Here is a 117,838-nt window from a genome sequence, read left to right as displayed (position 1 = left end):
AAAGATATTCCAATCGAGGCGACCGAGAAGCGTAACGTTTCCCCACACACATATTAATTATTTAGGGTTTGATTAATCAGACGGTTGATTTAATAAGCTGGTTATAACTAACGTACGTATTCCCGGGCCTCCGCCAAGTAGCACGCTGATAGGATCGGGAAGATTAACAACACTTCGTCCTTCTCGAGTTAATTGATTTGTTAGGCTTATAAAATGATTGAGACACGTGAGACAGTGACGCACTGGAAAAGGTTGAGATACGTTCTGGCCACAAACACGACACTTTGCTAATGGAACTACAGAACCGATATTCAAATGATGTCCGAGGACGTGCTCGAAATCATTGCGCGTTGGTTCTGATAAATCGTGATAACAATTGAGGCACAATATTGTGCCAGTATTTCTATTCAAGCACGCGTTATCCAAGATACAGTCCACGAAACGATAATTACAATTCGAGTCTGGGCGCGAAGATGTTACTTCGGTATCTGGCATTTTCTCTTGCTCAGATTTGAACTTTAAACCTTCCCATGCAAATGAATTTGGAACGGACTCACCGGTGTCGACTTGTATGGTACCTGAAGCCAGTAATAACTCAATCTAATCGTAAGGCGCCCGATCGGTTCCAGGATCGATCTTCCAATAGCAGACTGATAGTCGTGTAGAGATGAATCTTCAGATGCGTCATTGTTGCTGGTTATCTTGCGGTCGAGGAATCACTGCACTAGAGTTATTTCGTCGCGACACATCTTTACCTTTTATTGTTCGTTGGAATTTAAGGATTGCACGCTAAGTTGGAATAATGTTTAAGGATTTGAAATTAAAGATAAAATTCTCAATGCAACCAAATAAATGTAATTATAAATGAAAATAAGAGTACATTGTTTAATAAATGAAATTACACTCAAATGAACTTATAAAATAAGAATTCTTACGAACATATAAGCACTTATGTTCTAGAAATGGAACGCGCAGTTCGCGGATTAAGTACTTGAACGTATAAAATTGATAAACCGAACTTAAACTAACCGTACTGAACTAGGACGAAACTAGAACTAGAATTAGACCGAGACTGAGTCAGAATTGAAACTGCGACTGCAAAAACTAACAACTTGACCGAAACTGACTCTCTGACTGAATATTGACGGCTTACTGAAAAATTGAATACTGGCTGACTCGGCGGCCTCGCAGGGCCCGTATTTATACTCCTTTGGATCTTCAGAGACAAAGGTTTGTCCTATGCAATAGGACCGCACGTGGATGTAATCTCGCTTTTGAATATCGAATGTTCGAGGCATGGTTTATATAAAACTGCAGGCGATATCCGGACCTAAGTTTTGAGAGTGACGACAGATAATTTACAGTCGTACGCTCTGAAACGCAACAAGGGGTTAACGTTACGCGAAAGGTTTCGTGTTGCGCCTTTCTGGCAACATGTGTCGGGCGCTATTGATACAGCGAGCGATAATTCCAAGAGGTGATAAACTAGAAAGTTTAAAACAAAAATTTACGAGTGGAAATCTACTCGCTAAAATATGGGGACGTTACAATATATAGCTTAGTACTGTTACCGACACGTCCATATGACAGAAATTCTTATGCAGCGTCTTAGGTGAAGAATCGATGAACTATTAGGCGTGAAAAAATGACATGTTGACTACCCAATTTATTCTTGCGTGCCATTTCGTTAATATTCGTTAAATGTTAGTGCTGTGACATGTGACGTGTTCATGAAACCTGTAAAATTATCCGAAAACTAAGATTAGCAGGGAAAGCACAACGTAGAAGGAATATTTTCTACTCATACAAACAGCTGTCAACCGTGTGTTTCCTCGCATAATTAGGCTTCGTTTCACGGTTGATTTAACGATTGTTTATAACCTGTCAAGGAAAAAGCATAGTTTTCGGACAATTTTACAGGTGTCTTAAAGCGATCCAGAGTGTTACTTTGTTATTGTAAATTATCATTTTATTTAGAAATGGCACGCAAGAATTCTCGGCGTGTCATTTCTCGTTTCTGACGTCACGAATCTAATATGGCTGCGGTGACTACCCAGGAGCCTTAAAGATCTATGTGTAGTTCTGTAATCAGTCTCTTATGAATTTGCGTCCGCGCTTGTATACTTATAATATACTTTATAAATTGTAATAATTTGTAATGATTAATTAATCTTTAAATTTGATCTAAGTTTAGTGAGGCGAATGTTCTGGGATGTCATAGGTTCAATGCCAGTTGAAGCAAAAATTTAAAAAAATAAAAAAAAAAATATTTCTACGTAATTTTACTGCCACTGCTGTAATGTGGCTATGACAACTTTTTTACGGTAAAATAATTGTGCAGCCAAATGGCTACGTTATAGTTTTTAAAGCCTAAAAATGTTGTCTTATTTTTGCTGCTACAATTTTGTCAAAACGTTACAATGACGTTGTGGCAGTAGTTGTGCTAGACAAAAATGCTACGGTTTAAGCTACAACAACGTTATTGCAAACATTTTGAAACTTCATGTGCTTGTTGTAATGTGGCTATGACAATTTTTTTATAGCAAAATAGTTGTGCAGCCAAATAGCTGCGATATCGTTTTCAAAGCCTAAAAATGTTGTCTCACTTTTGTTGCTACAACTTTGTCAAAACGACACAATGACGTTGTGGCAGTAGCTGTGCTAGACAAAAATGCTGCGGTTTAAATTGCGACAACATTATCGCAGACATTTTAAAGTTTCATGTGTTACTTGGGTTATAACAGCATCATTAGTATCAAAATCTTTTTTAATAATTGGTACTTATTTATAATAATAATATAAAAAACCGTAAGAATTAGAAGCATTTATTTAAACAATGATGCAAAAGACCATAAGAACTAGAAGGTTGTCAGAGTATAAAAATTGTTATTATAAATTATTATGTAAAAATTGCAACTTCAATAATCGCGCTTCTAGTTATTATTGCTTTTTGTATTGTTATTCGTCTTTAAAGAATTATATTATTATATTATTATATATTATATTATTAATATTTATATTATATTATTTATATTTATTTAGTATTACTCCCAGGCATTGTATTATAAAAAATGCTAGTGCATTTATATTATAGAATACAATGTTTACATGTTAAATTTTTAAGAGTAACCATTTTCTGGCATCATTCTATATATAAACTGTGTTAACGATCGAGCTTCGCGCTGCGTGCGTTATGTCGTTTTTATAATTTCTTTCTTTCGTCATATATTTCTATAATTTTGTCTTTATAATTCGTTATCGTATACGTTGTAACAAATTCACATTAACGGGCAGAATATGACCACGTTTAGCGTTCGCCGCGGAAAACCATGCCTCGGAAAACAATCTCGAGTGAGCCGCTGCTATTGTTTCTATTTTTACTTCTAACAGCGAAGGCCACGAGAGAAGCGTTGAAAAGACGAAAATTTCAAAATCATCAGAGATAGCGTTCCCCTCTCTGGCGCTTGAGTTTAGATCTGCACGAATCATCATCGATCATCTGGCCCTCTCTCCGATGTGAAAAAGGCGGTCGCAAGCCGATCAACCGGACAGGCGTTTCACTCGGTCATTTTTGCAAAACCAGAAGCTTTCTTCAATTCCGAGTGAGAAGACGCTTCAAGTCGCTGAGTGCTAGTAATTAGTTTTCTCATTTTTCGTCTCAAGCGTACGAAAGCTTAGTTTCGGGCTTCGAAATCAGCTGTTTCTCGAATCTTTTCCTTTTTTGCGAGATTTAGACGCTTGTCGCGTGAACGTAATCGACGGGCTTAATCGCCAGCGAACTTTTGTTAATTTCGTTTGATTAATTATTGACAATAAAGTGCATTATTCTGCAAGTATCATCGCTCTACAAACATTTATCGCGCTCATACGAGTTGATCCGTTTCCCCGCGTCTGCGGGTCCTCACTTTTCGCTCACTTAATTCCATTTAGCTCTCTTTCTCTCGCTCGGTTGCCGGTTCGTGCGACCGCCAGCGTTCTCTCTCCTTCTCGTTCCTTTCGCTGCTCGCTCCGTTCTTTCCTTGCCGCCAATCTTACCCTTCGCTCTCTCTGAGCGCACCCGGCACCTCTCTGTTCCGATCGGAGTCTCATTTCGATCGCGAACAAACTGATACTTAACTAACGTACATAATATCACTAATATGTTGAAATTAATATTTTTTTATTCTGTAAAAAGCAAAATAAATACAATAATAATACTATTTTTACTATTTAATTCTTTTGTATTTTATATAATTTATCTATTGTATTTTATATAATTAAAATTATTAAATTATTTAATCACGCATATAAGTTTTATTACAATATCGTTTTTATTTTCAGCTAAACGATGTTTAAACGTTTATCGAAGTCAAGGCGTCATAGCGCTGATGATGTTGCTCTCTCCCTGTCGAGTTCCGAGGTTCCGCTGAACGAATTGTCGAAGATTTCAATGCCATGCAACAGCAATCAAGATTTGAGCACCAGCAGTCTGATCAAAATCTCTAGAACAAAGTACATGCGAAGAAGCTGTGGCGATGCGACCGCTATGCAGACATTGCTCGAAATAAAACAAGGCAACGAGCGAGACGTCCTCGAGACTGATTATCAAACGGTTACAGCCGTGCCTGTTTACATCGTTGAGCACGATCCAGAAAAACGAGGTAATCCCGAATAAACATTAGGACATTCTATGTACGTCCTATGTATATACATATATGTATATTGTATATTCTATGTATATACAGAAAATGTGAAAAGTATATAAAGCGCATATCCTATGTATGTGAAATAATTACCACATGTATGTACATAGGATGTCCATAGTACATACATAGGTATATTCCAAAAATATGCAGTGTACATTTGTGGTATATACATGGGGTATATTCCAAGGATGTGCAGTGCACGTTCGCAGTATGTACATAGGATATATTCCGAGGATGTGCAATACAAATTCGTGGCATGTACATGAGGTACATTCTATGTATGTACATAGTATATACAGTACGTTTTTTAATAATAAACAATTTTTATTTATTCGGATATTTATCTACCCAATTTTTGAACAATCAGTTTATCTAAATTCCCTGTGTTGGGATTCAGATATTAAACTGATAGAAAAAGTTATTACATCTTCAAATTGAAGACTTCAATATTATTACCCGCCTTTTGCAAGTTTTATATAGTTTTCATGATTAAAACTTAAATACGAGATAGATAGCGCATAATGCGTCACATAGCGGAAAGCGAACAAACTAATAACTGATTCTATGTATATCCATAAATGTACCTACATCAGCGTATATCGTATGTATGTACGTTACATGTATTATATACACATGGAATGTACACGAGGTATATTCTATGTATGTACAGGCAGCGATCTCGTTCAAATATACATGCTATGTATATTCATAAATGTACCTACATCAGCGTATATCGTATATATGTATGTTACATGCAGGGTTGGGAAGTAACGCGTTACTTGTAACGCTGTTACCGTTACAATTACTTTTTTTCGGTAACTGTAACGGTAATGGCGTTACAAATTTTTTTTGTAACGAAAAAAGTAGCTTTGTTACATTTTTCGGTAACGAGTAACGAATTTAACAGTTATTTTTATCGTTACATTTTTCAAATTTACTCTATATACCTACGAATTTATAAAAAAACTAACAATAAGAAAACTTTTTAATTTATATTTACAGCATTTAAAAATTTTTAAGAAAGCTGGTTTACAACTTATTAAAAATTTTTCTTATTTAAAATATTTTATTATCAAAATTATTACTTTTATTATATATTATTAAAATTATTACACTTTATATTAATAGCGATATCACATTATATTAAAATTATATCATTTTTTTTACTTTAATGAAAAATAATGTTCAAAAATTTTTAATGTTTACTGTAAATTTGTAGTGTTTAATTTAATCTTGTATTAGAAAAATTGTGCATAAAATTTGTATTATGCATAAAAAAAGTAACGGAAATTGTAACAATTCGTTATTTTTTGAGTAACGGCAACGGTAACAAGTTTCTTTTTAAAATTGGTAACGAGTAACGATAACGAGTTACTTTTTAGAAAAAAGAACGGTGACGGTAACGAGTTACTTTTATAAAGTAACTTTCCCAATCTTGGTTACATGTATATACATGGAATGTACACAAGGTATATTCTATGTATATACAGGCAGCGATCTCGTTCGAATATACATTGTATATATATCCATACGATATCCTATATATATCCATAAATGTATCTACCTCAGCGTATATCATATGTATATACGTTTGATATATATACATGAAATGTACACGAGGTATATTCTATGTATATACAGGCAGCGATCTCGTTCGAATATACCTTCTATGTATATCTATAAGATATCTTATGTATATCCACAAATGTATCTACATCAGCGTATATCATATGTATGTACATAGTATATACAGTACATTTTTTTCACATTATGGATATTTCATGTATATACATAAGATATCGAATGTTTACTGGGACGTTTCTCGACAAGTTTCCGAAAATCTCCGTTGTAAAATTCTTTTCCTTGGTCGGTTTGCAAATTTTTCGGACTTTTTTTGTAATCTCGAAATATCGTGGAAAACACCTCGGCCGCTTCGATTCCACCTTTGGTCTTTAGCGGAATGGCCCATGCGTGTTTACTCAACACATCGATGACGGTTAGAATGTACTTGTAGCCGCTATTAAATTGCGAGTACAGTCTCATCTCGACTACGTCAGCTTGCCACAAGTCATCGTATCCTTTTACAACACAGATCTGCGTTTAAAGTTTCTTCTCGCTGGTGCGTGGAGTTCATTCACGAGCAACCTTTTCTCCAAACTAATATCGTTTTTCATTTCGATTCTTATAATTCATTCTTTATTATTTCATGAAGATGCATAATATTATTTTTTTAAACATTATGAAGATCTTTAATCTCTTGATTAATCATTTGCTTCATCTGATTCATCAATTCCGCATTATCCGCAGCAATTTTTCTGTTGGTTTTGGATATATTCTCATCGATGTAAGCCCGCAGATCTGTAATTTGCTTTTGCAACGTTGCAAATTTTGTGTGAATGTAAACGTTGCTATCCTTCCTCCAGTTCTGTACAGTAATCTCCAAATTTTGAAGTTTTAAAAGCACTTCCCGTTTGGAATTTTCGCAAAGTAAACGATTTCTATTTATACGATTGTCCATGTCGTCACTAATAGTCTTGAATCCAGGTGATGATCCAGGTGTTGCTTGTTCACAGCATCGTTATCGGCTTCAGGGCTGGCGAGACGTCTAATTTTATGTGACTTTGCGTTGAAAGCTTCACCATCCACGCAGAGACTATTTTCTCGTACGTAATTTCTAAAGACTCCACCGCTTCACCGAGCTTCTCCTCTCTTTGCGTCGTTTTTTACAAGCTGTATTCCAAACTTATTGATAGACATTCCTGTAGTGTTGCACAAGCGATATTGGCATTAGTTGAAAGGTGGTCAATTTATAATCAGACCCGCTTCACGCAGTTCCTCGATTATTGATAGAAACTCGTTGTCATAAGCGTTGTTTCCCGCCTGACGGGAGGCGTCTAATAATCGAAGACGATCGACCAATTCATTCGGATCATCCCAGTGCACATAATCGACCGCTTTGTTGATCACGGTCATGGTCTGAGGTGTAACGTTTCGTCTCGTGCTACACTCGGGTAATGCGATATTGTGACGAGTCATCACACCTCCACCTCTCTTGTTGAGAAACATTAGAGGTGCAATGATATTTTTATACTTGTATCCTTTATTTCCCAAAACCGGTAAAAGCATGTTATGACCACGTCTGTGAGCATTGGTCGCCAAAAGTATGCTCTTGTATTTTTGTTTGTCATCCTCCATATCGCATCGTCGGGAATTTTTTTGAATATCAATTCAAACAGACCGAGCGTATCCGCGTATATCACACTGTCCACAATTATGTTATTATTTTTATCGATGTCAAAGCACTTGTCCCCAAGCAGCGTACCCTCATTGTTAAAGTACACTCCGTAAACTTGATCCGTCTTCTTATCACCGCTCAAGAGCGCTCCGATGTACTCTTGCCCCAGCGGGCCTAGTTGACCGTACAACGCTTCTCGGCCATCGGACGTTTGCATCGTCCGTCTCACAGATGTTACAAAAGATGGGTTCGTCGTTTCGAACACGTTTTCAGTCGATAAATTTGTTGGTGATTCAAATGTCAATTTTCGCGGTTGGAGCGGAGTCGAGGTGACGTCAACTGGGTACTTGGTCGCATCCGCTTGCTCTTTTTCTCGGTGCTCAATTGATTTCGTTTGTTGTTGTAGTTCGATTCATCCATAACCTCAATATCGAGACTTGGTGTAACCCAAGATCTATAGAGAGAAGGTTACCTCAGTAAAACCGGTTGAGGGCGAGGGGCGATGAAGGAAGGGGAGAGCATGATGATCTCATCGACAAACAGTAGCTGTCTGAGATAGCTTCTGTTCGCCGATGAGATCATCATTGCTCCTCTTGCCGCTCGCCCCTCTCTGCATTTGCCCCTCTTGCCGCTCGCCCCTCTCTGCATTTGCCCTTCTTGCCGCTCGTCCTTCTTTACGCATGAGGTAACCTTCTCTCTATAGATCTTGGGTGTAACCGTCGCATCCGTGATAACCGAATCATCATCACCGCCAATGTTCTCGACAATTTGTTTCACGATTGTTGTTCGACGATTGGTTTAAAGTGCTTCTCGAAATCCGCCTCCTCCACCCTTCCTCTATCCTTCCAGTCTTGAACGCCCGATGCTTCTTGCGGATCGATTCGCTAGTATGAGCAATCTTCTTCGCTAATCTTTCCCGCTCCTCGATATCTTTTATGTCGAGCGTCATCATCGACGTTTCGAGAACAATTAACCACTCTGTGGTACCACCTAACTCGTTAAAACTACGTCTGTATCGTTCATCACCAAGCGCACTGTCCTTGTCTATCACAAGGAAACCATACTTGTGTTGCCAACATGCGCGACACAATGTACTGAAATCTTTATACGTCATGTCCGTATTTACATGTTCGTTGTAGATATGTTTAAGGATGGTACGATCCTGCTTGAATAAGATCAACAAATTCGCGTTGTCGCGTACAAGATGTTTAGGTATCTTCGCGTACGTTTGACACAGATAGAAGCAATCGACTTTGGAATGACGACCCATTGCAAAGTATTTCCGTATCGCATCCTGCTTATCGCAGGCTATGTCATCAAAGATAAATATAGAATTTGATAGCGCCACGTTTCAATATCGGGAGTAGTCGCTTTTTCACTTTTTTTTTTAATTTTTCGCTTTGCTATTCCCATGCCCAATTTCGTCTTTGCTTTCATTGCCGCCCAAACAACGGTAGCAGTACTCGGAGGTATCACAGTACAATTATCCGAGAATGTGAAGTAACCGATATCATCAATCACTCCGAACAATCTTTCGAGATACTGATATTTTGGCTGATGTAACGATTTTGAGTACACGTACACGTTTTCAAAGTACACACCGTGCGGACTTTCCAACAGACTCAACATTACGTTTGTTTTACAATTCGCAATTCGAGGGGCCGCAAATGATACCGCTTATCGTGTTTGGTAGCATTCGACCGTGTCTGGATGCACAAGCCCCTCCCACTCGCATCTTATCGTCCATGTTTTTTACACAAATCGTGTACGGTTGTCGGACAAAATTATCACTGGTTGACGTTCGACGGATACCAGCTATTTATAGGTGCGCGCGGCTCGAACATTCTTCAGTTGGAAAAATGTTTTTCGTACTGGCGAACGATATTTTACTTTTGACGATCGAGGAGTTGCGATTTATATCGAAAGTGATTCTTCTGCTAGAATTTGGTCGGTACGTAGAGCAACTGTGGCAGAAACTTCCTGAACATTTAACGGAGGATCCGGAAGTGCAAGGTTATCGTCGGTGTCTCAAACATTACAATCAACAAGGCGATCACATCGACGGACCCGCGCCGTATGTTAAAGATTGCGCTTTATGCAATTCATGAACCGCGCTTCCGTTCGAACTGCACATACCCGGCTATCAATTTTGCGGTCCGGGAACTCATCTGCAGAAACGGCTCAAGCGAGGGGATCGAGGAATCAATCCGCTGGACGCGGCGTGCCGCAATCACGACATTGCGTACTCGCGTAGCGACAAACTAGCGGACCGACACGTCGCCGATCACGTTCTCGCCGATAGAGCGCGGAAACGTATCATCGCTAAGGACTCGACTTTCGGAGAGAAGACCACTGCTACCGCTGCTTGGGCGGCGATGAAAGCAAAGACGAAATTGGGCATGGGAATGGCAAAGCGAAAAATAAAAAAAAAGTGAAAAAGCGACTGCTCCCGGTATTGAAACGTGGCGGTATCTTGCCATTGTTACCGCTTCTTGGAGTTATTGGTTCACTGGCCGGTGGAACGGCAGGTGTCGCAAAGGCGGTGAATGATGCCAAAGCTGCGCAGCGACAACTCGAAGAAACGCAACGTCACAATCGCGCTATGGAAGGACGCGGACTTTATCTCGCTCCGTACAAACAAGGCAAAGGAGTCTCGCAGAAGAAAAAAAAAACGTTGAAAAGAAGATAAAGATGCCTGCGGGTGTCACCACCAATTTACAGTTGAAACAAATGGCGAAACGTATGCGAATACCGTATTTCCGAGGCGTCTACATGCGTAACGCCTTACCGCACAAGATATATCGAAACGAGAGTGGTATCGTAAATTTGGACGATGTCGATAGACCGGGCACGCATTGGGTGGCGTACGCCAAGAGAGGCAATCGCGCCATGCACTTTAACAGTTTTAGTAATTTGCAACCACCGAAGGAAATTGTACGCTATCTCGGCACCGATACAACGATAACATACAATCACATGGCCTATCAGACGTACAATCAAACGATCTGCGGACAATTGTGCCTATTGTTCCTTCGACAAATGGATTTAAGAATCGACCCATCGTCGATCGACGTCAGTCGTCGCTAGAATCATGTCGCTGACACTCACACTTAGCGGCAAGAGCAGCCTTCTCACGATGGACTATTTTCCACCGATAGATTTAAGCGATTGAGAATACGAACTCGGCTTAATCACATTGGAGACCTACAACACGATACCGAACGTGACATTGACAAACAATAAATTTTACTTTGACGATAATGATGAGGAAATTACAATTCCCGAAGGATCGTACGAAATGGACGCCATTGATGCATATCTGAAACGTGCAATTTTACAAAAACGAAAAAAAAATAATGATGATTATCCATTGTCACTTCGTCCTTATGTTAATACTACTAATAATACTATGAAAAGTAAAATCAAGTGCGCTTTTCGAATAAATTTCTCTAAACCAAATACCATTGGACCATTTGTTGTGCCCTTGGTAGTAGGGCACGGGTTCGGGATCTGCCGGGGAGTTAGGCCGGGAATCCGGGAAATAATACTTAGTTGTTTTTTTTTTAATAAAAACAATCTTCCGTATATTCATTGGTCTCTTGATTTATTACAAGTTCTCTTGCTAATAGTTAAACTAAGTTTCGTCAGGAATTTTTACCTTAGTTTAGTATCACGGAGCCTCAAGTTACTCTTATTTGCTTTAGCGATTCATTATAATTTGCGATCTTCTTAATTCGTGGTCCCAATGGATATACGTCTGTCCAGTTTGACTGTTAGTTTTCGACCCGCCGTCGTGATCTCGCGACGGCGATTTTATAGTCGCGAAACTACAATTGATTGCAGTTTTTGAAGGTCTTTTTGATCGAACTTGCTGACGAAATCCGATAGTTCGTCAGCATTCTCGTGTTAAAAGTGAATTAGGTTTTCATTTTCGCTGCGCGATTCTCCGGTGTCTCGCACGAGCCGGAAACGCACTGAATCGTCAGTGTTCTTATCTGATATCTTAATCTGATATGTAATAAATATTCTTATATAATTATATTTTATTAATATATATATATATATATTTTATTATTTAATAATTGGTTGTGGTTCTCTGGACTCACAACACATTGTTGGGATTTTCAACAGCTCGTATACTGGAACCGAGGAGATGGTACGAATCAGACTCCTTGATAAACATTGTCAACGTAAACATTATAAAAATAGAATGCAGCATTACCGCGGGTGCGTACGCCAACGACAAGTCTGTGCACACGATACACGAATTTTCACCGAACGTGCCTCCGGGATATAAAGTCTCGGAAACGCCGGTGCAAATCATTTACCTTCCGGTCATCGCAAGGAGCGTTATTATGATATTACACTACGTGAGATGGATCAAGAAGGACGATTGATTAACTGTCGCGGAGAGGAAATTACCATCAGACTGCACTTGCGACGACGTGGTGTGAGGAAATGTTCGTATTGAACGAGAGAGAACAGCAAGTGATTAAGAAAACAACAAAAATTGAGAAAAAATCGCCAATCAAGAAGCTGAATACATCGAGTGTAAACTTTTTAAAATTATTGGGATTTGCTGTGAGAAACGCTTAAAGAGATGGATATACTCAACATTGCTGACGAGCCTGTTTTCGACGAGCGCATTGTGAAATATGAGATGCACACGTACAATCCGTACGCTAACACAACGTTGGGACACAGCGATGAGATACGAATACCTATACAGCAACAGGATTTGTACACGTTGCCGTGTGAGAGTTTTCTTTACATTGAAGGAAAACTCGTTACGAATCCTACTGATGAGGCTAGAGATAACGTTTGTAAAATGGGAAATAATTGTGTCGCGTTCATGTTTGATGAAATGCGATACGAGCTCGACGGATTTGAAATCGATCGTAACAGAAACATTGGAATAACGAGCACGATCAAAAACTATATATCACTGACGACGGAGGAGAGCAAGACGCTGAAATACGCATCGTGGAATCCGAATGAATATCCGTTGACCGATGAAAACTTTAATTTTTGCGTTCCGCTTAATACTCTTTTGGGATTCTGTGAGAACTACAAGCGGATTGTAATCAACGCGCGTCATGAACTTGTATTGATATGCTCACGCAACGATAACAATTGTCTAATCGCACGAGCTGATACGAATCCAATAATTGAACTACTCAAAATACAGTGGCGAATGCCACACGTAGCTCGGAGCGAAGTCAACAAGCTGTCTCTTCTTCGAACTTTGGAAAGCAGAAGATATTTGAGCATGCGTTTCCGTTCGTGGGATCTGTACAAATTTCCCATGCTGCAAAACACAACCAAGCATTCCAGGGCTGTCAAAGCCGCGACGCAATTGGAAAAACCGCGATACGTAATCTTTGCTCTCTAAATCGATCGAAAAAATGTGCTCTCTGACAACGTTGCTCAATTTGATGCTTGTAAACTTACCAATGTGAGACTGCATCTGAATTCAGATTTTTATCCGTACGACGACATAAACTTGGATTTCGACAGAAATCGATACGCTATACTGTACAACATGTATGCGCGTTTCCGCAAAGCTTATTACGGATTCGATAATACGTATTTGAATATCGATGAATTCTTGAAAGCCGGTCCGTTCGTAGTCATAGATTGTTCGCGACAAAACGACTCTATCAAGAGTGCCACCGTCGACGTGCGAATAGAATTTGATTGTAAAGAAAATATACCAGCCAGACTGTAAAAAAAAACACCACAGCCTATTGTCTCATTATACATGATCGAATGGTTGAATATAATCCGTTAAACAACATTGTGCGCAGACTCGTATGAAAAGTTATAAATTTGACGTGTGCGAATGGGAACGTTAGTTTTCCGATGATTGACAACGATGTCTGACGTATCAATTTTCGTCGACTTGCAAGGTTACGCGTTCAACAACATTTTTATTGTGAAAAAAGCAGCGGTACTTCGAGATGGCGAAACGTTATCTCATTACGTATTTCGTGAACCCGTACCATGGAATTTGTTGACAAAATCGGAAAAATTGCTGGTGTGTTGGTTACGGATACACCATCACGGCTTCCAATGGGAAGATGAACACGTCTCGTACAGTCAGATGAAAAGCCTTATCAACAAGGCTATTGGTACGGAACCGCCTCTGATATATGTAAAAGGACTCAAGAAGAAGAAGTGGGTGTGCGAGATTTTGGAAGATGATGTAGAGATCGAAACGATCGATGTGGATTATGAGGATATAGCACGCCTGACGAACTTGGATGTAATCGGAACCTTGCGTTGTGGGTATCACACGAGACATTGCGCTATGCAGAATGTTTGCAAATTGTACAAGTGGTGGTTTGAGCGTAACAAAGTTGTAAAATAGTTATGTTTTATGTTAATAAAATGATGTATATTGCACTCGTATGACTTTTATTTCACCTTTTATCCAGTACGTTTACCCGTATCATTTACATGATCCTCCATGTCATATGACCTATCGCTTATCCCGCGACGTATAATAGATTATACGTAAGAACATTTATGTGACATATAATATGATCTGTCGCTTATCTCACAAGATATAATAAATTATTAATTGTAAGAATATCTATTGAAACATCTTTCAGACATTTATCGAACATCTATCGAACGTCAATCGAACGTCTATTGAACGTATATCGAACGTCTATCGTACATCTTTGAACGTCTATTGAACATCTATGGAACGTCTATCGAACGTCTATCGTACGTCTCTCGTACGTCTTCGAACGTCTATTCAACGTGTATTGTACGTCTTTGAACGTCTATCGAACGTCTATTGAACATCTATGGAACATCTATCGTACGTCTTTGAACGTTTATTCAACGTCTATCATACGTCTTTGAACATTTATTGAATGTCTATCGTACATCTTTGAACGTATATTGAACGTCTATCGAATATCCATTGTACATCTCTCAAACCACATTCAACGTCTATCGATTGTTTATCGTGTGATTTTTAACTACTTTTAGCATTTGTAGAGATAAACTTTTTTTTTTTTTCCTCCTTCTAAAAGAAGAATTGACATTATGCTACCTTTGCAAATTATATAATTTAAGACATGTGCTATCAATGCGCTTTTGTATTTGAAGATCGTATAATTTAAGATGTGTGCTACCGTTGTTCTTTTACATTTAAGGATTATATAATTTAAGATGTGCTCTTTTTGCATATGATGTGCTTTGTTTATTTAAATACATTTTTGTCACGTATTGAGGAAAGAAGATATGGATGTCTCTCGTAGGATGGACATATAGATTTGTAACACATCTTAAAGGTGCGAGTATAAAAATGCATCAGAGGCTCGGACGGCCACAAGTCCTCCTACAGTTCGCGAGAGCCGGTGAGATAGCGCATCAGTTTTGTGAGCGAGCCAAATTAAAAAAGAAAAAAAATGAAATTCTACAACATCGAAATCGAACAAATTTTGGCATTGGTCACAGTCGTAGCTGAAAGAGCTAGATTATTGACGGACGTAATGCATCGTTTTCAAATATCGGTGCAGGAGATGCAGCAAAATGTTCCGGATTCCTTCCGGATCACGTACAACATAGAAGGAAATGAGCATGGGGCGATAATACTTTCAATGTAAGTAACTTTCTTATTACATACTCATTCCGTGTCACTTATACACATGTACAATTGTTGTAACTTATAGTTTCATTTCTTAATTGTATATTTTATGATTTGTTTCCAGAGCGGAAGCCAAAAATAATTTGACAACGGTGATGACGCAAATAAATGTTATGATCACACTGTTCCAGCAGATGGAACAAGATACAATCAGCACGAACGATATAATAAGTGCTGTAATGACTGTGTTATTCACGGATTTCTCCATTTAATTGTAGGTATCACAGTTTTTTTCTTTTATTTGTAGAAATCGTTTTATTTATAATTTTTTTATTTTCTGTGTTACAGATGATGATATTCAGCAAATTTTTTTTATATTATATATGTATATTATATTATATATTATATTATATTATAATGTTTTCTTTTATATTTTTATAATTTATTATTTTAATATTTTTTGTAAAGTAATTTATTATGATGTCTTACACTTAAATTTACATATTTTTATTCCTGTGTGATGTTAGCATATAACAGAGGACATGTCTTATTACTATATATATACACTGCTGGACAAAATTATAAGACACTTGGTATATATCTATATATCATATATTCAAAACAAGAAACTGTACATTTCATATGCCATTTTTATTACTTGTCATCTCTTGGATGAGTAAACAAAATTTCAACTTCGTCGGCAATATAATATAAAAGTGAGGAAAAAAAAACGTGAACATAGACGACTTATGGTTGGACAAAATTATAAGACATCAATCCATGATTAGCATTTCTGCTGTGAAAATTTCTCTCTAAATGGCAAATTCTATTATATTAATATTTGGTGAAACCTCCTTTCAATTGTATCACATCTAACAACCGATTCCGCAGTGTCTTATACAATTTTTTAATACGTTTTTGTGGTAGCGCGTTCCAATTATGAACAATACTCTCTTTCAGTTCATTAATATTGTTGAACTGCTTGCCACCTGCATAAACACTTCTGGATAAATCTCCCCAAATATTTTCTATGATGTTCAGGTCGGGTGAACGGGCAGGCCATTTTAAAACTTGAATTTTCTTTGAAATAAAAAATCTCTGAACAGCTTTTGCGGTATGAGTAGCAGCATTGTCTTGCTGAAAAATATAATCTTGATTTGCAATATGACCTGCATACTTATTTAATTGTTCGTCTATCAATTTAATATATTTTTCGCTATTCATACGGCCTGGTATGAAATTTATTTGTGTTTTTCCGTGATAACCAATACCGGCCCAAACCACAACACTTCCGCCGCCCATTTGGCGACGACTTAAATATTCTTCATTTTTCCGCAAATCATGGAAATAAAAGTTCCACCCATCAGGCCCGTCCAAATTAAACTTTTTTTTATCACTGAAGATGACTTTTTTCCAATTCTTCATCCAATGAACATGTTGACGACCGAACTCCAATCTTCCTACTTTGTGCTGTTCGGTTAAAGGAGGCCGTTGTTTCAACTTCTTGCGTTTCAGGTGCTTGCTCTTCTGTAGAATACGACGCACGTTTCTCAAATTTGTGTGGACATCAGCTTCTACGGCGATTTGCCTTGCAGTTCCCTTGAAATTAGAAGCAATTTGCAAAATTTTACGCTTTTCGCGTTCAGATACAGCACGAGGTCTTCCACTCCTCTTAGTTTTCCCATAGGTTTCTGGATCTTTAAGAACATTATAAATAACACACCGACTTCTGTTCAATAATTTCGCAATTTTCGTGATGCTATAGTTTTCTGAGTGCAAAAGGATGATTCGGTCGACTTCACTTTGATTTAGTTTGGTCCCACGAGGCATTATTTGTTACTATCCTGAATACGTGCACTAATATTATCAAAACTACTGCTGATTTATATTTCTATATCCACTAGAAGTCGAATAGCTACTGATAGGAGGTGTAAGAATGTCAAACAAATCAAGTGTCTCATAATTCTGTCCAACCACCGTCAGCCTTTGTTTACATTTTTTTCTCTGACTTCTGTGTTGTATTTCCGCCGAGTTTGAAATTCTGTGTATCTATTCAGAAAATGGTCAGTTACACATAGCGTGCATGAAATATACACTTGCATAGATTTTTGCAAAAGAATATAAATAAGTGCGAAGTGTCTTATATTTTTGTCCAGCAGTGTATATATATATTGTATATACAGGGTGTCCCATTATAAAACATCCACGCAAATTACTCCGAAGATAAGGGTGATAGCAAAAAATGACCTTAACAAACATTGTAGGATTAAAAGGGGGCCAACTGAGGGTGACTTTGATTTTGACTCGCAGTTGATTTTCAAGGTCATTTGAAGGTCAGAGTAATTTTTTTAAATAGAAACCCCTATTTTTGATTCCAAAATCTAATAGCTGGTGTCAAGAGCTTTTCAAAACACTATAATGAAGTTATTTTTCATCAAGTACTTTTCGAGTTATGAGGCTTGTAAATTACAGTATTTTGACATAAAATACAAAATATCTTGTAAAACATTCAATTTTTGGGAATCTTACCTTAATACTTTTATGCATAAAATAATGAGACAAATCAATTGGTATAAAAAAAACACAGTTGCTTTAAAAAAAAAAATGTAATTTGCCGCATACTTTTTTTTAAAACCAATGTGTTTTCTTTATACCAATTGATTTGTCTCATTATTTTATGCATAAAAGTATTAAGGTAAGATTCCCAAAAATTGAATGTTTTACAAGATATTTTGTATTTTATGTCAAAATACTGTAATTTACAAGCCTCATAACTCGAAAAGTACTTAATAAAAAATAACTTCATTATAGTGTTTTGAAAAGCTCTTGACACCAGCTATTAGATTTTGGAATCAAAAATAGGGGTTTTCATTTTAAAAAATTACTCTGACCTTCAAATAACCTTGAAAATCAACTGCGAGGTCAAAGTCAAGGTCACCTTCAGTTGGCCCCCTTTTAATCCTACAACGTTTGTTAAGGTAATTTTTTGCTATCATCCTTATCTTCGGAGTAATTTGCGTGGATGTTTTATAATGGGACACTCTGTATATGTTTAGATTATTAAGTTTAAATTTGGCGCGGTCTATTGTAGCGAAAAAACAAATGAGTGTCGCGTAAGCGAGCGAGCGTGCGTCACTAGTTAGAAAACGTCGCGAACGATACAGTATAATTTATTTGAGTACCACGAGTTTTTTATTTTATATCATTAGTCATTGTATCAACACGTTTCAATAAACTTATAAATCACAAAAAAAAATTGCATTTAATAAGATAAAGGCCTTTAACAAGGCCAGGATCGCATGGACGCAAAGCACAGATACAGAAGAGTGGCGTCTGTGAAAAAGAATTATAACCTAACGAGTTATAGTTTCGTACATAATTTTGGTCCTTCGAGCCGGATGCCTGCAAGCAAAAGGCATATAATCAATTCCTGAAAGGGAAGCGGATGCAAGTATTACTGTAAGACGAGAGACATCGAGAAGGCGGCTACTATTGAGAAGGCTGTGGGCAAGACAAAGCAAGACAATAAGGAAAAACGAGTCAGAACGAGACTTGTCTATACTACGGATAAACATTATCTATAATAGCGTAAGAAATTTCCAGTTGTAGAGTAAGTAATACATTTAGTGACAATAGAGGTTAGTATTTATTTTAGTAAGGTTAAATTATCAGTCAAGGATAGTTTAAAAGAATATACACGATGGCCGAAAACGAATTGCTTAGATTAAAGAAGCGCCGTGGTTTGTTGAAGGCATCGTTAACGAGATTCAAGAGTTTTTTGGATAATTACATACCGGAACGCGATTACAGTATACTGAGAATTCGTTTTGAAAAGGCGAACTCCTTACTCTCAGAGTTTGAAAATGTTCATATGGCGATAGAATTAGCTGAAAATATCAACGACGAGGAGTCTAGACAATTGTTTGAGAACAATTACTATGAGCACGTAGCAAAAGCACAAGAATACTTAGATTCAGGAAGAAACAGTGCGGTGTCGACTGATAGTGCGTCGGCTAATGCAGATATTCAAGCAGTACTATCTCAATTATCAAACTTAACGTCAAATGATAATAGTGTCAAGCTTCCTACTATAACTTTGCCAAAATTTGATGGGAAATATGAAGAATGGTTAAGTTTTGAGGATTCATTTAAGGCTTTAGTTCACAATAATGTGAAAATTCAAACGGTACAGAAATTTAACTATTTAAAGTCTTGTTTGGTAGGAAATGCTGCTCAAATAGTACAGTCATTAAGTTCAACGGCAGAAAACTATGAAATCGCGTGGAGTTTGTTAAAGAAAAGATATAGCAATAAACGCATTATTATTCAGAATCACGTTAGAGCATTATTTGAATTACAGGCTGTATCAAAGGATTCTGCACTGGGTTTGAGCACCTTAATCGACACTGCGCTTAAACACATACACTCATTACAAGTTCTAGAGCAACCGGTCGACGGTTGGGATGCATTGCTTCTGCACTTGATTGGTTCAAAGGTTGATAAAAGAACTCAAATGGAATGGGAAAAATCATTGGATAGAACTAACATGCCCACTTTAGAACAATATCTGAAATTTTTGCGTAATAGATGTCATATATTAGAGGCAGTTCCTAAGGACGTATCAAATACAACAAATCAGAAACAATCAAATTCTAATAAGGTAGCATCCAGCAAAACACGGCAAATTCTGTTTGAATCACAACATAAGGTCAAGTGTCACGTTTGTGGAGAGAACCACAATATTCAGAATTGTGAGAAGTTTAAGGCTATGAGTCATGTTGAGCGATCAGAATCAATAAAAAAGGCAGGTTTGTGTTTCAATTGTTTCAGAGCAAATCACAAGGTTACAGCATGTAAAGCAAGTAGTTGCAGAAAGTGTGATCGTAGGCATCATACAATGCTACATCCAAACAATTCGAGCGATGTTTCTCAAGGAATTGAAGAGAATACTGAACAGAAAGAACAAGGTAAAATTCAAGGTTCAAAGACCGCTAGTCAGACTCTGAGTTCACGATTAGATGATACTTCACAAATAATTTTGTCTACAGCCATGGTGGATATTGCTGATGCTTCAGCTCAATATCAACCATGCAGAGTAATTTTAGATGCAGGATCACAGTCTAACTTCATATCTGAACGGCTTTGCGATAGGCTAAAGTTACCTAAAAATGTAGTAGATATTCCCATTAAGGGAATTGGAGAAACACTATCACATGTTAAATGGTCAACAAAGGCAACCATCAAGTCCAGAAGTAGTGCATTCACACTTAAGCTTAATTGTTTAGTTATTTCTAAGTTAACAGATGTTCTACCTTCAAGAAATATTAATCGTAAGGCTCTTGATATTCCAGCTAATCTGCGATTAGTAGATTCAAGATTCGATCAACCTGCGCAGATCGATATGCTCATCGGAGCAGAATACTTTTATCATTTGCTATGTATTGGTCAAGTTAAGTTAAGGTCAGGAGCAATTGTTATGCAAAAAACTAAATTCGGTTGGATTATATCTGGAAAAACTGGTTCCTTGGATCCTGTCTCCGTTGATTTATGCCATTTCTCTCGAAGCACTCTTGATGACGCTGTACAGAAGTTCTGGGAGACAGAAGAAATACCAGCAAGAAAGAATTTGTCGCCTGAGGAGAAACAATGCGAACAGCATTACAAACGGACAGTAAAGAGGCTTCCGTCAGGACGATACTCAATAGGATTGCCATTTAATGAACAAAAGGGAAAATTAGGCGAATCATACGGAATAGCTTTAAAACGACTACAAGGCTTGGAACGAAGACTAAGCGCAAATCTCAGATTGTATGAAGATTATCGTAAATTTCTGCAGGATTATGAATCACTAGGACAGATGACGGAATTGAAGCAATCAAACATGCAGGAAGGATGTTTTCTTCCTCACCATTCAGTTATTAAGGAGTCAAGCATGACGACAAAATTAAGAGTAGTTTTCGACGCATCAGCGAAAACATCGAGCGGTATCTCACTAAACGACACATTGCTTAAAGGTCCAGTGGTGCAACAAAATATTCTCGCCATTATTATAAGATTTTGCTTGCATAACATAGTCTTCACAGCAGATATTCAAAAAATGTACAGACAGATATTCATACATCCCAAGGATCGGCCATTTCAGAGAATTCTGTGGAGAAATAACCCAGAAGAAGCAGTACGTATTTACGAGCTCAACACTGTAACATACGGAATGTCGCCAGCACCATATTTAGCTACAAGAACCTTGATTCAATTAAGTGAAGATGAAAGGCGGAATTATACAGAAGCCGCTGAAATCATTACAAGAGATCTATATGTTGATGATCTTCTATCTGGAACAGAAACAATAGAGCAAGCGATAGCCTTGAAGACTCAAATCACAAGATTATTAAGTAGCGGAGGTTTTGATCTCAGGAAATGGGCTTCCAATCATTCTCAATTCATTGAGTCTATGACAACTGAACATCAAAATGAGCATTGGTGTTTAGAATTTTCTGGGACACACAAGACTTTAGGAATTCTTTGGAATCCTAAACAAGATTGTTTTTTGTATCGAGTAGCAATGCGTCAAGAATCAACCAAGTTAACAAAACGATTAATCTTGTCACAAGTAGCATCTCTGTACGACCCGGTCCCAACAGGACCACTCGGTCTGTTGGGTCCAGTCATCGTAAAAGCTAAAATACTACTTCAAGGACTCTGGAAACTACAGTTATCATGGGATGAATCTGTTCCGATGGAAATTCACACAGCCTGGAAAACTCTACGAGATAGCCTGTCGGAAATAAACAACATATTATTTCCCAGACATGTTTGTATGGCGCAATCAGTGGACTTGCAACTGCATGGATTTGCTGATGCTAGCGAAGCTGCATACGGAGCTTGTATGTATGTAAGATCATCAAATTTAGCCGGTTCATATCAGGTACTGTTGCTGTGTTCTAAATCAAAAGTGGCTCCACTTAAAAAACTTTCAATACCAAGATTGGAGCTATGCGCAGCCGTACTCCTATCGCAACTTTGTCAGACAGTGCTGGAAGCATTCAACACGACATTTAGTAAGGTAGTGCTGTGGTCAGATTCGACTATTACGCTGCATTGGATTCGCACTCAGTTACATCGCCTAAAAACCTTTGTAACAAATCGCGTAGCTGCCATTCAAGAGACAACAGCGACTTTTAATTGGAGACATGTATCATCACAGGATAATCCTGCTGATTTAGTTTCAAGAGGAATTCTTCCTTCCAACCTTGTTAATAGTATCTGGATTCACGGACTTCCTTGGTTATTGGAAGACGAACATACCTGGCCAAGCTTTACTCCTACATTAGCGGAGATTCCGGAACAACAAGCAACAATTAACTTGAAGATAGAAAGGAGTTGTGACATTCTACAACAATTTTCATCCATAGTAGTGCTTTGCAGGGTGGTGGCATGGTGTCTTAGATTTATCGACAATTGTCGGGTAGAGCACAGGATCCAGGGAATGTTGAGTGGTTCTGAATTAAATCGAGCAATGTCTGTTATTGTAAAACTTGTACAAGTCGAAGCCTTTACTAGCGAAATAAGCCAATTAGAGAAAGGAGAGAGTCTCAAGGCAAATAGCAAACTTACTTCTCTGTATCCATTAATTGATTCCTCTGGCTTATTACGCGTTGGAGGTAGACTTGGGTATTCTAATTTAAGCTATGAACAACGGCATCAAATTATTCTATCGGAGAAACATCACATTACTGATCTTATCATAAGGCATACACATTGTTCACAATTACATGCCGGACCACAGGCAACCTTATATTACATTCGGCAGAAATTCTGGCCCATTAATGGAAAAAATCGTATTAAAAAGATTATTCGTGAATGCATGACATGTTTCAAGTTAAAACCACAAATGTTAAAACATCTAATGGGTAATCTTCCTAAGTATAGGTTCGAATGTTCTCGACCTTTCGTAAACACAGGTATTGATTATTGTGGTCCGTTTTGGATAAAAGAGAAAAAACATTGCAATCGTAACAAAATTAAAATTTATGTTTCAGTATTTATATGTTTATCTTCAAAGGCAGTACACACTTAGAAGGAGTTAGTGATCTCACTACTGATGCATTTTTGGCAGCACTTAAAAGATTTTTTAGTAGAAGAGGTAAATCAAACATTATACTATCTAATAACGCTACAAATTTTGTTGGCGCAAAAAATAAATTACATGAGCTATATGATTTTGTAAACACCGAATCTCATAAGAATGCGTTAACCAAGTGGTTAAGTGAACAGGAAGTGGTTTGGAAGTTTATACCACCTCGATCTCCTCATTTTGGAGGAATTTGGGAAGCAGTTGTACGTTCATTTAAGTATCATTTATTCCGTGTAGCTAAGGATACACTTTTTACGTTTGAAGAATTTAACACTCTTATTATTGAAATCGAGGCAGTATTGAATTCTCGGCCACTTACCTCGTTGTCATCAGATCCAGATGATCTGAATTCATTGACTCCAAGCCATTTTTTGATTAGCGGATCACTTTCATCAATTCCAGAATTTGATCTTACAGACATTCCAAGTAACCGATTATCTCAGTGGCAACACATTCACAAAATTAAACGTGACTTCTGGAATCGATGGAATAAAGAATATTTGACTGAATTAACTCAGCGCACAAAATGGAAAACTAAATCACATAATCTACAGATAGGAGATTTGGTTGTATTAAGAGAGGATAAAACTCCTCCATTATATTGGCCTTTAGGACGAGTCACAGCACTGTATCCAGGTCAAGATGGAATAGTTAGAGTTGTAGAAATAAAAACTACAACTGGAAGTTACAAGCGAGCGGTAAAAAATGTAGCGCGTTTACCTATGAATGAAACCTTATAACATAACTGTTGAACTACACAGTTCAAGGGGGCAGGATGTTTAGATTATTAAGTTTAAATTTGGCGCGGTCTATTGTAGCGAAGAAACAAATGAGTATCGCGTAAGCAAGCGAGCGTGCGTCACTAGTTAAAAAAATGTCGCGAACGATACAGTACAATTTATTTGAGTACCACGAGTTTTTTATTTTATATCATTAGTCATTGTATCAACACGTTTCAATAAACTTATAAATCACAAAAAGAAATTGCATTTAATAAGATAAAGGCCTTTAACAAGGCCAGGATCGCATGGACGCAAAGCACAGATACAGAAGAGTGGCGTCTGTGAAAAAGAATTATAACCTAACGAGTTATAGTTTCGTACAATATATATTGTTAGAAGAATAAATTATTATTAATATTATAAACTTTTAATATTCTCATTCTTATTGTCCACTCATTTCTTTCCTTCTCCTATCTCAAGCAGTAACTTGACACGCGCCTTTGTCACGCAGTAAGATAGGTCTGTAGTGGATAAAACGAGGCATAGGAAAAATATACGAGGAGTTGGGATAATAAAAAATATAATTTAAAATATAATTTAAAATATAATTAAAAAATATAATTTACATATTTACAAAATTTGATAAATTTGAATAAAATATAATTAGTAGAAAAACAAAAAGCATTAAAAAAAAAAAAATATTTCGCCGTCCATATAATGGTGGATAACCAGCGTTCCCTGTAACAAATAGAATGGAGTTACACAAAATTAGATGATAATTATTGAATGAATTAATTTATGATTTAATTAAATAGATGATAAAAACATGACAACGCATGCGTACCGCTTAAAATTTATAAAAAATTAAACAGTACTTACTGGTGGTGGAGTCTCCTATGGACTTAGCGGGCTGTCGGGTTGGATATCCGGCACTTGTTTGAGCCATTCGCGTACTCGCTCTTGTCGCGAGATCCTCTTCGCACTAGCCCGCCATAGGGCCAAATTGTCCTCCGTCAACTCCTCCACCCGGAAAGGGATACCATCCTCCCAAAAGCGGAAACGCTTTACCTGCTGCGCATCTAATTCGCGGTCGACTGCGGTTATCAATGTGCTACGGTCTATGTCTGCTTAATGACTAACTCTAAGGAGCAAACGTTGTGGCAAACACCCTTCCTAAAAGTTTCTTGAAAGGTTTATCTGTTGCTTTATATTGCATGAACTGCTTCTCTCAGCAGTGTAATAAGAGTTGACCCAGCGAATTGAGATAGAATATTCTTCTAAGTATTAAATATTGCAAATTTCAACACTTTTATTATTAAAGTTTCTTGAGTCAAGTCCTGTTTCGATTTATTAATGTTATGTACAATTAGAATACATTACTTGTAGAGTACTGTGTACGATATTGTAATATGATTCACTCGCTCGCTTATCTCACAGTAGGATAGGTCAGCATAGTGGATAGAGTGAGAAAGGTATATAGTCGAGATAATAAAAAATAATTTAATTTATAATTGAAATAATATTTATTAAACAGATGCATTTAATAAATACATTATGATGGTTAAAATATTTTAACAATAAAGCATGTGATATGCTAGAATTATTGCGATCCAAAGACCTGAGCTAACAGCTCACAATCGATTATATCATTCTTATCGAACGATTCGCTTTCACGTATCACCGCGATGGGGTCCTTCGCACCGCTCGCGATTTTTCGAAAGTGTGTAAACTTGGTGTCGACCATACCAGTGACGTTGTTCAACGATTGAGCGATACGATCCACACAATACTCGAGAGCGATCATGTTACATACGGTGTTGTGTGACATTGCTAAACACACCGTTGATGTTTCCAGACGCAGCACTTTTAGATTATTTATCTTTCCAAACCGTAGCGTGACGTGTTCGATGGTTTGAGATGATGCGTGTGCTTTGTCTTCATCATTGTTAAAGAAATGGTGGATGGCGTGTCGTTGGTCCAGGAGGATCTTCCACGTGTTGTATGTAAAATGTATCTCTTTGCCATGGTTGTCATCGAGAGCGATTTCTATGTGGCTCGGCGTAGAAACATTGATTCCGATATCCAAATATTTATAGCCGGTTTTCGTCAATGGGCATCTTCTAGCCAAAATTCTGGGAAATGTGATCATGCTTCTATCGATACTTGGTGAATTACTTTTATTTCTGTAAATAAAAGCTTGTGTAAGTTTAAAGTGTAACAATAGCAGTAAGTTTCAAAGTGTAAATAGTAAGACAGTCAACTTACACGTTGGGCGAGTATTTCCGCTTCTTTGCAAAGGTCTCCACACCTTGCTGTTTGTTGGCCAGATTACTCACAGTTGTCTGTTGTACGGTAGAAAACATCGTTGCTATAATTCAGATAAAGCGTTGTAGCGATGTAGTGATTGTCCAAATGATTTCGGATAACTGTGATAATTTGTATTTTTCGCGAGCTTTTTATACCCGCTTGTTGCACATGACACTAATTAAAAAATGCTGACAATGTTATTCAAAACATTGAAATCTGGTAACAATGGCGCCCAAAATGCTGACGTGGCTGCCTGTTGCTATGGGCATTTGCACACGGTGCTATTAAAAGTGCTGATTAAATATAAGGAAATCTGACAACAATGGTGTAAAAAATGTTGATGTGGCTGCCTGTTGCTATGGACTTTTGCACACGGCACTATTAAAAGTGCTGATTAAAATATAAAGAAATTTGGCAACAATGGTGTCAAAAATGCTGACGCAACTGCTGCTAAAAATAGTGATGATATCATTTTTGTAACAACGCAAAATGGTGTCAAGAGTGCTGACGATACAAAATGGCGCCTGCAAATTCTAAAAAGTGATGACGTAAGCTGTAAAATATGTTGTCCCCTCCAATTTCTTGTAACCTGATACACACATCGCAAAAGTGCTGATACTGCGCTTTTACAACTGTAAACGTGTGTAACCTGATATCCCTCCCCTCAAAAGTGCTGTAATCTGATACCTCCTCCCCTCAAAGTGCTGTAATCTGATACCCCCTCCCCTCCAAAAATGCTGATGCAGCGTAATCCGATACCCCCCCCCTCTAAAAGTGTTGACGCAGCGTAATCCGATACCCCCCTCCCCTTCAAAAGTACTGACACAGCGTAATCCGATACCCCCACTCCTCCAAAAGTGCTGACGCAGCGTAATCCGATACCCCCCTCCCCTCCAAAAGTGCTGACGCAGCGTAATCCGATACTTCCCTCCCCTCCAAAGTGCTGACGCAGCGTAATCCGATACCCCCTCTTCCCCGCACTCCCCTCACATACCTGAATTAGAATCGGCCTAGCTATACTACTAACATATATAAACATATATCATCATGGATGTGTTATATTTTAAGTAAATGCAATACATATCGTGATCAGCAAATGTTTATGTTGGAATTGTGGATGTGTGTAGATGTCGCATGAGTCAGTGTGTGGGTCCTCTCGAGTTTTCATAAGACAATATATAAAGAAAGACTCTCTAGTTTTAGATACTTAGTAGCACAATATACTGTACTAGTTTATATATAACAATAAATATAACTACAATAAAGTGGAAGATTAATAAAACTAATAATCCCAAAAGTTTAGATATAAAATAGGCTTTTAAAATTTACAATTCGGAGTTTCAACAACAATATAATTTGCAAAAAAATATAATTAGAAACTATAAACTATAATTAGCTAACTCTAAACTATATCAAAACTATAAAATTATTATAATTAACACTAACTATATAAACTATAATTAACACTAATGAACATAATAAACATTAAACATCTTGCAAGAACACAGATATACAAAATTCAAAATAATTATACAATAATAGAATGCTTTTCTTAATAGAAGAAAGGCCCTTTTCCAATTAGAAGAAATATTGTTGCACAAACTTTTAGCGAAAAAGATTGTGACCAGATTGTGCTGATTCTTTCGAATTCAGTACAACAGGATCATCTTTTTCAATTTCTATATCCTCATCTGACTCCGCGTCTAAAAAATAAAATAATTCATATATTTTAATATCATCATTCTTATTACATAATTATTACTAAAGCATGTATATATATTATATAACATATAATATAACATACCATACGGATTGTTATCATGAAAATTTTTCCTGATGTTATGTAAGACAGCAATTGCTATGATGGCTAACTTTGCTGTACGAAGGGAGATCTGCATTCCATTTCGCAAGGCACAAAACATGCCCTTCCTCCCATCAAAGCAGCGCTCCACGATGGTCCGAGTTCGTATATGAGATGCGTTGTAACGTTCTTCACAAGGATTACGAGGATTTAAAATTAATGTTAAGAGGTATGGTTTACAAGGGTACCCAGAATCCCCAAGCAAAATACCTCGTATTCTACCTGCCTGTAAATTTATCAGCATATATTATATTATATATAAATGTATATGTAAATATAATAATTATATAAATTACTTATAGATGAAAGAAGTGGTTTTAACAATGTGAAATACATTTATCGCTCTTTAATATTAACCAGTTCAGTGGTAGACTTTTCCGAAAGATTTGTGCCAAAAGTGGTAAGAGTCAAAAGTTAAAATATCGAAAAACGGTGAAACATGGGTTCAAAGTTTTCGAAAAAGCAACTTTTCGGAATGGGTATGGATCCCCCCCTCCCCCCGGCCACCAGAGCCCTGGTGGCGGGAGGGGGGGTCAGAATAGAGGTGGAAAATGTTAAATGACACTATGGGTCGAGTGGGGACTCATTTGAAAAGGCGTTTCAAGACAAGAACAATAATTTTTGAAAATATTTACTACGACCTTCCAGTCAAAAGTGGAGTTGGATCAGAAAAAGGTAGTGGACTTCCAAAAAGCTATCTCCGATTTGACTGATATTTAGCTTAAATACTTATTTGATCTAGTAAATAATATTCCCAAATGGATTTTTGGCGCAAATACCCCCTCCGCCCCCAGCCTCCCTCAAAGGTTCAAAAGTAAAACTGTTTTTGTTAATTATTTCAGAAAATATTTATTGTATGGAAAAAGTTGTCAAACAAAAAATGAAGCTCATAATAAGCTTTACAAATAAGGTCCTATACATATTTTACCTAACTCCAATATTTTAGTCGTTATTATCAAAAAACTTGTAAAAGTCCCCGTAGGAGGGACGGCATCCACTACATTCACGCATACACTTTACAACGCAAAGCGAGGTTTCACATGGGTTTACGACTTTCTACACAAAGCGAGATTCAATCCAGACCCTATGTGTATAGTTTTTTGATAGTGAAGCTCCCCGCAGGGTGGCGGAACACACTACCTGCAGATTTTTGATAATAACGATTTATATATTGGAGTTAGGTAAAATATGTATACGACCTTATTTGTAGAACTTTTTATGAGCTTCATTTTTTGTTTGACAACTTTTTCTGTACAATAAATACTTTCTGAAATAATTAACAAAAACAGTTTTACCTTTGAAAAGGGCTGGAGGCGGAGGGGGCATTTGCGCCAAAAATCCACTTGGGAGTATTATTTACTAGATAAAATAAATATTTAGGCTGAAAATCAGCCAAATCGTAGGTTATAGTTTTTCAGAAGTTTATCTTCCATTCTTATTTTTCCAAATATGTATAATAAATTACACTGAAATACTTTATATGCGTGATATTTTATTTAATTATTGAGACATGGGATAACTGGCGCTTTTTTATTTACAAATGAGATTGTTACAACGCGACATGTTGTATACATATTTTGCTCGCGTGTAATTGTACACACGCATGATCGCAAAATATACAGGGTGTCATTTTAAAAATCTCATGTGAATAACTTTGTAGAAATTAATTTTAGCATAAAATGTTTTGACAAAAGTTGTTGGGTTTAGAGGGGGACATCCGATGATGACATTACCCTAGGTTTAACCTAGGGTGTACATGCCAAGGTCATATAAAGGTCAACTTTGTTTTTTTAAATGTAACACCCTATTTTTTATTTCAAAATCTAATAGCTAGTGTCAAGAGCTTTTCAAAACACTATAATGAAGTTATTTTTCATTAAGTACTTTTCGAGTTATGAGGCTTGTAAATTACAGTATTTTGACATAAAATATAAAATATCTTGTAAAACATTCAATTTTCGGGAATCTTACCTTAATACTTTTATGCGTAAAATAATGAGACGAATCAATTGGTATAAAGAAAACACATAGTTGCTTTCAAGAAAAAATATGTAATTTGCAACATGCAACTTTTACTTGAAATCACTTCTAGAAAAATTTTGGATTTGCAATATATAAATTGCATGCAATAAGTGCAATCACACTATTTATTGTTAGATAAGTGTAGAAAAGATTAACGTTGTAATATAACTCTTTATTAATAATTTTGTGCTAAATGATAAATTTTAAAACAATTTTAAAAAGTGCAATGCAACAAAACATTTTTTACACTCTCAAGTAGTTTCACTTCACCTATTGTTTTTCGCACACACTTTGCACCTTCTTTGAGGCCTGTTATTATCTTTTGTGAGTAGATTGATTTCAGGAAAATGTCCGCATTGTTTTGCTTTTTTTTTGTCTAGACAGAGCAATTGAATTGTGTACTTACTTCACCTAGTAAAACTGACAACGTACGCACGTTATTCCTATGAAACCGTGTGAGCTTCGGCGGACGCGGAGTAGCTCGCCGGAATCCGGGTTCGTTCGGTTGGGGGTATGTCAATAAAATAAATGCTCGTTTGTAACAAAATAAAGAGATAACGTTTATTAATTAAGATGTTGAAGACTTCCGTTTCCGGCGCAGTAGAGAGGGCACGTGGAAAATAAGAGAGAGTGAGTGGCAGAAGGAGAGAGTGTGTGGAAGAGAGAGGAAAGGTAGGAGTGTGTGGAGGAGAGAGTGGAGGTGTGAGAGAGAGCGTGTGAGTGTGGTGGGAATAGGGAAGGGCGGGATAGAAGGGAAAAAGGGATCAGAACAAGGAGGGTGACAGGTATAGTCAGGCATAGACTAGGTAGGCAGAGAGGCGACGCGAGTGGGCCGAGATGGATGGGAGGGCGCGATCTGGCGGGATAGATGGGAGGAAGGCAAAAGGAAGATGCATGAGCCTAAGAAACGTAGAAGAGATGTTCAAGAGGAAAAGAGAGGAATCAGAGGAGAAGAGGAGGGATGAGGAGGATGAGGGATTTAGAAAAAGTAGAAAGACGCAGAGATCGCCGGGGAAAACAGAGGGGGAAGGAGGGGGAGGGACGGAGAACATGGAAGAGATGATCAGGATGTGGAAAAAAGAAATGGAGGAGGTAATGGAGGAAATGAGAGGGGTAAAAGGATGGAGGGAGGAATTAAAGGCAATAAAGGAGGAGGTGAAGGAGGGGATCAAAGATTACGGGAGGATGGTAAGAGAGGAGATGGAGGAAATGAGGAGGAAATTTAGAGAGAGAGAAAGGAGGTGGATGGAGGAGAGGGAGGACATGAAGAAAAGCATTAAGGGACTAGAAGAAAAAGTAGAGGAAATGGGGGAGGGGAAAGGCGGAAGAGGGAAGGAAGGAGTAGAGAGAGAGAGATGAGGAAACAAAGGAAAGATTAAAGAGAGTAGAGAGGAAGATGGAGATGAAGGAGAGGGAGGATAGGAAAAAGAACATACTGATTAGAAGGATAGAGGTAAAGGAGAAGAGGAGGAAAGAGGCGGTGGAGGAGATTTTTAAAACAATCGGGGCAAAGGTGGAGATCATAGAGATTAAGGGCTTAGGAGGGGAAGATGGCAAAGGGAGATGCTACTGGTTAAACTGGGGAGCGAGGAACAGAGAGGGGAGGTGTGGAAGAGGAAGAGTATGCTGAAGGGTAGGAAGGAAAGAATTATGGAGGATTGGACTTGGGGGCAGAGAAGAATGAGATGGAGGTTGAAGGAGATAGCACGGAAAGAGGAAAGAGAGGGGAAAAGGGTGTGGATTGGATACGGTAAGATTAGGATAGACGATCAATGGTGGAAGTGGGATGAGACGGAAGAAGTGCTAAGGGATGGAAAGGGAAACGTAAGAAAGGGGGGACAGGGGGAAGGGGGAGGAAGAGGGAAGAAGGAGGAAAGGAGGTAGGAAAGGGAAGCGGAAGAAAGGGCGAAAAAGAGGAGAAGGGGAGGAGGAGAGAGGGGAACAGATGGAAGTTGGCATTCTGGAATGTAGCGGGGTTAGGAAAGAAAGATAGAGATTTTTGGAAGAGCCTTAAGGAGTGGGACGTAATGGTACTTGTAGAGACGTGGATGGATGAGAAGGGGTGGAAAAAGATAAGGGAAAGGTTACCACAGGGATATGAATGGGGAGTGCAGCTGGCGAAGAGGAGACATAAGAAAGGGAGAGGAATAGGGGGAATGGTAATGGGGATAAAAAAGGAGCTGTGGGAAAAGGGGTCCAGGATAGAGGTGGAGAGGGAAGGGATGATAGTAGGAAGGGTAAATACGGGGCGAGAAAAATGGAAGGGGTATATGTGGGGGAAGAAGGAGTGGAGAGGACTTTGCAGGGAATAGAGGAATGGATTGGGGAGAGAGAGGGGAGAGTAAGGGAGATAATAGGGGGGGATTTTAATGCTAGAACAGGAAGGGAAGAAGGAGGAATAAGGGGGATAGAAGAAGAGGAGGAGGAAGAGATGGGAAAAAGGCGATCAAAGGACATAAAAATAAATGGGGAGAGGAGGAAGTTGGTAGAATATATAAAAGGAACAGGGTGGGAAATTTTTAACGGGAGCGTAAGAGGAGACGAAGAGGGAGAGTACACGTTCACAGGGGGTAGGGGAAACACAGTTATAGATTATGTAATAAGGGAGGGGGAGATAAGGGACAGGATAGAGGAGATGAGAATAGGAGACAGGGTGGACTCGGATCACCACCCGGTGGAAATATGATTGAGAGGAGAAGAGGAGAGGAGAGCGTTGAGGAGAGAAAGGGGCGGGGGTAGAAGGGGAATTTGGGACAGAGAAAGGAGGAAGAGATTTACGGAAAAAATGGGACGGATACAAATAGGAGGGAAAGAGATAGGAGAGGAATGGGATAATCTAGAGAGCAAGATAAAAGAAGCGTTGAAGGAGACGGAGGAAGAGCTGGGGAGAGCGGAAGAGAGGAGAAGAGGGTGGTGGGATGAGGAATGTGTCCAGGAAAAAAAAAGGGTAAGGAAAGAATTAAAGGAGTGGAGGAAGAGAGGGGGGGATGGAGAGAAGTACAAAAGAGAGAAGAGGGAATACGGGAAAATGTGTGAGAGAAAAAAGGAGGAGGAGAACCGAAAATGGGAAAAACAAGCGGAAGAAGCGAGAAGAGAAAAGGAAGTATGGGAGATTGTAAATAGGGAGAGGAGGAGGAAGAGGAGAGTGAATGAGAGGATAGAGATGGGGGAATGGAAGGAGCATTTCATGGAAACACTAGGGGGGGTTGAAGGGAGGGTGATCAGAGGGGGAGAGAGGAGGGAGCAAGGGAAGGGAGAGGAGGAGGAAGACGAGTTAGACAAGGAAGAGGTTAGGAAAGTGGTGAGAGCGCTAAGAGACGGAAAGGCGGCGGGGATAGACGAGGTACCAGCGGAAGTCTGGAAGTATGGGGGAGAGGATTTGGAGGAGTGGATATGGGGATTCTGCAACAGGGTGTGGAAAGGAGAGGGTTGGCCGGAAAATTGGAAGGAGGGGGTGGTAGTGCCGATAGTTAAGAAAGGGGAGGGGGAAAAAGTGGAGGAGTATAGGGGGATCACGTTGATGCCCACGCTGTATAAGATCTATGCAACAGTACTGGCGGAGAGATTAAGAGAGGAGATAGAAGGAAAAGGATTGATGCCTCATAATCAGACGGGTTTTAGGAGGGGGATGGGGACGATTGATAACATTTATGTTTTAAATTATTTAGTGAATAAACAACTAGGAGGGAAAAAGGGAAAGATGGTGGCGGTATTTGTAGACTTGAAGGCGGCTTTTGACTTGGTAGAGAGGGGGGTTCTGGTGGAGGCTATGAGGAAGCGGGGGATAAGGGGAGGACTGGTAGTGAGGGTAGAGGAGATATTGAGGGAAACGAAGAGCAGGGTGAGGGTAGGAGGGGAAACGAGGGAGGCTTTTTGGCAAGGGGGGTAAGACAGGGGTACCCACTAAGTCCGCTGCTGTTTAACGTGGTGACGGCGGATTTGGAGGAGGAAATAGGGAAGGTGAAATGGGGAGGAGTTAGATTGGAAGAAGGGAAAGTATACACGCTGGCTTACGCAGACGACATAGTTATGTTGGCGGAAAAGGAAGAAGAGATGGGAAGTATGCTGGAGAGGCTGGAGGGATATTTGGAGAGAAAGAGATTGGAGTTGAACGTGAAAAAGACGAAGATATTGAGGTTTAGGATGGGGGGGGAGGATGGGGAAGAAGGTATGGAGGTGGAAAGGAAAGGTGATAGAGGAGGTTAAGGAGTTCAAATATCTAGGGTATACGTTAAAAAGGAACGGGAAGCAAGAGGCACACGTAAGAGAGAGGGTTAAAAGAGCAGTGGCCATAATGGGACAGGTATGGGGAATAGGGAAGAGAAGGTTTGGGAGGGACTGGGGAAGAAGGCTATGGCTCTTCGACAGGTTAGTATGGACGGTGATGGGGTACGGAACGAAATATGGAGGTGGAAGGAAAGAGAGATGATGGAGAAGTTGAAGGAGAGGTATTTGAAGTGGGTGTTGAGAGTGGACGAAAGGACACCGGGATATATGGTAAGGGAGGAGCTGAAGAGGGAAAAGCTGAGGGGAAGGGCAGGGAAAAGGGCGTGGGAATTTGAGAGAAGATTGGAGGAAGGGAAAGGGAGTGATTTGGCGAAAAAGTGCAGGTGGGAAATGTTGGTAAGAATAGGGAAAGGGAAGGCAAATTCGGAGTGGGAAAGAAAGAGAAAAAAATTCTTTGAAGGGAGAAGATTAGATGTGAAAGGGATAGAAGAGAAGAGAGAAAAAGGGGAACTAGGATATAGAGAGATAGAAAAAAAGGACAAAAAGATACAGGAAAAGGAGAGGGAGGAGAAAATAGGGGGGTCAAGGTACAACAAATGGTATGGGAGAGTGAGGGGGGAGGGAATTCCGGGATACTTGGAAAAAGGTTGGGGGAGAGTAGATAGAGGAGAGTGGCGAGATTTAGGTTAGGAAGTAAAATGAGGGAGGGAAGGTATTGGGAGACGGAGGAGAGTAGGAGATGCAGGCTATGCGGATTGGAGGAGGAGACGTGGGAACATACGTGGGAGATATGTAGAGAATGGACGGAAGGAGGAGGGAGTTGGCAGGAGCAAATGGAAAAGATATTGGGGGAAGAGGGGGAGGGGGAATGGTGGATGAGAGAGATAGAGGAGGAAAGACAGGGGAGAGAGGGAGGGAGAGGGAGAAGGAGAGAGAGAGAGAGGGAGAGCGAGAGGGAGAGAGAGAGAGAGAGAGAGAGAGAGAGAGAGAGAGAGAGAGAGAGAGAGAGAGAGAGAGAGAGAGAGAGAGAGAGAGAGAGAGAGAGAGAGAGAGAGAGAGAGAGAGAGAGAGAGAGAGAGAGAGAGAGAGAGAGAGAGAGAGAGAGAGAGAGAGAGAGAGAGAGAGAGAGAGAGAGAGAGAGAGAGAGAGAGAGAGAGAGAGAGAGAGAGAGAGAGAGAGAGAGAGTAAGTCACGGTGGGAATGGGAGTGGATTGTGAAAGATGGAAATATTGAAGGCGCGAGGAAACGGAAGTCACCTTTGATGAGAACGGGTGTGTGTGTGTGTAGGATCTAATGGGAGAAGGGGAAGGGCGCAGGCCGGATGATAGTCTGTTGGACGGTTGATCGCCTGGACCTGAATCCCTTGGAGAGGTTATTTTAGGTTAAGTGTAAATATAAGTTAATATTAAGGGGTTAGGCCACCCCTGAGGCCTTAAAATCATGCATAAGTTTAGGAATTTTTTTTGGGTAAATGAATGACTTTATTAAAAATCTGTTTAGAGGGCTTTATTGTACATATAAAACATAGTAAAAAAATATTTTTTAAATATTTTTAATATTAAAAATGGCGGCACACTAGCTCACTTGCAAAATCCTGTTTTTCTGCAACTTGAAATCGGTGTACAGGATTTCAGACACACGGTTTGACCTGGAACAAAAAACGAAAGATTTTCATAATCTACATATCAAAAACTAAAGAAGTACGTAGGGATTTTTCAAAATATTGATTTTTCTCAAAATGGCAACTATTTTACTAAAAACTTGCATTTTTGTCCTAAAATTTACATATAAAAATGTTAATTGCAAAAAGAGTTTTCAATATTTTGGAAAAAGCCTACGTACTTCTTTGCAGAATACATTGAAGAATATACTATTAAAATTTCAAGTAAATCGGATAAAAACTGTAAAAGTTATATTGTACACCAATTTTAAAAATGCTGTTTTGAGAAAAACACGTTTAAAGTTTTTCAAGAGGATTTTTTGTCTATAAAAATAAAAATTTTAATTTTACCTTTAGTCTGCGATGCCTGCCCCATAAAGCTGCCCTTCCACCTCTGTATCAGCTTCATCAGCTTTCTTTTTAGTGGATAATAACGATTTTCTGGCCTCTTTTGCTGCGTCGGTCAGACTGTGCTCAGCCGCTTTAATGCGCCGCGCGTCCGCTTCCTCACAAAAATTGTAACAATTGGGGCCCACACAAAGATTTAAAACTTCCATAATTTCCATTATGCTCCTGAATCCATCGTTGAAATTACAAACAGCAATATTTGTTGCAATGTCAATTATTTTTTTTCCACTTGCATAAGATTTTGGTGCCAGTGCCCACACAGTCGCGTTAAAACTTTCATTGCTGTTTTGCGTGAAGCCTCCTAAACATCTTAATAAAAGTTCGTCTTTACTTAATTCTTCATAAATCGGTTTAACAGCATCGAAAACAACAGATTTCATTGGTGTTTTATGCTTGTATTCTGAAAGTTTGTTAGTTGCCTTCGCTTTTTGGTAGGAACACCAAGAGTTTTCGCCGGCAGGGCAAAAGTCGTGCTGTGGTTTTTCGTCAGTCGATATTTTATGATACAATGTTGCCCAGATTTCTTTCTTCATTTTTTCGACTGAATCGACATTACGCCTGATTGCCAAGCCATAATAAATTGTCAATTCATCTATTAATTTACCGGTAAGCTTACCCTTTCCACCCAGACCTTTATTGTTTTTTTTTAAATTTCTAAGCCGAGTACCCATGCGTTTTTGCACATGGCCTACACACTCCTTTTTGCACACAGTAAAATTGTCGTAAGGCTCACAATCTAATATGCCTTTAAATGTTTTGCTGTCTCCGTCACCCACGTAGTTAGAATATTTAACACCATGTAATTCTTCAGATCGGCAAAACATTTCCACAATAGCGTCCACTTCCATCTTACCGGACGAACCTTCGTGGTTTGCTTGGCATTGATTATGATGATTTTTTGCCCACTCTTCGTATTCAGCAGAGTCTGTTTTCTTCTCCCAGAACTCACACATTTTGCAATATTTGGATTTCACAATAACATCTACAACTTTACCAGTAAACCATCCAATCAATGTAGCGATGCCAAACAAAGATGAAAATCCTCTTTTGCGCCATAATCCATCGCCGGATACTGTTAAGCAGTTGTGACCATTTTTTTCACTAATTTGTTTTTCTCCTGCAGCAGCTTTTTTTAACGACTTTTCACGAACAACAGTAGTAGCGGTAAATATATTTTTAATAACAGTGTCGTAGAAAGAATGAAAAATTGGGTGTGGTAAATCCATAAAAGCGCAGAATTTTGTTATGCCATGAAGACCGATGCCGAGCAATCTCATGGCAAAAATAATATGGCGATTTATATCGTATGCATTTTTTTCAATAACTGGAACAGCATTGATGACAGTTGGTTCGCATTTGTCACATTTCACCACGATTTTGTAACCTAAGCCTCGCTTACTTTTGTCATTAAAAACAACTCTTGTTCCACATTGTTTGCACACTAATATTTGTGATAATGCAGTAAAAACAGTTAAAAAATCAATAAAACGATATTCAAAAGCCGGAGATATCTCTGTATCATACTCTTCTATCGAAGTCTTAATTTTTTTGGCGGAGGTGCTCACACTCTCAGTTTCTTGCTCCATCTGATATCGATTTAATACCTTTCTCTTATTAATGTTAGTTCTACAAGCACGTCCAGGTGTATTTCGGGAACCCTTTTTGGTATCATACGTTATCTTTTTACTCGCCATAACTTTTAAATTACTCTAAATACTCCGAAATAACGTAACACGTGTGATATTTACTAACGGCGTCGTGACACTAAAACCGACGCTATAACAGCTATATGATTGTAGTGACATCTATATATATCGAGCAAGACCCCCTTTTTATTCGAAAAATGGTCCTATACAGGGTGATTCAGAACAACCCAGGTGTCCTTGCACAGACGTATTCCTGAGTTAATTCTGAGACGATTTTTCCTTTACAAAAATTTTGTCCGCCGCTTATTTTTCAAGTTATAAAAGAAAAAAGTTATCAAATCACGGGACGAATACAGAAGATAGGCAGGAGCGGCGCAACTGGGCGCAACTCCATTCGACACGGGTGATTACGGGACGCACGTTGCGATCAAACACACGTGATGAAACACGCGCCACACACCACACACACACACACACACAACTTTCTCTCTTTCTCTCTCTCGCTCGCTCACTTACTTTTACAAATTCGACGTCTTCATTCTGTTTGACGGATAAATAATTTTACCGGGGATAAGCAATAAAAATTTACACAGCACTTGACATGCAACAAATCCATACCGAGATTTATAAGACATACATTTTTTTTGTATCACGTATCGAATTTGCTCACGTAAATGAATGATTTATAAATCGATTCATTACTATTAATCACTGCCGAATAATCATATTCCGCTTACTTTTATTAAGAAAAAAGTACACACTACATGCAATTACAGTAATCAATACTTTCACAGATTTACATACACTCACACACGAATCTATCGGTTTGTTATTACTACCGATTAATTATTCGGTGACTAAAAATTATTCGAAGGATACGCCTAACGTTTACACAACGCACGTAGCTCGATGCGGAGACAGTACTCGATGTAAACAATGAACCAGATTATGTTTTTATTGAAAAGTATTGTTACGTCTGTGCTTTTCGCCGCTGATGCTGTGTGTTACAGCTGACGGACCGATCGATAATATCGATTGTTTACATTCTCTTAGCAACAACTTGTTTATTTACAAATGCCATACGGCTTGAACTTATAGTGACCGATTGATATTATCGATATTATCGATATTATTAATCGACGAAAAATCGTCTCAGAATTAACTCAGGAATACGTCTGTGCAAGGACACCTAGGTTGTTCTGAATCACCCTGTATACCTGCGGAGCATAAAAAACGCCGCCGCGCTCCGAAACACCTTAAGCCGCTCGGCAGCGCGGCGAGGCGCTTCGCTAAGACAGCTCTAACAACATGTTAGGAGTGCAATTTCGCTATAAAACTGTTTTCATCTTATTTTTAAGACTTAAAACTAATGATTTAAGCAAAAAAAAAAATTCAATTTTTTTAAACCTCAGGGGTGGCCTAACCCCTTAAGGATAGAATTAAGTTAAATGTAAGCATATGTATGAGAGTGAACCCCAAGGGGAAATAAAACACTATTACATACAATTAAGATGTTGAAATGACTTGCTTCAAATGATCTGCTTCAATGCTCGTGTGTACATGCGAAGCGTGTGCGAAGCGAATTTGAAAGAATATACAAGTAGCGTGAGATAAGTAGAAAAGTATCGGTGCGATCGGTATAATGACAACGGTGAAATAACTATTAAGCAACGGCGAAATAATTATTTAAAGCGGCGTGAAATAATCGTAAAAGTATCGGTCAGATTGGTATCAGCAACGGTGAAACAATTATTAAGCAACAGCGAAATAGTTATTAAAGCGGCGTGAAATAAATACAAAGCAGCGTGAAATAAATCTGAAGTATCGGCAACAGTGAAACAATTATTTAAGCGAACGGCGAAATAATTATTTAAAGCGGCGTGAAATAAATCTGAAGTATCGGAAACGGTGAAACAATTATTTAAGTGAACGGCGAAATAATTATTTAAAGCGGAGTGAAATAAATACAAAAGCGACGGTGAAATAAATATGAAGGCGACGGTGAAATAATTATTTAGGCAAACGGCGAAATAATTATTTAAAGCAACGGTGACTGAATTATTAAAGTTCGACGTGAGGCGTCTCGGTGCGATCAGCGAGAGCGCAAGCGCGTGCGATCGTGTCGTAGCGGTTGGTACAACGCAACGCTCGTCGGTGAGTGCGTTCGTGACGGTACTGCGAGTCCGTTCGATCGTAGATCGTGACGGGTCGCTCGACGGCGCGGATTGGTCGACGCAGTTTGCCCGCCGGATGGATTCTGCGGATGAATCTCGGTGCGCGGTAACGCGAGATTAGGAACAGGACGTCGAGTACGCTCGACGGGAGTACGAGGACGCTGGCACTTGAGGCTTTGAGGCCGAATCTGGTCGGCGGACGTACGAGAACGCTCGTACGAAGGCGGATTTAGAGCGGCAATTCGACTAAGTATAAGGGAATGCCCTGTATACGAAGATCGATGCCCGGAGGAGCCGAGTACGCTCGACGGGTATACGAGAACGCTCGTATCGGAGATAGCAACGGTACCGAGGACGCTCGTGTACCTGGAAGAAGGCATAGAATCCGAGTACGCTCGGCGGACTACGAGAACGCTCGCAGCAGGATTGTTCGCTGTCTAGCAGCGAACAGGATCTGGTGATTAGGCGTACAGCCGGGCCTCTTTTATACCCGGCTGGTGGCCGACTGACTTCGGATCGGCAAGCATCGGCGGTTTCGGCGGCGAGCCCCCCACAAAACGGAAATTCGGAACGGTCGGGTGTGGGGGTCTTTTCGGCGATTGACCGCCGTTGTTTTCGACAAAAGCTTTATCGGCGCTCGATGCGCTCTTGGTGGGCTACGGACGATGGACGGTCCGCAGCCGTAACGATGCAGCTTGCGGGCTGCACCGTTACACCTAGGGTGCGTTCCACTTAACGCCCGCAACGCTCCTAGGATCATTTTATCCTTGTTTTTCATCGAAAGTTAAACGAGGATAAAATGATTCTAGGAGCGTTGCGGGCGTTAAGTAGAACGCACCCCTAGATGTGGGGCAAATAACTGTTGACATGCCACGCACGTCATTCCAATGCAAGAGATTAAATAATCATTTAATTTTTGTTATATGTAGAAAGTGACATTATTATATTATTAATATACAAGATATAACAATAAAGTAACGAGACTGTACGCTTGTGCAGTAAACGACACAATACAAGTTGGAGTCATATTATCGATATTACATCGATCTTGATCCTTCTGTAATATAATCTCAAAGTTTCATGGTTGCCTGGTTTTTCGCACACGAATTTGAAGTGGATGTGTTCTTGTTGCGCATTGGAAAAAAGACAACGCGCCAGCACACAATGCGCTCACGGTCAAGCAGTATTTGGCTGCGAAAAAAATCACAGTGCTGGAGCATCCACCGTATTCGCCAGACTTTGTTCTGTGATTTTTTTTTATTTCTTAAAATCAAAATTTTGCTCAAGGGGACATTTTGAATTAATGCAGTAAAAAAAAAAAAAAAACGACGGCCCTACTGCAAGCGTTGACAAAAGATGACCTGCAGCACTGCTTCAATCAGTGGAAGACGCGAAGCGGCAGTGTGTAGATACACAAGAAGAATACATTGAAGGGGATAAGGTTTAAAATGTACATAATGTAAAATAAAGTACTATTACTGTATCAGTCTCGTCATTTTATTATCATATCTCGTATAATTATATCGAATAAGAATATAAGAATCGACGCGTCGCCATGCGTATGCATTTGGCTATCGACTGTAATCGATACTCGTGTCGAAGAGGTTAAATAATAAATGACGCTATATTACAAAATTTTGCACTTTTGTCATGAAGTCGTTCTTTAGTAAATCGGGTGCGCTGAATACGAATCTGACTTCAAAAACTGTCAAAAACGCGTTTCTTTGTGTTTAAACCCATATTTTCTCGGAAACCTGATGTGATGAACAGGTGAGATTTGAGGTCAGATTCAGCGCACCCAATTTACCAAAGAAAAACCTTTCGCGACAAAAATGTAAGAAATTGATTAAAATTTGTAACAGTGTTTTCAATGTGGTTACATCGGTATTATTTATGTTATAGTATGTTATAGTATGTTATAGTATGTTATAGTATCAAGTCTAGGAATTTGGAATCGCAGAATAAGCAAGAAAATTGATTCATTTCGACGGACTAGATCTCGCGAGACTATTTGCTCTATTATGGAAAGATCGGATGACGCTAATCACAATGGCATTAAGAATAATAATAATAACAATAATATCAACAATAACAATAATAATATCAGCAACAATAACATCAATGTTCATCAGCTAAATATAATGCACCGGTCTCCGTCTCTTTTCAAGTCATTTTTCATTCGTATGGGCTCCACTGGTACGCTTAATTCTACCAAGACTAACAAAAGATTTCAAGATATCGAGGAAAGGGTAAAGATTCCGGATAAAAAAAGTTTGTTCAGAAGTTGTAGCACTAGCCAATTAAACAACAATCCGACCTATGTGAAAGGTGATGATCCTTCGGAGGGTATAGATTTGCAGATAGCCGCGCGGAAAGACAAGATGGTATCTTGCGATGATCTGGCGACACATCGTAACGATGACTCAAATCTTAAAGAAAGCTTTAGGACACATACATGTGATTCTCGTGTCTCTATATATTCTTTGGGTGGACCTATAATGAGCTTCAGTACCTGTGATCTCGAGCAAACTCGGAATGAGTCATTGTTCATACGAAAGAATAACAGCTGTGATTTGAAAAAAGTAAAAAAATGTAATTTTTCTTATGCCTTCTTACGCTCGAAACTGTCGGTATTGCCGGAAGAACGTCACGGATTATCGGTCGTCAAAGACGAGAAACTATTCAAAACGGTTTCAGAAAAACATTTCCCGAGACAGATTGAAGACTCCTATATCGCTACCACGACCCTCGGACGGAAGAGAACAAAGATCGGTAATGTTACAAAAAGCCAAGGAAACGTCACACGTCCCGGCCAGATCTTTTGCACGGAATTTTACAGAAATTCCAACAGACATGAAGCTGACAGGTACAGCCTAAACGCTACCCACTTCGAGCGAATTGAAACGAGCCTTCAGCAAGAAGGCTGTAGTCTATTTGATAACAACTTGTTATTCCTCCGAGAGAACACTGAATTTTCTCAAGCCGATGATTCCGCGGCGCGCAATGAGATGGACCTCGCCGGTAAAATCGAGTCCGTGATATTGGAGAATTGTCACATAGACCTCGACATAATGACTTCTATTCGTAGCAACAGACGGAACTCCGTGTCGAGCTGTGAACACAGATTATCGTCTCACTACGTGAGCTCGAATGAGTCTGGGTACGACAGCGACGGGCCACGTGGACAGTCTACGGCGACTTTGGAGAACGAGATATTGACTCTGAAGTTTAGCTCGGACACCAATAGCATCATGGATTCAAAAACGGAGAAGCTTGCGAGATGCTTGACGCTTAGTGAGTGCCAGGATCCAGATGCCCCGGCGGCTTTGCATAACATAAAAATCAGACAAAATATCGACACCGACAAGAACAGACCGGATGCCATTTCTCGGATGAGCATTGAAGGAATCGATGATCTCAGATGGCACCAAAGTAGTTCTGGCAGGATGCTTCCCAGTATCCAAAAACCATCTTTCGACGAGGATGCTGTGTCGCGGCTAGAAGACACTCAGCTGCTAAATTGTGATGACAGACTCTTGGTAAACACAGTGAGAATACTGGACGTCTCACCTCATCGCATGAAACAAGATAAGAAGAGGTTTCTGAGTGATATTATTCAACCGTTAACGAGAGTACCGCGGTACTGTCTGATACAATTAAACAAGAAGAATCCCAAGGAATCTGGGGATCCGATTAGCACAGCAAAAATTGAGAGATTTGCGATACATCATTGTACAACTCGAAAGTGATGGCATCGCTCACAGGTGTGTTTAAAAAATTATTATCTAACTTTTTAATTCTAATATATTCTATTGGATGAGTTCAAAATTTTTGATTATTTTCATTGTAAAAAAATTGACTAAATAATTTTAATGCAGTCAATTTATTAATTTGTAACTTTTCAGCAACTATTTGTGTTGAAACACGAGGATTAGTATCTATTAAATTGTATAATATTGTCAACGACCGGTGCGTAGTTGATCTTCGAGAATAAAATTTTCTTGTTTAAATTTTGCGAACCATCCTTCGCAAGTTGGAATCGACATAGCGTTTTCTCCAAATACGTCGCAAATGTTTTTTATGGTATTTGAAATGCCTGTTCCTTTTCGAAATTCGTACATTATGATTACACGTAAATGAATTCTATCAATGCTTATTTTCAACTTCAATTGAAAACAACGGTAAATATGTATATTAGGTTACATTTCACTGATTTTTTCTCACCATTTAGATATTGCAGGAGAGGTTGTTTTGAATTCCCCGTAATTCAATGTAAATAAAAACTTTTTTTGTTTACATTTTTTAACAGATTAGTACGGTGTACACAAACTTCACTATTCGTAACATCAGTTTATACACCTAAAAAAGAGCATTAAAATTGTAAAACTTTAATTTGTTATATCTCCTTAACCAATGCCGTCCTCCACTTGATTTTTGTGAGGAATTACTCAAAACCTCTCTATAACACATCTAAATGGCGACAAAATCGGTGAGGTGTAATCTAATATGCATATTTACCAAAACAACGAAACTAATTAAAATCAAATCAATTTTTGTTTAACTTGAGAGCTGAGAGCGTAATTTTTCCAACATCAACAATATAAACATGTCAGCATATTTATTAGTGTTGCAATAAAACTGCATCAAGTATGACATTTACTACGAAATCCAAAAATTTTTGCGTTTACCCAATATATAACAAAAATACAGTCTGAACTGTACATAATATATTTTGAATTATAAATCCTATATAGTTCTAATTAATATTTTATTTTTAAGAATTTTACTAATGTTGCAATATGTAATTAATGTTACAAATAATATAATTCTTATATTGTTTCTAGTTGAATCATTGACAACAAAATGTGAATTTAATTAAAAATAAATTTACGATTAATTTAATTCTTAGTAGCAACCTTAGAGTAGTTCAGCTAACATAACATAAAATATTTAATGAAAAATATGGAGAATAAAGCATTACATGATTATGATTTCCTTATAAATCTCTTAATTTTAATAGATTATTTTTTTTTAAGTTATATAGAATCAACAATGGAGTAAAAACTTAATAAAATTAACAATACCTGCAAAATATTAACGCTAATACCAATAAATTTTGATTAAAAATTTTCATTGTTTGATCATAGAGACGGCAGATTAAGATTGGGCGATGAAATCGTCGAGATCGAGAGAAAGAAACTGAAATCGTTGGAAAGTATCGAAAAAGTTCAAAACTTTCTAAGATCTTTAACTGATAATACAATACGCTTAACGACGACTCATGAAGAAATGATATCACAAGTATATAGAAATTCGCTGGCAACCTTATCCGACGAGTATAAATATCTAAAAAACATGAAAAATCTCTCCAGCATGTCGTTGATCAACAGCAAAGCAAATCATGCTTCCTCATTTATCGAGAAGGAGAAAGAAAAGAAGGTAACCGACAATTATGATGACAACATGGAGTCGATTCAGCTGAAGAATAGGACCGACTTTCTATCTCTATCTTGTTTATCCAAAAATCAAAAAGACCATAAAAGCAGTCTGGAGCCCACAATGGAAATGGAGTATTATTTAACTAAACACGTGGTCAGATTTAAGAAGGGCTATGGCAAACTCAGTTTGGGCTTCAGCGTTGTAGGTGGCAGAGATAGCCCTAAGGGTGATATGGGAATTTTTGTGAGACGAGTCTTTCCTGGTAGGCAGGCCGATATTTCCAGATCATTGTTTCAAGGTAAACACTTTCGAACAATTTTAAAACCTGCTTTCACATGTATTAGCTGTACAAAATGACATCTTATAATTAATATATAATTCAATATATAATTCAATAATATTAACAATAATTTGTGAAAACGTACGTTGCGTTAAAAGAAATCTGGTACTACTGCACATTGTGTTAATTTGTCTACTTTATCTTTTTATGTTTTGATAAATTTTTTTAGATTATTGGCATGTAAACCATCTTAAAATCGTGTTTTTTTTGCAGTAGATACAAATTTCTTCGGGATAGAACGAACAAACGACACTGTAAAGAATTTTTTAGAATCATTGTTTTTAGTGTTATTTTTATTTTTATTTTTATAGAAGTGATATTGCAACCTCTCTTGAATGTTATTAAATATAAAAGAAAGGGGGTATCCATTCACAATTAAGATTGAAATTACTTTTGTTAGGTTTTTGTGGTAGAAACGGGGATGAAACAATATAATATGTCAAGCAAGCCAAAAATAGTACCATTTTTATGTGCTATAAGATGCTAAGAATAAAGGTTTAACTTCAATCCACCCGAAAATGAGGGTTTAGCTACCAGTCATAGACAATCTTGTCATTCTTAACAATCAATTTTATATCTAAAAAGTTAAGATGATCATCATCTCTTACTATGAAGATAGGAGACAATGTTGTTATTCTCAACAATCAAGTTTATATCTAAAAGGTTAAGATGATCATCTCCTATTTCCATAGTAAAAGATGATAATTATCTTAACTTTTTAGATGTAAAATTAATTGTTGAGAATGACAAGATCGTCTACGACGAGTAGCATAAACCCTCATTTTTAAGTGGATATTTAAACTTTTATTCTTAGTATCCTACAGCACATAAAAAAGGTATCATCTTCGGCTTGATTGACAAAACTATTATTATATTGTCTCTCCTCGTTTCTACCACAAAAATCTAACAAAAGTAATTTCAATCTTAATTGTGAATGAATGATACCCACTTTCTTTCATATTTAATAACATTCAAGAGAGATTGCAGTATCACTTCTATGAAAATAAAAATAAAAATAACACCAAAAACAATGATTCTAAAAAATTCTTCACAGTACTGTTTGTTTGTTCGGTCTCGGAAAAATTTGTATCCATTGCAAAAAAAAACACGATTTTAAGATGGTTTACGTGCCAATAATCTAAAAAAATTTATCAAAACACAAAAAGATAAAGTAGACAAATTAACACAATGTGAAGTAGTATACCAGATTTCTTGTAATGCAACGTACGTTGAAACAAACAAAAAAGCAGCTAAAAACTCGATTGCATGAACACCAAAATGATATTAAAAAAAGTAGTTTTCCATCGGTCATGTCATGTCATCGTTTAGAAAATGACCATGTTTTCAATTGGAAAGGTATAAAAATTCTAGACAAAAAACCATCATATCATAAAAGGCTAACACACACATTTGAAATATTATACATAAAAAGATAGAATCATGACCTTAACATACAAAGTGATACAAAATTCCTATTTTGTTCCTATATTCCAATTCTTGACTTTATTACGTCCTGATAGAAATTGAATTTTTTCGTTGGGCTCGGCGATCAACGTAAACGGGCCTGACCGCACGAGCCGAGCGGCACGTTTAGGACTTGCGACGGGTCAGCGACTGGAAGAGTCGTTTTTACTCCGTCGACAGGTCAACCGCTCATTGGTTCCTTTTTTGGGTCAAGGAATTGAATTCCTTTTACCCGGGACGGAACCTTTGTGCAATTTGAAAGGGAAGATGTGAGGGGGTGACGAACGAGGAAGGTGTGGTTAAATGAAAAAGAACAAAAGTTTAATTTACTAAAGACTTAACATTTTAATTTAATTGAATTTTTAATTTGGATACAAAAAAAACTTAACTCTTAATCGCATGTGTGCTTATAATTTTATTTGTGTATTCTTTACAAATGTGTGTGTGTTATTCCTCAGGGGAGAGGACTAGGTTTAGGAAGTCAAACCCTGTGAATACAGGGTGAGGAAGATGGGGAGGAGACTCGACGTATTCTATGGTGGTGGCTTCGGAGTTGACGGATATGTTGTCGAACTCCGGATCGTTATGTGGGAATTCCTCCAGTTGAGCCTCTACTGAAGGAGGATGGAAATGGACAGGCGAAGGGGGTCTGTACTCCAGGAGCTCTTCAAGGATCGGAGAGATAGACCTGGGAGTAGGAAGTGATGGAAGGTCAAACACGGGAAAGGGTTGAGGAGGTTGTTGAGGAGATTCCTGAGAAATCGATGGTAATACAGGAAGTGGGTCGGTTTGCGTGTGTGTGGTTGTACGAGAGTTATTGCATGACGAGTGTCGCCTAATTCTAACGGGTCTTATGGTGACCCTCGCCGCGTATCTAATATACGGAGGGAGAAATATGGCTAGGCAGAGAGCGAATGCCGAGAGGTCCGAACGGTTCCGACGATTGTTGGGTCACGGCGAATGTTCAGTTCTCACTGATAAATAACACAAAAGATTTTAAACGAAATAGGGACGGAGCACATAATAGGAATAAAGAGAATACTAATGAGAGGAAAATTAAAAACAAATGAACTAACTTACTCGTTGCAGGGTAATTTCGGATCAGGTTGAATAGGTTCGGTGGTTCTAAGCGGGCGCCCCGTTGAGGGATGGTGTTGTATAGGCGTCGGATCCTTTTTGTAAACGTGTGGACATTCTGCTGCGGGATGGTGTCGTCAGGGTGATGGACCCTTTACTCGAGATGCACCACTTGGTCGCGACAAAGTATCGACTAGTTTTACTTTTTTAATTCGCGGTTCGAACTACTCGAAAAACTGTGAAGAACTGTGCAAAAACTGCTTGAAGAACTGAGTGAATAATTCTGTATAATTGAGTCTGGAGCCACCAAAACACGGGTTTTTATACCCTTTCCTTGGGGTGGATCCATTTGGAAAATCTTAGGTTTTTGAAGCGGGGATCGAATAGGAATTAGTCTTGTGAGAAGATTTTTAATGTGGTGGAGGGTGGCGTCATTTTTAGCTAATAAAATTAGGTTTAGGTAATTAGGTTACTTGGAATGAGGGTAGGAAGAAAGGGGCCCTAACGAATAAGGAATAGCGTCATTTCGGGTCCATATGCGATGGGGATTTTTGAGGTGGCGTAACTCGGTTGGTGTTAATTAGTATAGGTGGGGTGCATCTCAGTGTCTTAAGATCTGGGTGGGCGTAGTCTTTAGACCGTACGACGGAATAAAGGGTGGTCTATAGAGGTGCTTGCCCCGATTCCCTTTCGGCTTTCGGATTGGAGGGTTGAGAATCGGTATATGAGTTTGCGAGACCTTGGGTCACTGATTTAATTTTGACAGTTTACGACTGTCACGTGGCCCTGGGGTCGCGTGGAGAGTGCGACTAATGCATCTCGGTTTCCCAGACCTACTGAACACGTGCACCGTATCAGGTGTCGTGCTTTCTAGGCGTGCGACTGTGGTCGTTGCTCGATCGTCACTCAGTAAAACCCTATCTACTAGCTAGTGTTCCCGTAGGCGGAATCCAAGTATATGGCTAGCTGGTGCCAGTTTTTCTTTTTATTTCTTACTTTAAACATCTGGAGTCGACTAAATACTCCGGTTACCGCAAGTTTTGACTTTTTTATTATAATTTTTTTGGCGATGATAGGCACGCTGAGCGACCAAGGTATTTTCGAATATCTATCCCCCTTGCTATTTTTCTCTGTGAGAAAGTTCGAGCTTCTGGTGTCCCGTGAGAAAAACAGCTCTGGCGTTATAATATTTTTTAAGAGTTTTTTGATGGTCCCGTGTTTACTAGGTCTGGTATTTAATGAAAAGAAAAGAATCGTGAAGTCTGATCAGAACGTAACAACTTATTACCTTTTTTATAATTCCTTTTTTATAATCCCCTGCTTCCTTTCCCTTCCTTTTTATTTCCTTTCTCCCTTCTCTTTCCCTTATCATTATAATGTTAACAAGGAGTTCTTCAGTAGCTCACTGTCTGTTGAATAGACTAAAACTAACTCTTACATTAACATCTTATATAATAGTGTTAAAGGTATGTTCAATTTCCAATATCATTATTAATTAGGCCTAGACACATTTTAAAATAGTGACTTGTATTTACATGTACTTCTATAATAGTTATTGATCTCAATTATAACATATAATTTGGATAACAGTCTTGTAATCTCACACAATAACATATAATTTGGACAACTGTCTCATGAAATGTCATACTGAAGATGATCAAACACAAGACGTTTATTTTATTTGCGAAAATTTAAGAAGATTATAATTTACGTATCGACATTCCGGCGTTGGCTCAAAATCTTCATTTCACAAATTATTGTTAATGTACATACGAACTTTGAAATATATTTTAACAATAATATTAAATATATTTATTTTTTATTATTCTACGCATTAGAAAATAATAATAAATATTTTTGTAATGAATGTCATTTAATGATATTTTCATAGATGAAAAGTACGGAGTTGTTTTCCCGGCTCCTGAACCCGGTCGGAAACATTACATCACTGGTATACATATATTTCATTAAAAAAAAAAACACCACGTGATTATAAAACTTTTCGGATGTAAGGCTGATGGCAGAAATCGAGACGTAAGAACTTATGTATGTCGTAGTCGTTTCCACACGTATCCACACAATAACCTTTCACGACTTACGTTTATCTCTGCCTTACCATACGTCCACGACAGACGTCTACGACAGACATAAGTGCTTACTTCTCGTTCTCTGCCATCGGCCTAACTAATATTCCGTAATGGATTCCACGACGCGACATAAAACTTTAGCGAGCTCAGTTGAGACTGTTCCGACTGCTTAGCGCCATTGCTTCGCGAAAGATCTAATGCGCGCGATTCACGCCGCGAGTAGCGAGGGCGCAGTAGCAGTGTAACAAATGAATGCGGCGAACAGTTGATCAACCGTTTAGTGAGTGATGACGAAACTGTTGCAGAGCGCTGCGATTTATGTAAATATAACAAGAAGTTTTGTAGATCCAACAAGAAAACACTTATTCAAATCCTTATAGTAAAGTTAACCAAACGGTGTTGATATAAGGTGTAAATTTTGTGACGATAACCAGAAATTCTGTTTCGTTTGATTAAAATACGGTCAACCAGAAGAATTTTGTTAATATATGAAAACCATTTTTCTCAGTGTAGTACTACATTATATATAAAATTCAGCGAAATCGGTGATTTCGATGTCTGATGTTCCTCTTGTAAGAATAATTCTCAATAATGTTCTACATTTTTCAATTTTTAAAAAATTTTTTATACAATTATTTATACAATTTTTTATACAATTATTTATTTGTTCAAATGCTGAATATATAAACAACAAAGATTTATTTTAATAAATTTGTATAAATAAATTGTACAAATAAAAAAAAAAAAATTACATATCATTAACAAATAAATTTAATTTTGAATAGAAATTTATATGTTATGTAGAAATAAATTTCTTAATTTTGTTTTTAATTTATTAAATAAGATGTGATCTCGCTATTTATCATGTTTCTTCCGATCTGGTTATATCTAGTATTGTTAAAAGATAGAATCTTATTTAAAAAAACATGTCTTTTTCAATAGAGGAGTTTATTTTAGCTGTTAATTTTATATTAGGTTTCACGTATTTTAAATTTAATAATAACATATACAAACAAACTTTTAGTAGCCCTATGGGCTCCTCTCTTTCTCCGATCATAGCAGACATCACTTTCAGCGAAGAAAAAGCATTAAATAGTTTAACTTTCAAACCACCTTCTACTTACGATACGTTGATAATATCATTCTGGCTACACCTAAGAACTCTACAGATCAATTATTAAAAAATGTTAATGTCATACATGAACAGATACAATTCACCATAGAAATAGGAGAAGATGGTGTTGAATATTTTAGCCGTCAAAATAATCGTAGAATTATTATCACAGATTGGTATCACAAACCAATATTTTCCAAGAGGTATCTCAATTTTTATTCTTAACATCCGAATTCCCAAAAAAGGCATTATAATTGTTTAGTTTAGTTGATAGAGCTCTTCTTCTTTTTTACCCGCGGTTCCATCAAGATAATTTTACAGAAATAGTTAAGATTCTAGTAATGAATGGTTATCCCCTTTCCTTCATTTTTCATAACATAAAAGAAAGATTCAAATTTCACTTTTACAATAAAAATAATAGCAACAACAAATATGAAAAAAGCAGTTTAAGCAAAAGATACTTTACACTTACCTTTTGTCAAATCTATCTCCAAAAAGTTCAATTTTGTTAATAAAAAATACAAGATGATCTTAGCCTTTTCTCGGACAAATAATCTTAAATCTTTCATTAAGACACACAAAGATATTCTTGACAAATTTTCTCATAACGGCGTAGTTTACAAAATTCCGTGTAGAGACTGTGACGCCACTTACATAGGGCAGACAAAGAGACAGTTAATGACTAGAATTCAAAAACATAAAAAAGACATTAATAAGAATGTATCTCCTTCAGTAGTTTCCTGCCACCAGTTGAAATACAATCATGAAATGGATTGGGATGGAGTCAAGATTATAGATGGTGAAAGATCTTACCAGAAAAGACTTACATCTGAAATGTTACACACCAAAAGACAATAAAATGGACTAAACAAGTAGAGTGACACTGATCTCCTTCCAGAGACTTACACTCCTATCCTTAAATTACTACCATCAATCTAATATGTTAATTTACATTCTTTACTCTTCCCCTTCACCTTCTTTCTTTTCCTTTATCTCTTTCCTCTCTCTACTTTTCTCCCCCCCCCCTTCTTCTTTTCTTTTCTTCCCAATTTCCAATTTCTAATACACATTTGCAGTCGTCTATAGCTCATATAACAGACAAGTTAAAAGTTACATATATTACTCTACACAAATTATTGGTAATTATAAGTTATCCGGGTTATTTGGTTTAGTTATACTAGAAAATAAAGGTCTTTTTAATCGTTTATAAAATAACACTAACACAAGAGGACGACTATTAACAATTGTTTATAACAAACTTAAATTCACATCAAATATCAGATATGTTTTAGCGAGATTGCGTCTATTAACGTTCACAATTTTTAATGATCTCAATTTTTATACTATAGACTTGAATAAAATCGATATACTAAAAATGGTCGATTAGTCGACCGAAATGTTTGCAACCATTTTAAATAAAAAAGATTTATGAAGCACCTAGATCCAATGTCGGCTTTTGATCCCCTTCTTATTATTTTTAATTTATTATTTAAAATAAATGTTGCATTATTGTGCTTTGGTTAAACAAACTATAAATTATTACAAATAATTACATCACAAAAATATTTTATTTTACACTATACTTTGTATTCTTAACAAAAAATTACATATCTAATAACTATCAGTTTATTAAGTTTGTACAAAAGTCTACCTTGTTTAATTTTTAAAATAATTTTAAAAAATTCTGAATTTGACATTTTAATGCACTTCGATATACGTCAGTATTTTGCATCGTCCATGTGCCTCAAATATTATTCCCTAGAAAGCAGATGAATAGCAGGATAAGGGCATACGCATTGCAAAGGCGACATATCAAATTCATGTTCAACGGCGAAGTAGCTTTACGCGTTCATGACGATGTCGGAATCTCATTAGACAGCTATTGAATCTTTAATCCGACAGCTAACGTCGTGTGTATGTTTAAACAGTCGCAGTGTATTCCACTATTTTACTCTCATTCTTTTTTCTTTTTCTTTTTTTTTATCATTTTTCTTTATCAAAAGACTGCGAAATACTATTTGCCATTAGCAGTGCGCCAGTACTAATTATTAACATGCAATATTTTTATTGTAACTTGTAAAAAGATTGAAAACTTAATTCTTTCAACAAAAGTTTACATAATGTAAAACAAATATAAAAAAAAACTTGAAAATATAAGTAAAAATTTAAATAGAAACCTATTTGTCTGCATTGAGATATTAAAATGTATACCGATCTCAGATTGAGATATAATACTTCGAGTGTACGAAAATTAAGTACACTAATCTCACAACGGAGAATTAGAATGTACGAATTAAATAGGAATTATTAAAGAAAATTATAAAGGAAAGAAAGAAGAGCGAGAAAAAGATATCAGGGCGCAAGTCGAGCTAAGCTGGGATTTGAACCTGGGTCTTTAATTTGCCGGGCGCGACTGTTCTTTCCACTAAACTACTCAGACCCACGCTTCTAACATTCTCTCGCCACTCAGGAAACAAACAATTTTGTAATGTTACATCCTGACTCGGCGAAGTCAGGAGAGAGTGGTAACAGCCGAGTATCACTGGTCAGATTTGAAGGGCCTGACCCAGTGACCTGAACGGTTCGTCTACGGGAGTCTGAAAAACGGGTCAACGATTGAAGGTCGCTCTTACTCCGTGTTTCAGCTTTGTCGTTCGGATGGTTTCCTTTTTGGTCTGAGATAGTAATCTCAATTACCAGAGAACCAGTGCAAGCCAGGAAAGGAACGGTAAAAGGGGAGGTCTATTAAAACAAATTTAAAGCAAGGTGATTTTTAAATTAACGATAACTATTTTTTTTAATTGAACCCAAAAGATTTTAATACAAAAAAAGATCATTATAAACACAAAAAAAAACATAAATCTTAGACCTTAAATTATAATACGAACATCAGATTTATTGACAGAAGTAAAACGGTTCTAATTGTAAGTAAAAATGAGGTGGTGATAGCATTATTACAATTATTTAAATGTTACTGATTGTGTGTGCGCGCGCGCGCGCGCGCGTGTGTGTGTGTGTGTGTTATTCTTTATGAGGTGTGTGTGTTATTCTTAAAGAGATTTACGTGGTTATGATATTCGGGAGAAAGCGATGAGAGAGAGGAAGGTGGGGGAGGAAAGGAGGACCTTATGAAAGAGTTACGGCGAGTGGGCCTCTCATGAAAATCTGGGGAAGAAGAGTTCATCGGGAAGTTAATTAATTATTTGATCAATGTAATCGGGGAAGGGTGGGTCTGGGATCCTCGGTTCAGGAGAAGACTCAAGTGAGGGGGGAGGAGGAGACCGTATGTCGTGAGGTCTATGGGTGGATGGTGCAATTACAGTGTGCCTTATTCTAAACCTTAAATAAGGCGACGTGAGCGACGTTAATCCTACGGTGTTTAAAATATTGCTTAAAATTAGAAATCGATTCGGGCGTGCATGGCGGGCAGGTCGAGGGGGTGAGGTAACATCAGAATTAACTAAAAGAAGAAAGGGGAAACTGCGTGCTTATCTTATGAACGCGAAAGGTAGTATTTTTAAACAAGCAAGAAAAAGGTAAAAATTTACTGATTTATGTTCTTTGCAGAAGGAATAAGAAGTAGAAGAGGTGGCCTCGTTCCTTGTTGTTGATAATGAATTGTTCGTAACTGGACACTCAACGACTATAAAACTGCTGTTACCCACGCATGGAAAATTCAAGTAATTGACACTGGGTAGCACTAAGCACCTGAGGACCTTAACGATTGATTTTGACAACTGACTGATCAAGACAACTGAGATTTTTCGAAATGCTGGACTGACTTAACTGCAGAAGACATCTGTGTGAAAAAAAATGTACTAATAGTGAAGTCATAGAGCTAACGTGGGTTTTTATAAGTGTTGCCCCTCTCTACGGAAAAGTCGATTGGTCCTTTTGGTCTAAGTGGGTCGTAAAAATGCTAACATTTAGGAAAATTTATGTTGAATGGTGGTTCAAGAGCCTGGTGGGGTGATTTTTGTCTTTATGCAGTAAAATTTGGTTGACAATTTTATGACTACCCGCCCGTTTTAAAATGTTTAGATAATATAGAGAGCGCACCCCAAGTAACCCAATCTGGCAACCTCTTGACTGGTGTCATCTGTTTTTGACTGAAAGCGTTCATACTTGCGTCGCGCAAGTTGCGCAAGAGAAAAAAGGAATATCTTTGTTTGGTTTTGAAACTCAGAGCAGCCGAAAATTTGAAGCTGTGGTGATTAAGCCTTTAGTTTATGATGTCAGTTTTGTCAATGCTTTAGAAAGGCCAATAGAAGGTTCAAATATCGCCTGTAAGTTATGTGGCAGTTTATGATTTTTTATCAGAGCCAGTGTGGAAGGGGCTAGTTCTGAAAACCCTTGTTTAGCGGTATCGGTATCATTTAAACAATTCAAAACTTATTAATTTCCGAATTTGCCAGATACGGTTTCGTTTTTAACGAAGTATAAACTAGCGAAAAAGAAAAGAATCTTGGAGTCCTATCAGGACATAACAGTAGCAAATAGACACTTTGAAACCCGTGTGATTTAAAAAACACTAGCCATTATTATATTAATTTGATAGATTATCATACGAGCCTTTTTCTTGTATGTTTTAAATCACGTGGGCTTTATAGCGTCTATCTTTTACAGAATTGTTTATTTCTTGACTGGCGAGAAAAATGTTAGAAGCGTAGGGTCTGACAAGCTAAGGTATTTTGATCAAAAATTGAAATTAAAATTTTTTTGATGCCATATTGTTAAGCACCTTTCAAAGTACAGTGGGTGTAGAAAGTATTCGTACATCAATCAATTTCGAACAAAACTTCGTAAAATTGTAATTTATTAACTTATTTTTTGTAAACAACGAATTTGTATATATTCTCGGAAATCTCTAGAATAGATACAGTGCAAAAAGAAATTAGTTATTTGTATAATTTGCGAAATAAACAAAAAAAAAGCAAAAATCAACAGAAATGATCAACAGAAGCAATAAGTATTCGTACAGTTCTTATTTCGAACTGTTTATAGGAGAGTTTATAACGTAAACACATCAAGGCAAGCGAAAGATACGAGTTCAAGTCCCGGCTTAGCCACTCGCGCCTTATTATTTTTTCTTTCGCTTTTCTTTCTTTTCTTTATAATTTTCTTTAATAATTTCCTATTTAATTCATGCATTCTAATTTTTTGTTATAAGATCAATGTGCTTAATTTTCGTACACTCGAAGTATCTCAATCTGAGATCGGTGTACATTTTAATGTTTCAATGTAGACGAATAAGTTTCTATATGAAAAATAAATTATTTTACACCAACAACCGCGACGGCTTGGTAGCCATTATTATATTAATTTGATAGAAAATTTTATTTTATTTTTATAAAAGATCCCAGGTAGAAATCTGCCTCGATTTGTCGAGATTAAGTACAAGGCCTAAGTAGAAAAATCCAGTTTAAAATATCCGTCTAAGTCCAGAATACACCCTAAAAATTTACCTTTATTTTATCGAGAAAAAATAGTCGGGAAAATCTACATGGATCCTAGATTGCAACTGACAGATTTTTCCCAAATTAGATATAAAACTATAGAGCCTGGATTGGATAATCTTGCTTTAAATACCCTAATAGGTCTAGAATATACGTATAATCTTGAAATTTACCTAATTTTCACCAAGAAAATTTACTTTATACTATAAAGCGAGTGACTGAGCGCCACACGGACAAATGACGTAGCGGTTCTCGTTTGTGTGATGCCCGCATGATGGGGGTCCTACCCCTTATGTTGCTCTATTACATGGAACTCGAATTGGCATCTCTGGTGTCAGTTTTCCTGAATTGTCTTGTACAAATTGTCTCCTTAATTAGTGGTCATAATTGTAGTTTTTAGACACTTGAGATAATGAGTGACATCGAAAATACATGGATGTCCTCACAATTGTTGAGGAAACGAAAATATTACGCGAGAAAAAAGTAAGAAAAAAGAATGTGTCTAATAATAAAAACCGATAGTGAGGTTAACAATGATGTGCAAGGCAGTAATATAATCATCGATAATTGTTATCACACTACCAGTAATGACTGTGCATACAAAGAAGCACATGGAAATTCTGTGTCCGAGGGTGATTTACACATGGTACAAAATAATGAAATTAGCGGTTATGAAAATGAAAGAGAAAATGAAGTCGAAACCGAGCTGGGATTCCAGGGAATATTTTAGAGAAAAATTTTAGATTCAAGCCTGAACCAGACATAATTATAGAAATAATTATGGTACAAACCAAGCAAATATCTAGGAAAATTATAGGTCCCAGCTAGATTCCAGATAATTTTTCTAAACAAATTCCAGGCGTAATCTTGGGCCGACCTGGATTCAGCAATAGGGCCTGTTCGATTTCGACGTCCCAAACTTTATGCAGAGTCTAGCTAGATTTACCTAGATCCCAGAAATATTTTTCAAAAAATATATAGGGCCTTGATTGTTTCCAGACAAAATTTTTACCTGGAATATTAAATACATCTTAAATAAATTTTGTATATAAATTATTATTTTTTGTTTGATTTGACATTAATTTTTGTATAAATTAATTAGTAAAAATTAATGTAAATATATAGTAAAAAATTTATAAAAATTAGTATTTTCTCAATATTATATTTTAAATAACAAATGATATCTTCTCAGGAGAAATGTTACAAAATTATTATTGAAAGATATTAAATTTTTACCAGTAGAAAAAACATTAAAAACTGCTAGTAATCGAGCACTATCCACGGGATGCTCCAATAATGAGAAGAACGTCGACGTTTTGCGTTCTAATGTTTCGAATTTCAACCGATCCTGTCGCTTTTTACAGCTGTATCACAGTTTTCTTCTTGTTCATCGTTTCTTATCGTATATTTGTATAATAGACTTGAATAATGGCAATCAATAGATTTCCTTAAACATAGAAACACAAATAACATCCTGTAAGAATATTCTCACAAGCTTTCAAGGTTATTTTTTGGCTAGTCATTTATTATTATCACTCATATTTCAGCTGGTTGAAGTTTGGAACGTTCCTGGAGCGATTTTAAAAAAATGATTTGTCGCTTTCTCCTTTTGCAGGGAGGCAGTTTTGAGACCTACAAACAAAGTACAAAAAAGACCGATCCGATATATGCGTCGAAAGACACCCTTATACTCAAAAAATCACCCCAGATTGCTTAAAAAATTTTTGCCAAGCTGAAAATAACTTGTCGCTCTTCTCCTTTTGCACAGAGAAAGTTCTGAGGCTCTCACATGACATATATAAAAAACTGATCCGATACATGCGTCGGAAGACATCCTTATACTCCAAAAATCTCCCTCAAAATTGTTTAAAAAATTCTCATTACGCTAAACATTTATTGCTCTTCTCTTTTTGCAGGGAAGAAGCTTTGAGACTCGCAAACTAAGTACATAAGAGACCGATTCGATACATGCGTCGGAAGACACCCTTATACTCAAAAAACCTCCTCCAAAATCACTTAAAAAATTCTCTTTGTGTCTTCTGACGCGTGTATTGGATCGGTCTCTTTCGTATGTCGTATGAGGACTTCGGAACTTCCTCTGTGCAGAAGGAGAAGAGCGACAAATCATTTTTAGCTTGGCGAGAATTGTTTAAGTAATTTTGAGGGTGGTTTTTCGGGTATAAGGGTGTCTTCCGACGCATGTATCGGATCTGTCTCTTTTGTACTTTGTTTGTCGATCTTAAAACTTCCTCTCTGCAAAAGGAAAAGAGCGATGAATCATTTCTTCAAAATCACTTCAGGAACGTTTCAAACTTCAACCAGCTTCACATCTCACAAATTTTTTACCATCGCTCATGCGCTATGAATAAGGTAGTGATTCTGATAACTTTAAGCAAAAATTGCTTTTTTTCATTTTTTATTATTATTAGGATAACAATAATGTATTAAAATTAATTTATATTAATCTGTATTAAAATTATTTTTATATAAAGATGCATTTCTTTCGACTTTCAGGCGATGAAATCTTAAGCTTAAATGGACAAATTTTGAAAGGACGCACACATTAAGAAGTCATTGAATTGTTTAAAACAGTGAGAGAAGGTACCATCGAGCTAGAAGTTACAAGAAGGTATAGGTAAAAAATTAACGGTTTATAAATATTTATCTATGAAGATATATCTAAAGATTATTTCACAAATATGGAAAGATTATGTCACATAACTAAAATGTAAAAAACAAGATAAGGGAAAAATGATAATGATTGTTGCAGATATCCTAAGAGTACCTCAAAAAGTGCGTCATACTAAAAAGTATTGATGAAAAACAGACTACTTACCGAAAGTGCTTTTTACACTTACAATTAGATCTAATCTGCTATTGTTCAAGACAAATTGCATTTTAAGATTCCAGTCTATCAGAAAGAATTTATAACTTTCGCGACGTTTTTCTTTTTTATAATTTATTTTGCCCTATATATTACAATTGTTTTTGGTAAATTAACAATTTTTATTATTAATAATATTTATGTAGTATTATTATAACTATTATTACAATGCCTTTAAAATAAGATGTTATACGAATAATGTTTTGTAGAATACATTATACGCAATTTTTTAATTATAGAAGACAATAAAGAATGTAAACTGCACCGACGGGTGCCACATCCAGTTTATTAGTAATTAAATATACGTGTAAATTAAATAATTCTCTTTTATTTCTATAGCAAATTCTAAAAATGTACAGTACATACATGATTTGCAACGCTCTCTGGCTCTCACTTAATATAGCAATGATTATTTTCACGTATCCATCAGCAAAAGATCTGTACACGACTTAGCTTTCGGTGCTCTGTAAAATAAAAAATAAAAGCTAAATTTAATTTAAGTAAACTTTAAATTAATTTATATTAAACAAAATATTTATTTATTTTCTTTATTTAAATTTAAATTTAAATGTTTACTTAAATTTAAATTTAAATTAAGAAACTTATTGTAATTTGCGATTTTTTATTTGTCTACAGAGATGCAAAGCAATCGACCCATTTTTAATATTGCGAAATAGCTGTATGGCTTCGCGATGCGTCAAGTCATGACAAATCTGACCATTCACAGTCAAAATTTCATCTCCTGCGCGCAAACGACCATCTTCGGCAGCCTGTCCACTAGGAAGTACCGATTTTATAAAAATACCTGTGACAAAAAAAAATATGATAAGAAAAAATAAAATAAATAAAGAAAAATATGAAACTTATTAAACAATATGCAACGTATTGTTACATCTCTACACTCTGTCCAGCAAGAGAATATACATTAGTCTGCGCATAGGAGAAGCAGAGCGGTCAAAGTGGGGAGAGCGTTGGCATTGACAAGCTGCACGAGCAGTACAGTCATGTGGAGTGGGGGGGCTTTCTAAGCGTCCCGTGAGGGGAGACCTGCGCGAAACGGACGAATTTTCATCCGAGACAAGTATATTTTCCTCACTGGACGGAGTATATGTGATTTTATGACAAATTATAATCCATATCAACGTAAGAAGACACATACAATACAAAATAAGATTAAGAAAAGATAGTAGGAAAAATTACCAATGCTTCCTTTTGGGCTGTCTTTTCCGCCAACTATGGTAAATCCTAAGGATTTTTTCCCCATTCCCTTTTCGAAAAGTACTGTGAATAATGTAGATATAGTACTTCTTGGTCTTCTGGGAAGAGTGCAAAACATGGAGACATTCTGCGTAAGCCCGATATCCATGTTTGTTGCATATTTCTCGGATGAAATCAACTTATTCGACTCGTCTTTTTTGTCTCGATAGTATCTGGTTTGATGTTTCTTGAAATACGATCCAGATGAACTCTCGACAATCCCATGATCATCCTCTATATTAACGTTTTCATAGTCTACACTACTTTCCGTCAATCTCTTTATCTGCTGATCAATGTCCGAACATCTTGTGACAACAATGTGAACGTCACCAGGTCCGCTGCCGTTACCCGCTAGGATCCTTTTAGCTTCTGCCATGCCCAGACCGCGCAGTCGCTTACCGTTGACTATCAAAATTTCGTCGCCAATTCTCAAGGTGCCCTGCTTGTCAGCCAGTCCATTTGGTACTACGTACGCCACCACATAACCTGGACTAGATTCCGCACTCCTTGCGATAAAAATTCCCAAACGCTGATCGGACATTTTCCTCGGCAATTTTACGATTATTGTTTCGGTGGTGTAGGCTGTATTCTTTACCGCTTCCAAATTAGAATTGCGCTGCGTCCATCTAAAATCTTGGTTTGTAAGTCGTCTGTCTCTCTCCATATCAATTGTCTTCTCCAAGGCAACTCGAGTTGCTTGACGATCTATCAACGTACCATTTGCCGGATGGCAAACGTTTGAATATTCCTCGATCTGGGAGTTTGTTCCGGAAATGTCTTTTGTTCTGTCGTGATACGTATCCAAACTGACAAACAGTTGCATGGCTTTATTAGAATTTATCATGGCGAACGAGATGGGTCTTCTAGGTGGAAGTTGAAGAGGTGACCCCAGATAGGAGTCGTTGTGATCACTGCTGTTCAGTAGCCCAGAAGCGCCGCTGCTGCACCTGTCGTCTAGTAAGGAACTGGTGGCAGAGTCGTTGTCTAGAATTCCAGAATCATTATTGTCCTGATCCTGATCCTCGTACAGCGGATTTGTCCGCAGTTCCTCGAGGCCCGACAGCGTGCCATAAGAGAAGCTGCGCAACTGCCGCCGGTCCTTGCAGCCCTTTCTGTAGATTTTTGCCACAAGTCGATTTTTCGAGCTCTTTAGATATCGATCCTGCATCGCGCGAAACTTTGCTGCCAAGCAGCTGGACGACGTGATACTGTCGAATCGATGTGTGTTTTGCTTCAAAATCGTCTCGTCGGTCGTGTGTTCAAGTACTTTCGTATCAATTACCGTCCGGTTGATGGGCTGATTAGCGCCGCATTTCTCCTTGATAAGATCGTGGCTGATATTTCTTTTCCAATCGTAAGGTATTGAGTTTTTCTGGATTGAATCCTGTTCATCTTTTGGCCATTCCAACTGCTTTTGAGGTGTTGAGGTGCAAAAACCTAGAAAAGAGAATCGTTCTTCCTGTTGCTTCTCGTATGGTGACCTGCTTTGCGACTTGGCACGTCTTTTTCTTCTTGCGCAATTCTTGCCCGCGTCTTCCGTTATGTCTTTCAAGTCGCATTCGCAAATCGATCGCCGAAACTCGTTTCTAATTAAACCACGATGCCGTAGCTCGCACATGGAACGGAACTGCGTTCTTTGTTCTGCTTCTTCATCGTTGTCATCACCGTTGTTCTCGTCAGAATCGAAATCACGGTTCTTGAAGAAGCTCAGTCTAGTGCTCTTCACGCGGTCTAGCAGAGAATTTCGCTTCTCGTATACCCGCCGCCGTTCTTCCTGTATCCTTTTCTTGTCTTTTTTATTGGAACCTCGTTCAGTAGTCACCTGAGACGTTTGCACGTTGTAACAATTCCTTTCAGATTCTGAACTCGAGGATTTTCTTCGGGCCCATCGTATCGACAACATATCTAAAAATTAAAAAAAAATATCGATACATGTGTAAACAAAAAAAGTAGTAGAATAAAAATAAAATAAAAATATATAATTACAAAATATTTATTTTTTGCGATAAAATAACTATTAATTAATAATATTTTATTTACTAATATTTCCCATACAGCACACAAAGATTGCATACACATTGCATCAATCTTTCATCGCAATGTTGTAATATTGCAAATTCACTGCAAAATGTTGTTGCATCATTGCTGTGGGATTGCAGCAACGTTAAAATGTCCGCTTTTAGGAAGATTGTAACGAAATATTACAGTAATATTGCAATGTAATGAATTTGCAATAATGCATTGTTATTGCAATCTTAGAATAATGTTGCATATATTTTTATTTATTCGGACATTTATCTGTCCAATTTTTGAACAATCAGTTCAATATCTGAATTCCCTGTGTTGAGGTCGTATCAGAAAAATTAAACTGATAAAAATACTATGTCTAGCAGAGAATTTCGCTTCTCGTATACCCGCCGCCGTAAATTACTATGTCTTTAATCTTACTAGCCACTCTTTGCAAGATTCATATAATTATCATGACTAAAACTTAAATACGAGATAGATTTTGCAACGCGCGTCACAGCGGTAAACGAACGAACTAGCGATTACCGAATATTGCTATTGCAATGTTATTGGAATGTTGCTGTCACATTCTCATGAAATATTACAATTACAGGTTGCAATAATGTCTCAACAATATTACATCGCAACTTGCAAGATTGTAACATTGCTGCAATGTAATTGCAATGTTCTGTGCTGTATGGGTTACTAATATTTCTATGAAAAATTGCATTTTATAACTTTACATATATTTTTTAAATTCTGTTTAAAATCTGTAAATAAACTTTTAAGGTTTTCCGTACAAGATTTTAGACAGATAATAGAATATAGTAAATTTATTTTTACATTTGCTTATCAGTTACGAATAAAATGTCAGCAAAATCCGAGTACAGTTTTTAAGTGAAAAGTGATACCCACTTTTTATTCCGTCTGTGACAATACTAACAGAACTAATTTAGTCACAAGTTCCATAACGTGTGACATCATATTAGTCTTAAGAGGATGCTGAAGTGACGGGCGAACTCCGACGCGAAAGCGCCATCATTTCGATGGTACTAAAAATGAAATGACAGTGGGTGTTTTCCAACTAGAACACGCTAAATTGTACTGTGTTACACCGTGTGAAACTTTTGTTGGAACGATAAAGTGTAAATCTAATTTCTGAAAATTTCAGTAGAGGGCATTATAGTTCTCCATTTTTATTACTAGGAGGGATTGACATTATTGTAATTATTGTAACAACAAATTAGAAGAGATTGACATTATTGTAATAACAAAAAATTATTGTAATTAATTTTTATAGTTAACCAAATTTAAAATGAGGATATATTTTGATTAAATTTTGTTTTAATTTTACTTTTATGTAAATTGCAGATGATGAATCGTAAGGTTATATTTACTTTTAAAACTGCTGAGATAAGTAGTGATAGTGATACTTCAATAAGCAGTAATGTTAGCAAAATGATCCAATGAAGCAATTGCGTTGTTACAATGTTTGCACGTGAATTCTGAAAAATATAATAAAATATGTAACAAATGTTTTATTGATAATAATAAGTAATAAAATTTGTATGGCATATTTTTTATTGTATTTTTTAATGTTTTATTTTATTATTAACTTCCAAAATATGATCCATTGAGATTAAATTTATAGAGATAGAGCTTCACAATTTTCAATCTTGTACTCTCGCTCTCTCGTATCGTTGTATTATTACATTTATAGATTATGATCAAAAGTATTACCATCATTTAAAATTATAAGATTTCTTAAAATGTTGGTAATACTGGGACATTTTACACGCTTGTACTTACAAGGGACCCAAGTGTCCCCCTCCGATTTTGACGAGCTTTAAATATGTTGTAAAGTAGCTCAAAATAAGAGACACGTATTTTTTTTATGTGCTTTCTCACACGTTTAGGGTTGAAACAACCCCTACAAGCTAAAACGGTTTTTTTGGTTTTGACTGAATATCGTCAAAACTGTAAGAGATATCAAAAAATGTTTCGAATAAAAGTTGCATGGTCTTTTATGAGCTTTATAACCGCGTAGCTCGATTTTTAAAAAATTTTATATTTTTTAATTTACCCTCACCCCTTCTTATTATTTTTACAAATTTCAAAATTTTTGTTATGACAAAAGTTGTAGCATTTTTTACGCTGAATACAACCATATATGATTTTATTATGTTTCGAAATCGCATCTTTCAGAAATGAGCTGTCATTGTCGCACTATATGCGTCGTGCTGCGATATATGCATATACAGGGTGAGGCAAAAGTATGGAAACCCCCGAATAAGTTTTGAGGAAGGCATTTTACGAAAAAATGTTAAATACAAAAGTTTTAGGAAATTTTTCTGGCTTTTCAATGGTGATCTTGGATTTGACCTTGACCGTGACCTTGAAGGTCATTTGAAGGTCAAAGTAATTTTTTTAAATGGAAACCCCTATTTTTTATTCCAAAATCTAATAGCTGGTGTCAAGAGCTTTTCAAAACACTATAATGAAGTTATTTTTCATTAAGTACTTTTCGAGTTATGAGGCTTGTAAATTACAGTATTTTGACATAAAATACAAAATATCTTGTAAAACATTCAATTTTGGGAATCTTACCTTAATACTTTTATGCATAAAATAATGAGACGAATCAATTGGTATAAAGAAAACACATTGGTTTTAAAAAAAAGTATGCAGTTGCATGTTGCAAACTACATATTTTTTCTTGAAAGCAACTATGTGTTTTCTTTATACCAATTGATTTGTCTCATTATTTTGTGCATAAAAGTATTAAGGTAAGATTACCAAAAATTGAATGTTTTACAAGATATTTTGTATTTTATGTCAAAATACTGTAATTTACAAGCCTCATAACTCGAAAAGTACTTAATGAAAAATAACTTCATTATAGTGTTTTGAAAAGCTCTTGACACCAGCTATTAGATTTTGGAATAAAAAATAGGGGTTTCCATTTAAAAAAATTACTTTGACCTTCAAATGACCTTCAAGGTCACGGTCAAGGTCAAATCCAAGATCACCATTGAAAAGCCAGAAAAATTTCCTAAAACTTTTGTATTTAACATTTTTTCGTAAAATGCCTTCCTCAAAACTTATTCGGGGGTTTCCATACTTTTGCCTCACCCTGTATATGCATAACGCATCGTTTGTGCCGCTTGTGTAATCGATGTTTGTCGCGCATGTGTAATTGATAAGATGAATAAAATTAGAAATAAAGATTAGCATGTTATGAAGTATTCGGAAAAATGTTCCGATCAAAGAACAAAGTTCACTAAAGTTGTTGCCAAGGCATCTCCTCTATATTACACTTTTATAGTTATACTAGAACAATACAAGCGCGCGCTGCGCCCGTGCACTTATTTAATAATTTAATAATTATGAAATCTTAATATTTTAATAAAATTTTTAAAATTTTAAATAACCGTCAAATAATCTTTGCTCTTAAACTATCAAACTGTCAGAATAATCGAGATAACCAATCAGCGTCGCGGATAAGCGTCAACAATATTTTTGATACATTCGAGTATCGATTTTTCATGCCTTTTTTAAGAGTGGATTATATCGAAAGAGAAATAAATAAATAAAAATCTTACAATTAAAATGCAATTTATTGTTTTTCAATGGTAATGCAAAAAAATCCAATTAATTTCAAGTTTTTCTATTAATCAATACTAGAAACATTTGTTTGTTTATTATTTTATTTCTTTTATAATAATATATGTCGAAACAATTACAACTTTACCTTCAACAATAACATACTACATATTTTGAATATAATACATACATTAACATATATTAAAATCAGATGAATTTATGGAACAAACGTATCACAAAGGTGATGTTCGTGAAAAAAGTGATTTATACAAAGTGACTTTTTGCACCATGCGCAAGTAATTATTGCAGGTGCGCCACAAATATCGCATGTTGGTTTTGACTGTTTATGGAAACAAAATTCCACTGGTGTTTCGAATTCTTTGGGCTTATTTATTACGTACCCGCTTTTATACCATGCGTATTTCAATAAATTTCTGAATCTTGGCAATGAAAATTGAGTCAATGACTGTAATTTTAAAATGGTGTTTCTTGCATGCAGATTGACTTCCAGACCTAAAAGTATTACAGTATCAGAAAAGTGTCTAATAAAATTCTTCCACAAACGAAAACCATATACATCCAATGGTTGTATTTTTCCTGTTGTTCCAGCTGGTATAGTCAACAAAATAATATCTTCTGTGGATTCTGGTTTAGATTCTTGAATAATATTTGGACAATGACCAAAGTTTAGTCCATGAATCTAGTAGTAAAACAGATTTTGGACCTACATTTGGAAAAAGTACGTCTTGCAACCAAATTTTAAAATGATGCGCTGTTAATTTTCCGGATTTCGAAGCCGTAATAAAAATATTAAGTGCCTTAAACATTGTTTCTTGCACTCTGGGACCAAATGTTCCACTAACTTCTTTCAGTACAATAAAAAGAGGCGATAATAATCTACCATCGGCTGAAACAGTAGGTTGTATAGTATAGCTATGCGTAGTTGCCGATACGGATTGTACTGCAGATTCAATCTTTTTTGTTCCTTTATATGCCAATGTACGACCGGCATGAAGTTCTAATTGGAATCCGCTTTGATCACTGTTGTAAATATTTTCAACTCCATATTCTATTATTTTATATTTAACGTTTTCAATAAATGTGTTACATTTTTCTTCAAAATTGATGTTAGACAATATAGATGTTTTTCTTATAAATTTTGTTATTTTACGAGATACAATATTATGTATTATTTTAAATTTTCGTATCCATCGCGATAAAGCTGTAAATTCTGGTACATTTAAATTTTCCTGTGAGCCCGAATAGCCCATTGAGCTAAATCAGCGTCGTGAACAATAATTCTATTTTCAAGAGCTGTATGAAAATTATTTAATGTATATTCCGAAATTTGTTTTAATTTTTTGAATCTACTGCCACCTTGATTCACTTGAATTTCCCATCGTCGTAATTGACGTAATGAATATACTTTCCGAAATCTTTGTTTTACTTCTTCTAATGTTCTTGGCCTTGTTGTACTGCTTTTCCAAAATTCGACTGCATTTTTTTTATATTCATACGGAATACGTCCATCTGTAGTACATATAACTTTAGGATTTGCGTCCATAGCTCACCTTCTTCCTCTTTATCTCCTAATTCGAATTGCTCTGCTGTTGGAATATCGTTATCGTTTTCATAATCTAAAGATTCTTCTACTTCCATTTTGTATCTCTCATCGCGCATTTCTTTCAGCATAGATTCTATTTTATGTGCCATTTCTCGTTCTTCAGATGTTATCGGACTTGTTGATAGATTAAGGGCCGAAAAAGTTACGTATACTAACATTATTATGTTAAATGGATTTAATTGAACCATTCTGAAAAATATAACAATTAAATATTTCTCCTTATTTGTGTACAAAAAAATAATACTTACTTTATAGTGAATTTGCTGTTCTTTTTTTGATGTTGTTTTATATATTGTTTTTTCGTAATCACTAACAAGCGCACAACTTTAAAGCGTAATATGCACTGACGGGATATGACAACGCGCTGCGCTATAAATGTATTCGAAATGCGACTATAAAAGTGTAATATAGAGGAGATGCCTTGGCAACAACTTTAGTGAACTTTGTTCTTTGATCAGAACATTTTTTCGAATACTTCATAACATGCTAATCTTTATATATATATTTCTAATTTTATTCGTCTTATCAATTACACATCCGCAACAAACATCGATTACACAAGCGGCACAAACGATGCGTTATGCATATATATGCATATATCGCAGCGCGACGCATATAGTGCGACATTGACAGCTCATTTCTGAAAGATGCGATTTCGAAACATAATAAAATCATATATGGTTGTATTTAGCGTAAAAAATGCTACAACTTTTGTCATAACAAAAATTTTGAAATTTGTAAAAATAATAAAAAAAGGTGAGGGTAAATTAAAAAATATAAAATTTTTTAAAAATCGAGCTACGCGGTTATAAAGCTCATAAAAGACCATGCAACTTTTATTCGAAACATTTTTTGATATCTCTTACAGTTTTGACGATATTCAGTCAAAACCAAAAAAACCGTTTTAGCTTGTAGGGGTTGTTTCAACCCTAAACGTGCGAGAAAGCACATAAAAAAAAAAAATACGTGTCTCTTATTTTGAGCTACTTTACAACATATTTAAAGCTCGTCAAAATCGGAGGGGGACACTTGGGTCCCTTTCCTTGTTAGCTTTTTATTGTGTCAAGCAGTGTAACATGGTGTCACTGTTGGAATAGTTCGTGTGGGACACAGTGTCACACTGTGTCATCTGTGTAACTTGTTGGAAAACACCCATTATCGGCGCAGCCTACGGACCTATGCCGCGTAGGTCCGTGTGTACGCATTTGTTTGTAGTGGTGACTCACTACAATGACGTGTAGTCTGTGTACGTGTGTCATCGGAAGTTTGTAAACAAACGATGCTTGCGCTTGTTTCCTCGACTGAAATTTCGTCGCAAGGCTGCAATATAATGTCCAAGAAGATATAGGCGTATACAAGGTGTCAAATAAATACAAACTAAATATGACAAAATAATAAATGGAAAATATACATATAATACTATATATATCACTGAAGAAAAATGTCATATACTTTTCTTATTTTTATCCTTATGTAGTAAATACAAAATAACTAATTAATCAATTAATTAATATATACAAATACACATATATTGAATAAATAGTTATCTATATTTTGTATTTTATATGATAATGACTGAAGTAATGAAAGTATATATCATTTCAGTTATATAAAATACAAAATAAACATAACTATATTCAATATGTATATGTACCATATGTATTCAATAATTAATTAACTTATTTATTTATTTTGTATTAATTACATAAGAATAAAAATAGGAAAAGCATATAACATTTTTCCAATTAGATATATAGTATTATACATACATTTTTCAAATAAAATATTTTATCATATCTAACTTATATCTATTCGACACCTTGTATAAGTCTATTTTAGATACGTTCCACTTGGCGATCGCAACGCTTGTGGAATCATTTTATCTTTGTTTTTCATCGAAAGTTAAAGAAAGATAGATAATGTTCACGAGCGTTGCGATCACCAAGTGGAACTCAGCCTTTGTCTCGTATGTACATCATTCATACGATAGAATTTCAATTGCGAGAAAAAAGGTTAAATGACCTTATAAATTATCTGATAAAATATAAACAGACCACACGTGCAGTAAATTGCTAACTAAAATAAATACGTACTTCTTCAAATCTGTCAGCTGACGTTAGATCGCCTATGACAATATTTCTTAAAATCTGTCAGTTCACGAATAAATCGTCTTTGGCTCTCTTTTTTCTAAACAGTCAGCTGACGTTAGATCGCCTCTGACTATATTTATTAAAAATTGTCAGCTCACGATAGATCGCCTCTGACAATATTTCTTACAATTTGCCAGTTTACGAATAAATCGCCTTTAGCTCTCTTTTTTCTAAACTGTCAGCTGACGTTAGATCGCTTCTAGCTTGTCTTATTCTATATTGCCAGTCCACGAGAAAGCCGCCTCTGGCTTGAAGACAAGAATAAGAATTTTCTAATGCCAGTCCACGAGAAAACCGCCTCTGGCTTGTCTTATTCTGTATTGCCAGTCCACGAGAAAACCGCCTCTGGCTTGAAGAGAAGAATAAGAATTCTCTAATGCCAGTCCACGAGAAAACCGCCTCTGGCTTGTCTTATTTTATATTGCCAGTCCACGAGAAAACCACCTCTGGCTTGTCTTATTTTATATTGCCAGTCCACGAGAAAACCGCCTCTGGCTTGTCTTATTCTTTATTGTAAGATACTTTTATTACGTCATATGCTCTATGTATATATACAGGGTGTCAATTAAGTCCCGGGACGGCTGAATATTTTCTCATGTAAGGTATTTTTGAAAAAGGTCAAGGTCATTTCTGAAGTAATTTTCAACGAGGAATTCAACGGTGACCTTCAATTTGACCTTGAGCTTGACCTTCAAGGTCATTTCAAGGTTAGGTTAGGTTTTTTAAATAGAAACCCCCTTTTTTGACACCGGCAATCGAAAGAGCAGGAAATTTTACGTTTAGATATGTACTAAGTCATTTTTATTTACTTTTAGCATTACCCAGGAATAACGACGTGGACGTAGTAAAATCTATTCCCTTTGGGGTGTTTAATTAGCGTGAGTCCCCTTGCCTCTCACGTCCGGGGTGCTTGATTAGCGTGAGTCCCCTTGCCTCTCACGTCCGGGGTGCTTGATTAGCGTGAGTCCCCTTGCCTCTCACGTCCGGGGTGCTTGATTAGCGTGTTTTCTTTCAAAATTCGAAGTTTAGCGCAGATGTTCAAACTGCAAACCTTGAGCTTCTTGACAAAAAGCTATGCGGTTGTAAAAATCGTATTTAGATACTCAGTTTTCTCATAAGTGGATTGGAAGAAGAGGTGATATCGAGTGGCCTGCTAGATCCCCTGATCTGACGCCTCTTGATTATTTTCTTTGGGGTTACTTAAAGAGTAAAGTATACGCCACTCAACCACAAAACTTAGATGAACTGCGGAATCGGATTTTGCAAGAGGCCGCTTTAATTGATAGAGTGATGATTCGTAATGCTGTATCTCATTTTTACAACCGCATAGCTTTTTGTCAAGAAGCTCAAGGTTTGCAGTTTGAACATCTGCGCTAAACTTCGAATCTTGAAAGAAAACACGCTAATCAAGCACCCCGGACGGAAGAGGCAAAAGGACTTACGCTAAACAAGCACCCCGGACGTGAGAGGCAAGGGGACTCACGCTAATCAAGCACCCCGGACGTGAGAGGCAAGGGGACTCACGCTAATTAAACACCCCAAAGGGAATAGATTTTACTACGTCCACGTCGTTATTCCTGGGTAATGCTAAAAGTAAATAAAAAAAGTTGACCTTGAAACAACCTTGAAGGTCATCTTCAATGCCATGCTCTAGGTCACTATTAAATACGCCTTGTTAAAGTTATTAGTTTTGCTCGTTAAAAAAAAAACTGAAAACCATCTATTCCAAAAGATATCCAGACCTTGCTCGAGTTTAAATGACCTTAGAGTGACCCTCAAGATCAAACACTACCTATGACTTAGTACATATCTAAACGTAAAATTTTCCGCTCTTTCGATTGCCGGTGTCAAAAAAGGGGGTTTCTATTTAAAAAACCTAACCTAACCTTGAAATGACCTTGAAGGTCAAGCTCAAGGTCAAATTGAAGGTCACCGTTGAATTCCGCGTTGAAAATTACTTCAGAAATAACCTTGACCTTTTTCAAAAATACCTTACTTGAGAAAATATTCAGCCGTTTCGGGACTTAATTGACACCCTGTATAATGTATATTATATGCTCCATATTATCTATATTCATATCAAAATATCTTTCTAAGAAATTGACATCATTTTGTATACTCTTTTTACAATAAATGTATATGATATATGCCATATTTTTTATTTCTAAAGCATGAAATATAAACATATTTTTTTTTTGTGTCTATTATTTGTAAAAAAATCTTGATAAAAGAAACATCATTAATTTTGCGACTTGCAATAATCTGTTTCATTATATGCTTCTTTTAAATACTTACAATTAGCCTTATTTTATGTGATTAACTTGGTATTTAAAATACGTATTAAAATCAAAAATGTATTTTTAGTACGGTAGAAAAGAAACATTCTTGTCTTACAACAGAGAGAAATGGCAAAATATAATATTGTCTAAAGTACAGTCCAATAAAAACTGTTAAAATTGAACATTTTATAAAACCACTGTGATTCATGAAAAATCAGAACTGTTATTTTAAAAATATAGACATATTTCGACTGTGTGTTTTAAACTGCATTACACATTCAAAAATCACAGAATAATTTTATTTCTGCAAAGTTGTGTATAATGTCAGTGGAAAAGTGATTTATTTGTTATTACTCTATATGATATTTTACCATTCCTCTCTGGTGTAAGACTACAATGTTTTTTTTCTACTGAACTAGAAATTAATTTTATATTTCGATGTGTATTTTAGATACCAAGGTAAACGCATCAAATAAGGCTAATTGTAAGTATTTAAAAAAAGTATATATTGAAACAGATTATTGCAAGTCACAAAATTAATGTTTTTTTTATCAAGATTTTTTTACAAATGATACATACAAGAAACTAAAAATACCTTTATATTTCATGCTTTATAAATAAGCTATATGACATATGTCATACGTCATATAACTAATATGTAATAACTAATATAAGTTATATGACATATACATTTATTATAAAAATATATACAATATGAAAAATGATATTAACTTTTTACATAAATACTTTGATGTGAATATGTATAATATGGAGCACATAATATACATAATCAAGAAACACGGTAGTGTTTCGCGCCAAGTTCACGCGCAGCGCAAGACCGACCGTGTATCTTTACGCGAGCCCGAAAGTTGAGACAAGCCGAGATTATCGGATCTCAATAACGGCTGGGCCGATTGAGTTGATAATAGGCTCAATCGATAGCACATACCCAAATTACATAAGAAAAGTATACTTGTTTTTACTGTAGGCGCTGTAGAAAACAAGTTATAAGAGTCTAAAGTCGAAATGTTGAAATAATTGTCTTTTCTAGGATGTTCCGCTAAAATGTCCAGTTTCCGATTTCTGACGTTAGGTGCACTGATGGCGCTGAGAAGCCGCGCGGCGCGCGCTTACGATTTGACATTTTTACATAACCTTTCAGATCAGAAAGTGTTATAAAAAAGTAATAATAGTGAATTTGGTCTAACAAATTTAGTCACTCGCACTACATTGTTTTGTTACTTTGGTACACACTCAAGACTGCTTATTAATCCAGAGCAGTGTAGTGCGAGTGACTAAATTTGTTAGAAATTCGTATTAAATAAAATAAGTGATATGTTGGTGAATGTAAATGTTTTAGTAAGTATTTACTACACCTTCGAAAATTTTTAATTTTGCAGGTTATTTGTACATGATTCGAAACTTTAGTGGATGATTTGTCTAAAATAAATAAAATTGAATAGCTCAAAGTTTAATATTTCTGTTCTGAGTATCCTAGATTAGTTTCAACAATATTTATAATTTTCAGTCAATTTTATATTTTTTTAAATATAGCATAAGTCGCCTTCTGTAGTTAACGCTATGATTGACAACAAAATTATCCACATTACAGTGTGGGCAGAGAATTAAGTGTAAAAAAATGTTTATATCATATTTTAGGTATATTATTGAATTTTATTTATCCATAGAAAAAAGATTCTAAACATAAACTAAACAAAAAATCTTGTAAAACACAAAATGAAATTGACTGGAAATGATAAATATTGTTAGAACTAATTTAGTATACATAGAACAGAAATATTGAACCTTGATATTTAATTTTATTTATTTTAGACAAATCATACACTAAAGTCTCGAAACATGTGCTTTTTTAACAGAATGTATGGTAAAATTAAAATTTATATAATCACACCATTTATCACTATGCCTTATGTGACAATTGTTTAGAGACTTTAGTGTATGATTTGTCTAAAATAAATAAAATTAAATAGCTCAAAGTTTAATATTTCTGTTCTATGTATACAAAATTAGTTCCAACAATATTTATTATTTCCAGTCAATTTTATTACAATCAAAACAAAACAGTGTTTTACCTTTCAAAAAAATTGTTGTATATATTAAATAAAAAAAACTGTCGTATATATATTATTAAAAAAAAAGAAATAATATCTATCAAAAAATTACCTTTTTTAAAAAAAAGGTAAAAAAAAGGCGCCAAGTACACGCTCTTATCACAACTAAAACAAAACAGTATTGTTTTACTTTTCAAAAAAATTGTCGTATATGAATGAATGAATGAATATAATCTATTGTTCCCCTTAGGGTTACAAGTTTTCCTTCTCTCCATACACTTCCTTACATCTATACTTAATCTACACTTAGTCTATACTTAATCATATCTTAACCTAACCTCCTTTTAGAGCAGGAGCGTGAGCCTTTTGTGCCCACCCTCCTCCTCCCCTACTTATACACACACACATTTCGCTCTGGGACTTCTGTTTCCATTGCTTTTATATATCATTTGTGTCCTACTGCTTCGCCCCTTCTCCCTCTCCCCCCCTCTCTCTCTCTCTCTCTCTCTCTCTTTCTTTCCTTTTTTCTCTCATGCATCTCTCTCTCTTTCACACATTCTCTCTTCCTCCTCCATATTTCCTTCCCTTTCCTCCTTCCCCTTTCTTTCTCTCTTTATCTCTCTCATCCACCGTTCCCCTTCTCCCTCCTCCCCTAACACCCAGCCTACCGCCTCCTGCCAGCTTCCTCCTCCCTCCTTCCACTCTCTACACTCCTCCCATATGTGTTCCCATGTTTCCCTCTCTCCTCCACATAGTCTGCACCTTAAATTGTCGTATATATTAAACCTTTCAAAAAAATCTGTTGTATAGGTATATTAAAATTTTCAGAAAAAGCTATCCTATATACTTCTTACAAAAAAATGTGATATCAGAAAATGGCACCAAGTGGGACTAAAGAACTATGAAAAAACTTGCACACTATTTCTATAAAACTCTTCTATAAAACTCTTGTACATAAAGCTGTCGTATATATAATTAATTATATTATATACTATATTTTATCATATTTTACATGTACTATACTATATATACTATATATATTATTAGATATACTACAAATATTATAAAAAAATAAAAAAATATTTAAAAAATAACAATATTTATTAAAAAACGCAAAAAAACTTGGCACTGCTACAGTAAACTACATGTTAATTTTATTAAAAATCGTATTACACTTTGTATTACACTGAAGATGGCCACGTATCTTGGCCGAAACGTCTGTAGAAATTTATAAATAAAAAGAATTTTTGAGCAAATCGATCCAGCTCTTGCTCTATTGGCTATATATATTAAAACAATTTTTAATTTAATTAAGGAAGAGCAATAACCAATTATTATTTGTATTTTTAATTTTATTACTTTGAAGTGTAGCAGCGCCAAGTTTTTTTGCGGTTTTTAATAAATATTTTTATTTTTTAAATATTTTTTTTTTTTTTAATAATATTTATAGTATATCTAATAATATATATAGTATATACAGTATAGTACATGTAAAATATGATAAAATATAGTATATAATATAATTAATTATATATACGACAGCTTTATGTACAAGAGTTTTATAGAAGAGTTTTATAGAATTAGTGTGCAAGTTTTTTCATAGTTCTTTAGTCCCACTTGGTGCTATTTCTTGATATCACATTTTTTTGTAAGAAGTATATAGGATAGTTTTTTCTGAAAATTTTAATAGACCTATACGACAGGTTTTTTTGAAATATATACACATAAAGCACATGAATAAAAGTATTTTACAGAAATTAAAAGAAGAATTAGAATATAAATGTATGTAACTAAATAATGTGAATGTTTCAAAAATGTTGCAAAATTTATGTGTAATACATACACTTTTTTATCCTTCAGAGTGCCTTCAACCCATTTTTTTCAGCCGGATTTCGTAGCACATAACACAAACACAACGCACAACTAACCTACACATAACTAACCTAAAAGATTCTGTATATGACAAATAGCACTGAGAACTGTATAGCGCCTCTATCCCAAAATCCCGGAACTAATCTATAGCTTTTTTTACCTTTTTCTTTCTATATTGCACACATGCTTTACATAAATCTGGAAAAGGGTGGCGTTTTGAAAATAAGTCTCTAAGCTCTATTTTTTTGGTTATCCATTATTGTTTTATATGCTCTTCTTCGGCACATGGTCTTGTTTTGCAGATTGAAGCAGAATAATTTTGATGTAAATGATATAATTCTTTGAGGTGACATTGTCGGTAAATTTTCAAAAATTTTTTTTATTTTTTGGTTTAAATTTGACCAACGGCCGAAAGATTAGCATATGTACTTTATTTACATCAAAGGATTTGTAATTCTATTAAAGCAATAAAAAACGCCACCTTTTTTAGAAAATTGAAGTTCGGTCGGTAACAATATGACTTCAGCATCCCCTTAAGATAATGGAAAACCAAAAAAATAAAGCTTAGAGACTTATTTTCAAAACGCTACCCTTTTCCAGATTTATGCAAAGCATGTGTGCAATATAGAAAAAATAAGGTAAAAAAGAGCTACAGATTAGTTCCGGGATTTTGGAATAGAGGCGCTATACAGTTCTCACAATCAGTGCTATCTGTCATATATAGAATCTTTTAGGTTAGTTATGTGTGGGTTAGTTGCGCGCGCGCGCGCGCGCGTGTGTGTGTGTGTGTAGTTTTGTTATGTGCTATGAAACCCAGCTGAAAAAAATGGGTTAAAGGCATTCTGAAGGATAAAGTGTATGTACACATACGTGTATTACACATAAATTTTGCAACATTTCTGCAAACATTCACATTATTTAGTTACATACATTCATATTCTAATTCTTCTTTCAATTTCTGTAAAATACTTTTATTCATATGCTTCATGTGTATATATTATGTATATTATGTGCTCCATATTATACATATTCACATCAAAGTATTTATGTAAAAAGTTAATATCATTTTGTATATTGTATATATTTTTATAATAAATGTATATGTCATATAACTTATATTAGTTATTATATATTAGTTATATGACGTATGACATATGTCATATAGCTTATTTATAAAGCATGAAATATAAAGGTATTTTTAGTTTCTTGTATGTATCATTTGTAAAAACATCTTGATAAAAGAAACAACATTAATTTTGTGACTTGCAATAATCTGTTTCAATATATACTTTTTTTAAATACTTACAATTAGCCTTATTTGATGCGTTTACCTTGGTATCTAAAATACACATTAAATATAAAATTAATTTTTAATTCAGTAGAAAAAAAGCATTGTAGTCTTACACCAGAGAAAAATGGTTAAATATCATGTACATGTAATAACAAATAAATCACTTTTCCACTGACATTATACACAACTTTGCAGAAATAAAATTATTCTGTGATTTTTGAATGTGTAGTGCAGTTTAAAACACACAGTCGAAATATGTCTATATTTTTAAAATAACAGTTCTGATTTTTCATGAATCACAGTGGTTTTATAAAATGTTCAATTTTAACAGTTTTTATTGGACTGTACTTTAGACAATATTATATTTTGCCATTTCTCTCTGTTATAAGACAAGAATGTTTCTTTTCTACCGTACTAAAAATACATTTTCGATTTTAATACGTATTTTAAATACCAAGTTAATCACATAAAATAAGGCTAATTGTAAGTATTTAAAAGAAGCATATTGAAACAGATTATTGCAAGTCGCAAAATTAATGTTGTTTCTTTTATCAAGATTTTTTTACAAATGATAGACACAAGAAATTAAAAATATCTTTATATTTCATGCTTTAGAAATAAAAAATATGGCATACATCATATACATTTATTGTAAAAAGAGTATACAAAATGATGTCAATTTTTTAAAAAGATATTTTGATATGAATATAGATAATATGGAGTACATAATACATATACATTATATATAAAGCATATGACGTAATAAAAATATCTTACAATAAAGAATAAAACAAGCCAGAGGCGGTTTTCTCGTGGACTGGCAATACAGAATAAGACAAGCCAGAGGCGGTTTTCTCGTGGACTGGCAATACAGAATAAGACAAGCCAGAGGCGGTTTTCTCGTGGACTGGCATTATAGAATTCTTATTTTTCTCTTCAAGCCAGAGGTGGTTTTCTCGTGGACTGGCAAAACAGAATAAAACAAGCCAGAGGCGGTTTTCTCGTGGACTGGCCATATAAAATACGACAAACCAGAGGCGGTTTTCTCGTGGACTGCATTAGAGAATTCTTATTCTTCTCTTCAAGCCAGAGGCGGTTTTCTCGTGGACTGGCAATTTAAAATTACAAAAGCCAGAGACGATCTAACGTCAGCTAACAATTTTTAATAAATATATTCAGAGGCGATCTAACGTCAGCTGACAGTTTAGAAAAAAGAGAGCTAAAGACGATTTATTCGTGAACTGGCAGATTTTAAGAAATATTGTCAGAGGCGATCAACGTCAGCTAACAATTTTTAATAAATATATTCAGAGGCGATCCAACGTCAGCTGACAGTTTAGAAAAAAGAGAGCTAAAGACGATTTGTTCATAAACTGGCAGATTTTAAAAAATATTGTCAGAGGCGATCTAACGTCAGCTAACAATTTTTAATAAATATATTCAGAGGCAATCCAACGTCAGCTGACAGTTTAGAAAAAAGAGAGCTAAAGACGATTTATTCGTGAACTGGCAGATTTTAAGAAATATTGTCAGAGGCGATCTAACGTCAGCTAACAATTTTTAATAAATATATTCAGAGGCGATCCAACGTCAGCTGACAGTTTAGAAAAAAGAGAGTTAAAGACGATTTATTCGTGAACTGGCAGATTTTAAGAAATATTGTCAGAGACGATCTAACGTCAGCTGGCAGATTTGAAGAAATACGTATTTCTTTTAATTAGCAGTTTACTGCACGTGTGGTCTGTTTATATTTTATCGGATAATTTATAAGGTCATTTAACCTTTTTTTTCGCAATTGAAATTTTATCGTATGGTTGTATGATGTACATACGAGACAACATAGACTTATACAAGGTGTCTAATAGATATAAGTTAGATATGATAAAATATTTTATTTGAAAAATGTATGTATAATACTATATATCTAATTGGAAAAATATGTTATATGCTTTCCCTATTTTTATTCTTATGTAATTAATACAAAATAAATAAATAAGATAATTAATTATTGATTACATACATATACATATTAAATATAGTTATGTTTATTTTGTATTTTATATAACTGAAATGATATATACTTTCATTACTTCAGTCATTATCATATAAAATACAAAATATAGATAACTATTTATTTAATATATGTGTATATGTATATATTAATTAATTGATTAATTAGTTATTTTGTATTTACTACATAAGGATAAAAATAAGAAAAGTATATGACATTTTTCTTCAGTGATATATATAGTATTATATGTATATTTTCCATTTATTATTTTGTCATATTTAGTTTGTATTTATTTGACACCTTGTATACGCCTATATCTTCTTGGACATTATATTGCAGCCTTGCGATGAAATTTTAGTCAAGGAAACAAGCGCAAGCATCGTTTGTTTACAAACTTCCGATGACACACATACACAGACCACACGTCAGTAAAGTGAGTTACCACTACAAACAAATGCGTACACACGGACCTACGCGACATAGGTCCGTAGGTTACGCCGATAATGTCATTTTATTTTTAGTACCATCGAAATGATGGCGCTTTCGTGTCGGAGTTCGGCTTTCACTCCAGCATCCCTTTAATGAGAAGTGTATAAAACAAGACATATGCTTATAAATAATTTGTGTGTCACTTATTGCTGAAAACATTCTTTAGATTCTTTTTTCTCCTTCAATAAGTGGACTTCCGAATGATCCATGTGATAAAAAAAACGAGTTTTTCGATATAAGACAGCATTTATCGACTAAAATCGACTATATATTGTTGCGCCCAGGCTTTTTCGTTGCTGATGCTGCGTGTAGTCAGCTGAGAGACCGATTGGTCGTTCAACGGTTCGAGAAGCTGTTTCTTAGCAGCTGAAATGTTATAAATAATCTCCATGGTAATATTGTTTAGACATCTCTATGACAGTTTGTAAATAAACTGTGAGACGTCAGATTTTCGGGAGCTGTCTGCTCGGGCGGACGTGTGCGACGGCTCTGATCTTTTAATTGTATTCTCGGTTACTCGTTGTATTATACGATTCTTATTAAAATGTTCTTTGTTCTGTTAAAGTGTTATCGTTGTGTTCTTTGATTTCCGCGAGTTTCATTGACGTGTACGATACTTCGTTCCGCGGGCGCAACATTTTGGGGGCTCGTCCGGGATCGGAACAATTATTCGGTGGTGCAGTGCAGTGCAAAACAGTGATTTCATCATGTCAACGGTTTATTTGCCGAGAAAAACACGTTCCCAGACTTCATCAACGTCGGCTGAGTCGAAGACGTTGCGCAATTCTGCGGGAGCTCGGACAACTTCGGGAGAAGCAAAGACAGGAGCGGTAGCAGATTCAAACGGAACGGGAGCAAATCCAAACAGAATTGAGGCAGCGGGACGAGGCGCTGAGCAGATTGAAGCAGCAGATCAATCAGCTAAGTCGTTCCAATATTATTACTGGGAATGACGATCTGGGCAAGAATTCTGCGACGGGAAATGCGCGCCCGTAAATTCGGTGTCAGTAAATTTTGGTTATAAATTGAATCCGGATATGTATGACGGGACGGGATCGTTAAGGGAATTCTTTTCTCAATTTAATTTAATCGCGAGTGCAAATAATTGGACAGAGAATGCAAAAACTATTGCGTTAGCATCCTGTTTTAGGGGAAAGGCAAGAACGGTGTTAGATTGTGTTTCGGAAATTGAAAATTTAAATTTCGCAGATTTAAAATCGAAATTAGAGTTACGATTTGGTGAGAGTCATCTCTCCGGAACGTATTACATACAATTTACAAATAGACGGCAAAAATTTGGTGAGGAAATATCAAATTTAGGCGCTGACATAGAAAAGTTGTCGAGGTTAGCCTATTCAGAATGTTCAGCGGAAGTCCGGGAAAAAATAGCGTGTGCGCAATTTGTAAATGCGTTGAATGATCAATTTATAAAGCGGACTTTTCAGTTAGAGGAAGTCTCTTCGTTAAAATTAGCAATCGAGAGAGCGAAAATCGTAAAGAAAATTAGCGAAAATAATTTTACAGAATCTATTAATGAAGTTGAAACATCCGTTAACCTGTATTAATGAAAGAAATGGAGAAATAATTTCTTTATATGTTTAGAAATTAATTTTGTTTATTTGATTCTGCTTATTTTATTTCTGTTTAGAGTTTCCTGAAAAGAAAAGAGGAGGAGAAAGTTTGAAGGAAGGAAGTAGAGAAAGGATATTTGAAGAATAGAAATAGAAAAAGGATATCTGAAGAAAAGAAGGGGAGAAAATTTTGGAAGAAGGAATAAAGTTGAAGGTTTGAAGAAAGAAAGTGGAAAAAGGATGTTGGAAGAAAAGAAGAGAAGGAAATTTTGAAAGAAGGAATAAAGACAAAGTTAAAAAGAAAAATGGAAAAAAGGAAAGAATTTTTAAGCTTTCATAGAAGACTGCTTCGCTCACGATTTTTGAGCCGTGATTTTCCCATGAGCTGAAGGGCGAATGCCGAAGCAGTGGGCTTGAGAAGTCCTTTTTAAGGCGATGGGTCCACGGTGAATACCCCTCTCTTGTCCAAAAATAAGAAATTAGAAAGCAGAAAAAGCCAGAAAAATTTGAGAAGAAAGTTGATTGGATACTAGAAGATGGAGCTTGGTAACCTGCAGCAAAAATAGCTTAGGGTAGAGCAAGACCTCCTCGTTGTGCGCCACCTTGTCGTGGTGAGAGGGCTCACCGTGGGGCGGCTCGCTGGAGTCGCTTCACGGTGCTAAGAGCGCACAGTTCCTTCTTAGGAGGGAACGGGGGTCCGGCTACCTCTCAAGGGACTTGTCCCGATTAGCCGGTAGGGGTTGGCGGCCCTGATTTCAATCGCCCGGATGCCTGGATCCGTTAGGAGTGTTATTCACTCCACCGGGATAGAGGAGCATTACCTCGATAAAAAAGCTGGGGCCTGACCAACCTCGTTAGCACGCCGGTGTTCCGGCATAACGGTCGAGCCCCCATTGCACGAGGGGGGGCGATAGCGTCACATACCGTAACCCCAGTTTATGGGGCCGGGAGCCGGTACCAGCTTAGCTAGGACGGGCTGCGAGGGTGGTAAAACCTCTATAAAAAGACCCGGGTAGGTCGAGTTCGTTAGCCCTGGATGGGCAGTCGACCTAGTGGAAGAAAAACCACGATAAAAAACCCGGAGAAGACAACTCTGTCAACAAATAACACCTATGGGAAAAAACGATGACAACGAAGAGGACGACTTTACCGCCCCAGGGGATTTGGACCCCAGGGGCCGGCGTGGGGGGTATCCGGTCCCGGTGCCCCCCCTCGTCGTCATCGTGCGACGGGCCACCCAGGGCGTGCCACGCGGGCGCCCTGGGCGAAAGTGCTACCGCGGCTGGTGACTTGTGGGCTGAGACCCACAAGATTCTTCGAATCCTCCTCGTCCTCCTGGAGGAGATTCGTGGGGGACGCGAGCGTGATGAGCCCGTAAGAGAGGGTACACGCCCCGGAGGGGGAAGGGACCCCGAATCCCTTCCTCCCAAAAAGGCGGACCAGTCTGCAACCGGTGTAAGAAGCGCCGGCACGCAGACTTGGAGAAGGGTGAGGCCACAGCCCGCCCGCACCAAGGGAAATGGGGGGTTGGGTGATTTCACCCTCCCTCCTCGATGCTACAGGTGCTTGCTGCGTGGGCACGAGAGGTGGCGGTGTCCCTCGCAGGTGGACCGCAGCAAATGCTGCCTCCACTGCGGGGGCGCCGACCACCTGGCCGGGGCATGTTCGCGTAGGAGGGCGAGCTGCCCCGTGTGCAGGGAGGCGGGCAGGAATTCGGCCCACCGTATTGGTGCCCGATCGTTCCCCCGAGGAGGAGACGAAGAAAGAGGAAGAGGAGGGGGAAGACCCCCTAATTACCTTCCCAGGAGAAAGAGGGGGACCGCCCCCCCCTCCACTCCAACAATGGAGGTGGAGAAAATGGTGGAATCCTCGGGGAAGGGGGAGTGAGTGGGGGGGGGGGAGATAATTCTCTCATCCCCATCATTACACTCTCTCCCGACCCCGAGACCATGGAAATAGAAGTGGAGGAAGAGGAGAGAAATTCCCCTCCAAATCCTCCCCCAAGGAAGAGGAAGAGGAGTGAGCGCTCGCTCACCCCTCCAATGAAAAAGGATGACAGAAGGGGAAAGGCTCTTTCGAGCCCTTCACCTCCCCCTGCCAGGAAAAGGAAGGAGGGTGAGGAGGGGAAGGCCACAGTGGGCCTTCCTCTTCTCCCCACCCAAGGAAAGGAGGAAGATGGGGGGAAGGCTAACAAAAGCCTTCCTCTTCCCCCCATCAATAAAGGAAGAACGGCGGAGGCCATAGGCCCTTCACCAATTCCGTCTCCAGCGTCTTCGAGCCAGGGGAGCTCTAAGCCCCCACAAGGTCCGACAGAGCGGGGAAAGAAAGAGGAGGAGAAGAAATTCCTCGACAAAAAAACGAGGGCCTCTTCGTCCCCCCTCTCCCAAAAGGGAAAGGAAGGGGAAAGAGAGGAGGGGAAAGAGGAGGAAAAATCCCTCACCGCCCCAGAAGACAGGACGAAGGGGGATGTAATAGACATCCCCTCCTTAGAGATGACATTTCCGCGGGAAAAAAGGGAGAACGTCCCACCTCCCGTAGAAATAATCTTCAGATGGAAGAAGTGTGGCCCCCTCATAGGTGCTCCGTATGATTACCGGGGCAGAGTGTGGCCACACTGGACGGAGGTAAACTCCAGAGTTCGGGGGTACTGGGAGGCCTTCATGGAGACCTTCCCAGACCGGAACCTAGGCCAACTTGTTGGCTGGAAGGCACCGAAGGAAGACCTTCCTTGGCTGAAGGTCTGGTACCGATTCGGTGACGATCTAAGCCACTGGACTGGTACCAACCTGATTAGGGCAACGGTGGAGAGGATTGACTGGGATTTCCCCAAGTGGGGGTTTAGAGGAGAGACTTGTTTCTCTCCCCTTCCCCCGGATTCCCTTCGCCCCCTCTCCCCAAAAGTGACGGGGGGAGCGGAAATTTTGATTGCCAAACTGGAAGGACTATTCCGGGCGAAAGGCTAGGAAAAGTAGACAAATACGGACGTGGTTGTGCAGCCCCAGTCTCCTCTCCCTCAAGAGGCCACGCCCAGGAAGAAAAGAAAGAAAGGGAAGAAAAAGGAAGTGGGGGGGGGGAGTGTATTCAGAGAGGAGGAATTTCCTCCCCTCTTCACCCCGTCCTCCAAACCCCCTGTCAAATAGGGGTTAGAGCACACAGTTGGGAGGGTTAGTCGGGAGCGGGGGCTCCCGACTAATGTCAACCACCCCCCCAACAAACAAGGGATGACGGGGGAAGGGTCGTGGTAGTCCGACCTTTCCCCCCCTGTTAGGGTTAAAACCTTTTGGGATGAGGCCGAACAACGGTCAAACCCGAGAGGGGGTGAGATGAATGCCGCTGGCGATGCCTTACCCCCCTCTCAACACGGGTTAGGATGGCTACCGGCGGTGGTTTTAATGGGTATACCCAGGGACACTTTCCCTGGGGGACTCCCACATAATCCTCGGGTTCTCCCCCGAGACCCGAGGGTATCCATAAAGAATTTCCCCCGCCTTTCCAAAAAAAAAAAAAAAAAAAAAAAAAAAGGATAAAGCAAGAGACCATATAGGTATCCTGAAAATCGACGCTAGAGGGTTCGACAACAGAATCTTTCATGATCCTGAAGGTGTTTGTTTGGGAATTTCGACGCTCGGTAACCTGTAGCAGCAGCTCAGGGTAGGGCAGGAAGTCGTAATGTCACCCTGGAGTCAACACTAGAAGACATAAAAATTACAGTCAGCCCATTTAGTCAAGACAATTGTCGGGACGACAAATTTGAAGAAAGGGGGCAGTGTTGCGCCCAGGCTTTTTTGTCGCTGATGCTGCGTGCAGTCAGCTGAGAGACCGATCGATAATATCGGTTTCTTAGCAGCTGAAATGTTATAAACAATCTCCATGGTAATATTGTTTAGACGTCTCTATGACAGTTTGTAAATAAACTGTGAGACGTCAGATTTTCGGGAGCTGTCTGCTCGGGCGGACGTGTGCTACGGCTCTGATCTTTTAATTGTATTCCCGGTCACTCGTTGTATTATACGGTTCTTATTAAAGTATTCTTTGTTCTGTTAAAGTGTTATCGTTGTGTTCTTTGATTTCCGCGAGTTTCATTGACGTGTGCGATATTTCGTTCCGCGGGCGCAGCAATATATAATACATATAATATGTGCAACATATACAGGGTGTCCGATAATTGCTGAATCACCTCTCGGGTGCAGGTAGAGCGGGTTAAACCGAGTAGAAAAGTTCTCTATCGTTTCGCGATTTTCGCAATAATTAATGAAAAATTAATTAAAGAAGATCGGCCAATTTGCGTGAGTCTAAGCGCGCGGCGAGAAGAGACAGCCCGTTGTTACGTGGTCGCTAGGACGCAAGGATCTAGCGTTACACACCGCTCGTATGTGCCGTTGTCATTTATAGAGCGCTCTTCCCAACGATTTATCGCGCTTACGGAAAGAGACCCAAGAGTCCTCCTCCGATTTTGACAAGCTTTAAATATGTTGTAAAGTAGCTCAAAATAAGAGACACGTATTTTTTTTATGTGCTTTCTCGCACGTTTGAAACAACTCCTACAAGCTAAAACGGTTTTTTTGGTTTTGACTTAATATCGTTAAAACTGTAAGAGATATCAAAAATGTTTCGAATAAAAGTTGCATGGTTTTTTATGAGCTTTATAACCGCGTAGCTCAATTTTTAAAAAATTTTATATTTTTTAATTTACCCCTACCCTTTCTTATTATTTTTACGAATTTTGAAATTTTTGTTATGACAAAAGTTGTAGCATTTTTTACACTGAATACAATCATATATGATTTTATTATGTTTCGAAATCGCATCTTTCAGAAATGAGCTGTCAATGTCGCACTATATGCGTCGTGCTGCGATATATGCATATATATGCATAACGCATCGTTTATGCCGTGCTTGTGTAATCGATAAGACGAATAAAATTAGAAATAAAGATTAGCATGTTATGAAGTATTTGGAAAAATGTTCTGATCAAAGTGTAACGGTGCAGCCCGCAAGCTGCATCGTTACGGCTACGGACCGTCCATCGTCCGTAGCCCACCAAGGGCGCATCGCGCGCCGATAAAACTCTTGTCAAAACAACGGCGGTCAATCGCCGAAAACCCCCCACACCCGACCGTTCCGTTTTGTGGGGGGCTCGCCGCTGAACCGCCGATGCTTGTCGATTCGAGTCAGTCGGCTGCCAGCCGGGTATAAAACAGGCCCGGCTGTACGTCTTTTCACCAGATCCCGTTCGCTGCTAGACAGTGAACATCACTCTACGAGCGTCCTCGTAGTCCAAACCGAGCATACTCGGATTCTATGCCTTTTCCAGCACACGAGTATCTTCGTATACCGCCGAGCATCCTCGGTATTCTTGCTCCTGTATACGAGTATATTCGTATACCCGCCGAGCGTACTTGGCTCCTCTAGGCCACCGAACTTCGTATTGCGGGCATTCCCACGTACCTAGCCGGGTCGCCGTTCTAAACTCCGCCTTCGTACGAGCGTCCTCGTACTCCCGCCGAGCATAATCAGCAGCCTAAGTCCTTATATCGCGTTTATTCGCCGGGATTTCAAACCGTAATCCGTCCGGTAGGCAAAACCACGTCGACCAATCCGCGCCGCCGAATAATCCGCATCGATCTACGATCAAACGGACTCGCGATACTCTACGAACGCACTCACCGACAAGCGCTCTGTCTTGTACCAACCGTTGCGACACGATCGCCCGCGCTTGCGCTCTCGCCGACCGCACCAGGACGCCTCACGTCATACTTTATAGTTTCGCATAAATAATTGTTCCACCGATGCCTAAAGAATTATTTCACCGTCGCCTTTACATTTATTCCACGCTGTTTAAATAATTCTTTCGCTGTCACTCTCAATTTATTTACCGTTGTCTTTATATTTATTTTCACGCCGCTTGTATACTTATTTCACGCCGCTGAAAGAATTATTTCGCTGTCGCTTATTAATTATTTCACCGTGGTTATTCTACCGACCGCACCGATACTTTGTTACTATTTCACCGTCGCTATACTGATTTCACCGATACTTTTATATTTCTTTCACGCTGCTCAAATAATTATTCAGCCGTTGCTTAATAATCATTTCTCCATCTCTTGTATATTCTTTCGCATCACAATTTCACATCGCATGTACACACGCAGTCATCAAACATACTTAATTGAATAAACACGTCTTCTGATTTATCATTAACCAAACGCATATTTTCTTTGACACACCCCCCACCGACCGAACCTGGATTCCGACGAGCTATACCGCGCTCGAAAAGCTCACACGGTTTCAAAAGAACAAAGTTTACTAAAGTTGTTGCCAAGGCATCCTCTCTATTTTACACTTTTATAGTCGCATTTCGAGCGTATTTATAGCACAGCGCGTTGTCATATCCCGTCAGTGCATATTACACTTTAAAGTTGTGCGCTTGTTAGTGATTACGAAAAAACAATATATAAAACAGCATCAAAAAAAGAACAGCAAATTCACTGTAAAGTAAGTATTATTTTTTGTATACAAATAAGGAGAAGTATTTAATTGTTATATTTTTCAGAATGGTTTAATTAAATCCATTTAACGTAATAATGTTAGTATACGTAACTTTTTCGGCCCTTAATCTATCAACAAGTTCGATAACATCTGAAGAACGAGAAATGGTACGTAAAATAGAATCTATGCTAAAAGAAATGCGCGATGAGAGATACAAAATGGAAGTAGAAGAATCTGTAGATTATGAAAACGATAACGATATTCCAACAGCAGAGCAATTCGAACTAGGAGATGAAGAGGAAGAAGATGAGGTATTTGATGCAAATCCTAAAGTTATATGTACTACAGATGAATGTATTCCGCATGAATATAAAAAAAATACAGTCGAATTTTGAAAAAGCAGTACAATAAGGACAAGAACATTAGAAGGAGTAAAACGAAGATTTCGGAAAGTATATTCATTACGTTAATTACGACGATGGGAAATTCAAGTGAATCAAGGTGGCAGTAGATTCGAAAAATTAAAACAAATTTCGGAATATACATTAAATAATTTTCATACAGCTCTTGAAAACAGAATTATTGTTCACGACGCTGATTTAGCTCAATGGGTTGTTTGGGCACAGAAAAATTTAAATGTACCAGGATTCAAAGCTTCATTGCAATGGATACAAAAATTTAAAATAATACATAATACTGTATCTCGTAAAATAACAAAATTTATAAGAAAAACATTTATAATGTCTAACGTCAATTTTAAAGAAAAATGTAACACATTTATTGAAAACGTTAAATATCAAATAATAGAATATGGAGTTGAAAATATTTACAACAGTGATTAAAGCGGATTCCAATTAGAACTTCATGCCGGTCGTACATTGGCATATAAAGGAACAAAAAAGATTGAATCTGCAGTACAATCCGTATCGGCAACTACGCATAGCTATACTATACAACCTACTGTTTCAGTCGATGGTAGAATAATAAGTGCGCGCGCGCAGCGCGCGCTTGTATTGTTCTAGTATAACTATAAAAATGTAATATAGAGGGGATGCCTTGGCAACAACTTTAGTAAATTTTGTTCTTTGATCAGAACATTTTTCCGAATACTTCATAACATGCTAATCTTTATTTTTAATTTTCTTCGTCTTATCGATTACACAAGCGCGGCACAAACGATGCGTTATGCATATATATATATGCATATATCGCAGCGCGACGCATATAGTGCGACATTGACAGCTCATTTCTGAAAGATGCGATTTTGAAACATAATAAAATCATGTATGGTTGTATTCAGTGTAAAAAATGCTACAACTTTTGTTATAACAAAAATTTTGAAATTCGTAAAAATAATAAGGGATAGGGGTAAGTTAAAAAATATAAAATTTTTTAAAAATCGAGCTACGCGGTTATAAAGCTCATAAAAGACCATGCAACTTTTATTCGAAATATTTTTTGATATCTCTTACAGTTTTGACGATATTCAGTCAAAACCAAAAAAACCGTTTTAGCTTGTAGGGGTTGTTTCAACCCTAAACGTGCGAGAAAGCACATAAAAAAATACGTGTCTCTTATATTAAGCTACTTTACCACATATTTAAAGCTCGTCAAAATCGGAGGGGGACACTTGGGTCTCTTTCCTTGTTTGTAACCAAATAACAGTGGGCTGTATCACCACGGGTCTCTTCTCGCCGCGCTGTTAAACTCGCGCGAATTGGCCGATATTTTAAAATTAATTCCTCATTAATTATTGCGAAAATCGCAAAATGATAATGGACTTTTCTATTCGGTTTAAACCCCTCTACCTACACCCGAGAAGTGATTCAGCAATTATCGGACACCCTGTATGTATATAACATGAACTTGGCAATACTTGTCACGAGCATTTACTAAATTTCTAAATAAAAACATCGCGTTTCATGCTCTCCTATTGGTCACTTTCAACCTTTAATTATTCCTACAATTTTATAACCTAAGTATTAATTTTTATGTTTTATGAATTTACTCTTTGCCAGGAATATGCCCTTTTTCGCTGTAGCGAGAGTTGTAGGACACCCTGTGTATATATACATATATATATATATTGAATAGGTTGATTTATTCACTGTTTTCGTTTCATAAATTATTTTCCCGTAATCACTACAAGCGAAACTTCAAGGTGTAATATGCGCTGATAGCTAACTTATATATGACAACGCGCTGCGCACGAAATGCAGCGATTATCTATAAGGGTGTAATGTGGAAGGGATGCTTTAGCAACAATTTTAGTTAATTTTTCTTTCTCAAATATGTGATAACACGTCATTTGTATATTTATTTAACGACTATTGCGCAACACAAGTGCGGTATAAACGATGCGTCATGCAGCGCGACGCATATAGTGGGATACTGATAACTCATTTTTGAAAGATGCGATTTCGGAACATAATAAAATCATATATAGTTGAATTCAGCGTAAAAAATGCTACAACTTTTGTCATTACAAAAATTTTGAAATTTAAAAAAATAAGACGTGGAAGAAATAAAAAAATTACATTTTTTGAAAATCCAACTACACAGTTATAAAGACCATTACAAGCCATACAATTTCTATTTGAAACATTTTTTGATATCTCCTACGGTTTTGGCGATATTTACACACAAAGAAAAAACCCGTTTTTTTTCAAAGGGGTGTTTCACCCCTTAAATTTGAGTTAGGCCACTATAAAAAAATACGTGTCTCCTCAAATTGTATGTTTTACAACATATTTCAAAGAGAATCAAATCGGGGGGGGGGGACACTTGTGAACGTTCCCTTGTTAGTTTCTACCTGTGCAAGTTAGTTTCTACCTACACAAGCGCTTTGTCAAAATTCTTGGGACACTCTATATAGTCATCTTTATTTCGTATTTTATAAAATAATGAGTATATATTATTTCAGTCATTTGTTGTGCGTCGAAAGACCACAACTAAATTACTACTTAAACAATTTTATTGTTTTATTATTGAGGCCACTAAAACTAAACCGATAAATATAAAAGCAAGATTACTTAATCAATTGTCAGGACGCTGATACTCATTTTTAGAAGACCGAATACCACCTGCACCCAAACTAGATTAGACAGATCAGCATTGTGGGCGGCAAAACGGGTATATCGCTAAAGCGGCCATGCTGTAACAAAAGGCCGATCTGTATAAATAAGCGCGACAAACAAGGCGCCGCGAGTTAATCATCTGTCAATTACATTGCGAGCACATACGTTAGTAAACCGCAAAATAATTAATCGAGATACGCATACTTCTTAGCAAGCAACGCGAAGTAACCGATCAAGGAAGTAAAGTGTAGAGATAAATAAATAAAAAGCAATTTATTTCTAAGCAAGTGACAAGAGTAAAGTTCTTCGGATCAACCCCCTTAATCTGCCTCGGCGAATCTCGAATCCTTAAAGTTTGCGCTAATCACCAGAAGGCGCAACAAAATTGGTGGCAGCGGTGAGATTCATCATCTCCACCATAAGTCCCGATGGTCTGGATACCTTGGTGGTCTGGGCACGGCAGCAGCTGGACTAAGAAGATCAACCCGAAAAACAAGCTGAGCTGAAACATCAACACAACAGTAGTATAGCTATGGGAGATCTGACCCAGGGCATTTGAGGGGGTGCGCGGGTGAAGGGAGGAAGAGGTTGAGGTGGAGGGGGTAATTCTGGAGGAGAGGGGGTAAATTTGGAGTGGAGGAGGTGACGAGGGAGATGAGGGGGAAAGGGGAAGGTACCGGATTACATAAATTCCTGGAAGAGATAAGAATTCCTGGAAGAGATAAGATAAGGATTGTTTATATAAACATGAGTTATATAGAGATAAGGATTGTTTATACAAAGGGTATCGGATTACACTGCGTCAGCACTTTTGGAGTGGTGGGGGTGACGAGAGAGGTGAGGGGGAGAGGGGAAGGTATCGGATTACATCAATTCCTGGAAAAGATAAGATAAGAATTGTTTATATAAGCATGAGTCATAGAGAGATAAGGATTGTTTATACAAAAATGATTCATATTTCCGAGAATTGTTTATATCCTTTGCAGGTTCGTGCAGGTTTTATCTACGCATCAAAGTAAAGCACCTGTAGAAATTACATCATCGCTATTTTTAGAAAATATAATGGAGGGGGTGATAAGGATTGTTTACACAAGTTTTAGGCGACGCCATGTTGCCAGATTTCAATTTGTGTGACACTATTTTTAGATCATAGACCCTTAGGCAGCCACTTTTAGGCGCCATGTTGCCAGATTTCAAGTTGTGTGACATCATCGATATTTTTTTTTTAATTAGTGTCGTGTGCAACGAGCGGGTATAAAAAACTCGCGGAAAATACAAATTGTCACAGTTGTTCAAAATGGAACGTGATCTCACCGTTCGAGCTGCAAACATTAAAACGTTGGGAGAGTTTTTACCATGGGACTACGAGTGCGACGAGTACATCGATTCTCTGAGAGAAAAATGTCGCAAGAAGCAACGAACCGGAGTAGTCAACTCTCTGGTGGCGCAAATTGTGCGTCTGGAAGGTGTGAGGAACACCCTGCATGAGCGATTCGTGTCCATCGGTGCTGGATACGGCGGATACGAGAAGAAGGGCTACACGTGGAAGGAGATCGAGACGACGTTTAGGAACCGTGTGCTGACGGGTGCGGTTGTCAATTCCGACTTCATCGATCCTCGTGAATTTTTGGAAAATATAAGAAATACGATTATTGAGCGGATCCAGAGCGTCATGGCGGAGCATGGGAACGTTAAAATCAACACCGCGTTTAACGGGGAATTTATCGCAGGTGACAAGACAGCCGTGAAGACCATCACCACGAAGAATCAAGAGATACATCCAACATCTGATTTACAAGAGAGGTACACGAAGCATGTGGTTGACGTCATACAGGCATCTCTGGAGGAGTTTCAGGAACGCGACAGCGGATGGGCGTTGTCACGTATCCTGAACCTAACAATCAAAGTCAACAAGTTGAATCCTCTACGCGCGGGATGCCACATCGAGTTACCGCGGAAAATTATGTTAAAAAAGGCGGTGGTCAACGTGAAATCAAACGATAATACGTGTTTCGCGTGGGCAGTGGTAGCAGCTTTACATCCAGCGGAAAAGTACCCGGAAAGAGTATCGCAGTACCCGCACTATTCAACGGTGCTGAATCTGTGTGGTATCGAGTTCCCCGTGACGCTGCCACAAATATCAAAGTTTGAGAAACTAAACGCCATCTCCGTCAACGTCTTTACCACCCAAGACTCCAAAATCGTCCCTCTGCGGCTCACCGACAACAAGAAGGAGAAGCATGTCAATTTGTTGTACGTGTACGGAAACAACAATGCACATTTTGCATGCATAAAGAATATGTCGCGGTTGGTGAGCTCGCAATTGAGCAAGCGAAATGGCAAAAAGTACATTTGCGATCGGTAAGTAAAAATATACGTATAAAATAATTCGAAACTTTATTCGTAGTTTTAATCATACAAATTATTACAGGTGTCTACATTACTTTTATACACAGGAGAAATTATCGGCGCACAGCGTCGATTGTGGCAAGATGAACGATTGCGCCGTCGTTCTCCCCAGCGAGGACAAAAAGTGGCTGACGTTCAGCAACTACAACCGGAAGGAGCGGCTCCCGTTTGTAGTGTACGCCGATCTCGAATGTACGCTCGAGAAGAAGGATGGACAAGACGGCACCACATACGCCTATCAACATCACAAGGCGTTTAGTGTAGGATATCATGTAAGTTGTACGTACGATAATTCTTTATCTAGTTTTAAGTCTTATCGCGGTGAGGATTGCGTGGCGTGGTTTGTCAATGAACTCCACGATTTGGCGCGCCGTGTGAAAACGATCCTCACCACCGTCGTCCCCATGGCGGATCTTATGCGGGAGGAATCGGAAAAGTTCCGTAGCACCGCGATGTGCCACGTGTGCGAGAAACCGTTTACACCGGATGATACGCGGGTGCGCGATCATTGTCATCTTACCGGGCGTTACCGCGGTGCCGCGCACTCGTCGTGCAATTTAAATTACAAAGATTCCCACGTTATCCCGGTGATATTTCACAATTTATTCGGTTACGACGCGCATTTCATTATTAAAGACGTTGCCAATGCTTTCGAAGGCAACATTAATTTACTGCCGCTGACGAAAGAACGTTACATTTCATTCACTAAAAACGTTAAAGATACGGAGGATAAAAATTCCAAAATTTGCGTGAAATTGCGGTTTATAGATTCGTTTAGATTTCTCAGTACAAGTCTTGAAAAATTGGCATCATATTTAACTATAGATGAATTGAAAATTTCACGATCGGAATTTAGCCATTTATCCGCGGAAAATTTCAATCTGCTTACGCGCAAAGGTGTGTTTCCCTACGAGTACATCGACAGCGTCGACAAGCTCCGGGACACAAGCCTACCATCGCGCGAATTGTTTTACAGTTCGTTGACCGGAGAAACGGTATCCGAGAGCGATTACGCGCACGCGACAAACGTTTGGCAGACTTTTTCGATCGAAGATCTAGGTCAATACAGCGATTTGTATTTGAAAACAGACGTTCTTTTGTTGGCGGATATTTTCGAAAATTTCCGAAACACGTGTATAAAGAGTTACGGTTTAGATCCCGCTCAGTATTACACATTACCGGGGTACACGTGAAACGCTATGTTGAAGTACACGCGCGTAAAATTCGAGTTGCTCACGGACATCGATATGGTGTTGTTTGTCGAGCGCGGTATACGCGGCGGTCTCAGCCAATGCTCCAACCGATACGCCGCCGCCAACAACAAATACATGTCATCGTACGATCCATCGAAACCGTCATCGTACTTAATGTACTTTGATGTAAACAACTTGTACGAGTGGGCAATGTGTCAACCGCTGCCCTACGCCAAATTTCGGTGGGTCGAAAATATCGAAAACTTTGACGTAATGTCCGTTGCATCCGATTCGGCCACCGGTTACGTGCTGGAAGTCGATCTCGAGTATCCGGTGAATCTTCACGATGCGCACGCCGACCTGCCGTTCTGCCCGACGCGCGATAAGCCGCCCGGCAAGCGGGAGCTCAAGTTAACACTGTACGATAAGCAGCGATACGTCATCCATTACCGTAACCTGCAGCAATGCGTGCTACATGGTCTGCGAATTGCAAAGATTCACCGCGTACTGCAATTTGTGCAATCTCCATGGCTCCGCAGATACATAGAATTAAATACGCAGTTTTGGACACGGGCGACAAACGATTTTGAGAAAAATTTATACAAATTGATGAACAACGCGGCAAAACCATGGAGAATGTGCGAAATCACACGGATGTACGGCTCGTTACACAGTGGGAGGGTCGGTACGGAGCGGAGGCTATGATTGCCAGACCAAATTTCCACAGTCGAAGCGTGTTCTCGGAGAATCTAGTCGCCGTAGAGTTGCGAAAACTCGAAGTGAAATTCAACAAGCCGATCTACGTGGGTATGTGTATCCTCGACATATCCAAGACCTGCTTGTACGAGTTTCACTACGAGTACATGGCGCCTCTCTATGGCAACAATTGTAAAATTTTGTACACCGATACCGACAGTCTGATATACTTTCTACAATGCGAGGACGCGTATCGGGATATGAAACGCGATATATCCAAATTCGACACGAGCGACTACTCCGAGGACAACGTTTACGGTATATACCGCGCGCCAACAAAAAAGTACCCGGTCTGATGAAAGATGAGAATAACGGCGCGATCATGACGGAATTTGTCGGACTGAGAGCGAAAATGTACGCGTTGAGAGTCACCGGACAAAAAGATACAAAAAAGGTGAAAGGCGTAAAGAAAAATGTAGTCGCTAGAACGATAACGTTCGACGATTACACTCGGTGTCTCAACGACGAAATCGAGCTGACGCGGCGTCAATTGTGCATCCGCTCAAAGATGCACGAGGTGTACACCGTGTCGGAGTCAAAGCTCGCGCTCAGTCCGTACGACGATAAGCGGCACGTCGTATCCGGTTCCACCGACACTCTACCATGGGGTCATCACAAGATACAATTGTAAATAATGTGTAGTAATTTATATAGTTTAATATTTTATGTATTATTATCGTTGTTAGTTTTAAATGTATATATTGTAACATGTTGTAGTAATAAAGAACATCATTGTATATATGTGTAATAGTTTATTATAATACAATGTAAAATATACATAGTTTATTACAATACATCGTCTTTATTTATCCAAGAATTATGCGTATTGTCGAATCCCAACCACTTTACAAACACCTTATCGTCCTTTCAGCGCAACACCTTCTCCACGAGATAAACGTCGGGTTGTGCGGTCTTGAGCAATTCGTACTCGTAAAAGCCTCCCGCGACTGGATCTCCGCGATAATCCTTAATCAGATACGTCACAGGATTGGTACGTTGCACCGTGGCGATCTTAAACACCTCCGTCGACCAATTCGGCGTGTATCCTTTCTCGAATACAGTTTTGAATTTGCTCACGCGCACCGAATCACCCACCCTGAATTTCGCCGGCGCGGCAATTTTTATATTACTGTACACGGTGCTCAAGAGTCCCTTTGCGATCTCGGGAGTGACATCGATCGGGCGCATACCGATCGTACGATGTTTACGACCGTTGTATTCCGAGATCAATCGCGGTAAATCGTTGATTCACCTGTACGATCCCGTGAGCGTAAAAAACTTCCACATTTCGTTCTTTAACGTGCGATTGAATCGTTCCACCACCGAAGTCTTCATGACCGAGTATGTCGAATAATGATTGATGCCGTGTTTCTTGACAAGATTTTGGAAATCTCTGTTGTAAAATTCTTTTCCATGGTCGGTCTGCAAATTTTTCGGAATTCTCTCCTTAAATATCGTGGAAAATGCTTTGGACGTTTCAATTCCACCTTTGGTCTTTAAGGGCATGGCCCACGCGTACTTGCTCAACACATCGATAACGGTTAGAATGTAGTTGCAGCCGCCGTTGGATCGCGAGTACGGTCTCATCTCGACAATGTCAGCCTGCCACAAATCGTCGTATCCTTTCACGACGACTCACAGTGGCCTATTTCTAAAAAAAGGTGAACTTTATTTAAAATTTTGACTTTTACATGATAAGCTGAAACTTGATAATAATAATGTCCTATATATCCACCATCTTTAAACATATTAATGAATATCATAATATTAAGCGTAAGACTATAGTGAGTAGTCAAAGTTGCAGATGAAGAAAAAAAATGTACTATTTTTTTGAACGTAATTTTACAGTAATGAATATTAAGTTTGGAAATCACTTTGGGTGAAAACTGATACAATGTATTATAATAAAGTTGTAAAATGGTATTTTGTAAATCAAAAACTGCATTATTCATTTTTCTCTCACTTAGTCTTATTTCATACGTGACGGATGAAAAAAGTCGTTTTATATGGTATCTTAACTTCTATAATCTGTACTGCGATTTGAAAGATAGCAGAAGATTTTATGAAACCGATGTGGCCGTATTCAGTAAGGTCAAAAGTTATCGTCGATTGTTTATTCATCCGCCACTATCCGCCACTCCGTTGTTGAGACACTCCGGAAGCGCGTGCAGCGGACATTTTTGTTGATTTTTGTCGTTACCGCTATTTACGTCAACTAAAATAGAAATATGGAAAACTATAAAGTGACGCGACAAATGTTGCACAATTTGATGATGACAGTTGAGTGCAAAAACAATGCCGAAGCTACTGATCTTAAGAAGAACCGCGTTCTTGATCATTTGCAAACCTTATTTAATATCAATGATGATAAAAAAGCAGTTGATGCGCTTAAAACATACGTAAGAAACAATTTTTTTTCGCCTTACTTCCAAAAATGGAGAAAGAAAGACGTCAATAAAACTGCAAACAAGTTCGAAGAAAAATACGCGGCTTGGTTGAGCACGGAATTAACGTTCCCCGATATTGTTTTTCGTTGCTTAACCAATACCTCCATTTCGGCAAAAGCCAATAAAAGTAAGTAGTCTATTTAATTTTAATTAGATCTATATTGTTTTCTATTTGTTAAAAATTACATTAAAATTTCGTGCGATGTGTATTTATCTGTACTAATGTGTTTAGGTTAAAATGACCCCCCTTAAATCCCCCTTAAATTTTCGTTTCTTAGGAACACGCGGTCACCCAGAAAAATCATTCGACAAATGCACAGATACAGTGAAGCGGAGAAAAACTAAAAAAATCCGTGAGTCAACTTTAGCAATCGTTTTGGCATTTTCAGCAGCTATGAATTTCAGATCAGAGGGTAACGAGGCGGCTGCAAAGTTGATAACGGAGGCAACAACAATAACACCGGCCAGAGCGAAGGAAATTGTTAAACAACGGAAAACATCGCCAAAGACAAATATCCGCATGTCGCCGCAGAAAGCACTTTCACTAATTATAAGTGAGAATCTTACAAAGAAACAGTACCTGGTACTTCGACGTAATGCACGAGAGCATGGCCATGATTTGTATCCGGCATATGATCCCATTGTGGATGCAAAAAAATCTTTGTATCCGGCAAATATCACTGTTACGGAGAAAAAATGCGAGGTACCATTGAAGGATTTATTGGCGAAAACCTGTGACAGCATCATCAGCAACCTGCGATCACCATTACAGGTGAAAGAAGGTCTCATACTGACCTGCAAGTGGGGCTTTGACGGGAGTAGTGGATATTCTCAGTACAAGCAACAAACATCTGAAAATATTTCTTATGAGAGCGTTTTCATTACATCGATGGTACCCCTGCAGCTCGTGGATGCCTCGAATACAGTGATATGGAAAAACTCGAGACATTCGTCGACCCGCTTTTGTAGGCCGATACGGGTGCAGTGGTTGCACGAGACAAATAAAATTTCCAAAGAGGAAGAAGCTTACATCCTAGAGCAAATTAACAAGTTAGAGCCGTACCCATCAAAAATTGGCCTAATCAATTATTCGATGCTATTAACTATGGTAGATGGAAAAATATGCAACGCTTTAAGCGAAGCATCCGGAATGCGTTGTTATATCTGCAATGCTGTTCCGACGGAAATGAACAAAATTCAGTCTATACGTAATCGACCTGAGCAGACCTCACAATTTAGATTTGGGCTGTCAGTGTTGCATGCAAACATTCGTTTTTTTGAGTGCTTGCTACATATTGCATATCGTCTTGATGTGAAAAAATGGAGGGTCCCGAAAGAAATAAAGCCCATCGTTAATGAGAGAAAAAAGAAATTACAACAGGAATTTCGTGAAAAAATGGGTATCATTATTGATATGCCGAAGTCTGGCTTCGATACAAGTAATGATGGCAATACAGCCAGACGTTTTTTTAAGAATTCTACATTGTCAGTTACGATTTCGGGTATTGACGAGAACTTAATCAGGCGCTTTAACGTTATTTTGAAAGCGATGCGCAGTGGAAGGCCAATTAATATACAGAAGTTCTATATGTACTGCCTCGAGACGGCTAAAATATACGTTAAGCTATACGAGTGGTACTATATGCCTACCACAGTGCACAAAATATTTATTCACGGAGCTTCTGTTATCGAGAACTTCATAGTACCAATTGGGCAACTTAGTGAAGAGGCTGCTGAGTCAAAAAATAAAGAATTCCGGCTCTTTCGGGAGTATTTCACACGGAAAAATTCGAGAGAAAATACGAACGATGAACTTTTTCGAAGACTTTTCCTCAGCTCAGATCCATTACTGAGTACAATGGCCTGTTCAAGCTTGCCGAAATCACGAGAAAGCAAAAAATCAGAGGATCAGGAGATGTGGAATCTACTCATAGAGGAAAACGATGCAGAAGACCGAGATCGAGAGGAAGATACAGATATCATCGAAATAGAAGAACAACAAGAAAAAGACGAAAGAGAAGAAGACTTGAGCGAAGCAGATGATGAAGTTTATGGATAGATTATGCCAACTAGTTTTATACAGGGTGAAAAAGTTCTGGACCGGTGAAATATTTATGTATATACATTTTTTTAATTTGTGTTATAATCTTAAAAATAAATTCAGTATCTCTAAAAACTTTTTTTAATATAATTGGAATTAGTATCTGTTAATTTACGATTTTACTAACAAGTAAATCTACCTGTATGTGACTCGCCAATTTCATTGAAACTTAATGTTGACCGATAAAAAAAATACGTATCCATTATTTTTGCCTACTCTACAAGTGTGCAAAGTTTCAATGAAATTGGCGAGTCGTACAAAGATAGGTTTATTTGTAAGTCACAGCCCCCAGTGCATGCTTGTAGAGTCATGCAACAGCGTCTTTAGGGCTATGGCACCTTTAAGATATGAGGTACGACTAAAACAATCTCAAAAATGAATATAGCGTGCTGAAAAATTAGAGAAACATCATCTTTCATTTACCTTAAATACTGTGACAAATTAGTTATGAATAAAGTTCACCTTTTTTTAGAAATCGACCACTATGCGACTGGCCTACGCGTAAAGTTTCTTCTCGCCGGTGCGTGGAGCTCGTCCACGAGCGATCTCCTCTCCAGGCTCACCGCTTCCTTCTTGCTCATTGCGATTCGTTTTGCTTCTTCTTCTTCATCGCCTCATCGTAGTATTCGATGAAATTTTTTCTCACAGCTCTACGAAGATTGTGAATTTCTCGCTCGACAAGACTCTTCGTCTCTCGCTCGTGATCGACGAGTTTTCCATCGAGTCGCGCTACACTCTCGTCGAGGAGACCTCTCAGATCGTGAATCTGTCGTTCCAACGCCACGTATCTGGTCTCGATGTAATCGTCGTGGTCTCTCTTCCAGGTCCGCTCGGTATTCTCCGAATCTTCGAGTCTCGAAAGTACTTCTCGCTTAAAATTTTCACAGAGCATAGGATCTCGATTCTCACGATCGCTCATAAGCTTGAGGTGATGATCCAGATGCAGCTTGTTGACGGCGTCGGTGTCCGCTTCAGGGTCGGCGAGATGTCTGATTACACGTGACTTGGCATTGAAAACCTCACCATCCTTACAGAGACAATTCTCGCGCACGTAATTCTTCGAGACTCCGCCGCTCTGTCTCGTCACCCTGTCGCTTCTTCCTCCTAGCTGTAATCCGAATTTGTTGATAGACATTCCTGTAGCATCGCACGAGCAATACTGGCGATAGTTGAAAAGCTGTGATCAATTTATAATCAGACCAGCTTCGCGCAGTTCCTCGATAATCAAGAGAAACTCGTTGTCGTGCGCGTTGTTTCCCGCCTGACGGGAGGCGTCCAGCAATCGAAGGCGATCCACCAATTCGTTCGGATCATCCCAGTGCACGTAATCGACCGCGTTGTCGGTCACAGTCATGGTCTGTGGTATGTTACACTTGGGTAACGTGTGACCCGCACCTCTCTTGTCGAGATGTGCAACACCTCCACCTTTCTTAGATATCAGAGGTGTGATGATATGTTTGTATTTGTATCCTTTGTTTCCCAAAATAGGTAAATGCGCGTTATGACCGCGTCTGTGAGCGTTAGTAGCGAGTAGTATGCTCTTATACTTTTGTTTGTCATCTTCCGTACACAGCGTTTCGTCGGGAAGTCTTTTGAATATTAATTCAAACACACCGGGCGTGCCCGCGTATTTCACAATCAAATTGTCGTCTCTATCAATGTCGAAGGCCTTGTCTCCAAGAAACGTTCCCGCATCGTTGAAGTATACGCCGTACACGTTGTCGATCCCTCTCTTCTTGTCACCGCTCAAGAGCTCCCCGATGTACTCTTGTCCCAACGGACCCATTTGACCATACAGAGCTTCCTGGTTTTTGAACGTTTGCATCGTCTCTCGCAAGGATGGCACGAGAGACAGATCCGCGCTGTCGGTTTCATTCGACCTCATCGGGCTTTCAAACGCTAATTTTTGCGGTTAGAGCGTGATATTCGGCTTTAATCGTTTACCCACTGGCACGGTGCTGTGCTGCACTGTGCTCCATCGCTTTCGATTCTTCTTCTTCTTTTTCAACTCCGGTGTAAACGGCTCTTTGATAGGATTATCGTCACCCTTGATGTTCTCGACGATTTGTTTCAACGGCTCTACGATCGGTTTCAACCGTTTCTCCAATTGCACCTCTTGCTCCACTCTACCCGTCTTCAACGTCCGATGCTTCTTGCGAATCGACTCGCTCGTACGAGCGATTTCCTTCGCTAACCTTTCCCTCTCGTCGATATCTTTCGTGTCGAGCGTCATCGTCAACGTTTCGAGAACAACTAACCATTCCGCGGTACCGCAAACTCGTTAAAACCACGTCTGTATCGTCCATCGTTAATCGTACTATCCTTGTCTATCACTAAAAATCCGTACTTGTGCTGCCAACATGCCTGACACAATGTACTAAAATCTTCATACGTCATGTCCGTATTCACATGATCGTTGTAGACATGCTTAAGGTTTGTTCCATCCTGCTTGAATATTACGAGTAAATTCGCGTTGTCGCGCACGAGATGTTTCGGTATTTTTGCATGTTTGGCACAGATAGAAACAATCGACTTTCGAATGTCGACCCATAGCAAAGTACTCGCGTATCGCATTCTGCTTGTCGCACGCTATATCGTCAAAGACGAATACGGAATTCGGTAATGCCTCGCTATGCGGTACAATTGTGTTGTTGTCCGAGAATGTAAAGTAGCCGATTTCATCGATCAATCCGAGCAATCTTTCGAGATATCGATACTTTGGTTGATTCAACGATTTCGAGTACACGTACACATTTTCGAAACGTACACCGTTCGGACTTTCGAGCAGACTAATCATTACATTGGTTTTACCGCAATTCGAGGAACCGCAAATGATACCGCGTATCGTGTTTGGCAGCATTTTACCATGTCTACACGCCTTCTCACAAACCCCTTGCGTCTTATCATTCATGTTTTTCACACGGATCGTGTACGGTTGTTGTACAAATTTCATTTTTTACCAAACTCTTTCTCATCTTTGTTATTACGCGACGAGTGCGCAGCATCAAATGTTGAAAAGAGCGGTGCTCGGATATTTGTTGCTAGATCTAAAATATCTCTATTTCCATACATAATTCGGACATTATCCTAAAAAAAAAATATTGTTTCAAACACACGATTATCATTACACGTTTGCGACATTCACCTTCTTCCGTTCCTTCTTATTATCCCGGTTATTCATTGTATTTCGTCGTCCGACAAACTTTGATATTCTACTAGTTAATGATCGATACGCGCCTCCTATTTATAGGTGAGCGCTGTCGAAACACACCTCAGTTGGAAATACACGCAATACGTTAGAATTCGCGTTCTATGAAACGATACAAGGGTGCCGGTTTACTAAACAGTGTGATAAATCGACTACCGTTGGAGCTGCATATACCCGGCTACCAATTTTGCGGGCCGGGGACTCGTCTGCGGAAACGACTCGCGCGAGGGGATCGAGGTATCAATCCGTTGGACGCGGCGTGCTGCGATCACGACATCGCGTACTCGCAAAACCGCGAATCAGCGGACCGCCACGCAGCCGATCGCGTTCTCGCCGATAAAGCGCGGGTACGGATCACCGCTGCGGACGCGACTCTCGGTGAGAGGGCCGCTGCTACCGCCGTATGGGCTGCTATGAAAGCAAAGACGAAATTGGGGATGGGTATGACAAAGAAAAAGAAGAAAAAGACCAAGAGGAGAACGCTTCCGGCGGCGAAACGCGGTGGTATGTTACCGTTGTTACCGCTCTTGGGAATCATCGGTTCGCTTGCCGGTGGAGCGGCGGGTGTTGCAAAGGCGGTGAATGACTCTAAGGCTGCGCGACGACAATTCGATGAGATGAAACGTCACAATAAAGCTATGGAAGGACGGGGGATTTATCTTGCTCCGTACAAGCGGGGCAAAGGATTGAAGAGAGAAAAAAAAAAACGTCGAAAAAACGATAGAGATGCCCGCGGGTGCCACCACCAATCTACAATTGTTCGCATTGGCGAGGCGTATGCGAATACCATATTTCCGAGGTATCTACATGCGTAACGCTTTACCCGACAAGATACATAAAAATGAGAGCGGTATCGTGAATTTGGACGATGTCGACGGGTCGGGCACGCATTGGGTGGCGTACGCCAAGAGAGGCGATCGCGCCGTATACTTTGACAGCTTTGGCAATTTGCAACCGCCGAAGGAGATTACACGCTACCTCGGAGGCACCGATACAACGATAACGTACAATTGCACAGCTTACCAGACGTACGATCAAACAATCTGCGGACAATTGTGCCTCCTGTTCCTCCAGAAAATAGATATAAAAATCGATCCGCCATCGATCAACATCAGTCGTCGATAGAATCTCGGCAATGTCGCTGACGCTCACTCTAAGCGGTAAAAGCAGCGTTCTCACAGTGGATTATTTTCCACCGATAGACTTGAGCGATGGGGACTACGAGCTCGGTCTAACCACGATGAAGACTTACAACACGATTCCGAACGTGACATTAGCGAACAATATAATATTTTATTTCGATGACAATGACAAAGAAATTACAATTTCCGAAGGATCGTACGAATTGGACGCCATTGCTTCTTATCTGAAACGCGCGATACTGCAAAAACGAGGAAAAAGTGAAGAGCAAGATTATCCATTGTCACTTCGTCCCAACGTTAATACCATGAAGAGTGAAATCATGTGCGCTTTTCGAATAAATTTCGCCAAACCGAATACCATCGGACCGCTGTTTGGATTTTCGACGGATCGTATACTGGAACCGAGAAAGTTGCACGAATCAGACTCCTCGGTAAACATCGTCAACGTAAACATTATTCGAGTGGAAGCATTACCGCGGGTGCGTACGCCAACGACAGGTCGATGCACACGATACACGAATTTTCACCGAACGTGCCTCCGGAATATAAAGTCTCGGAAACACCAGCGCAAATCATTTACCTTGCGGTCATCGCGAGGAGCGTTACCGATATCACCTTGCGTGTGGTGGATCAAGACGGACGATTGATTGATTTTCGCGGAGAGGAGATTACCATCAGACTGCACTTGCGGCGACGTGGTGCGAGGAAATGCTCGTGTTGAACGAACAGCGAGTGATTGAGAGAACAACGAAAATTGAGAAAACATCGCCATTCAAGAGGCTCAGTACGACGAACGTAAACTTTTTAAAATCATTGGGATTCGTTGTGAGAAACGATTAAAGAGATGGATATACTCGACATCGCTGACGAGCCCGTCTTCGACGAGCGTATCGTGAAATATGAGATGCACACGTACAATCCGTACGCTAACACGACGTTGGGACACAGCGACGAGATACGAATACCTATACAGCAACAGGATTTGTACACGTTGCCGTGTGAGAGTTTTCTCTACATTGAAGGAAAACTCGTTACTCCTGCCGATGAGAATAGAGATAACGTGTGTATAATGGAAAATATATATATAAATGGGAAAAAATTGCGTTGCGTTCATGTTTGATGAAATGCGATACGAGCTCGACGGAGTTGAAATCGATCGTAACAGAAACGTTGGAATAACGAGCACGATCAAAAACTATGTATCGCTGACGACGGAGAAGAGTAAGACGCTGAAATACGCATCGTGGAATCCGGATGGAAATCCGTTGCTCAATGGAAACTTTAATTTTTGCGTTTCGCTCAATACTCTTTTAGGATTCTGCGAGGACTACAAACGGATTGTAATCAACGCTCGTCACGAACTTGTATTGATACGATCGCGCAACGATAACAATTGTCTCGTTGGACGAGTCGGTACGAATCCAACGATCGAACTACTCAAGATACAGTGGCGAATGCCGCACGTATCTCTGAGCGAAGTCAACAAGCTGTCTCTTCTTCGAACTTTGGAAAGCGGAAGATATCTGAGCGTGTGCTTCCGTTCGTGGGATCTGTACGAATTTCCTCTGCTGCAGAATACAACGAAGCATTCCTGGGCGGTCAAAGCCGCGACGCAATTGGAAAAACTGCGATACGTAATCTTTGCTCTCCAAACCGGTCGAAAAAACGTACTGTCTGAAAACGCTACGCAATTTGACGCTTGTAAACTCACCAATGTGAGACTGCATCTGAATTCAGATTTTTATCCGTATGACGACATGAACTTGGATTTCGACAGAAATCGATACGCTATACTGTACAACATGTATGCGCGTTTCCGCAAAGCTTATTACGGATTCGATAATACGTATTTGGACATCGATGAATTCTCGAAAGCCGGTCCGTTCGTAGTCATAGATTGTTCGCGACAAAACGACTCTGTCAAGAGCGCCACCGTTGACGTGCGAATAGAATTTGATTGTAAGGAAAATATACCGGCTAACACCACCGCCTATTGTCTCATTATACACGATCGAATGGTTGAATATAATCCGCTGAACAACATTGTGCGCAGACTCGTATGATTTTTATAAATTGGAGATGCGTACGCGGACATGTCAGTTTTCCGACGATCGACGACGATGCCGAATGTACCAATTTTCGTCGATCTGCAAGGTTACGCGTTCAACAACATTTTTATTGTGAAAGAGGTAGTGGTACTTCGAGATGGCGAAACGTTATCTCATTACGTATTTTGTAAACACATACCGTGGTATTTGTTAACAAAATCAGAAAAATCGCTGGTGTGTTGGTTACGGATACACCACCACGGCTTCCGATGGGAAGATGGACACGTCTCGTACAGTCAGATGAAAAGTCTTATCAACAATGCTATTGGTACGGAACCGCCTCCGATATACGTAAAAGGACTCGAGAAGAAAAAGTGGTTGTGCGAGATTTTGGAAGATGATGTAGAGATCGAAACGATCGATGTGGATTACGAAGATATCGCACGCCTGACGAACTTGGATGTAATCGGAACCTTGCGTTGTGGGTATTACACGAGACATTGCGCTATGCGGAATGTTTGCAAATTGTACAAGTGGTGGTTTGAGCGTAACAAACGTGTAAAACAACTATGATTTATGCTAATAAAATGATATATATCACACTCGTATGACTCTTATTCCACCTTTTACCCGCTACATAATCCACCATGTAATATGACCTATCGCCTATCTCATGAGATATAATATATTATTATTTGTAAGAATATCTATTGAAACATCTTTCAGACATTTATTGAACGTATATTGAACGTATATTGAACGTCTTTCGAACACCTATTGAACACCTATCGTACGTCTTTGAACGTCTATTAAACGTATATCGAACGTCTTTCAACGTCTATCGAACATCTATCGTACGTCTTTGAACGTCAATTTAACTATTTTTAACATCTATTGAAACGTCTATCGTACGTCTTTGAACGTCTATTGAACGTCTATCGAACGTCTATTGTACGTCTTTGAACGTCTATTGTACGTCTTTGAACGTCTATTGTACGTCTTTGAACGTCAATCGAACGTCTTTTAACGTATTGTTGAACATCTTACGTACATCTTTTGTACATCTTTTCAACATTACTTAAACCATTTTTAACATCTATCGAACGTATTTTAACGTTTATTACTACAGCAAAATTGACGTTTTTGCGTTGAGCTGTATATAAAGTGTGCGGAAGAGAGTAATTTATCAGTTCAAAGTGTGCACGCGGTGGAGAAAAAAAGTATAGAAAATGGAGCGTGATCAGAATAGAAAAAATTCCGAATACGAGAAGTGTAAGGATTGCGGAGTGTACCACAAGCCGATAGCTGTGGTCGAGCCTCGTCCGAGGGGGACTCAAGCACCTCTCGTCCCCCCTCGTAATCGTGAAAGGCGTTAAAGACTATTAATTCGGTTAAAACAATTTTTAACATTTATCATACATTAATTTAACTTTTCATGTTTGTAAGGCATCCTTGTGAGATAAGTATTCACGTGTGTCATACGTATCTTTTGTTTTTGCAGCAGTAGTTTGTAAATAAGAGTAAAACAATCTCGTGAGAGAAATATTCACGGGTGTCAAACTCATTATATGGAGTCGCTATGTTATCTCTTGTGAGAATTGTTTATGCTGCAGTAGTTTGTAAATAATAGTAATACATCCTTGTGAGAGAAATATTCACTGGTGTCAAACTCATTATATGGAGTCGCTATGATATCTCTTGTACGATTTGTTTATGCCGCGGTAGTTTATACTACATCTATCAAACACCTATCAACCGATATTCGGTTACTCGGGAAAAGAATTATGTTTCAAAATTATAAATTTGGAGTATGTTTGAAAAGATAACCCCTGTAGAGCGGTCACATAGATTTGCACCACATCTAAGGGACGTACTATAAAAATGTGTCGGAGGCTGGGACCGTCACAAGTCTCCTACAGTTCGTGAGAGTTAGAAAAAAAATGGCTCAGTTATACACTATTGAAATCAACGAGATCGAGCAGTTGATGAGGGCTGTGATGGACCGGATCGCCGTCCTGCACGGTGCGGTATATCATTTTGAAGAGGCGACGAGGATTGTGCAACAACAACACGTGCTGCACAATTTCCGAGTTGATTACGATGTGCATGGGCGTGAAAACGGGGTGATACTGACATCACTGTAAGTATTGCTATTTGATATTACGTATGACAGATTTAATCTTCATCCTATACTATTTTGTTTTTATTTTGCTTGTAGGCAGGATATACGGGGACACTTGTTATCGGTGTACCGCTCGTTGGACATTTTAACTACACAGTTCCAGCAGATAGAAAGCGATGTGGCGCGCACCGCGGTAGTATTGCAGGCGGTGGCGGAAGCGCTTTCTGCGGACGATGTGCAACCGTAAGTATTACATTCGATAAGTATCATACTTAATATTTTCAGATTATTAATAGAATTTTTCTGTTTCAGATGATGGACTCGCGATTTTTTATTATATTATCATATTTTTTATTATATTGTCATAGTTTTTATATTATTATTTTACACATAAACACACACACACACACACACACACACACACACACACACACACGCGCGCGCGCGCCCATATGTATAGTACACATTTTATAATAAATATTATATTTTTTTACAAATATATTATTGTAATTTTTTTTTTTTAGCCTCCTCCTATCCTTGCGTTATACTTAATATTATATACCGATCAAAAGAATTATGCATGCATGCATGCACGCTATTATAACTCACTATTATAATTCCGATTTTATATTTTACCGCTGATAATTTATTTCAAAGTATTATAGATATTCATTTTCTAAATTACTGTTTTAAATACATTAAAAATATGTAGATGATATTGTCTGATTTGAACGCTTACTCTTTATATAATAAAGACTCAACTAAAATTCTAACGTTTAACCTACATGATTTTTGACAAGCTGGAAGAATAGAGAATATATCAATGATATTATTTACCACTTTTAAACTACTGAAATAATTAACTTTATAATTATTTGCTGCAATTTAAAGAGAAAAAAAATGATAGTCACTGGTTCGCTCGTTTCCTTCTATCATGTTGTGTAACATGACGCGCGCGCTTATCTCGCAGTAGGATAGGTCAGTGGATAAGATGTGGTACAGGAAAGATGGAATAATAAAAATTAATTTAATGATAAATAATATTTATTAATATGTAATACACAATTGTTACAACTCCGCAAAGACCTGAGTTACCAGTCCACAATCAATTATATTATTCTTATCGAATAAATCACTTTTACGAATCGTCACGTGATCAGGGTCCTTCGCATTCCTCGCGATTTCTGAAAAGTGTGCGAATTTGACATCAACCATACCGGTGACGTTGTTCAACGAATGATTGATGCAGTCTACACAATATTCAAGTGCAAACATGTTACACGCGGTTCGGCTTGACATGAATAAACATAATGCTGATGTTGCCAGGCGCATCACTTTTAGGTTGTTAATTTTTCCAAAACTTAACGTGCAGTGTCCAACGGTCTGAGACGGTGCTTCGTCCACATCATTCTTAAAGAAGCTGGTGATGATGCCCCGTTGATTCATGAGTTCTTTCCATACGCCGTATGATAGATGTAGCTCCTTGCCATGATTGTCACCGAGAGCGATTTTCACACGGCTCGGCGTTGAGACGTTGATTCCGATGTCGAGATACTTGTACCCAGTCTTCGTCAAATAGTATCTTCTACCCAAGATCCTAGATGATTCTTTTTCCATCTTTGATGATGAATTACTTTTTTGTTTTCTGTGTAAAAAAGAAATTGTGAGTTTAAAAGTATAACAATTAAGTTTAAAGATGTAGCTAAAGAAACGACTTACTCGTTGGGTAATTGCAGCTTCTTCGCACTTTGCTGTTCGTTGATCTGATTATTCACGGTTGACATGGTGTAAAACATCGTTGCTAGTAAACGTCACAGCGCACTAGTGATTATCTCAATGATTTCGAACGACTGATGGTTCCTATTCTTTTCCGTGAGCTTTTTATACCCGCTCGTTGCACACGACACTAATTAAAAAAAAAATATCGATGATGTCACGCAACTTGAAATCTGGCAACATGGCGCCTAAAAGTGGCTGCCTAAGGGCCTATGATCTAAAAATAGCAATGATGTCACACAAATTGAAATCTGGCAACATGGCGTCGCCTAAAACTTGTGTAAACAATCCTTATCACCCCCTCCATTGTATTTTCTAAAAATAGCGATGATGTAATTTCTACAGGCGCTCTACTTTGATGCGTAGATAAAACCTGCACGAACCTGCAAAGGATATAAACAATTCTTGGAACTATGAATCATTTTTGTATAAACAATCTTTATCTCTCTATGACTCATGCTTATATAAACAATCCTTATCTTATCTTTTCCAGGAATTGATGTAATCCGATACCTTCCCCTCTCCCCCCTCACCTCCCTCGTCACCCCCTCCACTCCAAAAGTGCTGACGCAGTGTAATCCGATACCCTTTGTATAAACAATCCTTATCTTATCTCTTCCAGGAATCCTTATCTCTTCCAGGAATTTATGTAATCCGATACCTTCCCCTCTCCCCCTCACCTTTCTCGTCACCCCCTCCACTCCAAATTTACCCCCTCTCCTCCAAAACGGTGACGTCATTACCCCCTCTCCTCCAGAATTACCCCCTCTACCTCAATCTCTTTCCCCCTTTACCCGCGCACCCCCTCAGATGCCCTGGGTCAGATCTCCCATAGCTATACTACTCACAACAAAACAACAACAAAACAACAACAAAACAAAACAAAACAACAACACAAAAAAGAGTTAACAGTGTTGGAATTGATGATAGTTTCCAAAAAAATGAATCATTCAGAGGTAAAAGTAGCAAGGCAAGAGCAGCCCGTGACAGCAAGCAGCAGAGAGACAACGTAGGTCTGGCAGAGCACCGCAGAAGCTGACTCAGTGCAATCTAAGCAGAGCGGCCACATCGCAGAGACGGACCGCGACCTGCCGCAACAGTCAATAACCAGACGCAGAAAGATATACCAACACATTGACACAAACAGCGACTCATCATGCGAGCAACATTACTACTATAAGTCACCAATAGAAAAATTTATATATTTTAAGTAAATGGCGTGAATGTTTGAGGGACGTGATAACCCCGTGTAAGAGCAAATTTGAAGGAGATGTAAATAAGCGATATGTGTTACGGAGGAAAGAGATGTGATCCGTAAAAACAAACAACTTCTTCCCCAAAGAAAAAAAACCACACGACGTGGTAACCTATTATTATTGAATAAGAGATTCGTTCAGTGCACTCTGGCCGGTTTCTGCGTGCCAATGCTGAGAAGTGCAATGGACATTAAGGGAATAACACATGAAATATCTTCTCCAGCCACTGACTAATTTTAGGCCACCGAAAGCCACTTTACGGATACTGAAGAAAAAAAGAATTACCACGCACGATAGTATGTGGTGATTCGCAAACATCATTAAGAATCCAAAACCTTGCCGTATACTCTTCGTATTTACGTTACTTACGAATTCAACTCCGATCTGTTTTCTACGCTTGCGGTTGCACGACAGCTGCCGTACAAGGACATTCTCCGAATATATTCGGAGTCCTCTCCCCACCTTTCCGCATTCCTTATACTTCGGGGAAATAATAATGTCAAAAACGCGCTTATCAATCTTTTAGCATTTCCACACTCAAGTACTCAGCCTGCAAGAGCAGTTTCACACTCAGCTCTTCAATCTATAAGAGCAGCAGCGCGAATTGAGAAACACGATCTGATCTACCTTGCATAGACGCAATAATGAAGCTCAAGTTACACCAAGGTGCTTGACCAACGCGGGCGTCTCTTACGGGTATAACACATCAGACGTGCAAAATAGGTCACTCCCAACGACAAGCTATATGCAATTAAAAGAAGCACGCGACATCGTACCGGAAATCGAATATCTCACAAAATAAAATTCAAGAATTTTTGAGTGTAAGTACTTATGCTATGGAAAGCTTAAACTCGGCCGAAGAATCGCAGTTAAAAAACTATATTATGCACAAAATTAAAAGGCAAAGCCATGCTAGATTTCCAAACCAAAAATATATAGACTTTCGAGCAATTGAGATGCAAAATAGAGGCATGCTATATCACGCGTAAAAGTATCACACACCTGCAACTAGAGTTTAATACATTATAAAGCAAAAGCAGGGGAGGGCGCGCAAGCCTACGGTTTGCGAGTTGACCAACGCAATGAAATTGTATGAGTCCACCATAGAAGGCAAAGGTTATACCACAGTCGAGAAAAACACAATTAAGGGGACAATACAAGGCCAAGTTCCACAGAATTTTCAAATAGGACTGCATGACGATATTAAAACAATAGTCAGGTCACGTAACTATAATAATCTGCAAGAACTAATAGCTGTAGCGACGTCGGAAGAAAAAATGAGAGAGCCGAACGCTGCGATAAATAAATTTTAAAACGGCAAACAACATGCGTAAAAAATTGCCGCAATGCGTGAAATATGGCAAATGGGGCATCATGGACGTGATTGTCGAGTGAGTCGCATCGCGAATTGTTATAACTTGCCAAAAGCAGACAAACACAAAGTCAACCCTAGAAAGTCCTAGAAAGATATTGCAAGCATTGCAGAAGAGCCGGACACGTACGAGACGAATGCTGGCTATTACACGGGAAACTCGAAAAAAGGAATAAATCCAAAGAAAATACGCGTCAGAAAACTAAACAGGTTGCGATGAACTCCGACAAAAATAAGGGAGATGAAAGCGACGACGAAATAGACATGACGACAAAAAAGACGGCACAACCGAGAACTACAGATCATGCGCACTGACAAAATCATGCAAGCAAATATAAATTTTGACTTAATCGCGACTTAATCGCGGTACCGATCAATAAGGTGCGACAGCAAAAAATTATTATGCTCGTGGACACGGGAACCACGTTAACATTGATAAAAGTTAATAATCTGAAGGGAGAAACATTAATTTATGAAAAAATTACTTTGATCGGTGCCATAGGAAAGAAAGCTGACACGTTAGGAGGCGAGCATTCCCCTTCGTAGCAAATTCATAAAGCATGTACGAAACTATAACTCGTTAGGTTATAATTCTTTTTCACAAACGCCACTCTTTTGAATCTGTGCTTTGCGTCCATGCGATCCTGGTCTTGTTAAAGGTCTTTATCTTATTTAATGCAATTTCTTTTCATGATTTACAACTTTATTGAAACGTGTTGATACAATGACGAATAATACCAAATAAAAATGACTCGTGGTACTCAAATAAAATGTACTGTGTCGCTCGGACATCTATCTATCTCTATCACATGCCGCACGCTCGCTCGCTTACGCGACACTCATTTGTTTTTTCGCTACAATAGACCGCGCCAAATTTAAACTTAATAATCGAAACAAAGCATAAGGTGCTTATAATAGGAGACGACTTTCCTATTACGCATGAAGGAATACTAGGAGTGGATTTCCTGAAAAATATGTAACGTATTAGGACTACTCTACTAAGCAATTAGCATTAGAAAAGACTATGTTTCAATTATTTCCTTATAAAAAGATTGCTCTAGCACCGCAAAATGAGACGATTATACAAATTACTACAAGCAAAAACGAGTGAGGAATAGTTAGAGCCGTGCGCCGCCACGCCACTTCGCCGCCGCCGGTGGAATTAAACGCGCCGCCGCCGCCGATAGTCATGCGATGGCGCGCCGCGCGACGCGTGATTCTCATAGATGCGTATCTGTTATGGCTAGTGATCAGTGATAGGTTTTTGTTTCTATCATTCGAGGTATGCAAACTAATGTTAAAAAATTTTTAGTTATTTTGTCATGTTTTTTTTTATTGGCACATGAGAAAAATTATCTTTATGCTTTAAGCTATTGCATGTTGCATTCTTTGCTATTAATATCGGACTGTGTATTATAATGGACAAAGAAAATATCTCGGACGTTTTTAACAAGCCGGTGAAGGATTATGAGGTTAGCTTATTGCCCAACATGAGCACAAAAACAAGCTTTGCATGGAAGAATTTTGGAACACTAGTATTGAAAGATGGAAATAAAAAAATCGCAATTATGCAATCTAAAGTTTTTTGTCAATCTTGCTTGAAAGCAGCTCAAAAAACATCAGAATCTGAAGGAAATGAAGAAAAATTTTCAAGGTTTGTCTTTTATTATATAATAAAACTCGTTTTATGATTGTAATTACAATAAATTAATTTGTTTGAAATATTTTAATATAAATTTTGTGTTGTGTTTTAGCTTCGCCATTAAATCATACAATAGTACGATCAGTACAGGAAATCTCATAAGACACTTAGCAGATTCCCATGATGTTAGAGAAGAAAAGGCAAAAAAAGTCACTGAAAATAAGTTAACGAATTTTTTCACCATCCATCCAAAGAATCCATTCATGAAAGAAACTGATAAAAAATGGTTATTTGGTAGACATTTAGTGTTAATGATATGTAAAGATTTAATGCCATTTACTATTGTAGAAAATGAAGGATTCCGAGATTTTTTAAAAAAATATAACGTGATTAAAGAAGCAACTGACTTACCAGCACGTATGACTTTAAGTCGTACTGCTTTAGAAGACGTTTTTGTTTCTATGAAAACATATTTAATTGAAAAATACCTAAGTTCTGCAACTAATGACTGTTGCTTTACATTCGACATGTGGGCAGATAACTATCGTCACAGAAATTATATATGTTTTACGCTGCATTTTATAGATCAAGATTTTCAGCTTAAAAGTATAACTTTAGGTAACAAACTAGTAATGGGAAAACACACAGCAGAAAAAATTGTATTTCATTTAGACATTGTTAAAGATGAGTTTAATCTCAGCAATAAAAACAGTTACATTGTAAGTGACAGCGGTGCAAATATGAAAAAGGTTGCAAAAATTTCGAATACCAAAAATCATTTGTGCTTAGGTCATGCTCTTCATAACTTGGTTATTGTTGACGGAGTTAAGAAGAATAGGATAGTCAGTGACTTAATTGAAAAGGCGAGAGAAATTGTCAAAATTTTAAAGTATAAGTTCAGCGACTTAGAAAAAGAAATAGACATCGAGCAGCAGAAAGTTCTATTGGCAATAGATAATGCATCCGAGTATCTTGAAATGGAAGATAATGATCCGTTGTCTTTAGATGAGGTTAATGATTTGGACAAAAACGAGGAATCTAGTTCCCAATCTTACGAATTAAACCAGAACAGACTGAAAACTCCTAAATTAGACGTACCTACTCGATGGCATAGCACTTTGCTTATGTTGGAGAGCATAAATTACAATCGAAATGCAATAAATACTATATTAGGACGACTAAGAAAAGATGATCTAAAATTATCAATCTCGGAGTGGGAAACAATTGGAGAACTGATTTGTTTCCTTGAAAAAATTAAAAAGTTAGTCGAAATTCTGTCTAGTGAAAAAACGTGTACGTTAAACTTAGTACTTTTATTTAGAAGTAAACTAAAAATGCATTTGAGTTCAAATAAAAATGAGTCACTGGTGATAAAATTAATGAAAAATAGAATGCTCGACAATTTTGATCACAGATTCCCTATAACAGATTTACTTGTTATAGCTTCCTTATTGGATCCTAGATTTCAAAATTTAGACAATGTAAAAGAATATTTAGACTCTCGCAATACTAGTCCTTATGAATTTTTGAAACAACATGCAGATGAACATGCTGAAAACACAAAAAGGGATAATGATGGAATCCAATATCAAAAGCAGACTGACAGTAACAGTAATTTTATTTTGGACTTGGCGAGTAAACATTCTTCTTATACTGACTCAATTCAAAATAATTTAGAGAAGGAATGCCACATTTTATTTAGCAAGCATGCGCTCTTTGAAAATATTTTAGATTTCTGGAAAAAAAGGCAACATGATATGCCTGTATTATCTAAACTGGCAAAAAAAGTATTATGTACACCTGCGACATCAACGCCGAGTGAACGAGTATTTTCCATTGCTGGTTTGTTAATAAACAATAAAAGATCAAGCATATGTCCAAGCATAGTTAACAAAGTGATATTTGTTCATGACAACTACAAGCTATGTAAACAATTACTGTGCGTTACGCATACATTATAGTTGCGTAAATATTTTTCATATAGATATTATATTCACGAAATAGTATTAATTTGCATTATTGACATTCT

At 37.9% G+C, this 117,838-nt stretch overlaps 8 protein-coding genes and 2 pseudogenes across 8 annotated transcripts; 7 read left to right on the top strand and 3 right to left on the bottom strand.

The window, feature by feature from the left end:
• Positions 1–12,520: 12,520 nt before the first annotated feature.
• On the top strand, positions 12,521–13,312 carry LOC105667931 (uncharacterized). Its single transcript, XM_012360064.2, has one exon. It carries the CDS (start codon positions 12,521–12,523, stop codon positions 13,310–13,312), a length of 792 nt encoding a protein of 263 aa, XP_012215487.2.
• Positions 13,313–19,223: 5,911 nt separating this feature from the next.
• On the top strand, positions 19,224–24,397 carry LOC105667930 (uncharacterized). The gene is made up of 3 exons (XM_067349294.1): positions 19,224–23,484; positions 23,586–23,666; positions 24,060–24,397. The coding sequence occupies exons 1-3, from the start codon at positions 19,224–19,226 to the stop codon at positions 24,395–24,397; spliced, it is 4,680 nt and encodes a 1,559-aa protein (XP_067205395.1).
• A 7,009-nt stretch (positions 24,398–31,406) lies between these two features.
• LOC136997893 (uncharacterized protein PF3D7_1120000-like) lies at positions 31,407–31,928 on the top strand. The gene has a single exon (XM_067349293.1). It carries the CDS (start codon positions 31,407–31,409, stop codon positions 31,926–31,928), a length of 522 nt encoding a protein of 173 aa, XP_067205394.1.
• Positions 31,929–36,646: 4,718 nt separating this feature from the next.
• LOC136998274 (uncharacterized) lies at positions 36,647–39,294 on the bottom strand. The gene has a single exon (XM_067350837.1). The coding sequence runs from the start codon at positions 38,556–38,558 to the stop codon at positions 36,810–36,812; it is 1,749 nt and encodes a 582-aa protein (XP_067206938.1). The 5' UTR covers positions 38,559–39,294; the 3' UTR covers positions 36,647–36,809.
• A 3,411-nt stretch (positions 39,295–42,705) lies between these two features.
• On the top strand, positions 42,706–60,866 carry LOC105669703 (uncharacterized; annotated as a pseudogene).
• LOC105669696 (uncharacterized) lies at positions 59,839–65,336 on the bottom strand. Its single transcript, XM_067350838.1, has 2 exons — positions 61,746–65,336; positions 59,839–61,350 (listed from the first exon to the last, which is right to left on the bottom strand). Exons 1-2 carry the CDS (start codon positions 63,703–63,705, stop codon positions 61,148–61,150), a joined length of 2,163 nt encoding a protein of 720 aa, XP_067206939.1. The 5' UTR covers positions 63,706–65,336; the 3' UTR covers positions 59,839–61,147.
• A 27,577-nt stretch (positions 65,337–92,913) lies between these two features.
• On the top strand, positions 92,914–94,890 carry LOC136998032 (uncharacterized). The gene has a single exon (XM_067349884.1). It carries the CDS (start codon positions 93,635–93,637, stop codon positions 94,700–94,702), a length of 1,068 nt encoding a protein of 355 aa, XP_067205985.1. The 5' UTR covers positions 92,914–93,634; the 3' UTR covers positions 94,703–94,890.
• Positions 94,830–95,939, top strand: LOC105671622 (uncharacterized). The gene has a single exon (XM_012365958.2). The coding sequence runs from the start codon at positions 94,830–94,832 to the stop codon at positions 95,937–95,939; it is 1,110 nt and encodes a 369-aa protein (XP_012221381.2).
• A 109-nt stretch (positions 95,940–96,048) lies between these two features.
• LOC136998033 (uncharacterized) lies at positions 96,049–97,368 on the top strand (annotated as a pseudogene).
• Positions 97,369–97,562: 194 nt separating this feature from the next.
• On the bottom strand, positions 97,563–97,883 carry LOC105671473 (uncharacterized). Its single transcript, XM_067349292.1, has one exon. It carries the CDS (start codon positions 97,881–97,883, stop codon positions 97,563–97,565), a length of 321 nt encoding a protein of 106 aa, XP_067205393.1.
• Positions 97,884–117,838: the final 19,955 nt, after the last annotated feature.

The sequence above is a fragment of the Linepithema humile genome, chromosome 2 (assembly GCF_040581485.1).
Source record: "Linepithema humile isolate Giens D197 chromosome 2, Lhum_UNIL_v1.0, whole genome shotgun sequence".
NCBI lineage: Eukaryota > Metazoa > Arthropoda > Insecta > Hymenoptera > Formicidae > Linepithema > Linepithema humile.
The sequence above is the reverse complement of the archived record's forward strand: the minus strand, read 5'-3'. Positions and strand labels throughout refer to the sequence as shown.

What these genes read in the sequence shown, in the direction of transcription:
- LOC136998032 (XM_067349884.1), top strand. Translation starts at nt 93,635, where the DNA reads ATGGAACGTGATCTCACCGTTCGAGCTGCAAACATTAAAACGTTGGGA.
- LOC105671473 (XM_067349292.1), bottom strand. Translation starts at nt 97,883, where the DNA reads ATGCGCCCGATCGATGTCACTCCCGAGATCGCAAAGGGACTCTTGAGC.
- LOC105671622 (XM_012365958.2), top strand. Translation starts at nt 94,830, where the DNA reads ATGAACGATTGCGCCGTCGTTCTCCCCAGCGAGGACAAAAAGTGGCTG.
- LOC136997893 (XM_067349293.1), top strand. Translation starts at nt 31,407, where the DNA reads ATGGATGGGAGGGCGCGATCTGGCGGGATAGATGGGAGGAAGGCAAAA.
- LOC105667931 (XM_012360064.2), top strand. Translation starts at nt 12,521, where the DNA reads ATGGATATACTCAACATTGCTGACGAGCCTGTTTTCGACGAGCGCATT.
- LOC105669696 (XM_067350838.1), bottom strand. Translation starts at nt 63,705, where the DNA reads ATGTTGTCGATACGATGGGCCCGAAGAAAATCCTCGAGTTCAGAATCT. An exon ending in CAGCCCAAAAGGAAGCATTG is followed by an intron (nt 61,351 to 61,745) that starts GTAATTTTTCCT and finishes TTTTTGTCACAG; the next exon opens with GTATTTTTATAAAATCGGTA.
- LOC105667930 (XM_067349294.1), top strand. Translation starts at nt 19,224, where the DNA reads ATGGCCGAAAACGAATTGCTTAGATTAAAGAAGCGCCGTGGTTTGTTG. An exon ending in TCGACCTTTCGTAAACACAG is followed by an intron (nt 23,485 to 23,585) that starts GTATTGATTATT and finishes TTATCTTCAAAG; the next exon opens with GCAGTACACACTTAGAAGGA. An exon ending in AAGATTTTTTAGTAGAAGAG is followed by an intron (nt 23,667 to 24,059) that starts GTAAATCAAACA and finishes CATCAATTCCAG; the next exon opens with AATTTGATCTTACAGACATT.
- LOC136998274 (XM_067350837.1), bottom strand. Translation starts at nt 38,558, where the DNA reads ATGGCGAGTAAAAAGATAACGTATGATACCAAAAAGGGTTCCCGAAAT.